Source organism: Schistosoma haematobium, chromosome ZW, assembly GCF_000699445.3.
Source record: "Schistosoma haematobium chromosome ZW, whole genome shotgun sequence".
Taxonomy (NCBI): domain Eukaryota; kingdom Metazoa; phylum Platyhelminthes; class Trematoda; order Strigeidida; family Schistosomatidae; genus Schistosoma; species Schistosoma haematobium.
The window spans coordinates 48,405,860-48,542,856 of NC_067195.1; the positions used below are offsets into that span (position 1 = coordinate 48,405,860).

The 136,997-nt window shown below is 31.6% G+C and overlaps 1 protein-coding gene across 1 annotated transcript; it reads right to left on the reverse strand.

Annotated features, from left to right (window-relative positions):
* Nucleotides 1-2,781: 2,781 nt before the first annotated feature.
* On the reverse strand, nucleotides 2,782-88,993 carry MS3_00003748 (uncharacterized protein; the record flags this gene model as incomplete). Its single annotated transcript, XM_012943827.3, has 20 exons — nucleotides 88,257-88,993; nucleotides 72,649-72,686; nucleotides 48,024-48,435; nucleotides 44,244-44,328; nucleotides 42,978-43,101; nucleotides 41,288-41,497; nucleotides 40,661-40,742; nucleotides 38,980-39,102; nucleotides 37,966-38,034; nucleotides 31,359-31,472; nucleotides 29,151-29,283; nucleotides 24,233-24,306; nucleotides 22,039-22,384; nucleotides 18,478-18,576; nucleotides 14,655-14,761; nucleotides 11,534-11,702; nucleotides 9,325-9,501; nucleotides 8,336-8,531; nucleotides 6,093-6,262; nucleotides 2,782-2,845 (listed from the first exon to the last, which is right to left on the reverse strand). The coding sequence occupies exons 1-20, from the start codon at nucleotides 88,816-88,818 to the stop codon at nucleotides 2,782-2,784; spliced, it is 3,354 nt and encodes a 1,117-aa protein (XP_012799281.3). The 5' UTR covers nucleotides 88,819-88,993.
* Between the last annotated feature and the right edge of the window lie 48,004 nt (nucleotides 88,994-136,997).

Below are 136,997 nucleotides of genomic sequence, written 5' to 3' on the forward strand. Positions count from 1 at the left end.
TTTAATTTTCTAGAAAAACTAAATGAAATTTATAATAAAGTACACAAGAATCTGTATACGTAAACGTAGAGGATAATGGAAGTTCAAACGAGACATGGTGTAGAAATACTTCATCGACGACCTTGATTCATCTCAGAATGACTTTATGAAAACTTATCTGATTGTAAGCCAATCATAATACAGGTTATATAAACGGATAATTTATTATAGAAAACTTATAATTTACATGGAACATTGTGAAACTCAACAAACATCCTTAACAATTACCTGAAACGCATAAGCATTTACTTTTCGTTACGAATAGTATCTACATTTGTAAAGGTGTTTTTTGTAAATTAACTTACATACCATGTCATATACCCTGTATGTTTGAACAATAGTTATATTTATTAGTTTCAAACTTTTTATGTACTAAATATAAGAAAGTTTTAGTCAACTTATGATAAATTATAAGGTAGTTAGTTAGAGAAGTCCTACTCACTGTTTTCTCGTGGAGGGGGTGTTGTTCACGAAATTGAGAGGACGAGAAGCAAATATTTGGAGCCTTAACCGGTCGGTGGATGAGGAAGACCCACCTAGGGAAGTTGGAAAACCCTGATTCCAAACCAATGGTGCACATGGGCTCAAGGATCCTGAGGGGAAAAAATGTGAATGAACCTATTGTCGGTCACCGGTTACCATGGGACTGCATCTCCTGACGTTGCTCCACTGCCTTGTGGATCAGACCTTTAGGTCGAAGGCTCCGGGTGTGGCTCCCTAAGAAAACCACCTGCTTCGGTCTAGAGCACCCGGGCAGTATTACAGCCCACACATAAATCAAGTGACTTGTGTGGCACATATGTATTCAGTGTCCCTTCGTACCAATATTTGTGTGTCCAAATAATGAATAAATAAATGATTTTCTAGATTACTTTAGGTAGTAATAAAAACTATCTTAACATTAAATTAGACTGATTTCTAGTATGTTATTTATATTTGTGTGAATTCCTTGTTATTATTGGACGCAAAACATCTGTTTTTAAATTTATTTGAGTATCTCTTACTGTGGATTTTTGAAAGACTGGCGAAATTGAAACAGATCATATTCTGTTGTAATAAAACATGGTTAGGCTTGAAGACGTGAGTAGCCTCATTGTGAGCTAGCTGATTATTTATCTGGCTAAAATCCATGTCTACATACTTTTGTTTGAGTTAATTCACTGTTTTTACTCTTTCATGGCTGAATGAGCAAGTGCTAGGATGCATATATTGAATTCAGTTAAACCGAAAGCTATAAAAAAATGCATTGAAGACAAATAATTCAGATAACTCTTACCAACACTCGGTAATAAAGTACTGAATAAGTTTCTAATAAAGATGTGTTTCAGATGTGTGAGACCAAATTAAAACTTCCATCGTATACCAGTTATTCAAGAATTTCCCTTAAACTTCATTCAAACAACAGAGAGTATATATTAGATTTGAGTGAAGTAGCAGTTTTCTTTGCTATTTTCAGTAAAAATAGACAGCTTGTTAACTAATTCACAGTTTGTTCTGATTACAAAACAAATTAAGATTTCATAGATGAAAATCTGTTCATCTTCCAAAACAGCTTCTATCGTTGAATGTAATAGATTATCGAATATGTGAACTTCAGATTTGTAGCAAATACATTATCTTTAAACCATTGAGTTTACATTTGAGGTTCACATTTTCCACTTAGTCAATCCAATATATAGAGTAGGCATCATTTATTGCTATCAACAATGTATTAATTTTTAAAATTTTGATTTTATGGTTTCACAATGGATGGCCATTTCGTCCTAGTATGAGACTCCTCAGCAGTGCGCATTCACGATCCCACCCAAAACCTGTCAATCTCGCGCGCGAACGCCTAACCTCTAAACCATTAAGCCAGCATTCAACAGTGTTAATGTCTAACTTCAACCAATCCACAAAATTGTGCAACCATCCACCATTATCTTCAATAATTTACTATCTCACAACAAACCTGACTGAACTCCACTGGTCACGACTTCTCACTAGAATTCCAGGAAATATCTCTTGAAGTCAGTTACTAGTGAGTAGATGATGATTATTATCAAAAAAAGTTTTATGAATTTCTTGAAGTTTTCAGTCTTCAGTGAGAAGATGATTAATATTTAAAAAAATATATGTATATGTATTTATGGAATTTATTCTATTTAAATATGTAGTTTACTATACAATTCAACTTTAGATATACAATTAATGAAAATAAACAACCATTGTATAATTATTTCTTTATATTACAATAAAATATTCTAAATTAATTATTTTATCTTTACAATAAAACGAAAACTCTACCATTCAATGTTTAATTTATTTTCTTTAATCAATGAAAAAAATGCAAAAAATGTTTTGCAATTGAATATGAATGAATAGAAAACAAGATTAGAATAAATAATTCAATAAATCAATAATTATTGAATTTAATCAAGATACATGTTTTAACATACATAGTTACTATCAAATCTTATTATTGTATAGTAACCTTAAATACAAGAAAATAACAATAATAATACAGTGAATTTAATTTAATAACCATAAAAAAATTACAGATACTCTCTTTATTTTATAGAATTATGTATAATAATTGTATCTAATGAAACATTGATTCTTTTTATAATATTCATTAAGATTATTTAACAATACTGATAGAATTGACAACAGAAATAATGAAGATAGTAATTCTAATATAAATAATGATAATAGATTATCAATTGAAATACTAATTAAATTTATTTATTTATTTATTTTAGATTAAAAATGACGATCCAGAGCCTCAAGATATTTAGAATCAATAGCTTTAGGAATAAGTGTATGTCTGAAATAAATTTTGAAAAAAATTGTTATTTGTAATGTTAATCATTCATTGGATAGAAAAAAAAGAAAAAAACACAGGACGGGAGTGTAATTACATAATTATCAGTACAAAGAAAGGTAAGACTATAATTTATGGATGACATGTGAGCGACACTAAAATGACCTTCAGAGTGTTCACTTAATAACTAGGATGAACTGAGGGTTGTAAATTAGTGTGAGGAATTAGAATTATGATTTACAGTTTTATGGTTAAGATTAAGAATTAGATTTAGGGTTTTCATGACGAACTGACATTAGTTATAATGTTTAAACGGTATTTAATCAAATGGATGAGCGAAATTCGCTCCAAAGTTAGAAATCTATTATCTTATACATAATTGGTTCATCTATAAATTATAATCTCGGCAAAAGAAAAGTATTGATTGTATAACAATTCAGAAAATAAATATATGAATATAATGAATATGATCAAATTTTCAGTGATTGAATACAAAATAAAGTTGATATATATTATTTAGATTAGTGAATTTTTAAAGAATATGTAAAGATATGTACAGTCAGTATATTTATTCAATATGGTGTTGAGGCTAATGTCCTCTATATCTGACTCCAATAAATAATATCCCGTTAACCGAGTATTTAATGCAGGTTAAATCTCCCGGTAGAATTACGGATTTTACGCGAGATTATTCAAAAGCTTGAACACTAGTTGTGGAGATAATTTATTGTTAATGATTAATAAAAACCCGCAAGCGTACAGCGAGCAAGCACACGATAAAACAAAGTGAGTGAGTGTGTGTTAGTCTGTGTGTTAAAAATCCATATATATTTTTGAGAGTTAATCGGGTGTGGATAAATTATCGATTATCAGTACATTGCAACCAATAGGAGGATAGCTTAAGGGGTTAATGTACAGACATGCATTCGATCATACATACTAAAACTAACATAGTGAATTAAGAGTCTGAAATGCACACAGAAATTAACATGATGAATTAAGTGTCTGAGTTACAATGAGTAGACAAATGATGCAGTGGTCAAATGGGCTTGCCACAATGGATTCTCTTTCTGAAAACTAATGTCAATTAATTAACTGTTTTTTTTTTACCAGAAAGTAATTTTATTATATTGTCTTTATTACAATTAATATAGCTCCTAGTTATGGTGTGTGATACTTATATCGACATGAGTAGTATAAAACGATAGTCTTGATTAGAATGTCTGGGAGTAGAAGATGGAGAAGGAAAAAATGGGAACAGAAATTAATTGGTATGAAAACACAGAAACAATGAAGTACTGAGAGGATTGATTAGTATTTGCAAGATGGACAGTTAAGTTTGAGACAATTGATTAACATTTTGCAAATGAAGTATTTACTGTATGACTCTCATATTTTAATAAGGTATTCTGTAATTTTGTGGTCGAATACATTCACCACATGTGTTCTCGTTCACTACATGGTTACGTACAAAGTCAAAGTTTCGGTAGTTATATAACAAAGTGGAGTAAATGACTTTGTAATATATTTATTAGTGGTTTTAACATAATTATAAGAGGCTTTTTAAAAGTTTGATAATACAATCAAGTATTTGATCAATTTTCTCTTTGTTAGTCATCATTTTATCATATTTCCGTTTATGTAAACATCAATTAAAACTGATAGAAATATCATTTGTTTACTAATCTGAAGTAAATTATCATACCTAGTCTCTTTGAATGTTTTAAGTGTTTTCTTCCGTCTATTTTTAATGATTGGTTTTATCAAATGATTTATATGTAATATACAAATAAAAATAATAATTGTAGTTCAGATATTTTGATATTAAGTACCGTGCTGATCCAGTTGAAATACACTAAAATTATTTAACTGGTCACCATTTACTAGTCGACTTCAGTTAAGATAATCACTTTTATTGATAAAATGTAATACATTACACAAATGCTAACCATAAAAATCTAGCTGTTTCAGAATTTTTCAGAATCTTTTTTATTTTGTGGCTGTAGCTCGCTTAAGATATGGGTCACGTCACCTGATTGAATCGAATTATATCAACTGATGTATTCATCGGGGTAAATAATTAAAAGTCAAATGGATAATGAGTAACTATGAATGTCATATCTTTACTACCAACAAAAAACATATTTTTTAATCTTCAAAATAAAAAGAAATCACTAGCTTATTTTGTTCCTTTATAAATTGCACCTGTGTATTTTTAAAAAAGTGTTTATGACTACTTATATCAGTAAACTGAATGATTATTGATAACTGTTTCTAATGTGACTAAATTTTTAAAACTAAATTTATACTATTAAAATAACTAGTGGGTATGTTGGATCTTTGAAACATATGAAGTGAAATAAATTGATGTTAACTCCTAAAGTTTTATGTTCTTGGTATATAAACATGAGTTTATTGGGAAAATTATTTTTTTTCCAAACAGAAGACTTCAATCATAGATTAATCATTGTGTTTTACTTATCTGTTAGATAGATATATTTCAATGAACTTTGAATTAACATTCAAATTGTGTAGAGACTGCAGAATTCTCACAACTAAAATCACGATCTGGTCTTAGTTGAATTACCACTGAAAACTTAAAAGAACTGGACAGACTTTTCAATCTAATGTAAAGTACAACAACAGGCAGGAAGAATGTGCATTTATTGAGGGAAGTTACAAAGTATTGACACGATTATTCTACATGACCTTCAATCGCTCATTCGCATCTTTCGGTATGTTCCATCATCTGAATTGTTTTCTCGTCTGGTCTTCAAGTGTTCTGCTAACACTGTGCTTTCTATGCACTGAAGTGTTTCATTCCGTCTGACAGTTGTTGCAACTTTGGTGAGATGTTCCGCTATATACTGCTTACAAACAATCCTGTGAGTAGCATCCACTATACTAGTAATGGACATCTCAGAAGTATAGATCCACGCCCTTGCATCCATGAGTCGAATTTGGGATCTCTGATGTCATGTGTGAACGTTGAAACTCCAGATCACTGAGCCGTCGTCCAGCAGTGTAATGAGATTAGATAAATAAAATAAATCAATTGAATCTACTTGATTATTTTTAGTTGTTTTAATCTTTGTATATCCTGTATATTATTCATAGCTATGAAGCCACATTTCCTTATTTTCAAGTGTTTCATTATGAGGATTTATTCGGTTTTATTTTTTTTTTGTTAGTAATACATAGGTTCTTGTTGAATATTTAGAGAAAACAATATTAGATAATAATTTCTTACCTTAAAACTATTTGTACAACAAGTATTACAGGAAATATTAATTTCACATATGGACTAGGTGCAAATCCAAATGCACATAGAAATCCCAATTGTATTAACTGAAAAAATGTGAATAAATGGAGTTTTCTTTGTGGTACACGTCTTATATAGTGTGATGGTGGATAAGCCGACTAAAATAGAAAAAAATCAAGATGGTAAGAGGATGTATCAAAATATATATGTATACATAAAAGATCACTGATACTATGAATAAAATAAATATTTTGTTTGTATTGGCAATTGAATTTTGTAGTTGAAGAATGCTATGCCAGAATGAGATAACTGTGCAGTGCTTCGTAGTTTTTAATGGTCGTCTAACTAAGGTTAGTTCGTTGTGTAAGTTATAAAATTTGGTAACTCCATAAAGCCTTATTCAAATGATAATCACTTGTTTACTAAAAACTACTTATTTAAAGTGCTAATACTTAAGGTAGCTGTGATCAGTGGAGCTTAACTATTTTTAGAAGCTTGGCACTCTGGTCAATTAGTAATCAACATTGAAATTGATCCAATTTATCAACTAATCAGAAAAATTATGGACAAATATAGGACCAAAAATCAAATCAATAGGAGATACAATCAAAATAAAAAAGTAAACAATGATAGGTTAAAGGTCAACAATAACCAATCAACATCGTGGTCTACAGAACAAGCTGTAAGCCATATGTGGAAGAATTCGAACACTTCACTTCTACCTGAAGTTTGTGCTGATGATGTCGTTTAGAATAATGATGAAAGATCCACGACCAAACCATCCAGCTCAGACAACAAAACTCCATCAAAATCATTTGATGTATGTTTTACAGTTTTAAAAAATCAAAATTTTATTTAGATTCATCTACTACTTTGTGAATTGTATCTTGATAACTTCGATGAACCAGAAAACTAATAATTAATTTAATTTGTATGTACAGTAAACAAGTTCGCACTTCGTTATTTAATTAACTACATCATGATAACGTCTAAAAAGCGTAAACATCTCATAGTCTAGCAAGTTGATGTATAGTGACGAGCTCCGTTCAGATGTTTATTCAACAATGATCTTTAGTGTCGTGATTCTGTCTGTAAACGACCGATCCTTACGGACTCCAGCCTGTTGATCTCGAAGTTGGGTGTCTACTGAATCTTTCATTCGGTTCAACAATACTCTTGCAAACTTTTCTTGGTTCCGTTAGTAATAGAAATTATATACATGATTCACACATAGAGTATGATATAATTCCTAACCCACGGATAATGTGATCTTGAAATTCGCTATTACTGAAAAGTAATAGCTACTGAGATTAGTTATAGAGCTCTAAAACCGTTATAAGTAAAACTAATAAGTTATATTTTTGAGAGAACTTCCTTCAACAGTGAAAAATTACATAGATGCAAATTAAACAGAATTTCCAAAGTTTATCACTTGGTTCAGGTTCCAATTCACGGTAGAAATCTAACATCAAGATACATGTGGAATATGTCAACTAAATTTAATAAATGATTATTATGAATTTGTAGTTGAATACATGAGTCATGGAGAGTCTGGGAGCGTTGGACGGCCGTTTCGTCACAGTTTGGGAATCCTCAGTAGTGCACATCTACGACCCCGCCCAAAACCTACCAGTCTCGCGCGCGAACTCTTAACCTCTGAACCACCGATCCTGCACCCAAGTGTTAACGTCTAAGTTCAACCAATCCATGAAATTATGCAACCATCCACCATTGTCTTCAATGATTTATTATCTCACAACAAATCTAACTGAACTCCACTGGTCACGACTTCTCACTAGAATTCCAGGAAATACCTCTTGAAGCCAGTCACTAGTGAGGAGTCCCATACTAGGACGAAACGGCCGTCTAGTGCTTCCAGGTTTCCCATTGTGCCCTAGCTCCAACTGACTCATGAATTCAACCATAAAATTGGTAAAATCTCCACAAACTACTCTTTTGATAATAATTCTTATAGAAGTTTTATTAAACTTTAAACTAATATATTTGAATAACCTTTTCCTTTTGTTTTTAGCGGATAGTGATATTTTGATCATGATAAATTTAGATATAATGTTGCATTTTACTGGAATTGACTTCCTTTTTAGTCAATACTGAAGAATGCCACTTTGTTTCAGTAGAAATACCTCTTCATTCAATTGGGAAAAAGTTATATTGTATAAAAGATCAAAAAGAAAAAAGAAGACTTTATACTACTTAATGATAGTACTTACTTGTTCTGTAATAAAAAGTAATATTCTTTCAAACATTTGATTGCCTTGTAAAGCTGTTATAGCCATATAAATAAATAGACCATTTAATACAGGTGGAGGTATATAGATCAATGGATAAGGTATCATCGCTAATGATAATCCAATGAGTACATGTGAAATAAATAATGTTAATCTTGTTTCACGTACTCGAATAACACTGAGCAAAAGAGAAGAACATAGGGATATTTTTTCATAAATAACTGTGAAATAAAAAATACAGTATATATATATAGCCATTATCTAGTCCCATATATAATCACTGGTTAAATAATATATCTTCGTTTATGGTATTTACATTGTTAATGTTACCAAGATGTTTTGAATTATCTCCCTTAAAAACATTATTTCATAATAAATTTTTATGCAATTAGTTTGCATTTTTAAATCCGATATTTGGTAGTTGAAAGGACTTAACAGTAAGCTGTGTCCTTTATGTTTCTTTTTGACTGACACCGATAAGTAATAGTGTCTAAAATCTTGAAGGGAGCGATACCCATATTAAGATTTAAGTTGATTTCATCCTGAGTTATAGTTGAAAACGTTACAAATGAACTGTTCTGGTGATGACTGATCTATCATAGCACTGAAAATTTTACGGGAATTCGTTGAAGATGAGAATGAGGATGACAGATTAACTAGTACGAAAAGTATATCCTAAGATTTCTGATGATCGTGTCTAACCACTTGACATCTGCTTCTTACTCTCCTAGAAATTTTTTAGTTTATGCCTCAAAGATAGAATTTTAACGTAAAACAGATATTTCTGTCGTTAACATTTAATATGGGTAGTTAACTTACTAGATGCTGAGTTAATAAAACAGAGACAAATTTGGCAACTGTTAAATTCTAGCACTGTCGTCAAATGAATTATTTTTACGGGTGTTTTATGATTTTCACCATCTTATGAATTTATGAATTTTATTCTGGATTCAATCGAAAATGAAACTTACGTTTGTTTAATATGATGTCCACCGTCAACATGCTCTTCCATATCCGCTAAGGCTTTCACGTGTAATGGAGTATGAGGTAAAGCTGCATGAACCCATGGAAGACAAAATATTGATAATATAATGTTGATAAGTGCTATGACAAACAAATCCCAATGATTTGATGGTCCTTTTCTTAGCCTATGATAAACAAGTAAAGTAAATTAAAAGAGGGAGGCTGAAAATTCTTATCTTATGTGAAGTAATTAATACTAAGAACTATTCACATATTACGAAAGAGCTAGGAAGGTAATTACTCTTGCCAATCAATAGTAGTGATTTTCCATACAAAGTACATTTTTATTAAATATTGATTGATTTTTATCAATCCCAAAAATGATTTCCATTGACTGAACATTTCAATCAGAGTGCCCTCTTAGGTAAAGCTCCTACTCATATAGTTTATTAAGACATATTACTCAAGGCACACTAAGCTATCTTGAATTGATCGAAAAACAGATTTCTTGTTGAGTCTAACAAGAAATCTGTTTAATTGATAACAACTTCCTCCTTGTATTGCCGTGGTGCGTCTTAACTGATAATATTGTAATTCAGCTCGCTGAGTGACTTGACGTAACGAAAATAGAAGAAATTTTCCCAATGAATATTTCCACAAGAGACCAGTAAGAAATAATTGAATTAATTTAGTGACCGTTTTAATCTCCAGCAGTAAAATTCTGAAATATGATAACGAAATAATTATATAACATTTTGTGGACCTTAAAAAACCTTTTATCTATAGAAGAGCTGATCAATATGGTTGTCAGCATTAAATGCGCCGATTGTGGTCAATATTGAATCAGGAAATCCTGCCTCATCTAAATAATTTATTAACATTCCTTTAGATAATAATTAAATCTCATAGTATATAAAGTCGAATTTCACAGCACACATACAACGATGATCATTGTTTCAAGCAGTAAATTGTACAAAACGATAAGACAAGTTAATTTTGCAGCAAATGATTTCTCGGAAGTATTGAACAGTGAAAGCAAAAAGAAGTTGATCAAGGTTATTCAGACCTATACAATTACAGTAATCTGTCTGAACCAGCTAAACTTCAAGAAAATAATAGTAAAAAATTAATGATGGTTGTCTCTGTTAAATCACCAACCATGATTATATTTTTGTTCAACCGTCAACTTCATGAGCTGTATAAAGTAAATACTGATCTGAACTTATTTTGTCTCATGGATGAATAAATTTTATTAGAACTCAGTTTTATTGGTTGAAATTATCAACTTAAATACACTAATGATACTATTTCAAATGTTAGTACTATTAACATTAATAATGCATTATAACTAAGAGGAAGGGTTACTTCTTGATCGTTTATAATAATAGTTTAACTAGTCAAAAGCTAACGGATTTTACTACAGTTAAATACTTGAAAACACTTCATTTTTTACATAATATCACAGTAATTTCAGTTCTTTGCTTCAATCAACTGAAACAATACTAAAAATACCGATTTGAATCTAAAGCTTAACATTTACTGTTGACTTATTAATGGAATGTTAATAAGAATTTTGTGTAAAATATAAAGAATATCGTAGGATAAGACATTGAATAAGATCAAGTTAAAACTGTTATTAATTCATCTTATATTGATTGTTTAAATCTTCCCACTAATGTTTAGCATTGTAATTGATCAGTCTAATATTGACATATGTGCATTCTGTCCAGATTGCTTCAAGTCACAAAGATAATGAACAGAAATGCATAATGGCTAGTAATGGAATCCAGGACGCGCGTTTCATTCTATTACGGACCGGTCGGTTGGATGTATCTGCATCTCAGAGTTGATTTTCACTCTGGGACTAGAACACTGTACTGTTCGCTTCAAATCTCGACGCTTTATCCACTTAGCTACCGAGACCAGATAACCACAGGCTTGTACAAAGGGATGGAGTTTAATTCATCTCGTATGGCTTGCTTGAGACTAACGGTAATGAATTTGAGTTCCAGAGTGAATATCAGCTCTGGAATGCGGGTACATTCAGCTGACGAGTCCCAAATAAGATGAAACGCTTGTCTTAGATTTCACTACAATCCACCATCCATCTCTTCTTTAAAAATCCATTTTGTTTGTCTACTCAAATAATGAAGTCTAATAAAGTTGCTATAAATAATAAAATGAAGAACAACAAAGAAAAACAAAACTATTACTTACTTATTAGATGGGGAATTCAGGATAGCACTGGCAATATTTTGTTCCATATAAAATAATAGCGATAATGGGATTGCTATACCGATAGATCCGAGTACGGCAGGCCAACTTAATAAGTTCAATGGGGCTTTGCTCAACATAAAATCGGATGGTTCAACTTCAAATGGTTTTACTGTGGGAAAATTGAAATTTCGAACAAAGTGACTGATTTAATTATAGTATTCTTTAGATAAAGGTAATGCATGTTGCAAAAAACGCTTCTATTGTCAGTGTAGTAGATGCTACTCACAAGGATGTTTGTAAGTAGTATGTAACAGAATGTATCATTTAAGTTGCGACAACCTTCAGACGGAGGGAAGAGTCTCAATGCATAGAAAGCACAGTGTAAGCAGAATACCTGAAGACCAGACGAGAAAACAATTCAGATGATGGAACATACCGAAAGATGCGAATGAGCGATTGAAGGTTATGTAGAATAATTTTGTAAATACTCTGTAACTTCTCTCAATAAATGCATATTCTTCCTACCTATTGTGATACCTTACAACTGTACTGAACAAAAGGTATATTCATCCGACTGCTTAATTCACTTGTTTACTTTTATTTTTACTGCCGTAACTGTCTTCTGATTAAGGACTATGTTTTCATGATACTTTCATGATTTTGGTTTTAAGTAGACTGAAATAAAATTTGGTAAAAGCAAACATAGCTATTTATCTGTTTACTTTTATAGACATCATTTTTAAGGACAAAATTACCATATTTGCTTTTTTGTTAGCTTGGAACGATCTATAAAGTATCCAAATTTAGGTAATATAATAGTTTAGCTTCCATCACAATGTGATGTATACTATATATGTCTGTCGACATAAGTAGTATGTAACACTAGTCGGAAATGGAAACCCTATCAGCAGAAAGCTATGGAAGTTAACTTGAAGAAAACAGAATTAGAAAGGAATTCTAAATCGGAAGAATCATGAAGAATGTGAAAGACCAATGATAGAAATTTTCAAATAAAGTGTTTACTGTATGGTTTTCATATTTTACCAAGATACTCTGTAATTTCCTATTGAAATACATTTTGTTGTCCCCATTTGTGTTTTCGTTCACTAAAACTGCAATATCTTCAGTCTAGTCCGTTCATTGTAGTTTAATTTATTTGTCTACTACAAATTTTGTCATAGGATATGTACAACATAGAAGTCAATCGTTCAGATTATTACAATTTCATGCAACACAATTCAATCAATAGAAACATATTCGACTATTCCACATTTTTATTTATTACAGACAATCTGATAGGATAGGTTAAAAATATAACAATGTTTTTTGAAGTACTCAAACTCGACTCAATTTCTTGGGATGCCTATTATTTTTGTGCATCAGATAATCTAACATCTAGTATGACATAAACGAACAATTGTTAGTTATAATTTAAAACTTCGATTGAGAAGTTCTTCCTTCTTTTTTTTTTACAAAATTTGATTCATTTCGGTAGAACAAACATTTTCAAGACAATCCATGACTATTGATAAGATAATGAGTGATAACTTTATTGTTTTAACATTAAGAAAAAAATTGAGTTTACTTAATGAAAACTCAAATATTTAACATTTATAAAATATGAGTCTTTTTTCAAAAAAAATGAATGTACAAAAAGTACTTAGTTGGATTATATTTTATACTATTTATTCCATAAACAACCGAATTGAACATTTCAAGGTTATTTTTTAGTAACAAGATTTTAACCACACTCATATTTACGTATTCTTTTAAAACATATATAGAGACAAGACATTTTCTTGAACAAAAAGACTATAGTTAAACAAAACATGAAACACCCACATGTCTTCCTAGTTATCCACCTACACTCTCATTTATGAATCTATTTTTCTGGACATTTATTCAAAATGTATGTATACAAACGTGCATGCACTGTTAATAATGTTTATCAAAAATGATAAAAGGAATGTACATCTCATTTACATTGAATAAAATTTCTGTCTAGTAGACTTTGTTTGGTAATTAATCAAGATTTCAATCTGTTGGTTTGGATTTCATTTGATATAATAGTAAAAATTATGATGTATTGGTCTTGTAAAAATTTATGTTGTGATTACTGTTTTTATGAATAATTATTTTAATGTCTGTTCTTAATGGTGTTGTATTGAGAAAGAATTTCTTCGTAATAATGCGATATTTTACTAGTTTCTTTATTGATTTTTACTGCTAAAGATTTTTCCACTGCATTGTATCTAGAGAAGATTATATTATGGGTAACTTCCGGGAATTGTTTATAGGTCTGGCACGTTCTAGGTTCCAATCTCGCGGGGCGGGATTGTGAATGCGCACTGTTGAGAAGTCCCATACTAGGACAAAACGGCTGTCCAGTGCTTCCAGATTTTCCATGGTTGTCTAGCTTCAATTGACTCATGAATTCAATTATAAAATTACGAAAATCTCCACAAAGACCATTCTGATAACTATTTATAGACTAACTAAATGTTATGTATATTCATATTCCTTTTATTATAGGCTTCCATTTGACCTATTACTTACTATTATATGATTTAACATTCTTAAGTTAAACCCAATCTATTAGTTACAGTCTCTCACAATCACAGCCACTTTGAGCTTGATCTTTTATAATTATTGTTTTTCATTTTATTGTGTGATGCGATCTGATTTGCTTGTATATAAACTACGTATATCTGAAATGCACTATTCATACAGTAGAGGCTGAGAATTCTTTCTGGACTCAACAGGTAGAGCTACGCAAGAAAAACGAATAAGGATTCAGAGTTGACACAAGGCTACTAGTTCAGTTTTGACGAGTCATTGTTTCAGTAAAAGAACGATGTCAAATAAGTGAGTATTAGGGCTGGTGATTTTATCAAGTAATAATTAGCAGGACAAAAGTCATAACGCACTTGTAGTTGATAATTTGTTACTAGCCTACCTAAATTAACAAAAATTGACCATAAAAATGGTGTATTATCCAGTATCACAGATGCACTGTCATTTATGATTTGTAAGAAATTTCGCTTTTATTTAGTCAATGGGAAAGTTTGATCCTGTCAAGTCAATATAACATTTCATTTAACATAATATTCAATCAACTTACATTTTATGTCACCAAATATTAAGGATCCAACAAGTGACATACTAATGACTGCTATAGGTAAAGCAAAGTCTGTTAATATTTCCCGTTTTGTAGCAGTTAGAAATGGTCTATTAAATAAATAAAAACAATGGAAATTATCAAACAAATTGATATGTCTTGTGGCTTGGATGGTTCTTGATATATATGCTCGTCGGTGATTGTTGTGTCGGAAACGCTTATCACTTATACTCGAAATGAGGGACCTCTACAATTACCACAACGCAAAAGTAGGAACACAAACACTGGTATAAGTAAAGATTTATTAACCCCCAAAACACGACAACGACGACCTACTCGAAAATACACTCATTTATATATTGATTGTACACCCATTTTGATTAATAATTAGGATGAAGTCACATATATGAGAAATACTCAGTTATAACAAATCGCATACTGAGCATAGTTCATGTCAATTGAATAAAAGAATATCGCATATTATACAGAATAAAATATCATACGGGATAACAGAAACAAATACTGGGTTGATTAGTCATAACATTGAATCAAAACGGAAGTAATGTTGAAGAAAACTCATAATGAGTAAATCTATGGAATTTTGACTTCTTTCCATCATATAACAAACAAAAATGATCTCAACTATTGAAATTACTACAACCTCCACAAAACCCTATTTTGGTACCAATCAACATACGCTCACTGGTGACTGGCTTCAAGATGTAAATCCTGGAATTATAGTGAGAAACAGTGACCAGTGGACTTCAACCGGGTGAGTTGTGAGTTGGTCACTCACTGATGACAGTGGTGGATGTGTCGCTCAGTTTCATGGATTGGTTGAAGCTGGACATTAACATTATTGGATACCGGTCGACTCAGTGGTCTAGTGGTTAAGCGCTCGCGCGCGAGACTGATAAGTTCTGGGTTCGAGTCTCACGAGGCGGGGTCGTGGATGCGCACTGCTGTAAAGTTCCACAATAGGACGAAACGGCCGTCCACTACTTCCAGGTTTTCCATGATAGTCTAGCTTCAATTGACTCATGATCTCAACTATTGAAATTACTACAATCTACACAAAACACCTTCTGATACGAAGTAGATACTTCAGAAAAAATCATTTATATTCCGTTTTACAGGAACTACTTTTTTTCATATTATCAATCTTAAATTTCTAGAAAAATCAATATTAAGTAAACAGGAGGTCAATTGGAAGAATAAATCAATGAATATATTCATATTTCATTGTTTTTTTATGATTAACACTGATTGTAAAAACTGAAATATCTTCTATTTTTTTCTTCTTTTGTATAGTTATATTTCATTGCAGTATACATCGAATAAAGAATTTACAGTTAACCATTGTATTCTATATCTGTTAATCTAATTTAGAAACTTCCATATTCATGTAAATGATAAATATATGTAGTTTTTATGAGTTATATTGTTTTTTGAAAAAAATTCTTGTTTTACCCTTTCTATGATATTTTGAAGAAAATTTAAAATTCATTAAGTAAATGTATTTGTACTAGACACAATTTATATATGGTAGTGATTTATCAAAATCAAAATGATAAATATGTGAATAATTCAGTTTAGGGGTTGTAGAGATTGTTAACTTTTTGATTGAAATCATGAGTCAATTGAAGCTAGACCACCATGGATGCGTACTGCTGAGGAGTCCCATACTAGGACGAAACGGCCGTCCAGTGCTTCCAGGTTTTCCATGGTGGCCTAGCTTCAATTGACTCATGATTTCAATCAAAAAGATTAATTCGGTATTAAAAAACTAATGAAAATGTATAAACGTTCAAATTAATCAGTAGGTCTTTAGTTGAATAAAGTGATTAGGAAATATGCGAACTGTTATATACGAATAAAGAATAAGTGAATAGGAATAGCTAGGACTTAATTATAAGTTGTTATTATATGTATATATTCTTATTGTATAACTATTAAGTAACTATATGGTATGTATATTCATATTCCTTTTGTTATAAGCTTCCATTTGGTCTATTGACTACTAATAAATGACTTACTATTCTTAAGTTATTCCCAATCTATCAGTTACAATCTCTCAAAACCAAAGCCACTTTCAGTCTGGTCGTGTTTAGTTGTTATTTTCTATTTTATGGTATGATGCGGTATGATTTGCTTGTATGTCAACTAAGTAAATCTGAGATACATGATTCATATAGCCAAGGCTGATATGGGTATTTTGAATGAACTGGCTGGGTTAGGTGAGGAGCTACTATCTCGGTGGACTAGTAAGAACTCAGAGTTGAATCTAGCGTGTTCGTACTGGTTGATGCGTCATTGGTCTGATCAATAAGTTGGCGTTCTAAATGGTGATAATCAACAGGACATAAGAACATAACAACAACGATTTAAAGTTTATTGTCAGAAAAAAGTATTGTGGATAGTAATGGTTGAATTTACGAGTCAATGAAGCTAGACAACCATAGAAAGCTTGGAAGCACTGGACGGCCGTTTTGTCCTAGTATGGGACTTCTCAACAGTGCGCATTCACAATCCCGCCCCGCGAGATTCGAAGTCACCATCTATCGGTCTAGCGTGTGGACGCTTAACCTTTAGACCACTGGGCTGGCATTCAGTGGTGATAATATCTAACTTCAACCAATCCACGAAATTGTGCCACCATCCACCATTGTCTTCAGTGAGTTACTATCTCACAACAGACTCGGTTGAACTTCATTGTTTACGGCACTGGAATCCACTGATTGCCACTATCCATCTTTGCTTATGATTTCATTTTATGTTTCAAGGATAATATAATGAGAACATGTATATTTCGTTTCTAAATAATTTTGTTTCTATGCTTGTCGTTTCTCATTCTAGAATATGCATATTTTCTATCTAGAAATATTTACATTATTTAACTTATGAAGATCTCTTATAATTCTTCGACACTTTTTGTGATTTCTATTAGTCTTCACTTATAAGAATGTCTTCGTAATTATGATATATAATATGTACACTGATTTTATTGATTGATACTATTATGTTTAGATTGTATAAAGCTTGTGAAGTTAAATGTTATTACTTTAATCAAAATTATAGATGGGATAAACTATACGACATAACATTAAATATTATTTATGCTTTTTAATGGGCTAAATTTAACTGAAAAATGTAGACTACTTAAATCCACCTTTGTTTCATTATTAATAAAGTTTTGTGAATTTTGCAAATTTACCAGACCATAAAGTATTCTAGTTAATAAACTTTGGTAGGTGCATGGTTAGTTCATTTATGGTATAAAACCAAAGAATATATTTGTAGTTTCATTGATAACCATTAACAAGCATTAAAATATATAACAACAATTTCGTGGATTGGATGGACATTAACTCCGCTGGATGCTGCCTCAGTGGTCTAGAGATTAAGCGTTTGAGCGCGTGGCCGTTAGGTTCAGTGCTTCCAGATTTTCCATGGTTGTCTAGCTTTAATTGACTCATGAATTCAACTATTAAATAATTAAAAGATTAGTAGATAACTAACAATTCCAATGACCGATTAAAGCACTACAAATCAACTATCTAATAAATATTTATAAAAATCACATCAACTATTTCATAACACAGTAGTTGTCCAAGTTATCTATTTGTCGTTCGATTAATTCCTTCTAACAATAAGATATAATCATAAATTTTTCTAAAACGTTGGCCATAACTGTTACACTAATAAAACAAATTGAATATTTAATATCTATTGATTGAACAGTAATTTTATAGTTGGTATTTTAATGGTAACAAAATAGTTGATGAAAAGAATTTTTTGTTAAATATAAAAAAGAAAACAGATTTACAGATCACTTTTTATAGCCTTCGCTAAATGAATATAGATATATATGTATGTATATGCGGTTACATTAGAATTGAACCGATGGAATTTGTGATCATAAAATCTATATATTAAATAAACAAATAGGAAATAATAATAATAATCTAGTCGTTTATCTATTGCATAACACAAAGAATGCAACATTTATGAAGAAAGAAAATACTATTTCAATATCTTGTACTTATTCATGTCTGTATACTTATCTATTTATGTTTATTAAATATATGAATAAAAGTTACTTCTTGTTTCAGCATAGCAACTAACTTAAGGATATGAAAATAGAAAATAGAAATATATATCTGTTAAGCAATATTATATAATATTATATTTAATGTTCATTTTACAAATATTTTTCGTTTATTACATAATACTATTTATTTATGTAATTTATTGGACTAGTTTAAATATTATAAAGAATTAATGCATTAAAGTAGATACACATATGATTTTACTTGCAGCTTATATGAATACATTATTATGGTAGAATTGTAATCTAAATTTTGATGTAAAATTATTATTTTGTAGTTATCAAAGAATAAATGACTGCCGTTTGAAATCTTTAATATTCATATATTCAGTTACTAGTGAATAATACTAGAATTTTATAATGTACCAAGAAAAACTCAAATATACCAGTGTAATTGAGCACATAAAGAAATTAGATTGTAATAAACAATTTTCATTTTGGTCCCAGGAAAAATGAACATTTCAAAATGAAGTGCGAGAGGACTTCAGGAATAAAATAATGTCATTGATTGACAAGGTATATTTGTGGTGTGGGTTACTTATATCCATATAACTAGTATGTGACGGTGGTCAGGGATAGAATGTATTTCAGCAGAAGATCGATAAGGAAAGAACGAAAACGGAACGCGATTGGTATTAAAATGCATAAACAGTGAAATCGGAGACAATCGACTGATATTTGCAAAAGGGACAGTCAAGATTGAGACGATGGATTGATATTTTGCAAATTAACTATTTACTATATGGTTCTCAGATTTTATTGAGATGATCTCTAATTTCTTGTCTTCACTTGTGTTCTTGTTCACTATACATTTAGCATCATGATTTGTTCAATGGGCTTCTAGACACTTTAAATTAAACCAATTAAGAAATCGATAAGCTATTAGGGTTGTGTTTGACTACATCCAAAACTAATTCGAGCTACTGAAATGATTAATTAACTAAAATTATGAATAAATTAATATATTTGTAATATCCCAACCAGTAGAGAAATTAAATTTTTACTGACGTTTAGTGACTCAATGTAAGCCACTTCTTCAGAAAATTTAATTTTTCTACTAATTGAGATATTACAAATATATTAATTTATTTCTAAAAAAATCAAATTTATGTCGTTTACTGATTCTTGATGATGGAACGACTCTGAGTAATTATACAATATGATAGTTAAGGGATTTTCACATTAAAATGTAGATTATTTCATCGCATATAGATCAAGAATATCTAATGAAAGGTTTCAACTTAGATGTAATCTTTGCGAAGTCAAGTCGAATTCTAATTTGAACAGAACAGTAATTATTTGGTAAAATTTTAGTCACTCACTAGATACTAAACAGTTGAGTTTTATGTAAACTATTTGATCTACTCATTTGATATCAGTATATAAAGCTATGTTGGAAAGGAGTTTACCGATAAACATAGTTCGATTCAAATTCCATAAATGGCAAGAAGTCATTAATTTATCATGCTAAAAGCAAAAAGTTCCAGTCATAGTGACTTGTTCCTTTTTTGTCAGTCTTCTGGTTAATAGTCCGTGTATTAAAGGAGAATTCTCCCAATATTCCGTTAAGATGACAAGCAAAATCTCAATAAAATATACAAAGATTATTCAAAACAATACTTCTGATAGTTTATATGAAATTTTATCATGATTCGAGTGAATATCTTCATAAAAATTAGGCTCAGTATGTATGAAAACCACGAAATTATGTTAGTACAAATTTTAACGGTTGAAATGAAGCTGTTTCAAGTTTATCCCGAATATCTTTTATAAAATAATGAAAATCATCAAAGATAAATAAAGTTTAAACTATTTATGAATTATTCAGTCAACGTATTTATCATTGAAACAATCATACCAGAAACAATGTGACTACCTTCCGCTAATTCCAGACAATGTTTATGGAAAATGTCACTGGAATCTAACATTATTAATATATCTAAATTTGATTGTTATATTCAATGGAACTTCATTTACTAATCAATCATTAGATTGCAAAGATTGTAGTAATTTTTAATAGTTGAATTTATGAGTCAATCTAAGCTAGACTGCATTTATTTATTTAAACCCATAAACATTGGTACGAGGAGGCACCGAATATATATACGAGTTATTATTATTATTTTTTTTATTTCAACACATAAATATCGGTACAAGAGGGCACCAAATATATATGCGCCACACCATATTTGTGTGTGTGCGCTGTGATACTGCACGGGTGCCCAAACCGAAGCAGGTGGTTTTCTTAGGTGGCCACACCCGGAGCTTTCGACCTAAAGGTCTAATCCACAAGGCACTGGAGCAATGTCAGGAGATGCGGTCCCATGGTAGCCAGTGATCAACATTAGGTTCATACGCCATTTGTTCCTCCAGGATTCTTGAGCCCATTTACATCATTGGTTTGGAATCAGGGTTTTCCAACTACCCTAGGTGAACCCTCCGTGTCTGCAACCCGGTTAAAGCACCTGATATTCGCTTCTCATCCTCTCAATTTCGTAAACAACACCCCCAGTTTCTGTATACATGTGGCCATGTGAGAGCATTTCGAGTGAGAGAGCTGACTCTCCTCACACTTGTATATACCAGGGCATTTGAGGGCAGTGTTTTGTAAAACTATGAAATGCTAATAAACATCTTTGACGTGGAATTAAAATAGTTAATTTTATTACTAAAAAATGTATTGAATAAGTTCGCTTATGGTTTATTTATATCGCCTTTATGTAAGCAAATATAAATGATAAATGTAGAGTCTAAATTATTTGTTTTAAAGGATGTTTGTGGAAAACGTACACATTTTCTCTCGACTAATAGTTTGACATCTGAACTAATACTTTAAGAAGTTATTCACATTTAAATATTGAAGCCAGTATCATTCTCATCACACTAATCTGGTGTCTAATGATATGCAGATGTTTATTTGAACAAAACTGATTATTAATTATGTGATACCAATCTTATGTTCTACTTGGCATTGTCTTAGATTGAACTGACAAATAATAATAATAATATGGAGTGTCCTTATAGTGTGACCGATAGAATTCATCATCATCATTTTAGGGGCTAGACAAACATTTTGGTATTTACTTAGTGATTAATTAATGCAAATACTATTCATTCTGTTCATAAACATTATTAAAACAAGAAACACAGTCAAATCAAATCAACAATCGTCAATTTATAGTAATAATAAGCCTTCAATATTTCTTTCAGTGGAACAATCATTCAAGAACGTTTTATGTAAACTATTAGCATTTTATTATTAACAATAAATAAACTTACGTTTTAGTAAAATTTAAAAGATTCAATGCAATCCATACTGTACCTAGAAGTAAAACTAAATAAACTAGTGCAACTTCACGTTGACATCCTGACTGGATAATTGTAATATTTCTATTTGTATGTTGTGATGGTAACGATGGCAATGTAGAGGACGTTGATGATGAAGATGAAGATGATGATGGGAATGATTTGGATGGTAATATTTCAGGACAATTTTCTATAGAAATTTTATTAAATGAATAATTTGAATGAATGAAATTTATATGAAATCCCTGAATATTCAAAGTTTCATTTGATACTAATGAATAATTTGTTAATAAATTACAATGATAATTTTCTTGAAACGCTTGAATAAATGAAAAGATGGAAAAAAAATAAAGAGTGAGTGAGCAAGAGGGAAAGAGAGAGGTAAAAAGAAAACGATTTGCTTCGAGATATAATGAAAAATAACAAACGTAAATGAAACAAATCATTCTAGTTTAAAAATAAAGTAGCATAACTACAATAGTTTTCATACTTGTCGTAAATATAATACATAGACAACTTACTTAATACTAATTAGCTTATTAAGAAATAAATAAGAAATTGTGTGATTAATTTCTTTTATCACAAATAGAATAGTATAAAATAGCTTAGTGAATATACTTATTGGCAATTAAGCATATTGTTCTTCATTAACACAACATCATTTATGTTTTATATAAACTTAGATTTCTGATCAGTAAATTAATTTATTAAATTAATTAAAACATATTTTTTGTTCAATAATAAAAGAATTTATCATAAATGTTAGTTTTATACAAATACTTAACTGTTCTTAAACAAATACAATCGTCAATATTCTATCTGAATTGTAAAGAATGAAATCTTTAAATAAAAATGGAAACTGTTTCTATGTGTTCAGTTTTTATCATTAGTTACTTCACTTGTTGTTACTGTTGATAGGTCATATTATGCTTGAAACTTATACATGTTTTACATTAACAATTATGTAGATACATTTTCTTAAGTGTTATCACTAGTTTTATTGTGTACTTAACAGTGATGATTTGCTCACTTACTTTAATATTGTGTTACATCAATACCCCAAGACAGAGCTGTTAGAAAGTATCGTTATTCTGTTTATACAAATGATTATTAATTTTCTGTGGATAATGTGATTTAATACCTAAGACCGAGACCAAAGTATCCAACAATACTAATTTTGATCCAAAAAGTGTAGTTTTTGTATAAATATTATAAAATTTTAAAAATTTGAGCTAATGATTCTGATACTAGGGTAAATGTTTTGATTTCATTACGGGACCTTCAGACATCAGGTTCAATTTCGTATGGAGCAGCACTTCTGATGAATTCCATAAGGAGACAACACTAATGTAGATATTTTTTCTCTAAAATAGTTAATTAAATGATTATAAAATTTATTTTGTTAGGTAATAAGAGGTAAAAAACCATATAACTAAGTTTTATGATAGTTGAAATTTGTCATCAAGGTGTATAATTATCTTGAAAAGATTAGTGTTCATCTTATTACCAAAAATGATCGTTTCATTATTCGAAGACTGAGTTATTTTCACAGTGAATAATTACTGTCTGTTTGTTCTGTCCCCATATACAACTTGAAATTATTGACCGCTTAACATCGAAATACGGTTTTTTGAATGCATAATCACTTTCAATTTTAAAATAATTACACATTAATAAAGCCTACCACACTATGCGGTATTCATCAGTTCCTTATTGACAAAATAATCAGGTCAGAAAAAACTTAACAAAGATATAAATATCTCTAATTAGTTTCTGAATTATAATTACGTCGATATTTGAATTTGAAAAGTAGGATTAACGCCAATACTTTCGTATTTTATGATCTGCCTAAGACTTTCCTGTTATTTTGATTCATTTGGAATTCATGCATAAATGGAACTTGTAGGCCAGTAGAAACAATCATTTTGGAACTTAAACTATTATAATTTTGGCATTGGTCATCCTAAGAAATATACTCACTGAATTTGTAGAGAATAAATGATACTCAAACTTATATTAGTGATTTGAATAAAATGTAATTCAAATAGAAGGAAAAAAGAAGCCAACAGTAAGTTGATAACCTGTTTGTAACATAGATATAAAGTTCAACAAATAAATCTCTATGCAAAGGAAAAAAATATATATATCTGCATGAATAGATACGTACTTGCATATAAATCGTTTCCAGCATCGTATAAAAATGCCATTGAAACAAACATAGCAAATATCTCTTCTGTCGATCTATCGAAAAGAAAAATTAGTATTGAATACAAGATCAGATTCTAGGCCGATATATTTCATTTAATCGAAGACAAAGAATATAACGGAACTTTTAATACATGCGTCAATTATTACGCAACGGTTAAATAATTTAATTTATCCAACGTCATGGAAGTGTGATTTAGAAATATAAGGTGGTGGTTAGAGATAGCCGTCAGGAAAGCCTGGGCCTAGGTTTAGTGACTCTAGATACTCATCAGCATGGTTGACCAGTATAATTTGACGAGAATCAAGAAGAACTTCACATATATGATATTTGTCACTACCCACTGTTCAATTAGTTGTAAATTTATCTCAGTACTACGGGAGGTCAGTCGCGGCCCGGACTGCTGAATGGTTACATCTCTGACACGGGATCGAACCGTTCACTTCCCTTAGGATTACAGATATACCATAATGACGACTGCCAAACAGAAAGATGCCTAGGTCTAGTTTTTCTATCGACTACCTCGCACCATCACTTTACATCTCAACATAGTGCACACGATGCTGAGCCACTGAGATAAGTGACAACAATGCAACTCAAATGATAGAATTCAATCATCGCCAAGAAGGATTTAACATGCCTGAAATTGGTTATTATCCAGTGATCAGTCAATTGTAAAAAGATTTGAAAAATCCCTATGATTTATGTTTCTTTTTCATGTAGTGATATTATTCATATTTATTGATTAGTAAATTGCATTCGAAATATACTTTATGATTTTTCACAAAATACCATACATGATTTATATACATAAAGTATTAAGTACGATTGCCGTTGGTATTGTGTAATAGTACATAAGTTTTATGACGAAGTCAACTTTTAGAATGATGATAAAATTTGGAAAGAAACTTAAAGATCCCAATCAATATTAATAAAGGAGATACGCACATTCTGACTTCATTTCAGTTCCTTGATTGTATATTAATGTGTTATTATAAGGAGATATTCATTTACTCTCAGTTTGTTGATTCTGTTTAACCTTAATCGTAACAAGAAAAAATATAATGTCAACAATATGTCACCAATAAAATGTTTTCGGTTATCCAGCCTAATAAGAAATTTACTTCACTGCAATTATGAGATAATATATAGATACTGTGGTGTGTGCTACTTATATTGACATAAGTAGTATATGATGTTAGTCGTAAACAGAAAGTCTGGCACCAGAGAGACAAGAGGATCGAACAGTACAGAATGGAAACAGAATGCAATTTGTATGGAAATGCAAGAACAACGAAATCTGAGTCATTTTGAGACAATCGGTGGACATTTTGCAAATTACGTGTTTACTATTTGATTGTTAGATTTTATTAACAGGTCCTGTAATTTTGTGTCATATGCATTCGATTGTCCCCACTCGTGTTCTGTTCACTACAATACAATTGAGCTGAACAATTAAAAAAATACGTTAAATTCAGATGTAAACATTAGTGAAAGGAAGTTAACGTATTTGTAATTATTACAAAACTGTGTAACTATTTAACATAGATCAGTTCTTCACTAATTAAGTAGTTGGTTCGGTAATTTCCTCAATATTAGGTCATCTCATAGTTTTGAAATAAACTTGAATGAAAATGTAAAAATAACATTATTGTTCTACTTTTCAGGATAAATAACAGAACTGTTTTGATTGAAAACGAGTTTAACACCATCAAAGAATGTCTCGATTAGCTAAATTTAGAAACTTCGTGATTACTGGAGTATTATAGTGCCAGTAGAAGAAGTGGCTTTATTATTATTATCATTACCAAATTATTTATAATGGCACTGGTTGAAGTTAGATATTAACACTGTTGGATGCCTGCCGGTTCAGTGGTCTAGAGATTAAGCGTTCGCGCGCGATACTGATAGCTCCTGAGTTCGGATCCCGCGGAGCAAGATCGTGGATACGCACTGCTAAGAGATCCCATACTGGGACGAAACGCCTGTTCAGTGCTTCCAGTGTAAATTATAGGCAAACGAATAAAAACGAACAAGTCTTTTTTCGTAAAACATTTGGTCCTATAAAAAGAGTGACTATTTTAATTCGTTTATTCACATTATTATGAAAGAAAAGAATGGAATCTGGTGTACTAATGAGAAAGAAAAGTCAATTTCTTCACAAAACTATACAATTAAATGGATATTTGTATGAAAAACAAGAATGAAATTATTGTTATACACAATGAAATATATAAATAAGTCTATTTCGTTCATTATAATGTTCAGATTTTCCTAGTGTCATAATAAAATATTAATTGATTAATTCTATAAAATAAGCGTTTAAAACATGGAGCATAACATACATATTGTTTACAATATAAAGAAATTCATTACTTTAGGAAGAGAAAATCAGTCATTCTACGCAACAAAAAGAAGTTTTTGAGACTAAGTAACATAATCATAGTAATAAATAGAAACAAACATTCAGATAGAAAACAATATAAGTGAATAGAAAGAGAGAGAGTAAGCAAAAGTAAAAAGAACACTTATCACTTCATATAGAAAAAGAATAATAGGAATTTTGATATAATGAATGGGTATACTTTATATTTATTCATTCATTTTTCTCTAACAAGTATATTTACCACTACTATTATTATTCAATCAAACATTCAATAGAATATTATCTATTCAAAACAAAATAATATAGAGACCATTTACGTAGAAAGATGAATGAATAAATTAATTGAGATAACTAAGTACTATTAATATATAAACTGACTAAATAACTAAGAAGTTTAATGAAGTAATGAGAATAGATTAATAAGTGTACAATTTAAATAAAAACAGTCAAATTATTTTTTGATTGAGATAATGAATCGATTGATGTAAGACCACCATTGAAAACCTGGAAGCAATGGACGGCCGTTTCGTCCTATTGTGGGACTCCCCAACAGTGCGCATCCACGATCCCGCTCGCGGGATTCAAACCTGGGGCCTTCAGTCTCGCACGCGAACGCTTAACCTACTGAGTCACTGGGCCGGCATCCAACGGTGTTAATGTCTAACCTCAACCAATCCACGAAGTTGCGCGACCATCTTCCATTGTACTGAGGTAGACACCTGTTTCTACCCGACACGGATTAGCTCCACTGGTCAAATTATTAATTTTTTCCAATACATGTTAGTGTGGTGAATGAGAACACAACATTGGGGACAATCAAATTTATTACAACACATAATAACAGAATTTCTTAGTAAAATCTGAGAACCGTTCAGTATATTCTTCATTTACAAAATGTCAATCAATTGTATCAAACTTGATTATGCGTTTTGCAGAATGTCAATCAATTGTCACAGACTTGACTGATTCTTCTATTTTACACCAATCCCTCTCTGTGGTTGTTCTCTACTCTTTGATCTCCTTAACATTCTGCCACCAGGCATTTCCCTTTTGATTGACGACATATACTACTTATATCTGTCGACATCAATAACACACACCACATTAGTAATTTTTTTTATTTAGAAGAAAAATACACTTCGTTTATTATTTCTCCTTTAAAAGCATTATTCATTTGTAATGCATTAAAATAATAAGCTTATATATGTAACAGATAACATTTAGTAATAATAATAAGATACTTGTAGAATGTAGTCAAATAACAAAATAATATTTTGAAATTATGAATCATTTACACCCTCTTCACGTATCCATAAACGAATGCAAATTATTAATAAAACAATGTGGTATAATATCAATGATATCAATGTATGAAGATGTAAATTGAACTAAAAAATATCAGCATTTTAAACTGCGGGGAATCTAAAAATTCCTCAGAGATTTTCTCAAAGGATAAGCTTCAAATCAATCAGTAGTCAGTAGACCTGATTTATCAACCCATTTGAAAAACCTCAAGCAATAATCTGATGAAATATTGACCGTAAAAATAGATCAATTAAAATACAGAGACAAATGGAAAGAATAAAATCTGTGAAACTAACCGATTACAATTAAAGCCACTAGAATAAACTGATTTAAGAGACGTTGAATAACTAATAAGTTCATTTCGATATTAAGTTAACTATTTGAATAAATCGTTTAGCTCACGGTACTCAAAACACATCTAAAAAACTTTTTACTTTCAGATTTTTGCAATAGAAATGTTTATTAAACTAATCAACATTTTAAGCAAAGATGGATAGTGCCTGGCAGCGGAATCTAGGACACACGTTTCTTCCTCTTTCGAACTAATCAACTGGATGTACCTGCATCGCACAGTTGGTGTTCATTCTGAAACTCGAACACAGTACCATTCGCTTTAATTGCCATCGCATTATTAACTGAGTGAATTTAAACATCACCCAGTTGAACAAGCAAGTGGCCATTACAACTCAATAGCTAAGTGAATAACGCGATGGCGTTTGAAGCGAACGGTAAAGGGTTTGAGTCACATAGTGAAAATCATTTCTGAAGTGCAGGTACATCCAAATGACGAGTTGCAAATAGGATGGAACTCGAGTCCTAGATTCCACTAACAAGCACTACCAATCTTTGTTTATAATCCTTGTGAATTAAGACATTATCGAAGCAATCTGAATAGGATGCACATATGCCAATAAGAGACTGATCAATTGCAATCCTAAACATTAATGGGAATATTCAAATAAACAATACCAAGTGAATTTTATCACTTTTAATTAACTTTAATGATTTAGATTATGAAAGTTTGATTTAATTAGATTTTATAGTGTAAATATTTTTGTTACGCATAATAACAAATGTTATGTGTTATTTTTTATTATTATCAAAATGGACTTTAAAATTTGGTACGATCTCGTTTATATCAATTCAATGACAAGGGGTGTAGAAGAAAAAAAACAATTTATAACTAACCTTGTAGACCATTTCATCCAACGACTAAATCCACAAACAGAATAAATGATTAAAAATAAACTATTAAACAATCCAATACATGCATACATTGCATAAAAATTAATGGAATATGTTTCAGATATGGTATAAATAACTGGGATAAAAAAAAGATTAAAAAGAAATGAAAAATGAAATTTATACATTGTACATTGAACAATAATAATGATATGGTTAAAATAAAGTATTCAATATAAAATTTAAATAAAATGTGATGAAATGATATTGGCGGGTAATAACTTTCAACATTTGAATATGAGAGGAAATCCTATAAGCATTTGAACTGTAATTATTAGATTTGAAATTCAACGATTAAATATTAAGAGTAGAGTTTGTAACTTTTCTCTTAGATTTGGATATTTTTTGTATACAATAAGCTTACAAATAGTTGAAATTGGATTTTTAATTCCTAGTTATAAGGAGAAGCTCTAGATGTGGAAACGTTCATGTATCTGAACCAGCATCGTCGATGTAAAATGAGGATTTGATGAGGATGTAAAAGCGAGGACAGTATTTCTATAATTTAGAAACATCTGGAATTCAAAATAACTGTTAACCAATATCAAAGTCAGAATTTTCAATACGAACGTCCAGACAGTCCTACTGTATGAAGCTAAAACGTGGAGAATTACCACACCCATCATCAAAAAGGTACAAGTACTTATAAGCAATTGTCTACACATGATACTCAATGTCCGTTGGTTGGATAACATCAGCAACAGACTACTGAGGGAGAGAACAAACCAACTTCCAACTGAGGAGGAAATTAGGGAAGGACATTGGAAGTGGATAAAACACACATTAAGGAAATCATGAAACTGCATCACGAGGCAAGCGCTAACCCGAACTCTTGAAGGGAAACGGAAAAGAGAAAGGCCAAAATACACACTGAGTCTGGAAGCGGAAGCAGATATGAATGGCAACTGGAAAGAACTAGTAAGGATTGCGAAGGACAAAGTTGGATGGAGAGTGTTGGTGGGCGGCTTATGCTCTTCCATGAGAGGCGACAAGAGTAAGTAACTACGTAAGAGATGTATATGATTTGTTTATAGACTAATAAATCATATTCAATTGAATCGTGTTACCTGTTAGTGAATAAAAAGATAATTATTGCATTTTTATTTGTGGACTCCTAACAGTCATATATTCATTAATGTCAATAAATCATGTTATCTGAAGAGATTAGCATAATATATGTTAATAAGTGAATATCTAATGTTGGCTGGAAGTATTAAATGAAGCATAAATACTGTAATTTAAATTGTAGGCCATTGGAAGCCTGATCTCATTAGATAAGTAGCCAGAAGAATTTAAAATAGAATCGCAAATTATTTCAATACAGCCTGTTTAATTATCTACACAATTTTAAGTTCAGACTAAACGCTAAATATCATAGTTCAAACAAGTTGTAGGGTTAATTTACAGTTTCTTGATGAAAGATTTCTAAGACACCTTTGTTTTCTTCTCATTTGTTAGCAAAGATTCCAAACAAGTAATTGGAAATAGTTATATCTAAACAAACCAGAGCTAAACGTGTATGTAAACCACACACAATTAAAGACTTGTGATGAGTTTCTCTAAAATTCTGAGTTATTCTGAGTTAGAACCAAAGGATTTCATCATAGAAAGCAAACTGATTAGTAACAGTTTGAAGGATAAGTGTTTCTGTTTGAAAAGTAATACGAAAATTTGAAGATATGAATAGTTTTAAGATTGTATTACAGACTTTAAACGCGCAAGTCAAGCAAAAAAAGAAATAAGAATAGCTGCTTCTTTTTAATCTCCCGTTATCAACCAAATTACAGACAAGAATTCTGACATATGTATTGACATAAGTTTGTTTAAGATTACCTTACAAATAGTTTAAATTTTATTTCTATTACTTTTACATATCTAGTATCATTCTTTCATGTTTCATCAAATGTGTCAACAGAGAAATGTGAATAACTTTTGATCATGGTTACAAAGTGCAAAATACTTATCAAAATAGAATAATTTAAAATATCCTAAATTGAAATGGTTGATATATATCGAATAAAGGCTTATTTATCTATATTGAGAAAAACACACACACACACATACACTTTTGAATACCATCTGAATAATATACCTTTTGCTATAAGATTATTTAATACATTAATATTTATGTTGAATTAAAAACAAATAACTTACTTTTTATGTATAATGCTAATGGAGCTGTTGATAAAAGTACAAGTAATGGTTGACCTCCAAAAACTCCATAACATAATCCACCTATCGTTTGACCCATTATTACACGTGTAACATCTGGAAAATTAATTTGATCATTCAAAATAAGAAATATATGAAAACAATAATTGTGATAAATAATTTAAAAACAATGGTTATTAATATCGATATTCTTTTTTGGTGAAGTTCATACATTTAAAAGGAAAACATCATTAAGTTATTGTTATTATTTACAGAAGTCATGAAAATAAGTGGAAAACAAAATCTTCCTATACTCATAATAATCATGTTCTCAGTATTGACTTTCATTAAGATACAGTGGCTGAAATTCAAGTGGGAGTCCGTGTCTAGTTGAGTTCAACCAAGTCGGGAATGAGACAGTTATCTATTACAGGCAACGGAGATGGTCACACAATACCCTGAATTGAGGTCAGGCGTTCTAACTCTGGTAGTGCGGTCGTGGATCTATCCCCTCGAGTAGCCCCATACAAGGAGGGAACGGCTATCCGGTGCTTTCACGTTTTCAACGGTGGTCACGTTGTGCTTTAAACTATGAAAATTCTATAACTTCCACAAGCCATTCCTATGCTAAACAAAACAAATTGATATCATGTACATTGAATATCAACTTTTCCTTGTGTAAATCATTCCTATTATATTACTTATTTGCTAGTTTTCGTCATGAGAATGTGATTTAATATTTATCGCGCTTTTACTCACTAATGTATACTGGTACATAACCTGATGAATGCAATATGAAATTATGATATCCCAGTAGAGGATATTTATGTTTATCTTTTGTTTCTAAAATGTTTGTCATTTTTTAAATCCTTCAGAATGAGTTAGTTATTATTACATTCTAATTTTACGAAGGAAAACGTTTTTCCATATTTTTATCGTCAATTAATTGTTATTCTCTATGATTTAGTTATTCATTGTTGTATTGAGTACATAGATGTTTCAGATGGTGCAATTATAAATTATTTTCCTTCTTTCTATATGGAAATATATATTTTTACATCCCTACAGTGGATGCCTAATTCTCATTTTGTTGACTGATCCGGTTCACTAAACTAGAAGAATCTCAACTTTTCATTAAAAAAAGTGCCTTACAGAACACGGGGTCGATAATTTATTTACTTTAACACTTTGAACTCCTTTCCCGTTTTCTTTCTCCTAAAGATGCATTTTATCTTTCTAGTACTAAGTAACTGACAACAAAAAATAGTATAATGTGTTCCTATTTATCAATTACATTAACTATGTCGCATATTATAACTTAAGCGAAAGAAACTTTATAATAAATTGTTTAATGAATTCTTCGATGTAATGTACCAAGGTTGAAAATATTAGAGATGCTTAAAATTGACAGATTATTTACGACAATCTTTTGTTGCGAAATTCCCTATGTACTACATCTTAGTGATGAACAAGAAATCAAAAGTTAATATATTCGTCATTATTTTTGATTTTTTTTATATGAAAAAACGTTGAACTAACTGAAAACTTCATCCTAATTAGTACTTGTCAATAAAGTAAATCTTCAGTCATAGATAAACTAATATTCCCTATCTGATTAGAATACATTATTATTCAATTGGTCCACAAATTGAAAAACGGATCAATCAGCACTAAGAACTTGATAATTATGGTACTGGTTATTACTTAGTGTTCAAGCACTGACTATAAGAATTCGAACACTTAGATGTAATTATAAATCTATAAAATTATCAAAGATGATAAATACAAATCATGGTATAGAGGGTTTGTTTGAATATTTCTGTAGATCTGATGTTTATCTATACCATTTTGAAAGGTTCTATCACATTTAATTCTATAAACAAAGATAGATAGTGGCTAGCAGTGGAATTCAGAACGCGCGTTTCGTACTATTTTGAACTCGTCAGCTGGATGCACCTGCATGCGGATTACGGTAATATCGAGGCAATACGCACAGTATGCACATACACCAATAAGAGACTGGTCAATTGAAGTCCTAAACATAATTTGGAAAATTCAAGTGAACAATACCAAGTGAATTTAAACCTCACCCAATTGAACAAGCAAGTGGCCATTACAACTCAGTAGCTAAGTGAATAACGCGATGACGTTTGAAGCGAACGGTAAAGGGTTTGAGTCACACAGTGAACATCAACTCTGAAATGCAGGTACATCCAGCTGACCAGTTGCATATAGGATGGAACTCGATTCCTAGATTCCGCTAATAACCACTACCGATCTTTGTGAATTAAGACATTATCGAAGCAATCTGAATAGGATGCACATATGCCAATAAGAGACTGATCAATCGCAATCCTAAACATCAATGGGAAGTTTCAAGTAAGCAACACCAAATGAATTTTACAGTTAATCCTAGTTATTTTTTCGATTACTATTGTTTTCTTAATAACTTTTATACGAACAGTTAATTTCGCTTATTTGTTTTCTATTATTATAGGTTATCAGTCAAAGTATTAGTTGGATATGATTGATAAAACTACCTATTAGTTTACATAAGTTATATTTTCCACATTGATGCTTCTAATCAGATAGAAAATGATTGTAAATATGGTATAGCTTGTTATATTCACACAATATAAATCATACATTATATCTGCCAGTTAGTAATTAACTTAATAATTTTTGTTTACTATCCATTTGAGATTGAAGATTATGGATGAACAGATTTATACAAGACAGTTTATTATTTTTTAAAGAAAAATAAGGGTAATTGATTTGTTTCTAAGTTTCTTGTTTAGTTAGATCAAAAGAAAATAAGTAAAAGATGTAAAACAAATAACATTAGGTAAATATTTTGTTTTATTAAATTAATTAATTATTAAATAAAGTTTAATAAAATTGAATTTTTAAATTAAATAGTTTGCAGAAAATGATTGATTCAAATGAATGTATGGAATGTATACAGTGTTCTCATTAAAAAATGAGATGTCTGTTGGACTTCTGTTTCATTTTATTTTGTAACTTTTCAAAAGAGAACATCTTTGACGTACCAACTCTAAGTAACTTATGATTTTGGAGATGTTGTAATATTCTCAAACAATATTCATTAAAGTTACCATTTCTATCATTATAAATGAAAGATAAACTATTTCGGCTAATATTTTCCTGGTATTGCCACAATAGATAGGTTAAGACAATCAATCTTCTTAGAAAACCTTCAGTCAAGAAATCGGTCACATTGTAATTAAGATGTATTGATATAACCAGTTCCTTTTAACTAACCATTATGTAGCTTTATTTATGAAAATGTAAAACACTGGTCATCCAAACATTATTACAATATGTAACGATTGTGATATTGACTGATGAAAACACTAGTCAGATGTCTCTGGATATAGATTTCGTGTTAGTTGTCATTTTTAATTAAATATTACGTCAGTTTTGAGGAAAATGAAACTCTTTGTAGAATTTGAACCTTTGCCACCTAGTATCATAACCTGTTACATTATCATTGAGCCATTTGAACCTTAATTGAATCCATTTAGAACAGATACTAAAGGATAATTTGCAAAGATGAAGTAAAATAAAACTTTTTAACCTTTTCATATACAGTACTTTTATGAAGTTAAACAAGTGTAATTACGCTTCAGAAAAATAAATGCTTAACATTCCATTTTATTATGTTCTACTTTCATTCCAGGCAATTTTTCATATTGGATAAGACAAAATCATTGAGAAAATACAATTTTACCAAAAGTTATTATCGTTTGAAACGTTACTGACTATATAATACATATATGAAAGAAGACAACCTATATTTTTTCTATGTAGAATTTTCTCATGTGTTATTGTTAGACAAAATTATTACCTGACTATTATAATAAATAATATTCAATATATGTTTACTATGGTCTCTATATTTTTGTCTTAAGAAAATTACATTTTCTTAACTGTCATAACTGTCATTCAATTTGTTTAGAATGATTCGTGGCATAAATGAATACACTTAAAATAACATATAAGTACATATGTATATGACAAAATGTCACTATGAATTTACGTGAATTACTGTAAGAATATTGACTTAGACTATGCATGAATTTTTGTTTATTATAGAAAAAATTATATAATAGTCAATACAGTAAATATTTTAACAGTTGAATTCACGAGTCTATTTAACCTAAACTACTACCACGAACCTGGAGGCACTGGACAGCTGTTTTGTCATGGTATTGCACTCGTCGGAAGTGCTCACACGTGATTCGTCACGAGGGACTCGGATCCAAACCCTTCGGACTCGCTCTTAACATCTAGACCACTGAGCCAGTTTCCAACGGTGTTAATGTCCAACTTCAGTCAAGTCTATTATCTGAGGTGGAAAACTATCTCACACTCAATACGAATTGGACTCCACTGGTCACAGCTTTTCACTAGAACTTCAGGAAATCCATCTTGAAGCTAGTCGCTAGTGAGCACACGATTAATATTAGTACGAGTATTTGTGGAGATTGTTGTACTTTAACAGATGAATCCACGAGTCAATCTAAGCTAGACTACCATTGGCAATCTAGAATTCAATTGTTAAAATACTACGATCTCTACAAATCCCCATAATTACAGTAAATATTATCAGTATAAAATATTGCACTGGAGACTAATTTAAAAGTCAAGTACATTTAGTTTAGGTAAAGGAAATTTCAAACTTTTCATAAATAATTTCGATAATTATTTCTCGTCGATAACGACAGACAAGAGTAGTAATTGAAAAAAGAACACTATTAAGTAGTTTATATATGTTTTTATATGAATGATGAGTTGAAAGCGTAAAATAACAATAAGCTACACAGGAAATTCTCTGAAAAATTGTATTCAAGTACTAAACGTATATTTTCAGTACAACAATCACAATAATTGTTGTGATGTTGGCTACTTATGCTGACAGACATAAGCAGTGTGCTGCACTAATCTGAAGTGCAATACTTGGCAGCAGAATACTTAATTGAAGAGAACAACATTGAAAACAGAAAGCAATTGAAATCGCAACGGAATTGGAGGAATCATAAAGTATGTAGAAGACAACTGATGGTAGATGTGCAAACAAAGTATTTAATGTATGCTTTTTATATTTTACGAAGGCACTGTGTAACTCTGCATTAAACAATAAATTGCTTTTCCCTACCAAGTCCTCATTCACTAAAACTGTTTTGAACAGTATGGGAATAGTAATGTGAGTAGATATCTTTTAAATTATAGATTCAATTTTTAAACGTCAATGATTGAAGATCTTATACAGATAAATTAGATGAAAAACCTTTAGAGTTCGACCTGTACAACAAATAGCCATCCAATCAGATAACTCTGTATAAAAAAACAGATTGGTACAACTGACTGACTCACTATACATATACGCAGTCACCTGCTCCTGCTATAGTTGAATAGATTACGAGTTCACCTAATCTGTGAACAAAAAAAAAGACTCAGTGATACGACGATCAATAAGCTAGTTATTCCGATGCGTCCCAGTCCTACTGACTATAGAGAAAAGTCCAGGCTCAGAAGGGGGAATGTATTGCACAAGCAGCCAGAAGCACGAACAACAAAAACAATAAGCACAACTCAAGCGTATATATACAGCATAAACATTTCCTTGGGAAACGTTACAAAATAGCATATTAAAAGAGACAATAAAGTAATAGCATCTAAGGTCCTTCCAGGTGGAAAATACTACATGAAGGTGAAAATGAGTACTTTTAGCGCGGAAACAAGAAGTCCAAATTTTAAAAAGAATTACGAAACTAAGGCATTTACCAAGTGAGTTCTGGAGATCTAACACGCTCAACAGTTCCTATGAGGCTTGGTATGTAGATTGTTTGTCTATTGGTTTCATGGTGTAGGACGAGGTAATAAACTTCCCCTTATACCTGTTTTATATTATATGTTCAAATGAAAATATAACTACCATACCTGAATGATTAATTCAAATGTACATTAGAGAGTGAAATAAAACAGTATCTGCCAAGAGCTTAGTCAGACTGTTAATTCTACACATTTAAAAAATACGTCTATTTTTTTAAGTGTTAGAATATTCAAAGTTTTCACAAAATGGTCTTACTTCTTGATGGTAATATAGTTCAAATATTCACCAGTACTGTGAAACTAAATGGTATCCATAACGTTCTAACCTGAATTCGTGATTGATAATATCAGTCAGTTTAGTAGTAATACAATCATTCATTAATCAGACAGGATGTTAATTTTTATTTCTGTTCACACTTTTCTAAGATTAATATTACTTTATAGAAATATGATATGTGATAAAGTATTTTATACGATTATTACAATAAAACCATTCATGTCACCAAGATACACTATACAGAAATTTTAAATCTACAACTCTTATTTAAACAAACAAATAGTAAACACTTATGATTTAAACAATCTTCCATAAAAACAAAACAATATCGCAGGCTCATGTATTCAAAAAAGTTTAAACTAATGATATGAAATTTTGCTGCTAGTCTAAAACCTTCATGAAATTAATTTACCTTAATGAAAATCTGTCAGTGAATATATCTTATTCATTATATAATGAAAAGTAATCTAAACTAACCAAAATTATAATTATCTATGTGAATAATTAAAAATAAATGTAAAGTAATTTGATATTTGATTATCAATTCTGATTAAAAAAAATTTTAAAATTTTTTTCAAAAAAAAAGAAAATCATTTGATCTAAATTACACATGTCAAATTCAATTTTTCCTTTTCTAAATTTTGTCTATTAAAATGTTAAAACAAATTTTCTTTTAAAATTATAAAAGAAAACTTTTCTTTCAATAGATTAAAATGTCAAAATATGAACAAAAAAGGAAGAAAAAAAGAAAAAGAAATTGAAACAAATGAGCAAACAGAAAAAACGGTTTGAAAAAATGCATACAGTCAGTCAGCGACGACATAGGACTAGGCATATGTGTGTATATATATATGCATTGGTTCAAGTTGCCACACCTCATTAGCATAATAAGATGAACACTGAGTTCATAGAAGTAGTTACTTCAATCATGGTAATATATAAAAGAAAGATTGTGTATAGCAATAGAATACAAGAATGAAGAAAACAAATGTACATCTAAACATTTATAAATATGGGGTTTTGGAGATTATTAAGTTTTTGACTGAAATCATGAACCAATTAATCTTAGACCTGGAAGCAATAGACGGCTGTTTCGTCCTATTGCGAAACTCCTCCTGAGGTAGATACTTGCACTTCAGTACAATGGAAGATGGTCGCGCAACTTCGTGGATTGGTTGAGGTTAGACATTAACACCATCGGATGCCGGCTCAGTGGCCCAGTAGGTTAAGCGTTCGCGCTCGACGCTGAAGGCCCCGGGTTCGAATCCCGCGAGCGGGATCGTGGATGCGCACTGTTGGGGAGACCCACAATAAGACGAAACGGCCGTCCATTGCTTCCAGGTTTTCAATGGTGGTCTAACACCAATCGGTTCATGATCTCAATCAAAATCTAATAATCTTCACAACCCCATATTGAGAAATAGACGAAAATGAATTTAAATCTAGTCATTAATTGTAAAATATTTTCCAAATTTATTTAAACTTACTTACCCATCTTTTTATCAGTATTTTTGGAATTCAATAATCCAAATGCAATTGAAGGAAGTAGACAAGCAAAGTATAGGAATATAATGGTTGATATTGTTTTACGCATAGTATTTTTTCCACAGATGCCTTAATTTGAATTTTGATAAGTGAGAAAAATAAAGTAATATATTATTATTGAATCAAACCTATTTTCTTTATTAAATAGTACATAAATAATGGAATTTCTTATTTTTCTGCCTGAAGGGTTGGTTATTTGGGTCATGGTATACTTTCATTAATAGAAGAACATGATTAGATAAATACACAAAATGCTAATTTCCTAAGAAACTTATTTCTATGCAGTATATTTTAAATACTTTGAAGATACATTTCATTATAGTTGATATCAGTCGAAAGATTATTGGCTATTAAGAAAAATATATATCAATTTGAATATAGTCTGGTGTTTTCCTGTAATACATGTTTATGATACAACCTGAAATCAAACATGAGAATGATACGTTCTGATTATTGTGACGGAATTCAACCGTCGATAGTTTCTTGTTCTACCAAAAATTAAAATGCAACACCAGATATTTTCATGTAAGATGTCAAGAGATTATTCACTATCATATAGGTAATAGAATTAAGTTGATTTATCACTGACTATCATAATAATCATCTAAGTATTTAGCGAAGTGTGATAGCTGTCTACCAGAAATCGGGATAACGATAGGGAGTAACAGTACCAGGGAATAGAGAATTGACAATAATTGATGAATTACAAATCAAACTTTTTAGTTGCATCAGAAATGCACTAACAAGAACAATTACGGTGAGATCTTTTAGCGAGATTAATTTATTCTTTGGGTAGTACTCGTCAAGAAACGATAGCACTTAGAGTACAAGTGAAAACTGAGGAAAATTGGAAAGATTATAGTTTTATTTAGATGTCCCATGACCAGTTTAAATTGTCAAATATCCGTGGGAGATTTCATCCCCATTTCAGTAGATAATGATTCAAAATGGATTGTACGCAACTCCAAAAACATATATCAAGTGGTTCTTAGTTTTCATTAGTATCTTAATCGATGTCAAATACAATCAGTGGAATAGCTTCTACTAGAATGAGTTAACCATAATAATAAAAAAAACAGGTGGAAAAAAGCCGCTCTTTTAAATAGACTGTTCATGGTGAATAAAAAATGGAACGCGTTGAATACTCATTTTCATAAGACAACCTATTTTTATTGTACACCAGTAAATCATTTATCAGAAACTTAGACAATTTGATTCAATTAATGATGAGTTTATAGGTATCAATGCCAAGGTTGGACTTGATAATTTCAAACAAATTGAGTTATTAATAAACACATTTTTTATTAATTCCCAATGAGTAAGAAAATTGTGCTTCTAACTTTTCGTGACTTAATTTCAGCTGCTTCTTCAGAGTCAGTAAATAACTGAATTAAATTAACACAAGTTTGTACTATTTATACTTGTGATAATTTAATTCAGTTATTTACTGAATCTGAAGAAGTGGATGACATTAACTCACGAAACGTCAGAAGTACAATTTTCTTACTCATTGAGATATATCAAAAAAGATTTGTATTTATTATTTATGAAAAACGTTTAAAATAAACCTAACGCAATCACAGTGTTCAGTTATTTCATTGAAAATGTTCTGAAACACTAAACATACCCTCAGTTATGTCCGACCAATAATATGGAATTTTACGCTTTAGATCTAAGTAAATTCCTTTGCCAATCTTTGATTGAGAACTCTGTTCAAATAAGAAAAAAAGATTTAGAGAAGTCTAAATTGTTTTGTTCCTTATTTACTAAACAATATTCATTAATTAATTGTTTACTGAGTGTGTTACAACAGCATCATTACTCAATTAATTGAAATCATTATGTTTCTATATTTTTAAAGAAAATGTTACCTTTTTAAAGGAAGATAAATCAATTTAAAGATTTATTCTATGTTTATTTTACCTTAATTTTATAGTAGTTATGGTCTTTGATTCAGTCGAAAAATATATTTTTCATGTAACATGATAATAATAATAAGAAGAAGAATAGTTGGGATCATGATTCAATTTAAGCTAGATCACCATGAAAAATATGGAAACACTGGACGACCGTTTCGTCCTACTGTGGGACTCCTCAGCAGTGTGCATCTACTATCCCGCAAACGTGATTCGAACCTAGGACATGTTGGTTTCGTAACTCATGATTCCATCTAATAAAATCACTATAATATCCATAAAAAGCCCTTCTGATATTAATAATAATAATTGTTTTTCTTCTGTTACTAATAACTCACCAAATCAATAGTTTGATTCCTAATATCAAGATATTGTGATGATCTACGTCTATCAGTTGACTGTTGCGCTGCCAATTGTTGTGCTCTATCCCATAATAGTAATTTTACTTCTTTTTCATCAGTAGCAAATAATAATTCTTGCCGAAATATTGGATCAGATAGAATTGTGCCAAACGTTCGACCAACTTCAATTTCACTTTTTGTACCTTTCTAAAGATGAAAAAAATCAAATAGATGAGTTAACTATCTAGTGAATAAATAAAGGTATGTGGTTTGAGCGATGATGACAAAATATTTTTTGAAATGTTCGTAATCGATTTATCTGTGAAAATATTCTAAAATGTAATGTGGAAGAAATGTTGTAACCCTTTGGTTTTATCCAACAATCTGTCCGTATACTAAGGAGATTCTTCAAATGGCTTTGCAATACTATAGTGTGTTACTGATATCAACAGATGTAAGTAGTATTGCCAATCGAGAGTGAAATGCCTGGCGGCAGAATGTTAAGAAAATCGGAAAAAAGAGAACGAGGACAGATAGTGATTTGCATGTAAACAAAGGAACAATGAAGTCTGAGATAATTGACCGACATTTCAAAAATGGAATATTGACTGTACGGTTCTCAGATTTTACTAAGATATTCTATAATGTTGTGTTAAAATACATTTGGTTATCCCAGCCTTTGTTCTTGTTCACAACAATACTACTGAAATGTTTCTTACTAATTCAATTATAATCACTTGTAAAGATTATTTTTATCCCGTGTAGATGTAAAATTCTAACGTAGTTAACAAATGAAATCATAAACAAAGAAATAAATCTACGAATTAGCGTTTCAATGAATGTTGCGTTCAGTTAATCTAAATTTAAACTACAATAGTTAAGATGCATATTCCAGTGATTCTACAATAAATTAAGATATTGAATCTATTTCAAAATCGAAATCTAGTACAGCAACTAAAAAACTAAATATTAGTGGCTTTTTTTTCCTTATTAATTAAATATGTTTATAAACTCAGTCGTTTGAATTAAATGAGTAATATTGACCGTTAATTAATTTGAAGTTACTGTAATTAGTTCACCTGATAATACTTCAAAACTCTTAGTCATGAATTTGATATTAAAGAGAATAATAATTGTTATCAGAATGGGATCTTGTGGATATTGTAGTAAATTAGTAGTTGAGTTCATGAGTCGATTAAATCTAGACCAACATGAAAAACATGGAAGCACTGGACGGTCGTTTCTGATAACAATAATAATCATATGCTAATTAGTGACTAGCTTCAGGAGATATTTTCTTGAGTTCTAGTGAGTAGTCCTGACCAGTGGAGATGGTAAATCAATGAAGACAATTGTGTACGGTGTCTCAATTTCGTGAATTGGTTAAAGTTAAACATTAACACCGTTGGATGCCGGATCAATGGTCTAGATGTTAGGCGTTCGTGCTCAAGTCTGATAAGCCCTGGGTTCGAATCCTGCGTGACAATATCGGGGATGTGCACTGCTGAGAAGTTTCGCAGTAGGACGAAACGAGTGTCCAGTTTTTCCAGTTTTTCCACGGTGGTCCAGCCCTAATTGACTCATGAATCCAACTATTATATTAATAATTATTTACTGGCTGTTAACTTATTCTCACCATCAAAATTCAATATAATGTATACAAACATCAAAATTAAAACAAAATTACCTCTTTCGTTGGTGTTATTATAAGTACAATCAAATAAGTTCCTTCACTTGACCTGCCAAAATTAACTGGATTATTTAATCGTGCCAAAGCAAGATAACGTTTATGAATTGATCTTAATGAACACCTAATTCAAGTAGTAGAAACAATTTGAAATAATCTTATAACATGGTAAATAGAGTTCAAGTAACAATTAATTGTTTTTCGTAAAGTATTCTAATCTTAAGCAACTTTATACGGTTATTTCTAAAAGATACTAAATAAGAAAGTTTGGTTCAGTGAAGAGTTTGCTTCTCGGCAAATTCATTTTCAAAGCTGTGCAAATACAAATATATCTGCTTATTTTACAGGATGATAATAATTACAATAATACTGATAGTGAACTTCTGTTAGACATGGTGACAGTGAGGTAAATTAAACAAGGCCATTAACAATAAAAAACTGTTAAACTTTCCTTGTTTAAAAATTTTTTTATTACCTTTGCTTATTTTATCTCACTGTCACCATGCCTAACAAAAGTTCATTATCAGTATTATTGTGATTATTATCATCCTGTAAAATAAGTATGTATAATTGTGATTGTACAGCTTTGAAAATGAATTTGCCGAAGAGCGAACTCTTCACTGAACTAATCTTTCTTATTTAAAATCTTAATGGGTGTATTCCGTTTATTAAAAAAAATTTCTAAAAGACACATCTACATAATGATGAACACATGTCCTAGGGTTTTAATGAAGTAAATAATTTAGAATTAATTGTTTATTATCATATTACTGTCTGAAATCATTATCTTTTTGAACCAATGTTTGGATATTTATTTTTCCTTGAACACTGTAAAAAGAATAATGTCATGTTTCTGTATTTCAAACTAATTGAAAGTTTGATTATCTATCAGGCACTTATGAATAGTTTTCATGATCTAATAATCAACACTGAAATAGAAACTAAAAGCTATTTGGTTAAAGATTTAAATAGCAAGGATATATTTTAATAAAAGAAACAGCAGAAATACAGTTTGTTTAATGTTACTTATCTGAAATAACCCTTAAGATGACTAATTTTCAGTTAAGCAAATGATTTCTAAACGATAGTTTAGAAAATTCATCAGTCTGTGCTAAATGAAAGTTTTGATTATTTATCGATAAATGGATTCAGTTAGTCCTAATATCACTATTGTTGAAAAAACAAACTTCATATTAGTTAATACATATGAATGGTTATACCATTTGAGTGCTGCTATTATTATTATTGTTCAAGGTGACTACTTACATGGCACAAATCCAACTTTGATCGGTTGACAAACAATCACCATCTCTCAGTGAAACTCCTTTAATTGTTTTTGCGAGCCTTTGATCTAGAACAAAAATAAAACAAATGATAAACTCACTACATGAAAACTGACCAAATAAAGTATGATGAAGCTACTGTCTAAGAAATTAAGTGAAACTAGTGTAAATCTTAGAAGAAATGTCTTATCAAATAATTAGTTCAAAAAGTTTTATTTCCAGTAAAATATTAAGAGGAACAGTAACGTTTGAACTTTCTGAGACTCGTATAACAATATCTATTCATTAATCATAATGCAAGTAGTGAAATTTCATCTCAAAAGTATTGATTATGCTGTAAATGTTTATTAAGTAATGTTAATTGAGTCGTGTAAAACCAGTTGAAATTTTCATAAATTTTGTTTATGATTGTAGAATATGGTTAGAATTTTCACTATTCATTACCTAAAAATGTTTTACTTTACGATCTTGCAACATCCAGTTTATTTGAATTTCCAGAAAGTTCTGTAATACTTATTTGACAAAATGATAACATCTTAATGTTATTATACTGGTCTTCAAATCCTTTAGCCGATAACAGATAAATTAGTTTATTATCAGCATAAAGTTGTGGAGATGGTTAAATTTTAATTAAGATCATGAATCGACTTGTGATAGACCCTTATTAAAAACATAGATGCTCTGGACGGCCATTTCGTCTTAACTTAGGACTCCCCAGAAATGCGTACTCACTACACAGCACGCCAGACTTCGACCCAGGACCTTCAGTTTGACGTTTCTCATAAGAACTCCAATAGTTACTTTTCGAATCTAGTCACTAGTGAGCACATGCTAATTATCAGTACAGGGTTGTGAAGATTGCTGAGTGTTTTGTTGAGATCATCTTCAATGAAACATGAAATGTTCAAACATAACAGAAAATTATCACGTTGTTACCATGGTTTTCAATATCAAATGAAAACGTTATGTTTGGTGCTTTCAATCGTTTTGCTATCTTATTTAGTTTGAGAGTCTTATAAATTGAAACGTAATTTTCATTTCAGAATTAATTTTAAATGTCTGGAATTAACCACAACTGCTTCCTATGAACCTTTCAGTTTACCGCAGCTAAGAAAAGAATACATAGCATAGATCAAATTTTCAATTCAAGCCTCTAACAAAAAGTACATTCTACTAAAAGCACTCACTAGCTAAATAGGAAATTGGATGTAATTGCTAGATATAAAACATACATTGTGCATTGAAGGTGGTGGAAGTAAATTCAACCATAATTTCATTGTTAACTATTGTAGAGACAAGCATTTATTCATCTGATCGAAAAAGATCTAATTTAATTTCACAAGATTCTGTCAAATAAGCTTCACAAACCGAACATCTAGAAAAATGAACTAGTTAACTTACTCCATAAGGAAGATTAAAGCCGGTTTTTGATAAAAAGAATTCATTATTTTGTACTATTAACTTTTGTGAATTTAGTAGCAAAATGGCTCCCTTTATCAATGTTCACTTTTGATTTTAATCAATAATTCTAGTTGTTCTATTGGTTAAATTTCAAATTACTTTTTCTTTTCCAAGTAATTTACATAAAATAGGATTTTTTCCTATTCTCAATTAATCCTGTATAATTCAGAATAAGATTTTTTCTATTAATATATTATCAGTTTAACTTTTTGTATCCCCTTAACATACTTAAATGCGAAAAAACGTTTTGCACAATGTCTTCAGGAACTGGATATTCTGAATTTACCTTGTTGTGTATGGTACTAATGTCGACAGATATAAGTAGTATGTATCACTAATCAGAAGTGGAATCCCTGACAGTAGAAGGTTGAGATCAAGTCCAAGAGAACGAGAACAGAGAATAATTTTGATAACAACGAAGGTACGATGAAGTTTGAGACAATGGAGGGCAGATTCGCAAATGAAGTATTGGATGTATGGTTTTCACATTTTACGAATGAACTTTGTAATTTTGTTTTAAACAATAAATTGGCTGTCCTCACTTTAGTTCTCGTTCATCACAACCTAATTCTATTTTTAAAGAAAATAATGAAACTACTGATATTAGTTTTCATTCATTATGTCCCCTATTCATTGTGCTGAATGGAATCATTATTGGTAATATATTTATTTCTTAAATTTTATCTATGAAATAATCACAGAAGCTTGAAGTAAAGACAAACCTTTTATTTAAGTATTCTCATGATAACATATTCATGTAAAATTGGTCTCCAATATTTCAAAGGCTTAAATAGCAATAAATAAATCTTGGACACAAAAGTACTAATAATGTTTAAGTCAATCAAGCATAACTAATTTATGTGTCAATGAAAAATATGTTTAAGTACAGGCAAAATTTATTCATCAGTAAATCACTTAAATGAAGTTTTACATTTTACATGTGTTGTGATGACAGTCACTTAAAGTTTTGACTCTTTACTCGCCTCATCTTTTAACATAATAATAAATAGTGTTTAATGGAAACGCTTAACATCAGTTATTTCTGAATGTTATTTATATTACTTTCTGTAAAATTCAGTGAATAAAAGTATCAAAGCTTTTACAACTACAGATTAGCTTATGGGTGCCTTATCAGGTATTCCTCACTTTTGTGTTTTGCACTGTAAGAGGAAGACATTTTAAAAAAATACCGGTTGACGACAAAACATTCTTTGAAGAGATTGCCAGTGAATGATGTTTCAAGTATTGTCAGAGTTTATACAAAACTACGACATAAAGTTTCTTATGGTTCTCAAAGCATCGAATGTTGTACAACAATAAAATGAGCTAAAACTATAGTTCATTTTACGATTAATTTATTTAAACTGAACATGTTTAAATTTCTACTGGAGAGTAAAATTTACACATGATACTCAAAGATAGTTGAACATTGAGCATAATGTATTGTTATTTATTCGAAAAAAGTATTTACTGTCGAAAATTATTTGGAGAGATAACTGATTGATGTTTTTTTAAAAATATTCCATGAATGGTGAGTATGTAATCAGAAAATTATATAGTTTAGAAATTACAGAATACTGTAAGCAGATCTAAAGAATATTGCTTTTTCCGTTTGAGAACATTCAACCAAACGAAACATTTCAAATCTATATCCAAGTTTACTGGAGTGATTATTGATGAGTTTGTAAAGGGAATTAGTCTCTTGCATGTCAATATACTACAGCTGTTATTCTTACGGAAGAAAGGTGAAATGTATTGGATTCATTATGAAAAATCATTTATCAGCCATCAAAACGATAAATCGTTACACCCCAAATGCTTTTTTTATCAGACTTCAACTTAATCCGCTAAATTGCAACATTAATCAACTAGGAGAATAAAGAGTAAAGTAGAAAAAGATTACAGCGATGACAGTCTCTGAAAATTATTCATTAACAGTTTTACAATTATTTATATGGACCGATTCTTTAACGATAGACTATTTTATAGTACCTAGTATCGCGTTATATAGTTTTTACTGCTGATTCGAAAAAAATCTTTTTTTTACTTTGAATTCTTTGAGACCGAAAGAATCTACCAAACTATTAACGGTCATAGGGAATCGACAACAGTAGTACGTTTCTTTAGGGATACATGATCATTTTATTTAATGACATAAATGTCATGATTTGCATACAAATGATGGTTGGGGAGGATTTAGTTCAAACTGGAGTATATACTAAACAGTACCATACAAAAGAGACGGCAAAATGTAAGCATTATATGTACGGCGTTTTGATTTGTAAGCAAAGATGTAACTTACATGTATATCCCTCATAATTAATCTGCATCAGAAGAGAATTTTTAGCTTCAAGTTTCATATTTTCAATATCCAGTTTTGATAAATTAGTTTTATCTGAATTTCCAGTTATTGAAAAATTTACTTTTGGTCCAAAACCACTAGTTGTAGTCGCTGAAGTTCTTGACCATTGAACTGAATCGGTGTCATCAGGAGAACTAGGACTACTTGGTGTCATATTCGCTGTTGTATTTGTTGTTGTTGATGTTGCTGTATCAACAATAGGACGATTATTAAAAACTGCTTCTAACATTGAACTAATTATATCCTCTAAGGTGGATCCATCCAAATCCAATAAAAGAGTTGCTTCTTTTATAAACATATCAATATCCAGATTCGCTCTCACTTCAGATGCAAAATCTTTAAGCGTTAATTTCTGAAAATAAATTTTAGAAAAATCAAAAATATCCTGATAATTAAAATCAATAAAACAATAATAATTTCTAAAAGGTAATTACAGTGAAAAGCTGTTAAATTATATATTTATTATTAATTATTAACAACTGTTGTCTCACAAATGGTTAGCACAATTGTTTCATTAGAAGTAAAAGTAAATATTGTTGGTTAAACATCACTGAATTACGTAATATTCTAAGTCAAAATATAGAATTAGTCTAAAGAAATATATTGATTGTAATTTTTTTTATTGTTTTGTATGGTTTGTTGATTAAATATTCAACAGTGAAACAATTTGGAACGTATAGGCTGATATTAAAGAAATCGGATAAATTCATAATGTTTCAATAAAATATTTTGATATTTTCGGTAGCGGGCATTTTATAGGCATATGATGTCAATTTTTATTTCTTTATACTAGGAGATATAGAGAAAATAATAATTAATTATTACCACTAAAGAATTGTGGAGATTATTACGTTTTTGATTGATGTTAGACCACCATTGAGAACCTGGAAGCACTAGACGGCCGACATGTATTAACTTTATCGGTCAATTCTCACTAGAACTCTGAGAATTCCCCCTCACATAGAGACAGCTATCTACTTCAGTATAATGGAAGGTGGTGACGCAATTTCGTGAATTGAACATCAACATCATTGGATACGGCTCAGTAGTCTAGAGGTTAAGCATTTGGGCGCGAGATCAAAGGCTCTGGTTTCGAATCTTTTGAGCGTAACCGTGCATACACACTACTAAAGAGTCCCACAACAAAACGAAACGACGTCCAGCGCTTCTAGATTTTTAATGATGGTTTATGATTTCAATCAAAAGAATTAATTATTAAAAATTTTATCTGATCTAAACCTTGAATAATTAGTTAATTTGTATTACAGAATGATGATACAAAAAAGGCATAATGAAAATAATCAAAAAAAATTTGAAAAATCAATAAGCCCATAGGGTATTGTAAGAATAAGTAAATAAGCTTATTTGTTTTGTTTCTAGGGGAAAAATTGATTTTACATTTTATATCCATAAAAAGTACTTGTCTCGTTTACTTTTTCTCGTTTTTTTTTGCAGTAAGTAAACTAGTAATTTAGAATTGGGAAAATTTTCTTAAAGCTTAAGTTTTAATATTCTTATAGTGTACTTCAAAAGAAAGTGAGTTTCATTATATTAGATAATAGATATTTTTATAAAGGCGTATAAAGAGTCGTTTTTATTTCTGGGTAATATATATATATAATAATAATAATAAGTTTGCCAAAGTCTATTTTTCAAATTACAAAAATTCAGTCTAATCTAATTTATATCATTCATATGATTTGATGCAAAAACTATAATCTATGTCTAGTTTCAATTGACTTATGAACTCAATTATTAAATTACTATCATATTCAATCATAATTTCTTAGTGATAATATTCTATGTTTGTTTATTAATTCATATGTCTAGTCAATTTTAATGATTACTTATGCTTGACTGTTCATTGTATAGTTTATTTATTATGAAATTTCTAATGTATTAACACTATGTTGTTGTGTAACTAATTATCTATAAGTGTTGTTATGATATAATTCAGTAAGTCTGTTGTTCTTTATGATAGAACGTAATATTATTACATGAATATTGACGTAATAGACAATACAATAAAATTTATTTGATTACATTTTGTTACTAAGACATGAAAGGTAAAGCATATAAATATGCTCGAAAGAATAATAATTAATTTCTATCTAATGATACAAAATATGAATATAAACACAAAACTCATTTCGATAATAATGAGAAACATTTTAGTAGAAATATCTGATTTGATTAATCACAAAAAATAAATAATTTCTTTACTATTTAATAGACTTTTAGATATCAACTCCAACGAATTGAACACGTGGGAAGTATATTAGTGAGTTTAATCTTGAAAATAATAAAACGAATTGTTGATAAAACAGATTACTTGAATTGGTAAAAGTAAGTTTTCAGTAAAAGAAATTAAGAAATAGGCATGTATATACATACTTATATATACATATACATGTGAGGTAAAATATTTATTAAAAGAAGTATAGTGTAGTGAACGAGAACATAAGTGGGAACAATCGAATATATGTGAATACAAAATTACACGACATCTTTGTAAAATTTGTGTACCATACAGTAAATACTTCATTTGAAAAAATGTCAATCAATTGTCTGAAACGTGACAGTTCTTTTTGCAAATATCAGTTAGTCGTTTCAGACTTTATTGTTCCTTCGTTTCTACACCAATCATTTATTATTCTCGTTCTCATTCGTTGATCTTCTTAACCTTCTGCCTCCAGGTATTTCACTTTAGATTAATGATACATACTACATATATCTGTCGATAACAGTAGCACACACCACAATAGTAGCGATTCTGACGACTCTTAAGTCTATGAAATTTCCATCAAAACCAACTCATATGAATTTTTAAGTGGTTTTACGTCACAATCTTTAATTAAGAAGTTCAATCTCTCCTTGACATGCTATGAAATATTCCATTTAATTGTGTTGAAAGTAATAATCCAAATCAAATCATTAACAGTTTAATTCTGCAAAGAATACTCATTTATTACTAATGAAAAGGGTAACACAGAAATCATATTATTTTTTATCATACTTTTTTCTGAAGACGTCATACATGTGTAATAAGTTAAAAACTTTGTTAATAAGTGATTTCATGACATAAACATGATTACGATAGAATGCCTGAACCCAAAATTTAAACTAAATAATTTGTCGATGAAATCGATTTTCAGATTTTAAACAAACAGAGTTTAAAAACAGAATAGTAACTAAAAACGTATCAGGGTAATACGACGTTCAGTTTTATACCAAATATTTAATCGAAATAGTTTGAGTTAAGTCACATGTTAGTTTCCTCAGTGAATATAGAGGTCACAAAGCGAAAAACGATCCTCCAGTCAACTCTTTTTCTTATTAGAGAACATTACAAATACTTCAAGAGTTTCCTTAAAAACTGAAACAAGCAAAACTACATGAAGTATATAATCTACTATACAATTATTCAATGATATTCACTTATCATAAGCATTTCTGAAAACCATGCAAAATTTCAAATTTTTTAGCTTTCTAGCTTACTCATGGAAATGAATGGTAGGTTTGAGTTAAAATTTACTCCAAAGTCTTGTTATGCCACAACAAGCTATGCGAATTGCACGTAAATATGTTCTTTATGAGATGTAATTTACCAACAGGTTGTTTCTAAATTTAAAGTATAATATTGATCCATGATTCCCTTCTAACTGTATGTTTTTTTTAATCTTTAATCCTCAGATGAATTAAATTACTGAACTGTAGAATACATTCTGTCTATGCATGAATAAATTTTAAATTTATAATTCTATTGTATAAAATAAAGAATGTAGGCTAAATCTATATAAGTTACAAAAGTACTAACTTTTAATTGAATATTCCCATTACTTAAAGTAAATGAATATCTACTTCAAACAATTGTTTATTTTTCGGAAATAAATGTGAATTTATGCATTACGACAAACTGAAGTAAGGATTAAATTTATCCAAAGACTAGTAGAATTATTAAAATTTATATCCTGAATTATACTATGCCTTTCATCTCAAAATATCATTATCTATTTATTCATTTATAGGTAACTCAATTCATAGTGAATATGATTTATTAGTCTATAAGCAAATCATAAACATATCTTACTTACTTACTTACACCTATTACTTCTCATGGAGAAGCATAGGCCACTTATCAGCGATCTCAAAAAATCTAATTTCCGAAAGCAGTAGCTTTTGTTTGAAAAAATATTTCGGACTTAGTAATCAATAAGTAACTCCACCTGGAGTCCCTTCGGGGGCTACTGACGCTAAATATAAATCAAAATGACGACAGTACAAATAATTTACATGCGGTTTATACTTGTCGACAATTAGATTTATATAAATTGAGTAGTACCTGTTGTCAGTTTCATAAGTTATTCACACTCTAATCAATTGCTCCTTCGGTTAACCTGTCAAGATATGTTTAAAAAAAATATCATTTAACTTCAATATTTATTAGCTTTTCAGGATTACATAAACTTGAATAAAACATTCAAATATTTAAATTTGCAAAATTAGATTGTTTCACGATCTTCGAATACAAAATATATGGTATTATAAACAACAGATTGAAACAATGCAACAGCCATCAGTACAATAAATTGTTTACATAAGTTTAGTTGTGTGTTTACTTGAATCTTTTTATTGATATTTAGCACTGCAACTGATCAATATCTTATTGGTATATGTGCATACTGTGCGGATTGCCTTGATATTGCCCTAATTCACAAGAATCATAAATAAAGATGGATAGTGGCTAGCAAAGGAATCGAGGACGCGCGTTTCGTCCTGTTTGGTACTCGTCAGCTGGATGTATCGGAAAAAGGCTACCAGGACCCAGTAGCTAAGCGGATAACGTGATGGTGTTTGAAACCAACGGTATTGGCTTCGAGTCCCAGATCGAACATCGATTCCGTAGTGCAGGCACATTCAGCTGATAAGCCCCAAATGGGACGAAACGCGCTTCCTGGATTCCATTGGTAGTCACTATCGATCTTTGCTTATTTTTCTTTTGTCTTCATTATTCAACTTAACAGGGAAAAAAATTATAAAGGCATTTGACATTTATTTAGACAAAGAGAAATAGAAACTTTAGAAAAAAGTCATTACGACTGATTACAAATTATGTCAAAATATATCGTTTGTATCAAGAAGCAATAATCAATGTTACTGTACTTGTTATGTTGTTTCGTAAATGATTGTTTTGAAGGCTTGCTCAAGATTTTTAATTTCTTCATATAATTACAATTTTGAAGTTTACCACATTTTATTTCTTTTCATTAATCAAGTTTCGGAATTATTATTTTTTACATGTAAACTATAAAAATTATGTTTACTATCTCATACTTCATACTGTTGTGGCTTATTAACAACACAGTCAGTCAGTTATATGGACCCTAGAACTTGGTATACATATGCAGTGATCTAAGTTCTCAAGCCATAGTAATATACTAGTGTACTAAAAGTGATAATAGCATTAGTTGTCGTCGAAAAAGTTAGACGTGAGATATGATTTGGAGGGGAATATGGAATCATGTAATCAAAAGAAACTCTTAAGATAATTAAGAAACTTAAGATCTAAGTGAAACCATCTGTACCATTCCATACGTTTCTTCACCATATTATGTAAAGTCGTCAATCACTGGTTGTGATAATCATTCAAATCACAATCATGTTGTGAACCTGCCTAAATAGCTTACTACAATTTTCGATGAATTAATGAATTATTGACACGTCTTTATTTAATCTTTACTAGTTTTTAAACTTTCTACTATACTAGCCAGTAGCGCAGATCAAGGTAGGCCGTGTTTGGACATATGAAATAAATTTCTCAACCACCTCAGATGATGAAAATTTCATACTTCCCCAATCTATTTGTTATCCTTACCCAGTACTTTGCGTCTTAACTCAATATGGCTCACCTACTTGTTTCAATACACCCGTGAAATACATTGAAGGTAATTATGAACAAATTCTTGTAACCTCAGAATGCCTTTTATTTTTAAAGTTTAGGTTTTAGAAACATAAATTTAAACATTTAGATAAATGCACTTATATTTTCAAATATTGTAACATGATTTCTTAATACTTCTTCTTGCTTTTTCACTAGCTTAGTTCGATTACAGAGTTGTGCTGAAATTTATAATCTCGCTTAAGATTATTTAAGATTGCATCTGCTAATTAGATCTAGCTACTTGTTGAAAACACCAATTGTTTCTAAATACTAAGAGAAAATGGCTTATAAGTTATTTCTGATTTTTAGTGATTGTCTAATTAACGACAATCCGTGGTGTAAACTGTAAAAAATTAGTATAAACATGAACAAGACTAGGAATTCTTCATATCCCAGACGACATTATGAATGCAAAGTCAGATTACGGTTGATGACACTATAAAAACGTAAAAAAGTTACAGGAAATAGATATGCGAAGATACTTTGTTATTTTCATTACAAACTGATAAGATAAATAAGCAATGAACATCGATCATGTTTGGTAACCCAGTGTATTACTATGCATGAGTATCTATTTCAAAACGTAAACCTATGGAATTTAATGTTACAGAAAGTATTTTCAGTAAAATGACCTTGTTTAATGGGTTAAAATAAGAGAAACAATTACAGAGTATGAAAGATTTTGTTAAGGACCAGTTTGAATATATGGCATTGGGTTTTAAGCATTAATTCATAGAGATTTATAATCTGTGGCATCGTTGATGTGACCTACTCGGTTCATTCAAAGCAGAACGAAATATCTGTTTAGTGTTGTTTGTATTTCAGTGGTTATCACTATGCGATAGAACTAATTTCAACTTAGTGATACATTCATGCTCTGTGTTAAAGATTTCCCTACTCTGAATTAAATACTAAAAACGAAACTATATTTGCTCTCTTCTTTTCCCTGCTTCACTAACTAGAGTGAAAACACTAGTTTTGCAGATGAAGCTTTTCGTTATTCATATTATGTAATCAATCTAATTACCTTCAATCTATCGATTATATATCAATAAAAAATGGTTAGATTATTCTGACTATTTGCCGTTAACAGAAATCGTTGTAAAAATGTGTCGAAATTCCATGAATAGTGCATGTACTGAATAATTCATTGTAACAGAACTCCAATCTAATAGATATTGGTTTGTTTCTCGCAAGTTTCTGATTGAAAATGTATATTTCTAACTTATAGTAACATAATCACAGAATAAATAACCATTGATCATTAAATGCATGATTAAATTCAATGTGTAAGTTTTGTAAAACATAAATATATAAATTTCAGTATAGACGTTTATGTTGAAATGAATAAAAAAATATTGATGACAAATCTAAAATAATTTAAATGAATTTGTAAAAGTATGAGGTCGAATCGCAATAAAAACCAACTTAGATGATATAATGATAGACTGTTTCGGTATTTTTACTATGATTGGTTTCACAAGGAACATTCGAGATGATGATAAACTATTCTTAATAACTGATAATTATAAGTTTCATTTCCCAAAAGGTTGAAAGCATTCATAAAGTAAAAGGTCATTACTCTATAGACTTTTGCGCAAAGTTTTACAGTAAGTTACATTGGAATTAGCTACTTCCGTTTTGTTTTTTTTACAGAATAATCAGTAGTTTAAAGTGACCAATAAATAACTCCCAGACATTTCTGAAAAAATATAATTAGTTCACCTCCACAAACCATCTTCAGTTGAATATCTTGTACATTCTGTTGATTGTAGTTGGAATCAAAACATTTTTAGATAGAATAGGCAACTGATTAACAACAAAGCATTCACTAAAATTACCGAGCTCATTTAATTACATAACGTTAGGAAAATCTGTTCAACGTTTAACTGACCATCGATATTTCATTATTTTGATTTTATAAGTTAACGGTCTATAAACGATTTATAATCCTTAAAATTTGCTCACAATTTATTCAAACGTGTAGGCGTTTAGTAGCAACAAACAATTTATCCACGGTGTCATCATCGTTTTTCGTACAGGGTGCTAAAGCAACAGGGAATGTTCGTATCACGCATATTTTTGTTTGCATGTGTGATTTGAAGGATTAAGAAATTCAATGCAATCGGTGAAGTCAGTCATTTTTTAAACGTTTCATCAATTGCAGTCATTAATTCAACATAACTGAGTCTTTTCTCATACCGACTATTTTTTAGCTAGTCGTTCTGCTACACCTTGTGATCTGACTTTAAATTATAGTTTATTATATCCTACTTCAGAGAATTAACTAATAAACAGCTTTTGACGTATGAGGTTATTCACTGAGATGATCGTATTAACGAACCAGAGTCTTCAAAGTATTTTAAATCGATTTCTTCAAGGTTTAAATTGTTTATTGAACTCAAGTAATACAGTTTGTTATTGGTTACTAAATTCTTTGCTTTGTTATACCATGTTAACCAAAGTATGAATTGATAAGAAAGTAAGCATATACAATTTCGTCAAGATTTACAGACCTGGTCAGGCTCGCGAACTAAATCAACATAAGTTAAATACAAATATTAAAAAAAATGATGTCACTGACTATGTGAGGTTGTAAATCAGAAATAGTGACTATCAGCTCCGCTCATAAAAACACTCCTTATAGATCAGAAAACTTTTTGTACATTAATGAACATCGAAATGAGTGTAGCGTTTACATCGGTGTACAATCACTGAACCAAAGTTAGATATATCAACCCACATAAACAAATTCAAATTGTTACACAACTAGATGACAAATAACTAAACAGTGAAAGCACATGAAGATAATATGCACTTATAGAAATTAAAAGCATGACAATATGGATAAACTGGTGTATCGTTTGAAGAGTAATTTTGATCAAACCATTGCTTTTTGCATTAGGTACTGATGATGTGAATATCAATAAAGAATCTGCACAGGTAAACCATCATCATTCTAAGGACTGCAACATTATAAGAAGCATCCAGCTTAGTTAAATGACTGTTTGTCATTTCAATCCTGTTTCTGGATTTTAATAACAGCATGTTACTAACGGAGTGAATAAATTATTTATTCTTTAGCAATGTAAAAAATAACTATGCACATCCAGTCATACTGTATATTCACTCATACAACATATTTATTGGATTATATTGATGGTCTTCAAATGGTGCACTTTTATTTATCCCATCTATCTCTCACAGTAATTTCTTCGGTAGTTGAATTAGTAAATATTATCTTGTAAACAGGATATCTATGAATGTGTTAAGTCGAATTGTTTTTCTATTCCTTTCTTTTTTTCTCACAATCTGCACAGTTCAATGAAACTGAATAGTACTTCTCTTTTGTGAGTTAGCTAGATCTTTATAGGATGCTGCGAAATTTGTCAATTATCAGATATCTCAGCAGTGCTCATCCACGATCTCGCTCGCGGGATTCGGACCCAGCGTCTTTAGCCTCGCGCGCGAACGCTTAGTCTACTGGACTACTGAGCCGCATCCAATGGTGTTAGTGTCTAGCACCAACCAATCCACGAAATCGCGCGACCATCTTCCATTGTACTGAGGTAGATACCTGTCTCTATCCGACACGGATTAGCTCCGAGAGACTGGAATCCGTGAGCGGTATCGTGGATGTGCACTTCTGAGAAGTCCCAAAATAAGACGAAACGGCCGTCCAGCGCTTCCAGGTTTCTAACGATGGTCTAACATCAATCTGTTCATGATCTCAACCAAAAACTTAATAATCTTCACAACCCCAATACTGATACTTATTAGATAGTTGAATAATGAAATATGTCAGTCTAGAATTAGTGATTTCAAGTCATTTTATTTATTGTGAATATACATACACAAATGATGATAAAAGCTCAGCTTCCTACTTAATCACCGCTAAAGTAGGTTTTTTCTGAAATGACTTGAATACAGTATTTTTTTCTGGGATTTTAAAATGAATCTAATCAATAACAAAAATCATTTAGTGATAGACTGTATAGTTGTTCTGTTTCTCTTTAAGTGATTCATGTTAACATTATGTCGGTGGTGGAGATACAGTGTACAGTTCATAAATGGTTATTTTAATAAACGATCTTCTCTTAAACCAAAAAGTGTGAATATGGGATTGTGGAGATTGCTGATTTTTTTTATTGAGATCATTAATGGATCAATGTGTAGACCATCATTGAAAACCTGGAATCACCGGACAGCCGTTCTGCCCTAACATGGGACTTTTCAACATTGTACATCCACAATTTCGTATTTCTGATTCAAACCCAGGACCTTCGGACTCACGTGCGTGAACACCTAATCTCTGGACCACCAAGCCCTCATCCGACGATGTTTATATCTAACTTTAACCAATCCACAAAATTACGCGACCAACTTCCACTGTCCGAATTAGATACCTGCCTTCATCGGACATTGGTTGAACTCCACTGGTCACGACTTCTCACTAGAACCATGTGACTAGCTTCGAGAGGTAATTCCTGGAGTTCTAGTGAGAAGCCATGACCAAAGGTGAATATTTTTATTGATAAACAGAAAATAAATCTCCAGAAATTAGTCAAACAACATTAGAAACTTGATCATACATTGAATTTCATTAGGTACTTAGAAATTACTTCTTTAATCATTATACTTTGTATGATAATTGAGAATTCTATCGCAGAACATAATATCACATAAACAGTTAACGTGCATAGATATTTTGTTTGTTTAGTTTTAAATAAATTGTTTTTTTACTAGAAATATTTATTGTTTCTACTACAAAGTTATTTCTAAGGGTTAGATCAAATGAATACATACAGGATGGTAATCTATGAAGTACTAGTTTCTGTACATTAGAAACATTTTGATAAAAGATGAAAAATAACTTAATGTCCGAAAATTCGTATTTCACGGTCCTTAACAGTCTTTCATCATTCAAGTGTTCCACCATATTTTTTTAATTATTCAATATGAACTAAAAGTAGATATTAAATTAAATAAGTGTAAATTATTTAATAAATGACCAAGAAAAAAGTGCAGATTATGACCTACTAATTATTTTAATAAAATGAATCATAAGATTCATCTGATTGAAACACAGTAAAATAACTATTGATAACTATCCTTAATTGAATAAACGTAATATCAATACGCATAGACTACTAAGAGATAGGAAAAATCAGCTTTTAGCTGAAGATGAAATTAGGAAGAGACATTGGAAGTGGATAGGACACACATCGAGAAATTAATCACAAGGCAAGCGCTAACCTGAAATCCTGAAATGAAACGGACAGAGAAAGGCCAAAGAATACACTGTATCGAGAGTTGGAGTCAGACATGAAAAGGATGAATAGCAACTGGAAAGGATTTCTCAGGATGGGGTTGGATGGAGAATGCTGGTGGGCAGCCTACGCTACTCCACCAAGGGGTAATAGGCGTAAGTAAGTAAGTCATCACCGATATTATTATTTATGTATGCATAAAAACTTGTAAATGCTTAGTAAATATGGAAGCCAACTGTATAACTTAAATTCACTATAAATTTTACCGTTATGCACATGTTTGTCAAACTAAAATATGCAGTATAACTCATCATACTATTTTACTAATGAATTTCGAGAGTTAATTTCTAATCGTTTCTTATGTGATTGAAAGATTTTTTGTCAAAAAATAGTTGCCCTTTTAGCAGCTTTAAAAAAACTCTTTAGGATAACTGACATACATTAAAGACAATTCTAAACCAGAGAGGAATTGGCAGTTGTTTTTTTTGAGTCTCTTGAGCTCGGTGTATCAATGGCCACTTACAAATTTACCTACAGAACATTTAAATCGGTTCATGAGTACAATACTATTACACTTCAATGCCGCAATTATTATTGTACAAGGTCCATTCAAAATTATTCAACATAGTAAATGTTTGCTCATTAATGAATTAATTTGGCATCAATTTGTTAAAGCTCTGTAAAGAACGCTGACGTGTTTAGCCAACAACATTGGAAGTGGGAATAGTTGTGTCTACGACCTGAAGTGAGGATCAGTTCACTTTGTCAGAAGTGGGTTTTATAAATCATCTTAAAGTTTTACATAACTCTTTAACGTCATAAATTTTCATCAAAACAAAAATCTTTTGATGTTGTTGATTTTTCGATCTAGATGGTTTAATTGTGAAGCTTTCATTCCGGATTTGAACAATATCATCAGCTCTTAGGGTGTCTGTGTAGAAAAACTGGATGAGCCTCAATCAGATCATTCTGCTCAAAGAATCCAACGACAGCAGAAGCATCCAGATGAGCTGCAAGTTCTCTGCATCATTCTAAAACATAACACTTCTTAAAAAATTAATAATTAAAATATGGTATGACTATTGCTAAGTAACTTGATTTCATTGGAAGTTATATTGAAATAAGAATTAATCTATCTAATCAGAGATAAAAGCCATCAAATGCTAGATATAGTGTCGTTTTTAGCGTAAAATAGCATTCTAGACAGAGCATACAAACTGAAACATCACTAATCGGTTGTGTGAAGTTTACACGATGAGTCTGAGTTACACCTCATAAAATACCTATAAAAAGTGACAGTTTACTACAATTTACTAAAATAATTTAATGCATAATATAGCGACATGAAGACATTAACTGGTAAAGAAAAATAAATCTATGTGGCTACTTGTTTTGGAACTTTCGATTAGTTCCGATGTTGTTTCGAAGATTGGGCCTTCAGAATTATATGAAATGAACCAAGTAAGAGGTCACTACCATAATCTTACCGTTTACCAGAAGATTTGTTTGACTTAACCCCATTTAAAAACGGAGAAATTGAGTTTGAAAAAATTGCCTCTTGATGAAAATATATGTTCAAGATGTGCAGACAATAAATATCTTTTATTGTCCGCAGTTTTTATTCATTCTTTGAGTAGGATCATATTAATTTGATGTTGGTCCATACTTTGAAGTTTAATGACATATTGACTTAATTGTTTCGTCAGGAAAACTAAAGGCAAATGAGGTACGTGAATTTCTTTGTGCTTTATCATGCTTACTCACTGAATAAGTATATGAAAACAGCCTCATGATATGCAGAGCATTGCAACTAAACATATTTATAGATATCCTGTTTACAAAAAAATATTTACTAATTCAACTATCGAAGCATTGTCGGAGGATTTACGTTTGTAAGTACTTTGAAGTATATATTACCCATTAACTTATTTTGAGCTTATTTAGAAATCATAGTTTTTATTGATACGAAATTTGTAGTATATTATTCCGTTTATGCTTTATACAGAATTATCCGTCTTACTTACATTTTAACACAACGCATCCAACTTTCATTCATTATATTTTCTTAACTATTCGTGCTTGTTAGTTTATGACTGTCAGAAGGTTTTATTGGTAGATTCAAGGATTTTTATTCAGTTAATTACAATTAATACTAGTAGTTATTCAATACAGGGCAGAGATAGAGTTCGATGTCAAAAAGTAGTGTTTCTGGAACTCGGTGCATGGAGAAAAAGATGAGGTCCTAGGACATGTCACCAAACTTATCGGTGAAAATGGATTATAATTTCCTGAAAAACCTGATATCGTCCGTAATATTCATTGTTTTAACTTAAGAAAATCTTAAAAAAACTATTCCTAGTGTGAAAGTATGAATCTTTGAATACAGTGAAGAAAGCGGTTGACGGTTACGATTATCCGAAGGATAGAAATTTCATACTTCAACCTCCAACAGAAGGTACAGAATACCGCTTTACTGTTAACTTCACATTAAATTACCTTGTGCAGTTGTTGTGATTAATGGACGCTAACGGTATAAATTACATTGCTGTTTCGCTGGTTTTTATTGACATGGGTACTTGGTATTCTTTGATAGTATCCAAAAAGACTTGAAACGCTTCATCTGGAGTAAAAATGTACCGTCTTTGAAAACTCTCACAGAATTACACCCGTCAATAGTTTTCCATAATTCCTATTTTCCAACCTTACTGAAGAATCATTCCAAATTTTACTAATCATATTGTTCGAATGAGGTTCTTAGAAACAGATCTTCCTCAGAATTCGGTTATTATATTTTCAAAGTGATGCTTTTCTCTGAACGTCCTTGAAAATGCTTCCTATATTTATTTCTGATGCATCATCAACTAGCATTCATTTCGTTCTTCTGCAGAAAGTTAAACCAGTGATATATGTTTCACTAAAATATAACGTCACTAAATAGCGTTGTTCTTAAAGTTTGCTCAGAAACTTACTAGAAATCATGAATCTTCGAAGTTGATTAGTCTTGAATAACCCCTAGTTCTTACAAAGATGAGGAAATATAAGCTTTGAGACACCCCATATTTTGGCTTGCAAGATAAAATCAGATATACTAAATATAGCAAATACGAGTAAATAAATTATCATTGCTCAGTTGTTGGCATATTTTACACATCATTAGTTCAGTGTGAAAAATCAGATCACTAGAATTAAGATGATTCAAAGATTTTAATGATGACCTAGTCATTTTATTTGACTCAGATTTGGTCAGCAAACTTTTACTTCATCAATTTAGTTTCACTGCTGTACATAGCATTATTGAATTAGTTTAGATAAACATTTTCAAGAAGCTTTCTTAAATTGTACATTCCAAAAAGATGAATCCTATTTAACGACCCATGTTAATATCATTTTTCTAACATCTATTTTTTATAAAATGTGGATGCCTTTTTGTTATTATTTTTCACCGAACCTCCTTAAAAAAAGTTAATTATTATAAATACTTAAATCATTTTTCCAGCTAACGTCTAAAATATTTGGTTTCATGAAATGAGTTTTTCTATTGACATCAGTCAAAAAGACTTAATTACAAGAAAGTTATAACCTATTGAAATAACTTTAATGAAAGTTACAAAGATTACGACGTACTATTTTACCTTGACTTCTTGTTGAAAAAAATGAGCTTAATATTCATTCATTGGATTATAACACTTCATAATAATTTGTACTATCAGAAGGGGTTTTAAGGAGATTGTAGAAATTTCATCAGTTGAAATCATGAGTCAATTGAAGCTGGACCACCATGGAAAACTTGGAAGCACTGAACAGCCGTATCTCCACCAAAACCCTTCTGATAATAATCACCCGCTCACTAATGACTGACTTCAAGAGGCATTTCCTGAAGTTCTGGTGAGAACCTGTTACCAGTGGAGTTCAACGGAGTCTGTTGTAAAATAGCAACTTACTGAAGACAATGGTGTACGGTGGCGTAATTTCGTGGATTACTTGAAGATAGACATTAACATTGTTGGATGCTAGCTCAGTGGTCTTATGGTTAAGCACTCGCGCGCGAGATTGATAGATACTGGGTTCGAATCTCGCGGAGGGTGGGATTGTGGATGCGTACTGCTGAGGAGTCCTATATTGGGACGAAACGGCTGTCCAGTGCTTCCAGGTTTTCCATGGTGGTTTAGCTTTAATTGACCCATGAATTCAACTATTTTTTCATTAGCAAAGTTGAAAATCTAAGATGATGTTTCATTAGAAAAATATTTACATTTAATGATCATACAGAGGTTTGCAATACGTTCTAAAATTTTAACATTTGACCTATCTATAAAAAAATCGAATTTATCTATGCTTGTAGCTAAACCTTCAGTATGATACATTACATTAAATGCCTAGTGTATTCACTGAAAATGATTAGCTTAAGTTAAAACATATACGTTCAGAGAATAATTACGAATCAGGTCATTCGAGTTGATGTTATGTCGAAGAGTATTATTATTTCAGTGAATTTTTTTGTAAAAATAATGACTTCATATTGTATTTAACCGATATTATGTATAAATAATTTATATAAAGGTTATATTTGTGTACTGAAGACGCAAACCTTAATTCTTATTCATTCACAACAATTATGTTTCGAAAATCACGAATTAAACTTCAAAAGATAATAACTATAAGAGGTCGACAACGTTAGAAAATTGACAAAAAATCTGTTTTTTTCTTCAAAAAGCATAATGAAAGAGCACTCTGTAATTCAAATATGACCAATGGAGATGAAAGTGAACATATATGGCAAGGGTAAACAATAGTATCTTGAGATTATTTGCTTGTGTTCGATAACATGTTGATACATAAAACGTGCCTTATTAAATCTCACAGTATTAATCATAGAAATAACTAAGTTTAGATGAACATGTTTTGCATCGAAATATATTGAGTGTGGGATAGTTATCTACCGTCGACTATTAATGAGGATTATACGGTATCATGAAATGATTGTAGTTAGACACTCACACTTTTGAATAAATGCTACATGTCCTATGTGCTAAGCGTTCCTTTGCAAGGTCACTCGTTTTTCTTATGGATGCAAAGTCAGGATGCCCACTACTCAAGAGTACCACACTAGAAGTGAACGACCGACCAGTACTTCGAGATGTTCAGTGGTATTCTATCTGGGGTCAGTTTATCATTTACACCATAAACACTATACTAACTCTACAGCCCTTCCAACAATATATATATATATATATATATATATATAATTTGCTACACTTTTATAGTCTCGTAACATTTATAACTATTTATAATATAACATTTAACTCAATTGCATGAATTAAACTTTCTACAAAATATTTAAGCAAATAGTTATACAAATGAATCATTGGATATTAAATCTATATTACTTAAAATAAAATAATGGCATATAAGTTTTCAGGAATTATTACAAATTTCATTTTAAAAAATTACAGTAAAACAAAAACGATATAATTCACTTGGTATTGTTTTACTTGAATCTTCTCATTGATGTTTAGGACTGCAATTGATCAGTCGTTTATTGGCATATATGTATAATGTGCATATCGCCTCGATACTGCCTTAATTTACAAGCATCATAGGCAAAGAAGGATAGTGACTAGTTGTGAAATCCAGGACGCGCGATGTCGTTTGAAGCAAACTGTACTGAGTTCGAGCGTTAGAGTGAACATCAACTCTGAAATGCAGGTGCGTCCAGCTGATGAGTCCCAAATAGGACGAAACGCGGGTCCTGGACTCCACTGCTAGCCACAATTGATCTTTGCTTATAAAACATTAGAAATGCTGAATTCCTAGCTATAGAAACTTGATCTAAACTAGAAATCAATAAAAAAAGAAAATGTTTATTTTGTGATAAACGAATAAAATTAGATTTTGAGAGTATTCAAGTTTTGAGATCTTTACAATCTACTTAAACATAATGAAATGAACTTTAATGTACAATGAGTTTTATTTCATAGCAATATAACAACTAATAATTCTAATTAGAACAATATTAATGAAATGAGTTCAATTTGATTTGTATTGACAGAAGAAGGACAACTACACTTCGTATTTAATATACTTGATTAAGTTGTCATGTTCATTTTGTTTAGGTTTTTTTAAAATTATTTTATCATACATTATGTTTGTAATCTTATTCCATACAATGAGTTTCATATTACTTTGAAGGTTGAAATCAAACTTATTTTGTAGCATTGAATGTTGATTTTATTTTGTGACTACTAAAATCATCTTATTACATCTATACATCAAATTTTGCAACATTGTTTATGAGAATCTTTAAACAATGAAACAATAAAGAGTGGAAGTTTTAGTTCAACCCAAGTGTCAATCAGATCAGCGATTTATATTTTAAAATTACTATTCTACAGTCTATCGTAATGTCTTTTCATATATAGGAATGTTAGTTTTTCAGAAATCACCCACCGATGAAAATATAAAGCTACATCTTTTCACTAATTTCAGACAAATATATTATAATATTAATATCATCTAGCTGATGATGTGATAAACAGTATGTTAATTATTTTGGATCAGTGAAAGGCATTTTTTGCTGATTTAATTAGTTGAAGTTAGACATTAAGGCCGTTAGATGCCGGCTCACTGGTCTAGAGGTTAGTAGTTTGCGTGCGAGATGGTGGATGTGCACCACTAAGGATTGACATACAGTGACGAAACGGTCATTCAGTGCTCCCAAGTTTTTAGTAGTTGTCTAACATTATTCGTTTTATGATTTCAAATAAATTAAATCAACTTCGTTCGACATACATTAACTTATATATTTGCATCGATTTCAATTCTATTACATTGAGAAAGAAACACATGTTTCATTAAGACTGATACGCTATTTATACGGCAATCAATCTATAGATTCAAACTTTTTCTAAGTGTACTGATGCAATAATATACATGATCCAATATAGGGCAACCAACAAATTAGTTGTTAGGATCAGTTAACAACTCGAATTTATTCATACTCTGAGAAAAAGTATAAATTGAGTGAAATGTGTGTTCATAAAAAAATGAAATAGAGATATTGTTGCTTGTTGTAAACAATGCTGTATATATTTAATATTTTCGTTCTGAAAGACACTTCCTTTTTTGTACATTTTAGCGAGTGTTCTTTTTCCAAACAACCTTTTATGTACTATTCTACAAATCGTTTTTCTTTTTGAATAGTTACATTACAATTTAAAATAGGTTATCATTTAACAGTAAACATTTTAATAAAGATATGATTGAAGTAGTTATATAATCTTAAGACCATTGTAACCTCTATCATGAAATAACATGTTAACAATATTTATTTCTATGACTGATGTTAAATTTCAAATTTGTTGTCATGTAATTTCTACAATTGAAATTGTTTCACATTGATATTGATAAAAAAAATATCAAATTGGAGATATTTATGACTTAAGATTGTAGATAAAACTTGAACAAAAAGAAACAAATTACATCCTTAATAGAAATAAAAATAGATATTATGTAAGATTACTTATTATGAATGCCTGGAAACCATCAAAATCTTTAGTTGGATACAATTAAATGACTTGAATTTCTAACGATCAGATATATTTACTTAAGTTTATATGAATGAATTTCTTTGTGCATTTACAACTAGGAATATCTTCAATGCTCTGAAGAAGTTCAGACAAGTTTGCTAGACGAAATGTAGGATATATTTAAATTTCAATCGCTGAGATTATTTCAAATATAAATTTCACATACAATAACTTCTCTATACTCGATGCCCATTTGTTGTCAAACTATTCGTTTTAATTTTAATAGTTGAATTTATGATTTAATTAAAGCTAGACCATCATGAAAAACCTGGAAGCACTGGATGACCGTTTCGTTCTATTATGGGACTCAGTAGTGTGCATTCACGATCTCGCCTCGCGAGTGTTTTCGAATATTTATATAAACTATTTTCCAATTGAATAAAATTAATAAAGATTTTATATTTCAGGCATTAACTCAGAGTAATAAATATATTAATTATGATAAAATCATATGAAACTAAATAACCACTCACTTTAAAGAAACAAAAACTCGATCTCAAAATGTAATTTGCTCTCTTTCTATCCATTTATACAAGCTGAATGTTATTTTATTGATTTATGTAAGACATAATGTGATCAAAGGTTTATGAGTATTGTAATCATTTTTAGTATGAAACTTTTACTAGTGGTTGCAAATGATATGATTACCCATTGGTTATATAATTACTATATCATTTATGAAAGTGAAACTATAAATCAGGTAATTCTAATGTACCGTGAATACTAAGATTTGTAGGATATCGAACGTATTCATCACCTTTATGTACAATTTCAGAAAAGTTCACTAAAATTGACATCAACTATTTTAGAATACTATAATTCAAAGTTATTATTAGTGGAATTTAATTCAAAATCAAATTAATATGTGTATAAGCTCATCTAGCATTGGTTGTTTGAATCTTCTCACTAACGTTTAGGACTGCAATTGATCAGTTTCTTATTGGTATGTGTACATCCATTTCAGATTACTTCGATACTGTCATGAATCACAAGCATTATAAGTAGAGATAAATGATACCTAGCAGTTGAATCCAGGATGCGCGTATCGTCCTATCCAGGACTCTTAAGCCGGATATACTCACGTCTCAGAGTTGATGGTCACTCCAAGACTCGAACCTAGAACCGTTCACTTTAAATGCTGTCGCATTATCTAGTTAGCTACTATGTTCTGATAGCCATTAATGTTTGCAATGAGATGAAGTTAAATTCCTTTAATATTGTTTGTTCAAATCTTTCAATTGGTGTTTAAGACTGCAAATGATCAGTCCCGGAGTGAATATCAACTCTGAGATACATCCTGCTAACGAGTCCCAAATAGGACGAAACGTGAGTCCTGGATTCCACTGCTAGTCATCATCCATCTTTGCCTATAATACTTGTAAAACCTGTTAAGATGTGAAGTACTTCTCTAATTTTCATTTATTTCCACATCAGATTAAGAGAATAGTTATTTACATATACATATTTTGGGTATATCAGTAACATGTAAAACTAATATAATAAAACAAATATTTGTCTAATTCCTCTACGATTACTTAAATAAATAATTGTTAAGTTATACTTATATTTCAAGAATTGAATAGTTTGGGGGTAATATATGTTCATTTTATTATTTATCACTTTTAAAATATTAACACCATTGGATGCCGGCTCAGTGGTCCAGTAGGTTAAACGTTCGTGCGCGATACAGAGGGCCCTGGGTTCGAATCCCGTAGGCGAGACCGTGGATGCGCGCTGTTGAAGAGTCCCGCAAAAGTTTGAGACAGCCATCCAGTGCTCCCAGGTTTTCAATGGTGGTCTAACATTAACATCATGATCTCAATCAAAAACTTCCAATACAATTGTATGCATCGATTTAGTGAACAAATTCTTAATATTATAGGACACTATAGTTTCAAATCTATACATTAAATATCATTCTTTCATTTGATTTTTATCATTCAAATTTCAGTAAACATAAATACATAGTTTATCACTGATTCCTTAAATAAAAACAATTTGTTGTAAGATGACCTTATGTTGAGAAAAAATAACATGATTTTTCTGAATATATATATATATATGTACTATTTTTCACGATTCTTCTATTCCTAAAATAGGGATATTGAGTTCATATAATATAATCTCCATAGTCCTCGAGAATATCAAATGATTAAAATTACCATAACTGAATAATACATTTGAAAAAAAACTAGTTCATTGAATACATTATGTTCTTTAGCAAGATGGAAATAAGTTTCTGATCCGTTTACAGGTCCATAGAAAAATAGTGGAAAAAACTATCATGTACCTTTCTTATATTACACAACACTATTGAACTAAATATGATGAAAAAAGAGAGAAAAGTTATCACCAAATTAGACAACGAAAACCAGATATTAATTTGCCTAAGTAGGTATCATTACCAAAGTTTGACTTGATAATTTCAAATAAATTGATCGCCGGGTTGATTGTCATAAATAAGAATAATATATTTGTAATCTCCCAATAAGTAGAAAAATAAGATTTCCTTATGTTTCGTGACTTAGTGTAAGTCACTTTTTCAGAGAATAAATAACCTGATCAAAATTAATCCAAGTTAAGACGTATTCAGATCTTTTTTTTATTGATCGCACATAATATTGTTGTGTTGTACCTTTATACTAGTTAAATTTGGGTTAATTTTGATCAGGTTGTTTATTCTCTGAAAAAGTGGCTTATACTGAGTCACGAAACTTCAAATTATCTTATTTCTCTTTTCATTCGGATAATCCAAATATTTTACGTTTTATCTATAATTTGCTTAAGGTTTAAATTTTAGCCTGAAATAACATTTTTACACCTAATTTTCATATTCCATAAATATCTCTTCAGTAGACAAAGTCTTTTCAGCTAGATGAGTGATTTCTTAAGAAAAGAATTTACATTTATAATATAACCAAATGAGAAAATACCATATACCTGTAAAATGCTTTTCATATTTCGAACAAAATTAAGTATTATTAAGAACGTAATTAATTTCACTAACTGACTTTCATTTAATATTTATCAATTGGGATTTCAAGTATACAAATTATAGTTCATGGCATCAAAGTCAGTATTGTTTTGTGACAGCGTTGTACCTTTTTATTATTTGAAAGGTGTTAAATAAACGTAATATAGTTATTTATTACTAACCAGTAAGGTATATTTGCATTTTAAACGAATATCACTACAGTGGAACTTTTTATTTGGAGTAGTAGATCTTTGTTGAGGATGATCAATTTCTTAAGTTTCAGTTTTTGGTTCCCACCATATTTTAACTAGCCTGGCTTCAGTAACCGTTTAAAATTACAACTTATATAAAACAAAGGTTTTTACAGAGAAAAGAAACAATAGAAATAGTTATGTAGGTATTCCGGTTTCTGTTTGTCTTTTATGAATGTAAATAATTTAAGATATAATAAAATATCGCTATGAATGTACTTCGAGTCAAATACTAGAATGCAAATAAACATATTTACTAAAAGTATTTGAAACATACTGTAAGCTTGTTATTAGTTTGTGCCATTAATTCGATAAATTAACAACTTTAGACTGGAACACATTTCCTAACTAGACATTTTCTTCTTAATACATGATAAGCCAACATAAGTAACAATAAAATAAACGACATTTTGACTATCCGACCATAAATTATCTTGGATGTTAACCACGTGTTTCTGATGTACCGGAAACTTGTGATCTGAATTTTATTTGAACGAACAAATTAATGTGCAATAAACATGAATCTTATAGTTCATTCTGTATACTACAACTACTATTTACAGTCGGAAAGATAAGATAGACATAAAGTGAATAGAAAATGTGATATACACGTACGATCATATAGAAAATAAGTTAAAGTGGGATGACTAACAAGGTGAAAATAAGTGTAAATACTGACTCGAAAAGTATGGATTTATTGTTCTGTCCAAAAGCTGGAATAATCCATGTGGGCGTGACATGGTGCTAGAATCTATTATGAGATAACGTTTTTCATCGTGAAAACAATTGTGTCATAGCCTCACGTACATATCAATCAATATTTTGTACTTAAACACGAGATATTTTTGCTTTAATGATATTGTGTAGGATGTTGGAAATAAATCGACATAACTATTAATTATATATATGTAATTGTTGTTCTCTTAAGAATATCGCCGGTACATCATAATCAGATCTTAATTACTGGACCAACGTATTTTCGTAAACAAAAAGATGTATCATTAAAGACAGCTTTAGTTCATACAAATGTAATGTCACATACATTTTGATCTCACATATACTTAAAACAGTAAATTAAAGTACTGTTTATAAATGGTACAGATATTTTTCAAAATTTTCTCCTAACAAACTTAATTTACGTGTACTAGATAAACCTGAATTTCAGGAAATTCAAAGTCGAATGCCTAATAGTGACTAGTTTTAAAATACAGTTCCTTTTGTTTAAATGAGAAGTTGTGATCAATGCAAATGACCCGGGTTAATTGTAAATAAGGTGCCCACCGAAGACAATCGAAGATGATTGTACAGTACCTTGGATTGATCGGAGTTAGCTTTGTACACTATTGATTTTTGGCTGGATAATTCGGTGGTTTAAGTCCTAGATTCAACTTCCCAAAAGTAGGTCAACGATGTCTACTGTTAACGAGTCCGATAATAAGATGAAACAAACAGTCACTTCTGAATGGTTTGCAATGATTAGTCACTTCGGATCGGTTTACAATATCAATAACAGTACAAAATCATTGTTATTTGCTGTTTTAGCATTAGCTGAATAAGAAAATCTACTACTTTGAGCTTAATGGATCTCAATACGGTAACCAATATAATTCAACAAAATATTCACTTTCAGCAACCTTGTCACTCCAACATTTGATCGAATGGAGATAAAAATGTGTTAGTTTTACGATCAATAGAAAGACCATTTTCATCAAGCTAACTGACGTATTTCTTCAAGTAATCTAGACGAACATTTTTGTGAATCGATAATAACCAAACACTTGTAATCACAGTGTAAGTAGACTCATTTATCATACATAGTTTACCATAAACTGAATCAATCTTACTGATGCTGCTGAAAATTAAACATCCGACGAAGGAAATGAAAGTCACCAACATTCGTGATATTCACGGTATGGTTCTGACGATGATGAAATGATGAACAATAGACACATGGATACGGTCTGTTTTCCAAATCACATGATAGTTAGTTAAATTTATTAAGACATACAAGTTTCCCTTACATATATATTGTCTTTCAATAGCTACACAGTACGATGCCTAATACTACAATAATATAAGATGACGTTCCTTTTATTAGGTTAGCAAAACAGAACACATTTTCTAATGTGATATAGGCACAATAATTCGTGTAACCTAATGAGAAAATGAAGGCAGATTGATCAAGATACGCATTTTATGAACGTGACTGACTAATTCCATTCTTAGATATTGAAGACAAGGGAGAAATGCGAAATTTTCCAAATAACTTCACATCTGTTGGAAACAATAGTGTTCATCTGATTTTGGTGAATGTTTTGAACTTTGAAGTGAGATATGTTGAGTATATGTGTGAATGTGGACGTTAATATTCAGATAAAAGTACCCCCAGTTGATAAGTCCTATACAGAATGAATTGGGTCTCCTAGGTTTCATTGATATCTTCAATAAAAATATTAAAAAATGCATTTTTAATAAAATAATAAACAATAAAAAGCAAGAAACAGATTATAACATTTTCTTTCTAGCAATAATACAATACTTACTTCTAAACGTGATAAAATGAGTGTAGTCGAAGATTCATCTACAAAATAAAGAAAAAGACAAATGCCTATTATTAATTTTGTTTATATCTATAGAAACAACGCTGAAGCCTAATTTATCACTAACTTGATGTAAAAGATCTGTTTCTCAATGAAGCGAAAAGTAAACAAATAATATATGATCTACTGACATTGAGCAGTTTGTGATTATTTTCATTTGAATATTAGAATGTATAACTTTACTGTCTATCATATAAGTCCTTGAAATATTTATTGTATTGAAGAGATTAATATAAAACAATGTAAATTCTTTTATACATTTCAATATACATCTAATAATGCAAATATCGTGAATAACTCATTTCATATTTGTCTTTTTCAATGGCTTTTCTTATTTAACACAAATTTTATCATATCCCCCTCCTTAATTGCGTAAAAAAAGCGGTTTTTAAAAAAATACGGTAATTTCATAGTGTTTTAAAGTTTACATTTTATTTTTACAAATACCTATGTAAGTATACAATATTCACATTACAAATGGGAATTATTACATTAGCCGAAAATATTTGATTAAATTAAAATAGTATGTTATTACTAAACTATTGTATATAGTGCTAAAGTATGGTTGCCGGTTGTAATAAAACTGCTTCATTTTTGAAAAAAAAGCAACAGAATATACTGTCATCTCAGTTTGACAAGATAACGATTAATAATTGTACTTTTATTATTAAAAAGTATGGATGATATCTCTTTGTACTTAAACATACTAATGATTATGTAATTGATTATTACTAAGAATAAATCTAAATCAGAATAAAAACATACTCTGTTATGATGGTGGTTGGAGGTAGTTAACAGGAAACCTTAACCTAGGTTTCGTGCTACTTGGTACTCGTCAGCAAGGTTTACCTGTAATCTTGATGGATTTGATCCCGTGTCACCTAGCTTCACTATGAGAGACTTTACCGCTGAGCTATCCATGCCGCAACTGAACTCCTGTAGGATTGAGATGTATTTACAATTGACTGATCACTGAGTGTTGATTAATGTCATGTATGTCAGGTTCTTTTTAGTGCAGATCGACTACCTCCAACCACTATCTTATCTCAACATGGTGCACTCAATGTCGACTCACCTAGAGTAGTGGCCACATTTCAACTTGAACATGACATACATGTCTTTGATCACCACCCAGTGACCAGTCAATTGTAAAGTTATACTCTATTAATTTTATGCCATCACTTTGAGTGTTAAATAAAACAAAATTGGTAAAGGTTTTTGAATGTACACTCTAAAATATAATTGTTTATAATCTCCTATTCTGATTTATTCTGATGATGAATAATGAATCAGAAATAGGGTTCTATTGGTGTTGTAATTATTTATGAGATATTTTTCACATATGACTATATCAGTCGATTTCACGATAATGTGTTAATTTGTTGTGTACTTCCTGATGAAGTTGTTGGGAAGTAATATAAGTTTTTAAGTTATTATGTTTTTAAAATTGAAATTTGATCTAATTTAATTTATATCAGTAACCTCAACTGAAGTGAATTTTAAATTAAACCTTATCTTATATTCATAACTAATGTAATTGTTGCTTCTAACTGATTAGAAATTTTTCAGTGTATATTCTAGCGTTTAAATGATCTTTATGAAGTGTTATTGTGAAGACTATATCTTAATATATTCAAAATAATGAGTGGGGGGTTTTGTGAATAATACAGTAATTTTAATAATTGAATTCATGAGTTAATAAAAGCTAGACCACCATGCAAAACCTGGAAGCACTGGACGACCGTTTCGTCGTACTGTGAGACTCCTCAGCAGTGCGCATTCACGATCCTGCACGCGGGTCTGGAATCCAAAACCTTCCGTCTCCCTTGTGAACGCTTAACCTCTATACCATGGAGCTCTCATCCAACGGTGTTGATGTCTATCTTCAACCAATCCATGATATTGCACGATCGTCCACCATTATCTTCAGTGATTAACTGTTTCACATGTCATGATGTATAAACAAAAGACATTGTATTCAATAGATTCGTATCATTTACCGTAATCAATCTTATCAATCTTTATTTAATTTGAACTAAATAAGTTGTCAAGTTATCTAATTTAGTTTGTTTTTCTTCTATGCTCCTCAATAATTTGTTTTTTTTCTAATTTATTGATTCAATTTACACTTAACTGTGTTCTTTTCGGTCAGTGTATTTAAGAAGTGGTCAACAATATTTTCTACCCCATTGTTTTTCTCTCAACTTCAATCCATATTCAGATATATACAAATTGTGAAGTTTAAATGAAATACTTATGTTTGAACTCAGAAATAATTCAGTTGTAAAATAAATAATAGATATTGCTCATATTTGTTTACGGATTGAATATTACATAATAACTTCTAACATAATTATTGTATTGACTTTCTATTCTAAATAAACTAGCTATTACTACGTATTCAACAGTTTTACAAAATTTACATATAAAATTGTGGTGTGGGTTACTTATATCCATATAAGTAGTATCTAACGGTGGTCAGGCATAGAATGCATTTCAGCAGAAGGTCGATAAGGAAAGAACGGAAACGGAACGCAATTAGTATGAAAAGGCATGAAAAATGAAATCTGAAACAATTGACTGATATTTGCAAAAGGGACAGTCAAGATTGAGACGATGGATTGATATTTTGCAAATTAACTATTTACTATATGGTTCTCAGATTTTATTGAGATGATCTCTAATTTCTTGTCTTCACTTGTGTTCTTGTTCACTATACATTTAGCATCATGATTTGTTCAATGGGCTTCTAGACACTTTAAATTAAACCAATTAAGAAATCGATAAGCTATTAGGGTTGTGTTTGACTACATCCAAAACTAATTCGAGCTACTGAAATGATTAATTAACTAAAATTATGAATAAATTAATATATTTGTAATATCCCAACCAGTAGAGAAATTAAATTTTTACTGACGTTTAGTGACTCAATGTAAGCCACTTCTTCAGAAAATTTAATTTTTCTACTAATTGAGATATTACAAATATATTAATTTATTTCTAAAAAAATCAAATTTATGTCGTTTACTGATTCTTGATGATGGAACGACTCTGAGTAATTATACAATATGATAGTTAAGGGATTTTCACATTAAAATGTAGATTATTTCATCGCATATAGATCAAGAATATCTAATGAAAGGTTTCAACTTAGATGTAATCTTTGCGAAGTCAAGTCGAATTCTAATTTGAACAGAACAGTAATTATTTGGTAAAATTTTAGTCACTCACTAGATACTAAACAGTTGAGTTTTATGTAAACTATTTGATCTACTCATTTGATATCAGTATATAAAGCTATGTTGGAAAGGAGTTTACCGATAAACATAGTTCGATTCAAATTCCATAAATGGCAAGAAGTCATTAATTTATCATGCTAAAAGCAAAAAGTTCCAGTCATAGTGACAGAGAAGTTTGAGAGGATGAATTGATATTCTGAGACTTAACATACTTGCTATATGATTCTCAGATTTTATTGAGATGCTCTGTAAATTCGTCTCAAATACATTGTCTCCACTCGTGTTCTTGCTCACTACAATGACTTAGATATTTCGTAAAGTGAAGTATTAGTTTATGTAAGTGTTAAAGCATATAATTTGCTATTCAACACACAGTGAATTCATTTATGTAACATCTTAAACTTCAAGCATTTTCAAATAAGTATAATCCATTGTTTATGACCAAATAGTTTTCAGTATATTTAAGAATTGAAATATATTACTGTACCTAATACAAATAAAAAAGAACATACTTCGAATACAGAAAAAGGAAGATAAGTTTACTATCGTAATCACTATCGAATCAATTGTTTGTTTTCATAAATCAGTTAGGCGTTTTCCAGCTTTTAAATATTATCTATTTTTGGAATTATCAAATCCGTGATTATTTTGTTAAACTTAAACTGTGAGAAAATTTGGTGAATTATAGAAAAGAAAACATCAGAGTAAGACTTTTTTTAGAAGAAAAAATACCTTATTGAGATAATTAATTGACCTTTTTTTTATGTTAAAAACTTAGATAATAATCACAATTTATTCATACCTGAATCTAATCTTAGCTAAGGTAGGGTGTTCCAGTCGGTATTAGGTCAGTCAAACCTTAGCTAGTTTCTCTAGAAATAGTTTCGTATCTTAAGACTCACAAACCCACCACGTGGATGTGATTTTGTTGGGGAATCGTTACCATCAGGCCTTGCGTGCGGGCATACAAGTAACACACACGTTTTCACACATGAATCCCTAAGTATACACACAGGTATACTTACCCTGTGAGGAATCATATTTTACATGCACACCAGCTGCAGACACGTTTCACTAAGGCATCCTGTAGCATACATATAGGAATATTCATCCACATGGTAAGGTGGATGGTCAGCGCTTCCTTTGAAGCTATTCGCTACAGTTGACAGTCAACTCACGGGTTACTAGTATATTGCTGATGTAAAGGCCTTCGCCTCTGCATCTCATGAAATACATAGAAGCATAAGCAGTTTTTCAGGGAAGGTTGATGGCCACTTATCGCTAGTATTTGCTACCATAATTTTATTACGTGTTCGACATGACAGGATTAGGCCGCTGATTGTATTAGATATAAGGCAGACATTTCTAAGCTTACGTTTCTTGAACTAACCCACGTGTATACCTTCTGAATTTACCCTAACAAATAGACTACGCAAGCTCAGACCTTTGCAATTTATATACATAAGCATACACATTGAGCAGCCAGAAAGATTTTTAAAGAGCCCTGATAAGAGGTACAGAGCTCTTGTTTACAGCAGAGTCGTATAATAGTTTAATTTCTACTGACCGCCGAAGTTATCTAGCAAGGTTATATTTACTGCTCAGCAGAGCCACTGGCACGCTCCTGGTCTAATTTTATTACCAAGGACAAGGTATTCTTCTTTACACCACTGATAACATTCTACCGATTCACTTATAGCACAAGAAAAGAATTTCATCAAATGTTTGGCATCCAAACAAAGAATTATTTAGTTAAATTGTAAAGCGAAAGAAATTTAGTGAAATACACTTACAAATAGAATAATAGAGCAAGAACAAAGATTGGTGCAGAATAATATGAATTCATTTTATTTCGTTAGGTTCTCATCAGCTGCTTACAACCTAAATTATTTGAAATTCAAATTATTACAGATATTGACATCTTTATACATAAGAGTGTGATTAAGGATCAATACATGTGTACTTCCAGGTTTTCAATGTCGGTCTAACATCAATCAGTTCATGATCCCAATCAAGAAATTTTTTAGTTTAAAATCTATTGTATTGTTAATTTATTTTATTTATTTATTTTAACACATAGATATTAGTACAAATACACATGCGCCACACAGATCTCATTGATATATGTGAGGTCAGACAAAGGCTCAAGTGTTGTTCGAATGAACAAAACAGGTTATGTTTTTAAGATGAAGTCCATCTTGAACGACCATATGAAATTCAAGTTAGAGAAAAGTAACAAAGACTTAACTGATTCCATTGAGAAAAGAATCACCAAAGTACTCAGAGATCTTCTGAAAAAGAAGATGATCGATAACTCTACTTACAATAATCTACGACCTCGTGGGTCTCGTTTGCGATGAAAAGAAGAAAAGATGGTACAGTTCAACGTTCAGTTTATAAGAAAGACACATGGAATGGTAGTTATCTTAATTTCAATAGCTTTTGTCCAATCAGTTACAAAAAGGCACTGGTCAAAACACTGTTTTACAGAACAGAAAGAATATGTACTTCCGATACACTAGAAGAGGAAGTTATGAATGTTAAAAAATGTTTAAAGAATAACGGATACCCACTGAAATTTATTGAGAAATACGGCAAATGTGAAGATAAAAAACCGAAAGAAATTACAGCAAATAAAAAGCCTATTTTTATTAAACTTCAGTTCAAAGGTGACGATGTCACAGGATCAATCAATATGAGACTAAAAACTGCACTGACAAGAACCTATCCTGCAGCGAAATTGATTGTCCTGTCCAAAACAACATGTTCTTTGACACAATCAAAGGTCGACAGGTATCCCTTTCATGTTACCACCAACTGTGTATACAAATTTACATGTACCTGCCAAAGCAGTTACATTGGTAGAACAGAAAGGAGAGCCTACGTCCGATTCAAAGAACATATTCCTAAAAGTTTAAGATTAAATGGATTGAACTCATTCAACAGTGCTATCGCAAGACATCTCCTTGATACAGGACATAAAGCTGATATACTGAAGTCCTTCAAGGTGATTAACAAACAATCAAACTCGAACCTTTTGAAATTCGCTGAAGCGTTAGCAATCAAACGTTTAAAACCAGATCTATGTATACAAAAAAGAGACAGTAATAAATCTTTCCTTACCCTGGTAACAATAACCCCCACTCTTTCTATTAATTTGCTCCTATTTATTTATTTATTACGTCATTATTGCAACTCTTTCTGAAATATAAATTACATCATATATAACTGATTGATTTCAATTCATATTTTCTTTATTACCATTAATCTATTTTCATGAGTTCTAATCATTCACTGAGATTTTACAAATATATTCTTCTTTTTAATGTCTCAAATTAACTCGGCGCCCAAATATTGTGAAACTATTCGTTCAAATTTAGACGAAAGTTCTTATTTATTGTTCTAATCACTATTTCAATGTTCCAGAACTTCCCCTCTCTAACTTTATTTATTTATTCGAATCAAACATTTTATGAGCTCATTAACTCTATCTGAATCTTTGCTTGCTACATCATCATACACATGTATTGATCCTTAATCACACTCTTATGTATAAAGATGTCAATATCTGTAATAATTTGAATTTCAAATAATTTAGGTTGTAAGCAGCTGATGAGAACCTAACGAAATAAAATGAATTCATATTATTCTGCACCAATCTTTGTTCTTGCTCTATTTAAGATAATAAAGGGAACTATGTGTATGAAATAGAATAATACATGAAATCAATTTTGTAAGATGATTATATCTCTCGGTAACTTTAAAATATGATCAAATACTTAATTTTTATCATACATTTATTAGCTGGATAGTTTTAGAATAATAATTCAGTAACCATTCGTCTTATTTCTAGTAAAAACGTTTTTGATTGAGATCATGGACCGATTGGTGTTAGACCACCACTGAAAACCTGGAAGCACTGGACGGCCGTTTCCTTCGATTGTGGGACTCCTCAGCAGTGCACATCAACGGATATGCCCGCGGGACTCGTATACAGGGCCTTTGGTTTCGCGCGCGAACGCTTAACCTCTGTACCACTGAGCCGGCATCCAACGATGTTAATGACTAGCCTCAATCAATTCACGAGATTGCGCGACCATCGACCATTGTACTCAGGTAGATACCTGTCTCTACGCGACATGGATTAACCCCCTTGGTCTCAGCTTCTCACTAGAACTCCGAGAATTCCCTCACTAATCTGATGATTAGTGAGTATATGGTAATTATCAGTATAAGTTGTGGAGATTATTCTTTTTTTATTGAAATCATGAACCGATTATTCTATTTCACAAACCAATTTCGACAGTATTTGAAACAACTTTTATACATCCATTTATATATGTTCCAAGTTTAAGTAGTGGTGTGGTGAACGAGAACATAAATGGGTACAATCGAATGTATCCGAATACAAAATTACGAAGTTTCATAGTAAAATGTCAATCAACTGTCTCAAACTTGACTGTTTCCTTTTGCAAACGTCAATCAGTAGTCTCAGACTTTATTGTTTCTTCGTTTTCACAGCAATCATTTATTGTTCTTGTTTTCTTTCGTTCATCTTCTTAACCTTCTGCTGCCAGGTATTTCACTTTTGATTGATGATACATACTACTTATATCAATCGACAGCAGTAGCATACACTATAGTATATTGTTAAATTTGTTGAGAACTTACCAGTTTTTTCGTCAATTACTATTTAAATTTTAAAACTTGAACTATAAAATAGAATATAGATTTATCACTATTGTTGGCTTAACAGCTAAAACACCGTTACCCATTTGTGTTCGCCATTGAATGATTGTGTATCCACCATATTAGATTATGCAGTTACTGTTTTCCTTATTTTAGTTTTAGTGAATACAATGGTAAGACATTAAAATATGCATTTATGATTACTAATTCAAAAATAGCAAACATTGGATCCCTAAGAATAGAGATCAACATTGATTTATTGTTTTATATTTGTAATGATAGAATTATCTACCTTGAAATTGATTTATATCATAAGCTAATATCTAGTGATGAAACAATGAAAATCAAATCATCCGTTTCGCCGTAGTATGACCCTCTTCAATAGTTGATAATTATATTAGTTCAATTTAAAACTAGCTAACTATCTTACAATCTTTATTGTGTATACTCTGTTTGAGAAACAATTTATGTTAGAATATTTTGCCTTAAACAATTTTAAGAATCTATGTATTAGTCATAAGACATTAAGTATCAAATATTTATGTATAGGTGAGAATTGTGTTATTATTTATTTTGGTTGTTTGCATTGAATATTACAGTGTTTATTATTGGTGATCGAAATAATTTTCAGACTTTAAATCATACTATGTAACATAGCGGATAGATTTAGGTGACATAAAATCATCTCTGTCAGACTGAATAATTTTCTGATATTTTTTGGTGAGTGATTTTATCATGTATTATTATTATTAAGTAAGGATAGATAGTGGCTAACAGTGGAATCCAGGACGCGAGTTTTCCTCCTATTCGGGACTTGTTATCAGGATGTACCTGTATCTCAGAATTGATGTTCACTCTAGGACACGAACATACTACCGTCAGCTTCAAACGCCATCACTTTATCCACTTAGCTATTGAGTCCTTATAATCACCTGCTTGTGCGATGGGGTGAAGTTTAAATTCACTTGAACAAAACGCGCGTCTTTGATTCCACTGCTAGCTGCTATCCATCTTTGCTTATAACGCTTGTGAATTAGAACAATATTGAGGCAATCTGTACAGGTTACACACATACCAATAAGAGACTGGTCAATTGCGGTTCTAAACATCAATGAGAAGATTCAATTAATCAATACCAAGTGAATTTATTATTATTATTTATGGCTTTATTCAATATTATATTTTTGTAGAATGAAGAATTCCCGGTATAAGATATTTCAACAAGTTTCTTTTACAAAAATGAAGAAACGTGAATGAAACCGATAACTGAATACATATAAACATAAATTAAGAAGATAAATTATCTGGGACTAAATAAAATGTTTTTCCAAAAAGAATCTGTACAACTCTTTTTATTAGAAACATGTTAAGGAATAAAAGTTATTGAGCAGGTTAATGAATATATTAAATAATTCAGCTTGATTCTATTGCCTGAATATAAAATTGTCGTTAATAACACTTGCCGAAAACATTGAATTACTGTAGACGGAGAAGATAAATGTACGTTTTTTCTATATCTTGATTTATTCATATTTGTGATTTCAAAATTTTACTTGAAATGTAATTAAACTGAAAAACGTTCTTTTTAGTCGATACAAAAATTACGCAAATAATCAGAAAAATAACCTGTAAATCTTATCAGGGTGTCGTTAGTAACAGAAGGATTCTTATCATAAAATAATAAAGGGGTTACAGTGAATTATTAAATGAAAATAAGAAGCAAACTGGAATTATTATATACTGTTTTATCAGTAACATTATAAGTAGTTATATAATCATACTTATAATTAGAACCGAGAAGAATTCTTCCATCAATATTGATTGAACTTTGAACATAATTGTCGTCAAAAAAATATATTATTAGAAGAACCACATAAAATGTCAGTCAGTCGCAACGTAGAAACTGGTACGTATGTGCATCGGTTCAAGTTGTTATTACCCTGTCAGCTCAGAGAGATGAAACTGTCAAGCCAAATCGCAAAGTATTAGAAGTGTTATGAACAGATACAAGACTCTGGTGGGGGAAACCAATTTATTATTTTATACAAAATTACAGAATATCTTGACCAAACATGAGAACCATACACTAAATACTTCATCTGCAAATTCTCTACTAATTGTTCTTTATATTCTGTTTTATACTTCCAATTCATGATTCTTTTCTTTTCCTCTTTATAATTTCTTCACTTAGATCTTCTTAGCACTCCTCTGCTAGGAATTCAACTTTTGATGAGTGTTATAAACTACTTATGTCCGCCATCATAAGTAGCAGACACCACAGAGGTAGTAACAGTGTCAGGGGTAATAAAAAAGATTATTCGTCGGAGATACAATTCAATGAAGCATGGGCGAAATGAAACATATCAGAACAGTTAAGTGAACAGACGCACCTGCGCCACTGCAAGCAGTTCCCAGACAATTCATTCAATGTTTCAAACCATTGGATACGACAATCACATGAAACCCAATCAATTAGTCTATACCTATCAACACAGCTCAGTTCAGTGATCAGTGTCTTTGTTAACTGATGCTATATTTTTGGTTAGCCGTCCATAGATTTCTACTGGAAAACACTTACATCAGGTAACACCGTCCGTCGAGTCAAGTAATTATTGACCATGAATAACACATATGCCAATCAGCTCAGTTGTAAAAGATTTACAGGACATGTACAAATGATAGGCTTTCATAAACTTTTTTTCTACCTACAAACAGTCTCAAGTGTTTATAATCCATCAAATTCAACTGATAAAATACGACTTCATAAAAAGTTTTCAACCAGCAATAATGTTGGTTGTTTTGTTTGTTCAATCATACATGCTATAAATAAACAATTAAGGTGGCATTCTTTTTTGGGAAGAAACATTTTAATTTCAAATCACATGTTAACAATTTATTCGTTTATATTAAGATAAGAGTCTAAATTCTAGTTCAAGTGAACTCTAGTGATTTGTTAAAATTTAGAAAGTTTTAAACAGCTAAATTTATATTTTAGCAAAAAAGTCACATTGAACAGAAAAACAGAAAAACAAAACTGGATTACAAAGTAGTAATAGGCTATAGCTATTTGAATAGTTTCCGTCACAGTGATATGTAAGAGTATACTTTGACAATGTTATAATTATATATGTATTGTATTATTCAATATGAATACAATTATTTATGTATTTTAATTAATACAATATGGTTTTTGATTAAATTTAAAGGTTATAATTATGTTTGATAATTGACATGTTTTGGTTATGTGCAATAGTGATTAAAGAAATCATTCATATTGAGAGAATTAAGTAATAACCATGTTTACGATAACGTTTACATGACGACTGGAATTTGTTAATGTGATTCACTTGAAGTTAACAGTGTTCAGTTTGTGTTGGTTCGCATAGACGTTTACAAATTATATGTTCATGAAAAAAAAACAATGAAAACATAGAATGAAGGGTCGCGCAAGACTATGAAACTAGACATTAACACCGTTGGACGACGGCTTAGTGGTCTATAAGTTAAGTGTTCGAGCGCGCGATAGGAGGTTATGGGTTTGAGTCCCTTGTGAGGGATCGTGAGTATGCACTGCTGAGGAATTCCAAAGCAGGATCAAACGTCTTACAAGTGCTTAAAGGTTTTTACTTTTTAACTGATTAGATCAACTCATGAACTCACCTACTGAAAATAACTAATCCTTAAATGAAAAACATTGAAAAAAATGAAGATTCATATTAGTTTATTAAGTTCAGCTCATAATTTTTCTTTGCCGTATGCTTAAGTGACTTTGGCCTTTTCTGTACCGACCAGATAATGAATGTTCTTATCTTTTGGAAGTACCATTTTGGAGCATTAGTTCAACGGTACGAAAAGTTTATGTTATTGTATAGACTTCAATGTGTAGATTAGTTGGAAAGGAATTTACAAAGTCATCCTTAGTTTACTCCTAAAAATGCTGTTACTTGGGTATAAAATTGAGTAAAACAACATTTCTAAGATCCATTGTAATCACCAGAAATAAGAAGTAAAAGGAGTTAATTGCACTCAATAAACTCGGATAGAAACGTTTTCGGTTACCTAGTCGCTCATTTTCTCATACAATGTGCTTAAAACTGGTTAAGACTGAGAGATAACGTTTAAACTGACCGGCATTCTTAGTTTATATTATTACTATTATTATGAATAATGATATTTAGCATGCGTTATTCAGATATTAAAATATTTAGGATCCGGTATATATTTTTCCGATGTTTTGGCTGACGTTATCCGTAATTTTTATCATTTTTCAATTAATGGATGGTATGAAGTATTTCTGGGTATTTTTTTCCAACTACTTGATCATTGCTATATATAAAAGTGTGATTTTTACTAAAGAGTAAACTACAAGCCTTAAATTATACCACATTTGTGTTTGTTCACCCGGTATGTTGGGATTCTCCACAATGGTATGTTCATGATAGACAAATGTTGATCAACTTAGGTGCTTGAAAGAAAATTTTCTGTGAAAATTCTACTCTTACATATATCCCTCACTCAGTAGCAAAAAATGTTGAACTCACTTATCGATTCTCGGAAGAGGATAATCCTAACACATGTTTTTCCTAATAATCATTTCATCACAACATAATAAATGAAAAATCCCTAATATTTCACAACTGTCATGTGAGTTTGTAATTGAAAAACATGTCGAAGTTGTGATAACCTAAAAATCATTTGCTTACATTGATTTCTATTTATTTTATTGAAGTAAATTATAAGATTCACTGAGATTATAACAACCGTTCTTATGGACATTGGTTTGCGTTTTGTGAAAATAATTCTTAGTTGGTTTTAACAAATTCATTTAATTTATAATATCAAAAAGGGTTTCGTGGATATTATAGTAATTTTATTACCTTGAATTATCCCCTTATAGATAATCAAACTGAATTTTAATCAGCCTTAGTTAGAATATGTGCATCTTGTACGGATCTTCTTGAGATTTGTCATTATGAAACAAGTTTATGCATACATACCAACCAAGATTGATATAAATTAAATCATACATCAACAAATGTTCAAATCATAAAAGTCAGTTTAAAATTTATGCAGGTTACACAAGTGAATCATTGTCTCAACTGAGTCTTTAATCAAATGACGAGTTGGCGTTCGAAGCAAAAGATGCTAGGTTCGAATCCGTGAGTGGACATCAACTTCGGGATACTAGCATAATCAGTCGACGAGTCCTAGATAGGACAAAATAGGTATCATGAATTATACTGCTAGCCATATTCCATCAATTCTATATTAGTTAATTAATTGTTGCTTTTATTCAACTCTACTGATTTCCTTTTCTTTTCAAAATTTTATTAGTTGCTCAGTTTTTACTAAGTTAGTAATCACATAGTCATCTCAATATTTATACTATTACCGAAAAGTCTTTTGATAGTGCACATAAACTACTCTCTCAGTTAGCTGACTTTTAAAAATCTCAACAGGAAACCAATACAAACTTTACTACAAGATGTGCTTATTTTAACTACATCAACTATCTTTTTCGCTGATTAAATATCTTTCCTAGCCTAGTTTACCCAGAGCGGACATTGAAAAAACCCAACTAAATTATAGTTGTTTTTCGATATCTAAAAGTGATAACAGGTTCAGAACTATTATAAGTGAAAATCTTTCTTCAAAGTTGAATTATATGTCTTGCTGTGTAACTGGAACGATCAGGAAATGTAACCTTGCATTGTTTATGCACCTATATACTGTATTTCATCACTAAGTGCACCTTTTGAAAGCGAAAAATATTTCGCCCAATTACGAGTAATTACTATCTCAGAAGCATATCGAATAGTCTACATACAAACACAATGTCGCCGTCTTGGAATATGTCTGGGAACTATAATTGAAACTATATATCACTACAAAAATAACTATTCTACTCAATATATTTATAAGTAACAATTTTTTGAGAAACAATGTTTTCATACAACACAACGCAGCCATTAGAATACAAAAATACAAGTTCATCCCTTTTTCCTTTACATAAAAATTACAATGTGAAATCTGAAAATGTCGTGACCCAATAAACTATTAAATTGTTGAATAGATCTAAAATGGAAAAGTACCCTTAAAATGACCGGTATCTATCAATAAATGTAAAAAAATATTTCACATGAAGATAGAACCAGCCGGGGGTGCAGTGTGTGCTACTGATGTAGACAGATATAAGTAGTATGTATCATTAATCAAAAGTGAAATGCGTGGAGACAGAAAAGAGAACGAGAACATAGAATGATTGGTGCGGAAACGAAATAACAATATAGTCTGAGATGATTGATTGACATCTTGTAAATGGATTATTTACTGTATAGTTCTCAGATTTTTTTGTATTCATAAACATTCAATAGTCCCCACTTTTGTGCTCGTTCACTACAGGGGTATTTTATTTGCCAATTTATTACACAACAATGATTGTATACTCTTATTATTTGTGAACTAAAGATTTTTCATCTTGCTGTGATTCACAGATATGTACAGGGGAAAAATGTTTGTTTTTAAATGTCAAATAACTATCTGTTATTGACGTTAATAGTATATTGTTAATAGGAAGATTCAAAATAAAAAAACTGCATACCTATTTGAACTTTTCCACTTTAATATCTAGTAAAATCTTCATGAATATATTTAGCATGTTACTTAACAAATCATATTGCTTTTGTAAGGAAAAAAACTTTGTTTCATTAAATAAGAAGGTTGTCGAAAATGAATTGAACGAGATATGAAATCATATCATTCTACTAATTCATTCTACATTTTTGTAACGGTAAACGATCGAAATATAAATGTACTTCATAGGTTACCGTGTCTCTTTGACTGTTGTTGTTCTAGTTTTCGAATATTAATTTCTTAAAAACGGAGAGTTTCATAATACGCTTTATCAATACCTTCATTTACTTTTTCTAAGAAATCCAGAGTGCATAAGGCAGTGAGGCTATGTATCAATAAAAAAGTGTATAAAATTAATACTGTGTATTACTAGGATGCAGCTGTTTGGCATTTAAATTACTACTCACTTGACTTTGAAAAATCTCGAAATGTTAAATAAACATTTGATTGTTGTTTATTTCTTAGAATATAAATGACAACAATGGAATAATTTCAAAATTAGTTAAATGATAAGGGACAACAATCATCAAAACTTGGAAATTGGACTTCAATCAGTACCAGGTCAAAAACAAACGTAACATTGATTACTACTTAATTATCAGTAAGTAATATCTTATTCTTCTCATAGTAGGCCGTCAGTAAGTTAATAATTACATATCTAACCTTGACACTGTCTGACATGCGTTCCTATGACATAATCTAGTTCATTAATTTCAAGGATAAAGATATAACAGACTAACAGAAAACCCTGTAACGAAGGTTTTCTATTATTTCAAATTAATTGTCCAACACTACAACAATCAAAGAGATATCCATAAATAACAGTTTTTACAAGAATTTCCTACGCATAATAACATTTGTCCCATCCAATACTACCATTTTTGTTAACTATTTTGAGATCGGTAAGCTCTAACAAAAAACAGACAACTTGTTTTTTATTTATCTATTAAAAATATAACATTTTTGTTTACTAAACAATGAATAACTTACCATGATTATCTGTACAATATTTTACCATACTTCCAAGACTTGCTGTACTTATTTTATCCGTTGACATATGTGGAATAGTTGGATTAATTGATAATGGATAATTATGATCTATATTAGTTAAATTTTTATTATTTTTATTATCTAAATTATCAATATTAAATTTATTATAATAATCATTAGATTTTATATAATGATGTTGAAGAAATGGTGGATAATTTACATCTAATATTTCATCAGATAATGTAACATGTTTTTCTAGACGTTTCGATTTTGATTTTATTGATGTTGATTTTATTAAATGATCAACTGTATATAATTTATTATTCATAGAATCATCTTTTGTTTTATGTACATCAAACAGATAATGATTATCTGATAATTCAGTTTGAATACATGATTGAAACGTATTTGATATTGTAGTTGGCATATAAGTATTATTATTAGTAGTAGTAGTGGTAGTACCACAAGTAGTAGTAGTAATAGTAGTAGGATAAGAATTATTTAATGTAGTTGATTGAACTGTAGATGAAGAAACTGTAGTCATTTGAATATTATATGACATATTTCTAACAAATATATAACATTAATGATATGGATAAAACATAAATTTTCATTTTCATTTTATAACTAATCATTTTGTGTAAATGTTTGTTTGTTTATAGTTTTTTTTGGTTTCTTTCACACAAAAAAAACACTTTCTCAATAGTCAAGTTAATTTAAACAAAAATATTTTTCAGTAAAAAAAAATGACACAAATTTACTTTTCTTAACATAAATTATGTTTGTTTTCTTATTTGTTTGTTTTTTTGTTTTTTTTTGGTTTTAAACTCTAGTTAACAAATGATATCTATTTGATTGGTTAAAAGGAAATTATTCAATCAGATTTCTGAAATTGATTTATAGGATGAAAAAAACAAAATAAGAAGAACATGTTATCTGCATATATCTATCAATCTTTACATTGTAATCTTTTTTTCAATCTCTATGTTGTTTTTTTCATGAGTTATACCATTTAAATTATGAATGTCACTTTCCATTTTTTTTTGTTTGGGTTAAAATGTAGGAAGGAACATATTAATGGTTATTGTAATAAAAAAAATTATGAATAATTACTTGATTATAGTTAAGTGTTCTGATTGTTTCAAATGGTTGTTTCTTGATTAGACAACATATGAAACGGATGTAGCTTCATATTTAACATTTTGTTCATAGTAATAATAATAATAACATAAAGTGATTTTGATGTGATTGATTTGTTTATTAAATTTTTAAAAAAACGATTAAAATGTTTGTGTCCGTTTACTATTCATTTCAATAAAAGATCATTCCAGTTATAGAATATTATTTCTTGGTAACAAAAAAACCCGTTAAATACTAATGATTTTACTGATATCCTTGTTCTGTATGTTTAGGTAAATCAGAACTAATCAATAAGTTATAATATTTATGTATTTGTACTTAGGTAGGTGATTGTATCATGAAAAGGTAATTTGAATTCAATCTCAGATAAGGTAAAATTATAAACGAGATCGTGAACCGATCAATGTCAGACCGCCATTGAAAACTAGGAAGTACTAGATGGTTGTTTCCACCTATTATGATACTCCTCAACAATACGCATCCACAATCCTGCAGTAGGGTCTTGAACCTAAGATTTCCGGTCTCGCGCGTAAACGCTCAACTTTTAGACTACTGAGCCGGTATCCAACAGCAAAATCACTTTAGTTGATAGAAAAATCGAGTTTATAAAGATAATACAAAAAATATTGATCTTGATGGATCTTCACAAACATAGTTTTTGTTAAAAAAAACACGGGTTAAGATATGGTTTGTAGATGTACGTGTAAAAATGTTTTAGTGCTGAAGTCCTGTGCTTCAGGACCAAATAACTATTTAAGACCAGATAAAGTGAACCATTGTTCCATAAAAGTATAGGATTCTAAAGAAGTGATCTTTCACCATGTCTTCTGACACTGAATTCAAGACTATCAGGCTTCTTGCCAAGAAATTTAAATTAAGATAACTTGTTTTTCATTCAATCGTTCACATTTATAACTTCAAACAATTAGTGAGATTATGCAATCATCTTCTTGTGATAATTCTGGTCTCACATTCGAAATAAGTGAATTCCATACTTCCATTATAGTACTTTTTTATCCACGTTTTTATATCAGTTAATATATACAAAGCTATTTCACCACTGTATACCATAAACGTTTTTTATTTAGAAAGTGTATCCACTAGAACTACAAAATGTAAACTATTATGACTTTCTATACTGTTCAAAATATTCTTTGTTTTCTTTATAAATTAATATCTATGAAATGATGTAACTATTGACCATAGATTCTGAGATTTATGATCATTCACACTATTGATATGTAATGTAAAATTATTTGATGCTAAACTGGTCGACAAAACACTTTTTTTCAAAAAACAAAGTTTGTAGTGCTTACGATTGTTATTCCTAGTTGATTATATTCAGTATGGTGAAACTGGTGATATAATTCTTTCAAGTTGAACGTATGTTGTGAACATTTGAAATTGATTGACATTTCGGTTACAAACGACTTACAAATCCAAATTGTTTATATCTTTGAGTAAATTTTAAGGAATAGTTACTGGTACATTTTATTGTATGTGCAATTTTGAATGTGAAAGAATTTAGATAGCCACATTTATGCTTTTCATCAGGGTAACAGTATTGAATGAAGATACACATTAACAGAAATAACCTTAAGCAATACTTTCATATCGTTATTTCTAGTCTAGCCAAAGTAACGTTTCATAAATGACATGTAATTGGTATTTACTTACTATCTTAGGATTCCGAGGAGTTTTGCATCATCATTTGGTTGAGTAATTCATGAACATCCTCATTAACACCATTATTTCTAATTGTCTTTATAAAGTTTTCCGACCTATACTAATTGATAGGCTAAGTTATTTGTACAAAGTAGATGAAGCATTGAAATAAATAAAGGGGTTGATGGACAATCTGAAACTCTTCAGATATGTAAGTTATATCAGAGTAGACATCAAGTGGAACAGTAAACAGCATTTAAGTCACTACGTTCATATTTGGTTCGCGATATCTGACTAATGATAACCAAATGACTTATAATCAATCACATGATGACATTTTCTAACATCTTTATTATTAATTCTCTGATGTAGCTCCAAACATTTATACATGAGTAATTTTGACTGAACGTAATAGCATGTCAACATACGAAAACAATAGTGTACAGAATTAAGTTATGGACCAGAATAAGGATATTCGATAATAATTTTACTTAATTCGTAACATGTATACATCTTTTAATTAATAATATATGTCTACGATCCTCTTAGATAATCATCAACTTAAATCGCGTTGGGACTAATGGAATTAAACAAGTCAAATACGAGAATAAATTTTAAATACATATATTTTGTACACCCATTGATCCGGACAGACAGTCAGAGAGGCGAAGCAAAGAGAAGAGAGAGAAATAAAATGACGCTCAATGGAGAAGGTGTGTTAGCCAACTCAATTGAAGCAAGAGTGAATCGATATTTATAGTACCCCATAAATATGTGATATACCCCATATATGATATACCCCATGAATATGTGATATACTGAAGACAATTTATTTTCTAATATTACACTCTATATGATTGTAGTTTTTGATGTTGAACAGAATATATTCTAAATAACATTGAGTCACGCAAAATATCATGTCACGTAAAACAAAAATACTCATAAAATTCCTTATCATATTTCTTAATAAAAATCATGTAAAGAGTTTCTAATAAAAACTTAAAACATATCTTAAATATCATCCTAATAAAAATGATCGGTTTCTATGTTAACACGATATAATACAGTAAAGATTATTGCATTTTCTTCAGTAATTATAATTAAATGAATAATTATGAGTAGAAAATATCTTCCTCAAATCAATAGTGGTTGGTCTTTATTACTAAGTAGTGTTTTTTTCACATCTATGCTTGAAATCTAATCTGATTAATAATATTTGTAATAAAATAAAGGTCAAATTTTATAAAGAAACTCTTATTATGTACTGTTTTATAAAGTGATGTAAAAATAGTCTCGAATAAATATACATCTGTACTATAATATGTAACATATTTCACCTAATTTTTATAAATAAGCTGTTTTATTGTAGACGATAGGTATAATCATATTCAATACTGATAGGTAGTAACGTAAACTAGTATACAGCAATCTGATAATATAATTGAACCTACATAATATATTTGAAATATATCATAATATTAAGGTCAGTTTTGTCAAAATTGATTATGATTAATGAATTATGCCAGAAATTCTAAAGTATTTAGTAAATGTTTTTTTGTAAATAAAGCAGGAACTACAAATTCATTCTGCTGTGAATATATATATATTTATTTATAGTTGAGGTCATGAGTCAATTGAAGTTAGACCACCATGGAAAACCTAGAAGCACTGGACGGCCATTTTGTCCTATTGTGGGACTCCCCAGCAGTGCGCATCCACGATCCCGCCTAGCGAGATTCGAACTCAGGAACTTCCAGTCTCGCGCGCAAACGATCAGCCTCTAGGTGCGCACTGATGAGTCCCACAACAGGACGAAACGGCCATCCAGTGCTTCCAGGTTTTCCACAGTGGTCTTGCTTCAACTGACTTATGGTCTCAACTATTAAAATTACCATAAAATCCTCAAAACCTCTTCTGATATATATATATATATATATATATATATATATATATATATGTCTAGAAATTTGTTACTAATATGACATGAAAAGACTTAAAACTAAAACCGGATGAATTCATTGATATAGAATAAAATGAATGAAAATAAAGAGTCAAAATATGCTATCATCGTCTATTGTTTGTTAACATCCAAACATCAAAATCAGAAACTATTAGTTATATGTTATTATGATTAAATGTTTAAAAATCTTCTACATCTATTATCATATGACTTTAGTGAATAGTTGTGTTTACTAATTTACAGTATTATCGAAATGGAGTAACATTTCTTCTTTTTCCATGTTGTTCAATCAATAAATGTTAAAAGAAAGTTTATTCACTTGGAAATTTGTTTATTTTAAATGAACTTCAATAAAACAACGGCAAAAATGCAACTATTTGGTCTAATTGTTAAATAATTATTACTTAAAGATGTAATATTCCTTTGGCAAGAGTTGATGATTCCTATGTCTCTTTCTCTCCGTATCCATTAAAAAAGTGAACTGTTTACTTATTTATTCTGTCAAACAAATATTTAGTTGATGGGACGAACCAACTTTGTATTTCGATGACTATAAAAGAGAATTCCAGCAGCAACCAACTATTGTAAATGATTTAGCTTAATATAACTTTGACTTTTTATCAAATACACTAAAGATAACGTTTACGGTTATAAATCTGTATGAAACAAGTGAAAATTCCATTGAGCGCCTGCGTTATACCATGGTTGGTCAAGTCCATTTCTAATAAGTCCCATGTGTTAAGTATCTTACTATAGGATTTCATTCCAATTGGTTCAACAACCAAACGGTAAAGCAAATGGACTTAGATATTAAGGCAATTGCCCCATAACGATAATTCAATCTGATAAATGGAATTTGTGTAGCATTATTCAGTTACTGTTATTAATATCAGAACTAATTTTTTTCATTATCTGTTATAACTTGTGGCCTGAGTGCCTTGTTAATGTATAACATAACGATACCGCCAATTAGAGAGCAGTGAATTATCGATCGGACTAATGACCCAAAAAACGCGTACGAGCAGTCCTGCTTCCTGCCTAGCCAAACCAGTTAAGTCCAGAACATCAATCTCAGTCTCTGCGATATGAATCATTTATTTCAAACATACTCGGTTTATATACCAACCAGATAGACCACACCGTGACATAAAATATGAAACAACATTTGTACAAGAATTAGCCAAATGTGGCTGTGAATAAGGGAGGTAGTAATTAATAGACAGGGCATGATTTAAGAATGCTAAATCTTATAGTAATAGTTCATAGGTCAAAATAAAGCTCATAATAAGAGGAATACGGATATGAATCCTTTAGTTACATAACAATTATACGATAAAAATATACTTATAGTATTGGTCCATAAATGGATCCCAAAAGTTACCATTCATTATGCTTATCGGGACATAACATTATCATGACAAAATAATCTACACTAAATAAACTTTCTAAAAATAAAAATAAATATTCCATAAAATAAGTTTGATTACTGATTACTTTATTTTTCATTACATATAGTATTTGTAATAATATAACATTTCTTAAATAAACTAAAAATTACCTATGAAGTACTATATTTGTTTGAAATTTAATTATTAGAATGAACTCCATCTCACTACATATATACACAAATAATAATTTTATTAATGAATATTATTATTCATTCCATAAAGAAACATGATTACGTAACAGATAGGTTTATGAATAATGTAAAATGAATAATAAATGAGAGATAGTGACTCACTGAAGACAATGGTGGATGTGTCGCTCAATTTCGTTTACTAGCTGGAGTTAGACATTGACACTTTTGGATGCCGGCTCAGTGGTCTGGTTGGTTAAGTGCTCGCGCGCGAAGCCAGTAGGTCCTGGGTTCGAATCTCGCAGGGGCGAGATCGTGGATGCGCACTGCTGAGGAGTCCCACAATAGGACGAAACGGCCATCCAGTGCTTCCAGGTTTTCCATGATGGTCCAGCTTCAACTGACTCATGATCTTTACCATTGAAATTACAATAATATCCACAAAATCCATCCGAAATGGTTTGTTAATTAATATTATTATTCATTCTATAAAGAAACATGATTGCGTAATAGATAAGTTTATGAATAATGTAAAATAAATAATAAATGATAAATGTGAATATTTTAAATTTGTTTTAGTTATTGAAAATTCTATGGTTAAAATGTACCATTATGAAATTTCATAATGTAAAACAAATTTTTTTTCAAAAAAAAGAAAGAAGAAAACTGAGAAAAATGACAGTAGCTCACAATTATCGATATACCCAAAAAAACAAAAAAATAATGTAATTGTTTCTAGTTGTCAAGTAAATATCCTGCATATTTTCATGACAGTTTTACTTCAATATAGAAACATCTTATTATTATTGCTTTTTAATAATCGGATATATTTTCATGATAAATGGATTGAAATATGAACCCAATGAATGTAGATTAAATATTATGTTCATAGAATTATTGATGAATGGTAAATGCTACCAAAACCTAGTTTATTTACTACATATAAAAGAAACTAAAATATATTGAGTAGAAAGAGAAACCTCATCCATTCTTTATGTTATCGAATACATCCAATATGCAGTACGGAATGCATTAACAAAGAACTCGCATTCCTCAAGAAAACCTTGATGAAAAATGGTTAACCAGAACGTTTCATAGAAAAGAATATGAATAGAAGTAGTTACGACAATGATTCTAGTTTTTTCGTTCCGAAGAAAAACCTTTATATAAGTCTGGGATTTAAAGGTGATCGAACATCAGACGTAATCAAAAATCGTCTAACAACAACGATTAGAAGAACATTTAATGCGGCTGAACTGCGAATAGCCTTCACTAGTAGGAATTAATTTTCTGTATCCACAAAAGATAAGCTTCCGCGTCTGGTCGCCCCTATATGCATCTACCAGTTTACCTGCTCTTGTGGCGCAAGGTACATTGGCCGTAGCCAGCGCTCGCTTTCAATTCGGATACGTAACATATCTCAGCTTAGTTCCATAAGGGTGAAAGGAAAGCAGTTAGGAGTTCTATACTTGAACACCTAATCTACTATAACCATTCTACAGATCCACAAATTGACTTTAAGGTTGTTTATATGATTCGTTCAAATCTACCCAGATTTCTTCGTATCCAACTCTTAAAAATAGCCTAAGCTCTTACCATCCAGGAGCTAAAACCGGAACTATGCGTACAAAAGAAGTACGTTTTATCGTTATCCTTAGCTTCGCTTTAGTTATTTCGATTATCCTATTATTATTATTAGTGCATTCCCCCCCTTTACTTATGTCTTATATTCTCATTGTTTTATTCGTAAATGCTCATCATATCACCTTATTTATTTTTTACACCTCTATGACCTTTAATTATTATAACAAAAACATTTTAATCATCTTATTATATTCACTAAATCTATTGTTATTATTCATATTATAATCTTTCTATTACGTCATCTTGGTTAATTGTGTTCATATTTCCTCACGGAATTAGTAATTTTTTCATATATATACGATTGTACAGCTTGATAATAAATTCGTTGAAAAGAGATCCCTTCAGTGAACTTCGTGTTTCTAATTTTAATGTTTAAATGGGAATTATCTGTCAATATATTAAGCTTCCATTAATAAAACTAAATTTAATCTTGTTCATTCGAAGCATTTATATGTCGTCATTAAAATAATAGAAAGTCAATTAGATGACCAGGTTATTTGTTATATAAAAACTAAAATTCTATTATATGATAATATAAATTCTTTTGAATTATCAAGTATGATGATTCAGCAGTTATGCAAATGTAATGGTAAGTTAATATTAGATAAAGTATTTACTAATTCTTACTAATGATAGTACTTCTGTCTAATTCACTACTTCACAGTTGCTTAAACTTAAAAAAACACATTGTAATCATGTTGTTATTGAAAAGTAGGAAATTTAAGTTTTTCTAGTATATTCATCTATAACATTTATAATATGATAGGGTTGAAAAAGCAAAATTACATTCATTTACTCACAGTATTTTTTGTTCAGGATTACTTTCGTTTTTAACTTACTGTGGTAGTTACTCAGTGTATGATTTGTTCTAGTGTTTGTTTGAGTGGGATGTTTTATTCCAGATATAATATTCTTGTATTAAATTAACATGAATTAGGCTCTGCATGACACGGAGAATAAGGCTTGTTATAACAATGATTATTCTAAATATATGTGACTTCATCCTAATTATGAATCAAAATGAGTGTATAAATCACTATATAAACGAGTATATTTTTGACTAGGGTCGTTGTCGTCGTGTAATGTAATGTGTTACTTTGCGTCGAGAGAATTGTAATGGTTCTTCGTTATACAGGTATAAGTATTAAGCGATTAAAACATAACAAATTGACGATGTAGTCATAACAATTTATAAATAAAATTGATTTACAGTATTTCAATCGTACTCTTTAGATTTTCAAGTAAACAATAACATTATCAACAGTTTAGTAAACAAATTTTAACTTGTATACATAAATAAAGAACAATATTTTTGGAAAAAGGCCAGTTTTCTTCTATATTATTCATTAAAACTGTATGGTATCATCTGTAATGATATAAAAAATAAATTAGACCACTGGAAAATAGTAAGTGCTTGAATTATAGATGATTTTCATTGTACAAAAAATATTTTGCATTTTTTCTTTTGTACTATTTAAATTTGGGTTAATTTAATTTGGTTATTTATTTACTATGAAGAAGTGGCATACATAAAGTCACGAAAAACGCTAGAAACACAATTTTGCTACTCGTTGGGACATGATAAAAAGTATATTTATTATGAAATTATAGATTGCTTGAAATTTTCAAGCATAATGGAATAAAAACCATTGACTGATTAAACGTTTAAAAGAGAGTTTTCCATTTGACATCTTTGAAGTAAGTAGCAATTTAATAATAGTTATGAGGAACTTAAAGTGAAAAATAATAGCTGAATACTATGGAAAAAAAGGAAAAAACCGAAAAACGTATCTGAATTCACGACACCCATATGTAGTTACCAATTCGGCTACTTTTATGGAGCCAGTTCAGAAGAGTGCACAATTCGGCGAGTCCGTCATCGCCTAGCAGTACATTTACCGTCTTGGTTGAGCAAAGGACAAGTAAGAATGATTAACATTTCTATTCTCGCTCATTTGGTAATTACAAGTCATCAAGTTTACTTCAATAAAGCTTCTAAAGTTATCTACCATATTCCATTAAATATACAACATGGTTTACAAGTTCATCTTTTGCACATTTCTGAAGCAATCTGAATCCATGTTCACAAACCAAACTTCGAATCCAAAAGACGTTTGCACAACCACTTTCGCTACCGGTGCGATCGGTATGTGAGTGAGTTGCTAGCAGAATTTTGATGAAACCCTTTCCTTTAAAACTATTTAAACTATTTTCTAGTCTCTTACACTTTGTATTTTACTTATGCACAACATTCATCCCTTGATTCTTACGTAACTACTATATTATTGACCTTTTATCAAAATATTTTCTTAGTGCCCTCTTTTTTGTATATTAAACAACGTAGCGAGTGTTTGATCTTTCGAAAAATTACCTTGGTTATTATAGTCCTCTTTCCTGAAATTACTCAATAGTGTTATATAATTACTTAGTAACGTAACTACTCGACGAGTATTATCTGATTGTTTTAAATCATACACGGTAGTGCATATATATCAGTGTAAAGCCATAATGAAAAACTATTTGAAAAGAAATTTCTTCGCTTGTTTCGTTTTTCCTTTTTTTACCAAATGTCAAGATGGGAGCTTTCACTCAGAAAAATTACATGTATTTTGGATTCGTGAAACTGTTTACATTTCCTCTCGACTTATTAACATTGTTCAATACGTATCTGAATATTTGAAAAGAATGTTAAAATTCTACTTATTTTTACATATAGAACTAGACTACTTCTCGTAAATATCTTATTGGTTGTTGAATTCAGAAACGTAGATACTGAGGCATTCTACTAACTTGGTTCAAATTTACTTCATGAGTCTTTATCGAAAAGTCCTCTGTGACAAGTCGAACATCTGTGTGAAACTTAACAGATCCGAAAGTAATGTGCATGTGCACAGTTATTAGTCGTTGGAATGTTATTTTATTACTTCAGATTCTTCACTTAGTCCATTTTTGGATTTTCTTTTAAAATCAAAATCGAATATATTCGTTATCTTGCTTCGTTTCACCTTGCCGTTAAAATGTAGATATATTTGTAGTACCTCTCTTAAAAAATGTATTAACAAAAAATGCTGTCCTCTCGTCACCCATAAAATTTAAGACGATTCATTTAATCGCTATTTTAATAGTTAGAATGATGCAGTCGTTTATTCCCCTCAAATTTGTACTGTTTCTGTTTAAAAAAATAGTTATCTTAATTGTTTTATTCATTTTTAAAAGCTTTCCCTTACAGAACTAACGGTTCATCGGTTAAGTAGATTAAGTCTTTGTTATCAACTACAATATTAGATTATTTATCAACTTATTTCATAGTGAACATTAGACCATATGTATTATGACAGTTTTAAATGAAAGTTAGTGATAACATAAGTATTTTCAGAAAAAATTTTCAAATCGTCCTTCAAATCACATTATCATAGAAAGTAGATGACATGAAATTATCGGAAAGCTATAATCTTTTCTTTAAATATTGTATAAATATGTGTTTAAAATACTAAGAATATTCATCCATGATTTTCATTGGTAAACGTGAACAATTATCTCTATGATTACAGTGTACATATTTATTTCTTAGTTTTTGTTCTTCAATTAATCACTCTATTGAAAATCGATAGTTTCGATAATCATCCCTTTTGTAAACCTACATTAAAAAATAGTGGCCAATAAAGTTAAATTTAAAAAAAAATCGTAAACATTCAAGATATTTCACTAGAAAGTGAGAATTAATGCCACAAAAACATTTAAATGTAAAATCATTGTTCATTTTTAGAAATATTAAAATCATGTCAACAATAACACCATAGTTGTCAAAACAAAGTGACACATCATTGATCTTCAATTTTTACACATTTTCTTTAGATCAACCCGAAAGGGACACTTCCAAAAGGTCAGAAACCGACAAGCAACGACGATAATACCAATTATACGGGATTACGTGCAGCCGGGTACTACAATATATACGGATAATTGGAGAGCCTACCGATGCCTGCATATACTTGGTTATGTACAACATGTCGTTGTCCACAAAAGCCATTTTGGGACCCTACAACAGAAGTAAACACTAACAATACTGAGGCTATGTGGTCGAGGCTACAACAGTTTTTACGACCCTATCATGACTCGAGAGGTCGACTATTATGGAGTCATATGGATGAGTTCCTCTATCTTATGCACTACGATTTCAGAACCTCTGAACCTCTTTTAAACCTTGATAAGTTTTTGAACCATGTAAAAGAGCTATATCCACTTCAATTCTTTGGTGTTTTATAATATATTTTTACATTAAATAAGAACTTTCGTCTAAATTTCAACGAATAGTTTCATATTATTTGGGCGCCGAGTTAATGTGAGACATTAAAGAAGGAAAATGTATTTGTAAAATCTCAGTGAAAGAATTTGAAGTAAATCCAGCGTTTCGCCTGGCAATCTGGTTCAAGCTTTTTCAAGGAAAATATATCATATTTTCACATTATACTGGCTGTCTTCTGATTGGCTAATATTTTTCAAGGCCACTTAAGATTCGTTCAAAGGTCGTCCATAAATTATAGTCTCGCCCAAAAGTCAAATTAATAAATTTTAATAAAAATAAATTTATTTTACAACCAATATTGATAAAATTATAGTTTATGAATAACCTTTGAAGAACACCTAAATAATCTTGAGAAAATTCACCTACCTACTTGGGTCTAAAGTGGGTTCAAAATTAGTATTAGAAATTAAGATTAGAATTTAAACTTGGACGTTAGAGTTAGAAAAAATAGTTACGGTTTTCATTATGAATTAACGTCAAATTTAATGTCAAAATGCTATTTAACCATATGGATAAATGAATTTCACACCGAAATAAAAGACTCACTAACTTAAATCCGACTAGTTCGTTCAGAAATTATTGTCTCACCTAAATTATTTAATTAGTTTCTAGGAGGGTATATAAGACGAAGCATGAATACTTGTCAAGTTATTATAAGACACATTTATTTAGATAAATAATATTACGTTAATAAAGAGCCTTATTTATTGAGGTGAAAAATCTCATATTATTTTGAACATTAAAGTACTTTACATTTAAATTATGAACTATAAATTAATAAAAAAATAAATGGTCATTATCATCTTTTAACTATTTCATTTAATAAACACTTATTGTTTATCTGTTAAGTGAAAACAATAATATAAAATAAATAAAACATTAGATAAATAAACGAGAATAAACTCATTCAATGATGACAGACGATAAAAAGACATAATATAAACAAAAGTAATTTCACATAAGAAATGAGAGCAAAAGTTTAATATTTTTTTACTTAGAACAAAGTATTCATCAAAATGACAGGAAATAATAAATTGAAAGAGTTATTAGCTTTAATGTACACATAAAGATAATCTACTTGAGATGTTTTTGCTTACTTACCTAATTACGCTTGTTCCTCCCAATGGAGCACAGGCCACCGAATAGAATTCTCCGAACCATTCTGTCCTGAACCTTCTTTTCTAGTTCTATCCAATTGTTCTTCATTCTTCATATATATGATTCCATTGCTCAGTGTAATACGTTCTTTAGTCTTCCTCTTCTCCTGTAACCTTGAGGATTCAAAGTGACGGATCGAGTTCTGACGCAGTTCGGTGATTTTATCAATGTCAATCATATCCACTTCCTGAATTCGTCCTCCGCTCCAATCTCGCTTGTTCTCTCCCACAGTAGGCTGTTGCCGATAGTGTCTGGTCAACGGATCAGAAGTATTTTGCATAGACAACTGTTAATAAACACTCGTATCTTCTGGATGATGGCTTTCGTATTCTTCAGGTTTCCATCACATACAATAGAACTGTCTTCACATTTGCATTGAAAATTCTGACCTTGGTGTTGGGTGACAGTTGTTTTGACTTCCAGATATTTTTCAACGGTAGACATGTTGCTCTTGCTCTGCTGATCCGCGCATTCACATCTGCATCAGATCCACCGTGTTCATCAATGATGCTGCCCAGATATGTAAAGGTGTTTACATCTCCTAGAGATTCTCCGTCAAGTGTGATTCTATTGGTGCATGTTGTGTTGTGTTGTGTTGCGTTGTGTTGTGTCGGAGAATCTTGCTTGTCCCTTTGTGTATATTGAGACCTACTGCTGTTGAGGCTGCCGCTACACCGGTTGACTTCCCCTGCATTTGTTGTTGCGTGTGCGATAGGAGGGCCAGATCATCTACGAAGTCTAGATCGTCCAACTGAATCCTAGCTATCCATTGTATCCCATGCTTCCTCCCGGATGTTGACGTCTTCATGACCCAGTCGATTACCAGGAGAAAGAGAAAGGGTGAGAGTGAGTAACCTTGCCTAACACCGGTCTTCAATTCGAACGAGTCTGTGGACTATCGTCTATGCACGAATTTTCAGTTCAATCCATCATGAGGATTCCGTGTGATATTGACTATCTTCTGAGGCACACCGGAGTGTTGAAGAAGCTTCCATAGTGTTGTTCTGTCCACGCTATCAAATGCTTTCTCGTAGCCAGTGAAGTTGATGTAGAGTGATGAATTCCATTCAATTCATTGTTGCACAATACTCCGTAGTGTTGCGATTTGGTTTGTACACGATCGATCCATAGGAAATCCAGCCTCGAAGTTGGGCGTCTACGGAGTCCTTCATTCTGTTTAGCAACACTCTGTTGAAGACCTTTCCCGGTATTGAAAGAAGAGTGGTGCCCCTGTAGTTATCACAGTTGCTGGGATCGCCTTTCTTTAGTATCTTGATCAGAATTCCTTCTTTCCAGTTTATTGGTACTTGTTCATTATCGTAAATCTTGCTGAAGAGAATTTTGAGTATCTTGGCAGTTAATCCTACGTCTGCTTTCAGTGCCTCTTCTGGAATGTTGTCTGGTCCTGCTGCTTCGCTGCTTTTGATTTGTCTGATGGCCATGCTGATCTCTTCAATTGTTAGTGGGCCAACATTGATTGGGAGGTCCGTGGGTGCTACCTCGATATTGGATGAGTTCAGTGGATCTGGTTGATTCAAGAGTTCCTTAAAGTGCTCTACCCACCTGTTTCACAGTTTTTCAGTGTTGGTGATTACATTGCTCTCCTTGCTATTCAGTGGTCGTTCTGGTTTACTATAACTTCCAGCGAGTTTCTTTGTTGTGTCATACAGTTGTCTCATGTTTCCTTCTCTTGCAGCCTTTTCTGTCGTCATTGCTTAATCCTCCATATATTTACGTTTGTCGGTTCTGATGCCCCTCTTCACCTGCTTGTTTACCTCTGTGTATTCAGCTTGTGCCTTGACTTTTTCTGCTCATGTTCGGCTGGTATTGATTGCTGCATTCTTGTCCCTCTTTTCTTGAACCTTATCCAGTATATCAGCTGTGGTCCATTCCTTGTGATGGTGCATCTTGTGGCTCAGAACCTCATGACGTGCTGAAATGATTGCCTTCCCGATCCCTTTTCAGTTTTTCTCCGTGGTAGTTCCTTCTCTTATAGCTGAGGTCTATCTTGAATTCGTTGAATCTGTCAGTATCCGGAAGAAAGACCATGTTAGGCTTTTGTGATGTTTTCCTCCCCGTTGTCCAGTGGTTTTTGAGTTTCAGTTTCATCTTGGTGAACAGCATGTGATTATCTGAGGCTATGTCAGCCCCTCATGCCCTCCAATGTTTTTTTCTGAGTTTTTACTTATGCAGATATGGTCGATTTGATTCTATGTATTGTGACGCGGTGAAATCCATGTGGCGTTGTGAATGCGTTTATGTGGGAATATAGTGCCGCCTATGACCAGTTTGTTGAAGGCACATAGGTTTGTAAATCTATCATCATTTCCGTTCATTTCTCCCAGTCCGTGTCGTCATATGATGTATTCATATCCAGTGTTGTCCATTCCAACCTTGGCATTTAGGTCTACCATCAGAATGGTCAAGTCCTTTGTTGAACATTTCTCAACTATTGGCTGCAGCCTATTGTAGAATTGATCTTTAACGTCTTCACTGCAATCGGTGGTATGCGCATAGCATTGGATGACGTCCATTGTAATGCCCTCTTTCTTTGTTTTAAAGGGAGCTTCGATGAACCTTGGTCCATGAGATTCCCATCTTATAAGTGCATTTTGTGCTTGTTTAGACTGCATCAATGCAACTCCTTGTGTATGTGGAGCATTTTCTTCTTCATAGCCAGAGTATAGCAGCAGCTCTCGTTAAGCTAGTCTTTGCTGTCCAGCCCGCACCCAATGAGTTTCACTGGTTTCAAGCACCTCCAGGTTGTATCTTTTCATTTCTGGAGCAACTTGGATGACTCTCCCGGTTTCCTACATTATACGAGCATTCCATGTACCTAAATAAATTATTGCTCTGGTTGTCAGAAAGGGTCATCAGTTGCGTAACTTCCGAAGGAACTCGGCTTTCATCATGAGGCGTCATAACTCTTCTAAATGAAGACCTAACTCAAAGGGTAGACTTTACTTGGTTTGAATTATGTTTTCTGGTTAGCGCATTTTAGAGAGTTAGTTTTCTACAGGATGGGGTCGCCAACCCCATGCCCAACCCTCCTCCTTTATCCGAGCCTCAGAGGGGCTCCAGGTGGAGAGTTGATATGTGAATCACATTATTTTTATTTATTCAACATTATGAATCTAGAAGAAAACTCGATAAGTATCTAGGAAAGCATAGCTAGTACTGAATCTAGTTATAAAACTGACAGTCCATGAATCACGTTTGGTGGGTATTTTGCAACTCAACCAAAAGTATTCCCCAAAGCAGTAGTATGTTAGACTGTTTATGTGTACAAGTTAATCTGCTATTTATACACCGATAAACTATTTTAACAAATCACTGTAGTGGTAGGATTGATAACTTAAGAGTCAATTTAATTCTAACAAAACACTTAAATGAATTCAATGACAATTAAGCAAACTTAAACCAATGTCAAATGTCAGTTGTTGAAGATCACTTTCCATGTAGCCCTAGACTTAAGCCTAATACTGGTTAATATTTGTCCGTATAAATATAGACAAATACTGGAATTTACATTGCCGATGACAGTTTTGATCAATAAAAGAACAGTACATTTCCAAGAAAAAGTAGTTAACATAAAGATTGAGAATTTAAAATCTAAAACCGTCGATAAATAATAAACAGAACAATCATTCTAAAAGTTATCCACATAACAAAACACATAACTACAAAAAGAAAGCAGTTTTAAAATTAGTTGATACTGTTTTTTATTTGTTTAACTGTGGAGGGACGAAGTTCTTTCAAAGGATTATTAGTGCATTCCTGATTTTCAGTAATAACATAAAGGAAAAGAGCAACCATTAAGTTCAATATCCACAAAATACTGGATAAGAAAGATCAATTATTGATTTTAATAAAATCTCCAATGCTTTTTGATTCAGACATTTAGGATATACAACTCAACCATATATTTTCTGTTCATTATCTCTGATTTAGTTCAGTCAACCAAATTACAGTGTAGTTATCAATTATAGTGAATAGAAACTTTAAACAATTTTGATCTGTTTTGTGACTACAGACAATTGACCAAAATCATTCGACGTAGGTTTTGTATTAGCTGACAAATCGATGTCAAAAACAACCTCCAACCTAAAAAAATATAAATTTGGAAAACCATAGATAGTAACTTCAATCCTTGTATGTTTTTTGCATATCTAACGCTAATAGTGTATAATTTTCACAAAGCGTTCAAATTTGTTTTACCGAACTTATAGGATACAGTTTTTGTGATGTTATATGTAAGTGTGGTCTTAACTTTTGTTATTATGAATATAGTGATACCACATCTATCTTACAATCAACTGAATGATCTTTTAAGTATATGGCAGTAGTAATAGTACTTCAAAAAATTTTGGATGATTTGGAACCATTCAAAACTTGAACAATTATTAAAGACTTAGTAGCTGGTATAAGCTGGTTGTTGGTAAAACCTAGTAAATTGAATGCCTACGCCTTAATGGAATACTTTTTTTTAATGACATTGTGTGAGGACAGCTCCTGGTAAACTAAAGAAAGTTCTAAGAAGCTCTGAAAGACCCAGAGACATTCTATACATGTCTAGGGTTGTGTTGTTAGCTACAATCTGAAAAAATGATATAAGATTTAAAATAAGATGTGATAATTTAGTCAGTGATAAGAATATGTGTAACATAGAAGTTTTCTTTATTTAAAAACTATTCTTTCAATTACAAGAGTATAAGACATTTTTAGGGTTATCCAATGTAACATTGATAACTGTATAAATCATTTTGTTGCGACCATCGAAAAACATGAGTTTATACTTATTAAACAATATATCAGTGTTGTATTAGTGCATTTAACCGATGAATAAAAGTCATCGTTCCAAAATAAAAAAAAACATTGTTCGGCAATGTCAAATGATTTGTTATTTGAGGCGAAATATTTAACAATTTTTCTCGTAATTTCACTGTCACTTTCAGTGGAAATAGATAAGATTTAAAAATTCTTGCAAACCAGTGGGTACTAAAATTTTTCACAGTACACAGCTATGACCTTATGAATCAGATGGGATAAAGTATCTCCAAGTTTTGGGGAGAGAGAGAGCTAGAATATAATTTATCTTGTTTTACTTCAGTCGCTTTGTGATATAACGCTATCTTCATTGATTAAATGTTTGATATATCATTTTTAGACAGTCGACTGTTATACTCTTTTCTCTTTGAAATAAAACGGTTTGCCTAAATATTGTCAAAACAGACAAACAATAATTATCATCTATAAATTCACTTGTATTGTTTTCTTGAAACTTTCCACTTATGTTTAGGACTGCAATTGATCAGTCTGTTATTGACATATGCGCATATTGTACGTATTGCTTCGATATTACCTTAATTCACAAGAATTATAAACAATGATGGATAGTGTCTAGCAGTGGAATCCAGGACGTGCTTGTCATTCTATGTCAGACTCGTCAGCTGGATGCACCTGCATCTCAGAGTTGATGTTCACTCAGGACGCAGTGGCAAAGTGGATAATACGATGGCGTTTGAAGCGAATGGTACTGGGTTCGAATTCCAGAGTAAATATCAACTCTGAGATTCAGGTACATCCAGCTGGTGAGTCCCAAATAGGAAGAAACGCACTTCCTAGATTCCACTGCAAGCCACTAACCATCTTTGCTTATAATTATCATCTATGTTATAATCGTATGAAAGAAGGATTAACTTTCATTTCATAAGGAAAGTTCCAACAAAGTTAATAAGTATTGATAAAACTTTACGTCATGACATATATATATATATATATATATATATATATATATATGATTAACGAACCGAATTTATTTTTCTACATTAATTATTTTCTTTGAAACTTATTACAAAAATATGCTTGAATAATTTTTCTCATAAAAACGAAATGATTTATTCAAATCTTTAGTTATTTCCGCGAATGTTTTTGATAAAAAAGAAAAAAAAGATCCTTATGGACGCATGCCTATATTCAATATTTCAGATGATAAAAATCAGTTGACCAAAAGACCTAGATGCTAGTATGGTGTGTACTACTGATGTTGACAGATATAAATATTAAGTATCACCAATTGAAAGTGGAATGCTGGAAGGCAGAAAATTGAGAAAATCGAAGAGATGAGAATAAGAACAGAGAGTTAGTAGTATGGAAACGAAGGAACAATAAAGTCTGAGACAATTGATTGGTATTTTGCAAATGTAGTATTACTGTATGATTCTCAGATTTTATAAAGATATTCTGTAATGTATTAATAAACATTTTGTTGTTCTTGTTCACTACACTAGTTTCTTGCTTAATATTCACTTGTTCGCCATAAATATGACAACTATTATTGGTTACTGCTAAGTGGTTGCTTAGTTTTTCAATGTAATATTCAGATTTCAATAAATTCTTTAATGTTTCAAAAACATGTTGACATTACTATTAAGCTTCTTGTGTAAATCATTAATTAGCACGTCGATAGTATGTACAAAAACTTTTCAAATAATTGATTCATTCAGCTAGATATCTTACAGGCTATATGCTTGTAATGTTTGCATGATATAACGTTCAGATATTTTACGACTTGTATTGCCGCTTGTCATGAAAACATTAAATCAAATAAAAGTTGCAACCATCTAAAAATGTTGTCATATGGAATTATTGTGAATAATTGGTTGAATAGGTGCTCTGTTTCTAAGTCATCAATCGTTTAGATACCATTTCAATAGTTTTCGAACTGGTTTTATTATAATTTTTTAAAATTATTATTGAAATTACTTTCTATTCAAAATTATCATTTTCTAATAAAACTAATTTTAAAATCCAATCAAATAACAATGATTCTATTTCATATTATTTGTTTTATTTTGTTTGGCGATATTATATCATACTTCTTCAGAATATCATTTGAAGGGGAGTCGAATAAATCAATCTCCAATGACTGAAATCAAAGAAACTGATATATCACAAATTAATTATTGTTGACAAACAAGAATCATTCGGTTCCGGTTTAATTAATCCGACGTAGTGAGTTTACGTGTACTTATTGATAAATTTCAGAGTAGTCAGAAACTGTTGTTTAATACTTCCTATTTCTTAGTATTTCTTAAATTAATGTGGATTTTGACAAATACTATTCAAGTTATTTGTTAATGTATGAAAACTATCTACAAATAAATAGAAATGAGCTTAATTAAAGAGATTATACTGACAATTGTTGGATAAGTAGACAGGAAATGTGCAAATGTGTAAGTTTTAAAAGATTTGTTTTTCTTTTACTGTTGAGTCGGCTTTCCGAGAACTGCAACGGAGCCTCCAGAGGCACTAAAGGAGCCGAAGAAACCTAGCCAACCAGAGCATGGTGGAGCTCTCTAGAATATCAACCCGGCGTGCTGCTATTGGGCAGTAGCACAATATGTCTTTTAGCGGATTGGCCAAAATATGATGTTGATTTAACAAATGTTGACATCCATAAATACCCGTGTTTTTCTGTACAAAAATGAACCTTTGGAGTAAAGTGTTTTTCGCTTATTTTGCGCCTTTTCTCTCGAGATCAGGTCGCTGCGTAGTTCTAGCTTGCAGGTTACCAGAATAGCTTAGGAACCGAATAAAACGTTCAAATTAACAAGACTTATCATTTACAAACTATGTGCATTCACCTTATGAATAATTTGAGTTCATTGACATTGAAAAACCTTTTAATTGTGAAATCTAATTGCATTAATAGTACAAAACTTATTTATACACTCTTAAGCACGAGAAGATTTAGTAAGTGATCCTATCAATTATTAATACACACGTTTTGTGAATACTATTACATGTTCATAGTTTACAACAAGGTGTCCCATAACAAGATGAAATAGCTGTCCAGTGCTTTCTGGTTTTTAATGATGATCTAAGTGAGATAATCCAGTGATGTAAAATATGAGGCTCCTACCAATTAGTCACACATTTCATTTGTTTGTTATCCTTCACCCTTTATATATTTAATCTGCTTAATCACATACACTTCTTATTAAGTAATTTAAATAGTTATTATCTTAAATAGTTAATTATTTTTCAAGCTTTGACCTACTTCCTATGTCAGTATAATTGTTCACGCCATTATACAGGTCATAATTCCTGTAATTGCTATTGTTATTATTTAAACACATAAACACTGATACAGAGGGCCACCAAATACATATGCGCCACATGAATCATCCGATTTGTGTGAGGGCTTGTGATGTAGCCCGGGTGCCCAGGCCGAAACAGGTGGTTTTCTTACGGGGCCCAATACGGAACCTTGGACTAAACGTCTAATCCACGAGGCAATGGAGCAACTTAAGGAAATGCAGTCCCATGTTCCCTCAGGATCCTGGAGCCCATGTGCATCAATGGTTTGGAATCGGAGTTTTCCAATTCCTCTAGGTGAACTCTCAGTGTCCACCAATCAGATTTAAGCACCGTACATTCACTTTTCATCCTCTCAATTTCATAAACAACGGTCTCTATGCGAGACGGCAATGAGTAGAACTTCCCTGGCAGTGGCTGTATACGTGTGGTCATGTGTGTTGTGGATGCGGAGGAATAGACCAATAATTATCATGTTAAGTCCAATGGTGTCCTTGGACTTTAAATGGACATTTCCTATTGGTCGATATCTGTTCACTTGTTGAATATTGTACAAAATGTTGTTTTCTATTTTATGGTACGATGTGGTATGCTTGACTGGTATATAAACAAAGTATGTTTGAAATATAATGATTCATATCTCCGAGGCTGTGACTTGTGTTCTGGACTCAGCTAACTGGACTAGACAGGGAAGTGGGACCAGTCGAGACTCTAGGCCGTCCGTACGTGTTTACGTGTCACTGTAATCGATCGATAAGTAAGCTGCTCTCTAATTTTCCAGTCAAGGACACAACAATTAGCACAGGGTAGAAATCGACCCAACTTAAAGCCATAACAATGTGTGAGCGCTGATTTTCCCCACTCTCGGCGGTACCGGAGCGTTTGGGGGTTAACTATAAACCGGTACCTAACAATAAATTTGTACTTTTTATTTATTATGATTTCTCAAATCTTCCTTTTTCTCAATAAATTTACTTTAATTGTTTTATATATATTTTTTTCATATATCCATATGAATATTGGAATAAGGTGTGATAGAGGTTGCTTTTATTGTGTTTTTTTCCAAATAACTAATCATCTGTGGCTAACATTTTCTATTTACTACTCATGACATAATCAATCATATGATAAGCTAATCATCTTTACAATTATTATTTCATTTAGAAATAAGAGTTAACTTATATTTTGATTAGGAATGTGTATAAGTATCATATAGTGTCACCATATTTATTGTATGAAGCTTGTAAGAAGCTGAAAATAAACTAAAATTTTATAATCGTTTTTTCTGGAATTTCCACCCTTATAGCAAAAAACAAAAAAACAAGCAAACATTTGTTCCTAGGATAACAAAAATTAATTTTCTAAAAAAAATCCCTGATAATAAGATAATACATTTTAACATAAATTATCAAATATCTAAGTTATATTTGATTGAAATCATGAGTCAATTGAAGCTAGAACACCAAGGAAAACCTGGAACCACTAGACGGCCGTTTCGTCCTAGTATGGGACTCATCAGTAGTGCGCATCCACGATCCCGCACCTGCGAGATTCGAACCCAGGACCTAACAGTCACGCGCCAGGCGCTTAACCAACTATACCACTGAGCCGGCATCCAATGGGCTGAGGAGTCCCATACTAAGACGAAACGGCCGTCCAGTGCTCCCAGGTTTTCCATGCTGGTCTAGCTTCAACTGACTCATGATTTCAATCAAAATCTTAACAATCTCCACAACACCTAAACTGATCTAAGTTATTTCATAAATGAAAATTATATTTTTGGATTATGTAATGTCATTCACGATGCACTTTGTTAATTATGTTAAACTTATAAACAAAATATTTATAATCATTAGGTAACTTTTTTTCAAATCATTCTACATATTTCAGTATTATGTGAATATTGAAAATAGGAAAAAGAAAAAAAAGAAAATATATATATGTATTCAAAGTTGACATGTTTCTTGGGTACAAACAATGTATAATTATTATTAGCTAAAAGATTTGATAGACAAAAAAATTGTTTTGTTTTGTTTTCTTTAGTCATCGATGTACTTTGTAATTTCAATAAAGTTGTGCACTTAGATTTAAATAATTTGAGAGGGAAAAAAATAATGGATTGTTTTGTTTTTTCTATAGTTCAGTTCAGTAAGTATATATATTTTTTCTGAACTATATTTCTATGAGAAATGTCAAGTGCGATTGCATTAAAACTAATTAAAACTAATTTAATAGTTGAATTCATGAGTCATTTAAAGCTAAATCATCATGGAAAATTTGGAAGTACTGAACAGCAGTTTCGTTTTAGTATGAGATTTCTCAGTAGTGTGCATCCACGAACCCGCCTTGAGAGATTCGAATCCAGGACTCATTAGTCTTGCGTGCGAGTGCTTAACCACTAGACCATTGAACTAGCATCCAACGGTGTTAATGTCTAACTTCAACCAATCCACGAAGTTTTAATTGACTCATGAATTCAACTATTAAATTATTATAATATCCATAAAATCCCCCTTTTTAAATAAAATCGAATTAAATAAGAAAAGGAAAATTCAGTGAAGAAAATTTTCTTTTCGACGAAATCATTTACTTAAGCTGTACTTTCGTATATATAGTTATATGGAAAATATATGTCTATACGAGGATAGAAAAGATTGAATCACAAAAATGGATTCGAGACTAAATAACAAACGAGGTTAGTACTAATCAAGGGGTAAAGAAGAAAATAATTTATGGATCACATAATAGTCCAGTTGACAGATATGAAGAAAAGCGACAAACACAAAGGTCATAGGAATAGATTGAATAATAATCATGAAAACTTGTATGAGGTAATAATAACTGATTAGAGCTTAAAATTCGAAACAGTAGTTTAAAAAACTCAATAATAATCAAATAGAAGTGCAGAAAAACAAGCGAAAAAAACCAGAAACATACCCATCAAAGGAATTAGGGCCAAGGAAGGATGAGAGGTTGAACAAATCGTTTCCGCACGCAAAGTTCAGGCTTGAGTTCATGGATTGCCAATGCCTCAGTAGTGCATAAAATATTGATCCGACCCCTCTTCGATCCAGTTCATTTGACTCTGTAGATTACTTCAAAAGAAGAGTCCTTTGGAGCGATGTGTCCATAGTTAATTAAATGCTCGTGTATCGAACTGGTAATTGTTTTACATTCTCTTTTTGAGAGCCAAGCCGGATAGTGTTCCGAGATGCGTCTGGATAGTGATCGCTTTGTGCGGCCTATGTAACGTAAATGATTTCGTCGAAAAGGAAATTTTCTTCGCTGGATTCTCTTTTTCTTATTCAATGACATTATGGGTTATTTTAAATCTAATTAAGTTTGAAAATCAATTAAATAATATTGATTTATAGCTATTCAAACTTCAATATTGATGTGCATTAACTGGAAGAGAACAGGAATTATTTCTTAAGTACGTTTCTACCGATAAACTAATATTAATTGAGAAATATTTAATTCTGAGAGAACTTTACAAATGTTACGTATCAATTTAAGATTCATTAATGTTTTAGTTCTATGATTAACTATATTGAACTGTAGAAATCTTGGTGAGTAAAATATTAGTGAGTTACTACACAGAAACTCATTTGATTTTCATTCAATTATTAGTTTAAATATTAGCCCTAGATATAAAATGTCAAGTAGTAATCCAATGTACTCGAACGATATCTTTAAATTCATAAAAAAACACAGCGAATTATTTCAAGATTCATAAATTTGTAGGTGAGTGATTTTCACGTTAAACAGCAAACTTAATTCAAGAAAACATTTTCAATTTATTTATATTTTCTTCGTCGTAAAACAATAGATCATTCTTAAGTTATTGATTGAGATCAGGAATCGATTGATGTTAGACTACTATTGAAAATCTGGAAGCGCTGAACGGTCGTTTCGTCCTAGTATGGAACTCCTCAAAAGTGCGCATCCACGGTCCCGCCCAGCGAGAATCGAACCCAGGACCATCGGTCTTACGCGCGAACGCTTAACCTTTATACTAATGAGACGGCATCCAACCAATCCACAAAGTTGCGCGATCATCTTACATTGTACCGGGGTAGATACCTGTCTCTACGTGATATTCTTAACTAATTTAGTCCAGTATGCAAGTCATGTAAAGTTTTTTCCAAAATCGATGCATGCACTATTAGTAAAGGGATTTGGTTTTGCATAATAGCGCGTGTAAAGCAACTTAATGAATTATTATTTCAAGAACATTATAAGAATCTCTCAGATAATATAAGCAATCTCAATATGATTGGATAAGTTCAGTAAAGATTTGATTGATAAACATGATACATTTCTTTGATAACTTTGATTTTGATCATTATTCTGAAGAACCCCAGACACGTTTGTTAGACGAAACGTTAAGATTATTTAAATTTCAATCACTGAGATTATCTCAAATATAATTTTTATATATAATTTCAATAAGACCATATCATATGAATAACTAGGATTCGTGTTTAGTGATCGAAAATGAACGAAAACAAACAAATTATGAATAAATTTATTTAACAGTAATTTTCCTAATATTTCTCAGACTCATTAAAATACGTTTCTCGATAACCGACGTGGTTACAGATTCATACTAAAATTTTAGGAATATTTTTAGATATATGGTAATTTGATCAGATCTTGACTGATATAATCATAACAGAGCCGAAATTCGCAAACGTGTGAAATCAGTCATTATTCAAAAATCAAGTAATTTAATAGTAACATTGAAGACATGATAATTGGGCTGAATGAATTTGAATGCTACGTGAACTATGAGCTATCTGAAGATTTGCGAATTCATCTTTTCAACGCGTATCAGCTTAAACAAAACTTAATTGTTTGAAGTTACCTTAAACCAGATTATAAACCGTCATATTACTAATTGATATGACATCATGCTATGGGTTTATCAAATCGACCGTTCCATAACTTTATTTACACATTTGAAAATGTCTTTAGCCCTATTCTTGTCTTCTAATTGCTTAAAACCTATTTGTGTTACTTTATATAGTGATTTACAAATCTTTTTATTTAATTTGTTTCATCTAACATTAAGGTGGATAGTTATTTAGTTGTTCCTGTGAAAAGTTTCATTATCTAATAAAATACTGAGAATAAATTTATATTTTATGGTTTTTATCTATTAGTTTAAACTTTCACAACTACAGTCTAATACACAATTGTATACACCATTGACAAATTTGAGTACGGGTGAGATAATTTAAAAAAGACATTAAATCATGTCATTTTTAGAAAATCTTTTACTCGTATAGTTCGTTTCGACAAAATGTTTTCAAATTATTTTAACAATTTAACATTTCTATTTCTATTTGTGATTCTTTGAAAAAAAAGAGGATGTAATCGACTATGCAGTTGTTACGTCATAAAATTCAAGTGTTATCTACAAATTTGTTCATATTTTTTTCAAAATTGTCTATGAAATGAATAAATAAAGATTTGAATATCACGAAAATTTGTTATATGTAAGAAAAACATATAAAATGTTCACGATCTTGTGCAACTCTTGATTCATTAACTGAAGTGAATAACATTCTGAAAACCCTACACGCATTGAACTCCACTGATCACGGCTTCGTACAAGAACTCCAGGAAATCAATCTTGAAGCTAGTCATTAGTAAACACATGATTATTATTAGTATTGAAGTTTGTGGAGATTATAGTATTTCCAAAGATGAATTCACGAGTCAGTCTAAGCTAGACCACCATTGAAAACCTGGATGCTCACTGTTGGGGAGCGTCCACGATCCCGCACGCGAGAGAATAGGCTGCCGACCAGTGTTCTTTAATTCACTCTGTCCTCGGCCTTCCCCTCTACTTTCATCCAAATGTTCTTCATTCTTCTCATGTCTGTTTCCATTTCTTGGTGTGATATGTCCTCTAGTCTTCCTCTTCTCCTTTGACTTTCAGGATTCCAAGTGACGAATTGAGTTCTGACGCAGTTCGGTGATTTTATCAATGTCAATCATATCCACTTCCTGACTTCTTCCTCCGCTCCAATCTCGCTTGTTCTCTCCCACAGTAGGTTGCTGCCGATAGTGTCTGGTCAACGGATCCGAGGTATTTTGCGTAGACAACTGTTCATAAACACTTGTATTTTCTGGATGATGGCTTTCATAGTTCTCCAGGTTTCTGCCCCATACAGTAGAACTGTCTTGATGTTTGTATTGAAAATCCTGACCTTGGTGATGGTTGACAGTTGCTTTGAGTTCCAGATGTTCCTCAGTTGTAAATATGCTGCTCTTGCTTTGCCGATCCGCGCCTTCACATCTGCATCAGATCCACCGTGTTCATCAATGATTCTGCCCAGATATGTAAAGGTTTTTACATCTTCTAGAGATTCTCCGTCAATTTTGACTGGATTGGCGCATGCTGTGTTGCATCGGAGAATCCTGCTTTTCCCTTTGTGTATATTGAGACCTACTGCTGCTGAGGCTGCTGCCACACTGTTCGTCTTCTCCTGCATTTGTTGTTGCGTTTGGGATAGAAGGGCCAGATCGTCTGCGAAGTCTAAATCATCCAACTGCATCCTAGATGTCCACTGTATCCCGCGTTTCCCTTCAGATGTTGACGTCTTCATGATCCAGTCGATCACCAGGAGGAAGAGAAAGGGTGAGAGTAAGCAACCTTGCCTAACACCGGTCTTCGATTCGAACGAGTCTGTGGACTATCGTCTATGCACGAATTTTCAGTTCAATCCATCATGAGAATTCCGTGTGATATTGACTATCTTCTGAGGCACACCGGAGTGTTGAAGAAGCTTCCATAGTGTTGTTCTGTCCACGCTATCAAATGCTTTCTCGTAGCCAGTGAAGTTGATGTAGAGTGATGAATTCCATTCAATTGATTGTTCCACAATGATCCGTAGAGTTGCGATTTGGTCTGTACACGATCTATCCTTACGGAATCCTGCCTGTTGGTCACGAAGTTGGGCGTCTACGCAGTCCTTCATCCTGTTTAACAATACCCTGTTGAAGACTTTTCCCGGTATTGAGAGAAGAGTGATGCCTCTGTAGTTATCACACTTGCTCAGATCGCCTTTCTTCGGTATTTTGATCAGAAGTCCTTCTTTCCAGTCTGTTGATACTTGTTCCTCATCCCAAGTCTTATTGAAGAGAACGTGGAGTATCCTTGCAGTTGCCGCTACGTCTGCCTTTAGTGCCTCTATTGGATGTTGTCCGGTCCTGCTGCCTTGCCACTCTTGATTTGTCTGATGGCCACACTGATTTCTTCAATTGTTGGTGGGACAACATTGATTGGGAGGTCCGTGGGTGCTGCTTCGATGTTGGGTGGGTTCAGTGGAGCTGGTCGACTCAACAGTTCTTTGAAGTGTTCTACCCACCTGTTTTGTTGCTCTTTAATGTTGGTGATTACCTTGCCTTCTTTGCTTTTCACTGGTCGTTCTGGTTTGCGGCGATTTCCAGAGAGTTTCTTTGTCGTGTCATACAATTGTCTCATGTTTCCTTCTCTTGCAGCCTTTTCCGCCGTCGTTGCTAAATCTTCCACATATTTACGTTTGTCGGTTCTGATGCTCCTCTTCATCTGTTTGTTTACTTCTGTGTATTCAGCTTTTGTCTCGGCTTTTTCTGCTCTTGTTCGGCTGGTATTGATTGCTGCCTTCTTGTTCCTCCTTTCTTGAATCTTATCCAGTGTATCAACAGTGATCCATTCCTTGTGGTGGTGCTTCTTGTGACCCAGGACCTCATGACATGTTGAAGTGATTGCCTCTTTGATCCCCTTCCAGTTGCTCTCCACAGTAGTTCCTTCTCCATTGAGTAGATCATGAAAGGCCTGGAACTTGTTGCTGAGGACTATCTTGAATTTGTTGAGTTTGTCAATATCCTGAAGAAAGGCCGTATTGAACTTTTGTGATATTGTCCGCCCCATAGTCCAGTGTTTCTTGAGTTTCAATTTCATCTTGGCGACCAGTAAGTGATGATCTGATGCTATATCAGCTCCTCTCTTGGTTCTCAGGTCCTCTATAGTCCTCCTGAACATTTTGTTGATGCAAATATGGTCGATTTGGTTTTGTGTAGAGTGATCCGGTGAAGTCCATGTGGTTTTGTGTATGCGTTTATGTGGGAATATGGTGCCGCCTATGACCAGCTGATTGAAGGCACATAGATTTGCAAAGCTCTCATCATTTTCGTTTCTTTCTCCCAGTCCGTGTCGTCCCATGATGTCTTCATATCCAGTGTTGTCCGTTCCAACCTTGGCGTTGAAATCTCCCATCAGAATGGTCAGGTCCTTTGTTGGGCACTTCTCGACGATTGACTGCAGCCTATCGTAGAATTGATCTTTAGCTTCTTCATGGTAGTCGTTGGTAGGCGCATAGCATTGGATGATGTTCATTGAAATGTCCTCTTTCTTTGTTTTGAAGGAGGCTTTGATGATGCTTGGTCCATGAAATTCCCATCCTATAAGCGCATTTTGCGCTTGTTTAGACAGCATCAATGCAACTCCTTGTGTATGTGGTGTATTTTCTTCTTCATGGCCGGAGTATAACAGGAGCTCTCCTGAAGTTAGTCGTTGTTGTCCAACTTGTGTCCAATGTGTTTCACTGATCCCAAGCACATCCACAATCCCGCCCAGCAAGATTCGAACCGAGGACCTAACATTCTTGCGCGCGAACGTTTAACCTCTATACCACTGAGTCAGCATCCAACGGTGTTATTGTCCAACGTCAACCAATCCACGAAAATGGGCTACCGTCATGGATGCGCACTACTGAAGTGTCAAAACCACCGTCCAGTGCTTCCAGGATTTTCATGGTGGTCTAGCTTCAATTGACTTATGAATTCAACCATTAAATTACTAAAATCTCTACCAAAACCCCTTCTGATAGAGGCTTTTTTACTTAAATGGAAACAAATATCCTCAGCTCATATCTGATTTCTGCAGTATATCTGCTTATTCAAACCAAAGTGTAATAATTTTATATATTAGTAAATAATCTTCATTAAACCACATCATACTGTTTCATTTTTAATCAATGTTTTAAGATTTTGTATACAAAGTAATTATGATAAATGAAAAAAGAACATTGATCAGGTATGCTACATTCAAACAAAAGAATCAAGATGGTTGAACTAGATTTTTGTTCCATTCTGATGAACTAATACCTACTTTTTTTCTTTCTTTTTCTTCAGTTTTACTTTTAAACATAATTTAGAAAAAAAAAAAGAAAATGAATAAAGCCTTATTGATCTTTATTTTTTGTTTGTTTTTGATTTAATAAACTTGACAATTATCATTTAATAAATTTATGCTTCAACTACTTAAATCAAACACTAACTAGTTCAACCATAGAATTTAGTTTAATTTTCAACATGGAATTAAATCAAGTTTGTAAATAATTAAATATTGAATAATGTAAATAGGTTTAGTGAAGATTATTAAGAAATTATCATACACGGTTTTTAGTTTTGTTTTGTTTTGAAGATCAATAGAAGTTAACATATCTATAGATAACTATAGTTCCATTGAACAACTAGAAGGATTAATACTAATTTCAAAAGATTTCTATGTTTGATTCACTTGTAAATGCAAGTAAAAAAAATGATAAAGTATGATGAAGATTCCTTAATTTCAAATAATTAACAGTTCGAATGTTTACTTAATAGTAGCGATTTCTTTTTTTAAAAAAACAAAGTTTTCAATGCTGAATATCCTCTTTTTATTAGTTAGTTAAATATGAATATTGTAAATTATTTCTTTAGAAGAAAAAACAGAAATCTTTAGGAATGTATTTCTGATTTTTGAACACTTCTTGAAAGTTAAAGGAACTGTATTATTGAAGTGTACCGAACAAATCGCAACACTACGGATTATTGTGCAACAATCAATTGAATGGAATTCATCACTCTACATCAACTTCACTGGCTACGAGAAAGCATTTGATAGCGTGGACAGAACAACACTATGGAAGCTTCTTCAACACTCCGGTGTGCCTCAGAAGATAGTCAATATCACACGGAATTCTCATGATGGATTGAACTGAAAATTCGTGCATAGACGATAGTCCACAGACTCGTTCGAATCGAAGACCGGTGTTAGGCAAGGTTGCTTACTCTCACCCTTTCTCTTCCTCCTGGTGATCGACTGGATCATGAAGACGTCAACATCTGAAGGGAAACGCGGGATACAGTGGACATCTAGGATGCAGTTGGATGATTTAGACTTCGCAGACGATCTGGCCCTTCTATCCCAAACGCAACAACAAATGCAGGAGAAGACGAACAGTGTGGCAGCAGCCTCAGCAGCAGTAGGTCTCAATATACACAAAGGGAAAAGCAGGATTCTCCGATGCAACACAGCATGCGCCAATCCAGTCAAAATTGACGGAGAATCTCTAGAAGATGTAAAAACCTTTACATATCTGGGCAGAATCATTGATGAACACGGTGGATCTGATGCAGATGTGAAGGCGCGGATCGGCAAAGCAAGAGCAGCATATTTACAACTGAGGAACATCTGGAACTCAAAGCAACTGTCAACCATCACCAAGGTCAGGATTTTCAATACAAACATCAAGACAGTTCTACTGTATGGGGCAGAAACCTGGAGAACTATGAAAGCCATCATCCAGAAAATACAAGTGTTTATGAACAGTTGTCTACGCAAAATACCTCGGATCCGTTGACCAGACACTATCGGCAGCAACCTACTGTGGGAGAGAACAAGCGAGATTGGAGCGGAGGAAGAAGTCAGGAAGAAGCGCTGGAAGTGGATAGGACACACATTGAGGAAAGCACCCAACTGCGTCACAAGGCAAGCCCTCACATGGAATCCTCAAGGCCAAAGGAAAAGAGGAATATCAAAGAACACATTTCGCCGAGAAATGGAAATAGACATGAGAAAAATGAACAAGAATTGGATGGAACTAGAAAAGAAGGCCCAGGACAGAGTGGGTTGGAGAATGCTGGTCAGCGGCCTATGCTCCATTGGGAGTAACAGGCGTAAGTAAGTAAGTACTGTTGAGGAGTCAACAGTAGGACGAAACGGACGTCCAGTGTTTTCAGTTTTTCCATGACGGTCGGTTGTATGGAACTTTGTCAAAAGCTTTGCTGAAACCAATGAAGGTAACATCTATAGGCAGCTTTTGGTCTTTAAGAGCGCTCCAACTTGCACAAGCGACTAATAAGCTTGTGAGACATGAATAACCTGTTCTGTGTTTCTTTTTCGGAAGGAATCTGGTCTAGATGATTAAGTAACTTTCATAAAATCTTCTCTAAAAATTTCAATCACCATACTATTAATGCTTACAGGTCAATAGTTTACAGGCTTATGTCTTGTACCTGTTTTGGAGAGAAGACTAACTATGGCAGTCTTTTGCTAATCGTCCTCGAGTTATAGATTTAAAAAATAGGCTATTAGTTCTTAATCAGAATAACCTTCAACTAATCTACTTAATTACTAACTGTTTCTTATCCACGAATTAATTTTTCAGTTCATCAATATTCCTAATGTGTGATTATTGTCTTCTTTAAGTTACTTATTTATGGATGAATCCTTTTTACGATCTTATCTGTTTATATGATTTTTATGTTGTTTCACTTTAAATTAAGATTAAGAAATCAAGACTTGAAATTTTTACATGAATCAATGACTATACAGGAAACAATTATATATTTTCTAAAAAAAAAGAGATCAGAGTTCAAACAGATCTATAAAAATACTAAACATTAGTAATAATAATAATAATAGAAGTAATCGTAATAGATTGATTAAAAGAAACACATTGTTTTAATTAACTTTAAATAAAATAGAAAGGAAATTTGAATTAATGGTTTATTTATCTGTTGTCATTTTCTGATGTTTTCTTTTTTTTCTTTTTTCAATATAGAAACTTTCTTTTTAATGACCTTTATTTCACTTATACATAAAAAATAAATAATGATACAATCAATAAATAACCTTTTGACTTAAAACAAATGTAATGAGAAAGATTAGCTTTCATTTGTTTTACAAAAAATATACAAAATTCAAAAGAAGAAAAAAAAGGAAAAAAGGAAGAAATTTTGATCAGAATACAAAAAAAAATAACATAGAAAATTTAGATTATTACTCTAATTCTCTTGAAATACATATCTGAACAAAACAAGTATTATTTGAAAGTATCCTGAATTGTACACTGTTTCGATATGTTTATTTATGTACTATTTAATAGTATTGTAGTTAGTGAGAATACAATTGAGGATAACTGAATGCATTTGAACAGAAAATTACAGAATATTTTAGTGGAATTTGAGGACCCTATAGTAAATATTTCATTTGCAAAATGTCAATTGATTGTCTCAGACTTCATTGTTTTGTTTTTTGTTTCCACACCAATCATTCTTTATTCTCGTTCTCTTCTTTTCGATCTTCTTAACCTTCCTGCCTCCAAGAAATCCACTTTCGATTGATGATACATACTACTTATATCTATCGACATCAGTAGCACACACCACTGTATATAATATGTTTAATTGTTCAACTTTGGTAGAGTAATGAGGAACGTACATAGAATGAAATTAAGCGCATTCAATACGAAAGTAAAATAAATCATTTATTTAGAGTTTGAAATAAGTTCAAAATATAACTGATATATACGGAGTGAATGATGATGCATAACCATTCTTGTTCTTGGACACTTACATTACTGAATTGTTTTATGAATCATTTTTTGAAACGTCAATATACTATTTAGTGTGATACGAATTGATACTTCTCATTGAAACTAAGATATTAACCAAGAACTGTTATGATCCAGAGCTATGAACTAATTTCTAAAACTCATCTTAATTATAAACTGTATTAATTTTATAGAAATTATGCAATGGAATTTATCAAATTCAACCATTTTCTTCAGCCAGTGATGTGTTGTTGAGGCTTCTGAATTTTAAAAGTTATCTAACTGAAAAGACTGATAGGTCCTGGGTTCGAATCCTGCGGAGGACGGAATCGTGGATGCGCACAGCTGAGGAGTCTCATACTAGGACGAAACAACCGTCCAGTGCTCCCATGTTTTCCATGATCGTCTGGCTTCAATTGACTCACGATTTCAACTGTTGAAATAACTAGAAAGTATCGAATATTAAAATGTTATTAAGTTATGTTCTAGTCTGTTGTTTAAAATATACTTAATTCTTTTAGATACGCCTGTTCAGTGTTTAAAAAAATACTGGACTGAATTAGCAATTACAAGGTAATATTTTAGTCCATTTAATATAGTACTTAAATCATTCTTGAACAAACAATAAGGTGTACTACACATGAATGCCTAGCCGTTAATTGTCACGTAATATGTTCATTAATACGTAATAAATATGCTTAATAATATACTTATCTTGTTTACTTTCATTTAGATTAATCCACTAATCAAGAATAATTTCGGCAGTTCACTAATTTTGAAAAAAACATTTATTCGAAAAAATACGAAATATGAGAAAACTAAATGAATAACCTTAAAAGGAAGAATGTATTTGTAAAGTCTCTGCGAATGAATTTGAGATAAATTCAACGTTTCACCTGGCAATCTGGTCCAAGCTTTCTCAAGGAAATAACCGTTTAAAGTTAAAAGGTTGCCGGTTCAATGGTCTAAAGGTTAAGTATTTTTGCGTGAGACCGATATGTCCCGGGATCGTGGATGCTCACTACTGACGAGTCCCATACTGGTACGGAACGGCCGTCCAGTGCCTTCAGGTTTTCCATGATGGTGTAGCTTTAATTAACTCATGAATTCAACTATAAATTTACTAAAATCTCCACAAAACCCCCTTCTGATAAAAGGGTACAATTAAAAACTTTGAACTTTACTTCTACTCATTATATACTAGATATCAGATAAACAAGGAGTTTGTATAGTTTTTATTTTACCCATATTTGATTTAAATAAACGAAGTTGATTGTAAAAACTGCAAATCATATAACTCAGCGGTTGTATTCGAAGCATTTTGGTTTAAAGAGTTTTTAATGAATATCAAATTTGATAATCATATGTTTCCACTTAGTATTACTGATTGTCTAAATCGCTTCAATGATCCAATAAGACTTCACTTTTAGTATATCATTTGGTATAACATGTCACGTTTACAGAATGATAGTATATAAATATATCAGTAATTATGAAACAAAATATTAGCGAACTAATTTCCACATCTCCACTATTCCAAAAATATTCTAGTCAATATGAGTTGGTTAGTAAAGCTGGTCAGGAAATAAAAAGTGTTCAGTCTCACTTACTTACTTATTTACTTACGCCTTTTACTCCTCGTGAAGGAGCATAGGCTGCTCACCAGCATTCTCCATCCAACCCTTTCCTGGGCAGTCCTTTCCAGCTCTTTCCAACTGTTAGTCATCCTTTTCATACGTGATTCTATTTCCCGACGTAATGTGTTCTTTGGCCTTCCTCTTTTTCGCTTCCCTTCAGGATTCTAAGTTAGGGCTTTTCTCGTGATGCAGTTTGGTGATTTGTGTAATGTATCTCCTATCCATTTCCACCGTCTTTTCCTAATTTCTTCTTCAGCTGGAAGCTGATTTGTTCTCTCTCACAAAAGGCTGTTGCCGATGGTATCTGGCCAATGGATGTTGAGTATCTTGCGTAGACAACTATTTATAAATGCTTGCACCTTTTTGATGATGATTGTTATAGTTCTCTAAGTTTCAGCTCCGTACAGAAGAACTGTCTCGACGTTCGTATTGAAGCTTCTGACTCGGATATTGGTTGAAAGTTGTTTTAAGTTCCATATGTTCTTCAATTGTAGGAATGTGGCCATTGCTTTGCCAATCCTCGCCTTTACGTCTGCATCTAAACCTCCTTGTTCATGGATGATGCTTTCTAGGTATGTGAAAGATTCTACATCTTCCAGAGTTTCCCCATCAAGTGTGATTGGATTGCTGTTCTCCGTATTGTTTTTGAGGACATTGGTTTTCCCTTTGTGTATTTTGAGGCCTACTGATGCAGAGACTGCTGCTACACTGGCTGTCTTCATCTGCATTTGTTCATGTTTATGCGATAGGAGCACTAGGTCATCTGCGAAGTATAAATCATCTAATTGGTTCTGAGCTGTCCATTGTATGTCGTGTTTTCCCTTAGATGTCGAGGTCTTCATAATCTAGTCGACCACCAGAAGGAAGAGTAATGAAGAGAGTAGACAGCCTTGTCTGACTCCGGTCACTACTTGGAATGCATTTGTCAGCTATCCTCCATGCACGACCTTGCACTATAGTACGTCGTATGAGTTCCAGATATTTCTGACAATTTTATCAGGAACTCCACAGTGTCGAAGAAGTTTCCATAATGTTCTCCTATCTACAATGACAAACCCATTTTCATAATCAATGAAGTTGATGTATAGTGACGAGTTCCACTCAACTGATTAATCGACGATGATCCGTAGTGTCGCAGTTTGGTCTGTGCACGACCGATCCTTACGGAATCCAGCTTGTTGATCTCGAAGTTAGGTGTCTACTGCATCTTTCATTGGCAATTGTTCCTTCTCCCAAATCTTTTTGAATAGAAGGTGAAGCAATTTTGTAACTACTTTGATGTCTGACTTCAGTGCTCCAGCTGGTATATTGTCAGGTTCTGCTGCTTTCCCGCTCATGATTTGTCTGATGGCCATCCTAATTTCTTCCGTCGTTGGTGGATTGACATCTATAGGCAGATCTGTGTGCGCTGCTTCAATGTCCGGTGGATTCATTGGAGCCGGCCTATCCAGGAGCTCCTCGAAGTATTCTACCCATCTGTTCTGATGTTGTTGAATTTCAGTGATTGGCTTGCCTTCTTTGTCTTTGACCGGTCTCTCTGGTTTACTATATTTCCCTGCTAGTTTCTTCGTTGTATCGTAGAGCTGTTTCATGTTTCCTTCTCTTGCAGCTTTTTCCGCCGTCGTTGCTAGTTCTTCCACGTACTTCATCTTGTCGGCTCTAATGCTCTTCTTCACTTGCTTGTTTGCTTCTATGTACTCAGCTTGTGCTTGGACTTTTTCCGTTCGTGTTCGGCTGTTGTTAATTTTTGTCTTCTTGTTCTTCCTTCCTTTGATATTGTCCAGTGTTTCTACAGAGATCCATTCCTTATGATGATTCTTTTTTAGCCCCAGAACCTCTTGACACGTCGAAGTTAATGCTTCTTTGATACCTTTCCAGTTGTCCTCCATAGTAGTTTCTTCCTTCAGTAGATCCTATAAGGCTTGGAACTTGTTGTTGAGAGCTATCTTGAATTCATTGAGTTTGTCAGTATCTCGGAGGAAGGCTGTATTGAACCTTTGTAGTGTTGTTTGTCTAGTTGTTCAGTTCTTCTCTAGCTTCAGTTTTAAATTGGCTACAACTAGGTGGTGATCTGAAGCTATGTCAGCTCCTCTCTTGGTTCTCACATCTTCCATTGTCCCTTGGAACTTTTTATTGATGCAAATATGATCTACCTGGTTCTTTGTGGTGTGGTCCGTTGAGATCCATGTAGCCTTGTGTATACGCTTGTGTGGAAATATTGTTCCTCCTATGACCAATTTGTTGAATGCACATAGATTTGCAAATCTTTCTCCATTTTCGTTTCTCTGTCCCAGTCCATGTCGTCCCATGATATCTTCATATCCGGTGTTGTCTATTCCGACTTCGGCGTTTAGATCTCCCATCAGAATGGCGAGGTCCTTTTTTGGTCACTTTTCTATGATTGATTGCAGCGGCTCGTTGAACTGATCTTTAATGTCGTCGTTGCTATCATTGGTGGATGCATAACATTGAATAATATTCATTGTGATCCCCTCCTTCTTTGTCTTGAATGATGATTTGATGATTCTGGATCCGTGAGATTCCCATCCTACAAGTGCGTTCCGTGCTGCTTTGGACAGCATCAGAGCAACTCCCTGGGTGTGCGGAGCACTTTCTTCTTCGTGCTTGGAGTATAGCAGCATCCCTCCTGTATCTAGCCTTTGTTGTACAGCTTGGGTCCAGTTGGTTTTGCTGATTCCCAGTACTGCCAAGTTGTATCTCCTCATTTCCGTTGTTGTTTGACTGGTCTTCCCGGTCTCACACATCGTCCGGACGTTCCATGTACCTATAAAAATTGTTGTTCTGGTTGTTAAAAGGGGCATTGGTATCGTGGCTTCCGAAGGAACTCGGCTTTAACCATGATGTGTCATAGTTCTTCCAAATGAAGACCTTCTAACTCTCAATGCAGAGTTTAAATGGTTTGAATTTTGTTTTATGGTTAGCGATTTTTTAGCGAGTTAGTTTTCTACGGGATAGGATCGCTAACTCCATGCCCAACCCTCCTCCTTTACCCGGGCTCGGGACCAGCAGTAAATCTAGAAGAGCTACAGGTGGAGTTGTTCAATCTTACTAGGTATATTTATTTTTATTACTGTTTTTTTCATATTCTATCACGTTCTTAAGTATGGTAAAGACTTTCCACATTACTTTTATTTTAATGTTAAATGACCTGTAATTTAGCATTTGAAATTAGATTCGTTCTTTCTTAATTAACCTAGATAAAATGACTAGAGTAATTCTACTCACTGTGTTGCCACTTCAAAATCTTATTCACGTATAAATTAACAAATCTAATTTCAAATGTTAAATCACAGGTCATTTAACATTAAAAGTAATGTGGAAAGTCTTCACAATATTTGAAAACGTGATAGAACATGAAAAAAACATAGTGATAAAAGTAAATATACCTGGTAAAACTGAACACTTTTGATTTCCTAACCAGCTTTACTAACCAACTCATATTGACTAGAATATTTTTGGAATAGTGGAGATGTGGAAATTAGTTCGCTAATATTTTGTTTCATAATTATTGATATATTTATATACTATCATTCTGTAAATGTGATAGGTTATAACAAATAATATGTTGGAAGTCAGTTCTCTATACAGATGATGATTGTCCACTCCATCTGAACATAAAGATGGATGAAATTAAATTGAATGATGAATTTTTAATTAATTGTCAAGAATTTTTATGAATTTTTAATCCAGTTATTAACGAAGTTTTACGTTTTTTCATATTAACAGACATTTGCAGTTTGTGACTTGAAAATTGTTACTATTTTGCTAGTTATTAAATGAGTTTAATAAGCGTTAGGAATATATATATATATATATATATATGAATACATACAATAAATTAAGCTAAGCAGTAAACTCCATTTCGATACAATTGAATCTTTCCCTAACATGTGATATTTGTTTTCGTCTGGTTTATGGTGATGCATTATTTTAATGAAATTATTAAAGCTGAATAGTTTAAAACCTTTTATGTCAGTATTCACTATTTATTAATTATTCACTTATTAATCATTTTCTAAAAACCTAATCTTCTATTACACAGCCTGCAATATCGACCAAATCTTATCAACGAATGTTACAGTGTACTCGTTGAACTTCGAGATTTTACCACCTCTTCTCTGCTCTATGCCTGAAACCTTCATGCTAAATGTAGTGATTGATATACGATTATCATATATGAGCCGAAAAACTAAATAACTGTTTGAAATCGATTATCCTCCAGTTATCTACAGACATTGATACTTAAGTTAGTTGCCATTGGAACTCCGTAGTAATAATACTACGGACTACTGAGTCAAATGCTATAATATTAGATAAGTTGATCTTTCAGAGAAATCCACTTTTAAGTATGAATATTGTTGCGTCATAACGCAAGGTATCATCGCAAGGCTTTTTTTGGTTGTGCTGTACAATATTTTTTTGAATAGCTAAACGACTCTCGTAAATTTCAAGACAATGAAAAATAGTCTATATGGGATAACTGATCCATCCACGTGTATGACATAGTGAACTACAATCATATTTTTCTGATCAAATTCTAACCAATTCCATTATAATAAACTTATCAAGCATAGCTTAATTTTGATATGGTGAGGAGATTTTTAACTCGATAGGAGGATCTTTAAAGTTATATGTTAACTAAACTGTATGTTTTATGCGTAAAGCTTTGATTGTCATTCCAAACGAATTATCAACAAAAACTTCACAAGCTGATTCTCCTCACTCTCGGCCGTACCAGGGCATTTGAGGGCCTCATTCACTAAGAAAATACGCATGGATAGTATATTTAAAAATGGTTTGAGAGATATTGTAACAAACAGCAATACATATAGAAAAAAACTTCGTTGATAACTTTTATCTAGCTTTTGCAGTTTATTCATAGCTTACACATGAAAGTCTTTCGAAAAAAAATTCATTTTAACTTTTAACTTTAACCTCCTATCTAAAAGGGTTTTTTTTAATTTTTCAAGAATCTTAAACTTGTTTGCCAATATTCACAGGATAATATTAAAACGAAAGTGAAACATTCCGATAATTTTTCCTGTAAACCTCAACGATTTATTCTTTGCACGAACAGATTAGTTAAATGTGAGAATTTACAACTTTAAATTTAATCTCTTCATCCAACGTAAATATGTGAAACAATGGTAGAATAATAAATTTGCAGTTTCATTTTTTCAAGTTAGTCTGATATTTGTCTATACTTCTTTCCTAGACTAATCTCCGTTGAAGAGAATATATATGTATATCCAGTTTCGAAATGTGTTTGAAATGAAAAACTAATCATAAATCCATAGAGATTAAAATGAATGATTTCAGTTCAAGTAATAGAAAGAAAAATTGTTTCTAAGATCCAAACGATTTCTTACTAAAAAAATAATTTACAAAGAAAAACATTAAACTCATGTAATTGAAACCAACTGTATTATTCATTACTGATAATAAATTGTTTAAATTCTTTAAATAAAGAAGAGAAAATCTACCTTACTACATCATTTGTTTTAATAACAGCTAGTAAATCATATTTGTTTGGTAATTTTCTGTGATTTTGAAAGAGTAATAACAATGATCCATATAGAATAAGCTGATTTCATCTTGTTTATTAGGTTCTCTTCTGTTACCTAATATTCCTTATTTTCCACAAGAATTAAAATCAAGTGATTTTGGAAATTATCAGATTAGGTACTTACAGATGTAGTAATTTTAATAGTTGAATTTAAGAGTCCATTCATGTCAAACCACTTTTGAAAACCTGGAAGCATCTAACTTCAAGATGGGTTTCCTGGAGTTTCAGTAAGAAGCCCTGACCATTGTAGTCCAATCAGTGTTGGGTGAATACGGTTAACCACTGAAGAAAGTTGATGAAATGTTGAGCAAGATCATAGATAAATTAAGGTTAGATATTAACACTGTTGAATCCCGGCTCAGTGGTCTAAAGGTTAAGCGTTTGCGCGGGACCGAAAGTCCTGGGTTCAAGCCCTGCGTGCAAGATCATGGATGTGAACTGCTGAGGAGTCCCATACTGGGATGAAACTTTCGACCAGTGCTTCCAGACTTTCGATGGTAGTATACCTTAGATCGACTCATGGATTTTGAAATATTTCGCAGATTATAAACAGTTCACAGAATCCTAACGAAATGAAATATTTTTGTCTTATTCTTATTGATGTGTTGTTTATGCTCTCTGCAAGTCAATACAGGAAATTATTTGTATGACGTTTTCTGAAACTATCATCAAAACATTTTGTTAGTTATAAGTCAACCATTCGGAACCGTTTTTTTTAAAACACTTAAGAGTTAATTTCACTCGTGTTCATTATGCCGGAGTGAATCAAATAAAATCTTAGCAATTAAAGTTTTTAATTATACTAAAAACAATATGTCAACGAGAACGGTCTTAAGTGTTTTTTTACTAAAATCATAACATTAATAACAATCAATATATGTTTTGTTATATCCCTTTGAATAGAAAATTGTATTTCTGACGTTTCGTGACATAATGTAAGCCACTTCTTCAGAGCATTAGTTTAGTACGGTGAATTGAAATGATTTGTAAAATTTTTCACATAAGGTATATCCATACTTTAAAAACTTAATTTTATGCTAGTTTTGGAAATACTGAAATTATTTGTTCAACAATGATGTTAGTCGATGAATACTATATCTCGACAAATAAATTCAGAAACATTATTGTATTATACGAATACTGTAGCTAATCCTAAATGATGCTGAGTTTTCATTAATCGGTGGAATAAATTCAACTGTTCTAGGAGATAAAATTTGACTTTTAACATATTTGAAAGCTATTACGATTCAAAAATATTTTAATGAACACTTTCATTGATTCTCAGGATTCCTAAAATAATCTATTATGCCACAGAATAAAAATTAAGAGAATTCAGACAGGATTTTGCTCTCAACAAAATCATTTACTTGGGCTGTATATTCGTATTTATAGTTGTATGGTATATATATACCATGGATTGACAAACGTACTTGTGGTGTTTGTATGAACTAATGATTCTCTTATACTTGATGACTGCCTGATTTCGAATTCCAAATACAATGAGCTCGTTTTTGCTCATCTAGTTCTGTTTGGTCTTAATTGTGTTATTTCGGGGATTCCAATTTTGTATAGTAATTCAAATATTTCTAATTATCACGAAAATCTCAGTTGAGTCGTTCTGCTGGGCTACTCCCATTGTGACCTCATTAAAGAAAAATGGAAAAACACCGGAAATTTGAGTTCCTTCTTGTCTGGTCGGCTGACATTAAACCGACTCTAACTTTTTGGTGCCTCTAAAGATAGATTTTGACGTATGATCACAAATATTAAGCAAATAGTGATTAGCATTAGTGATATTGAGATACGTGCTCAATTTATACATGACCACACTTTTTTCCACTGAAGTAATAATTTGATTGGCTATAAATCATTTCTATATGAGATCTGATTAGTTGAATTTCATGGGAAACATTTAGTTTTATTTGGTGTGGAATTTTTATTATTTTTATGTAAATTATTTTGTTAACATTTTCGCATAAATCGTTTCCCTAGTGCTGAACAGTTTACTTTCTCAAACTACTTCACAACAATTGAAATCACTGTATTAGTATGATACACTAACCAAATATTTTAGTCATACTACGTAATATACGAAAGATGCAGTAAAAAGTTAGATATAGGTCAATAAACTAGTGATATAGAAGTGGAAAATTATGTAGAGTATAAAATGTGAAATGGTCCTGGGTTCGAGTCACACGTATGGGGTCATGGATGCGAACCTCTGATGAGTCTCATACTATGATGAAACGGTTGTCCAGTGCTTCCAGGGTTTTAATGGTGGTCTAACATTGACGGATTCATGATCTCGATCAAAACTCAAAAATCTCCACAAACCTATGCCGATGATTTAGATAACAACTTTAAAAGATCTATTTTAATTTGTTGCAAACTGCGTTTCTGCCATAATCAGTTCATCAAATCGTTAAACCGATCACTTACGTATTGTATTCATGAGAAATAATGCTAACCAACATTCTTTCAATACAAGAAAGCGTTAGAACTTTACTTACACTTGACCAATAATAAAATGTGATAATGATAAAATAAAACCAGAAAACAAACAATCATCCTCCATTATGAAACTATAAAAACTTCTGCATAACGATGTACAATATTAACAACACTATGAATCATCGGGCTTCAAAACTAAACGATATGTTCAGCTCAGTCATATTAAACCCTTGTATATTTGCGTTTAGGTTCGTGTAAACATTATTCCGTGATAAGCAATATTTGTTATCTTAGCATATGTGATAATATCTACTTAAAAATACATGAAATAACTAGCATCCTCCTAATCAGTAACTCATCACTCTGTTAATACTGAGTAGAAAAAACAAGTTATTAGACAGGTCAAAATCATCTATTTTATACAATAGATGAGACGAATTTCGTAAGCAAGGCTAAGTTATGAAGAACTAAAGTGTACAGTTTATCGTTTTTAGTACTTTACTGAGAAAATAAAAATAAATCAGTACTGCCATGAAAATAATGTCGAGCGTAACAAATAGATCATGCAATAAGTTCTCATTGTTTATTATACTGATATCATTTAAACCGGAAATATAAGGATAATTATTCATCAAATCATTTGATCCGCCGTAGCGAAGATTTAATGCTGCATCTCTTTACCTTTATCCCGTCTATATTCATGGCATACTCTGAGCGAAATTATATGATTTCCAGACTTCTAATACTTTCATTCATTTTGTTGATTTACATAAAAACATAACTTATCTGGTAGATTTTCCTGAGAAACTGTTTCATGCCTCTAATTGGAGATAGACGCTTCCGAGATGAGGAGTATACATAATGCACCACGTTAAACATATTAGTGCCTGAAACGAGTAGATCCCTGAGGGATTCCAACTCCGAATCCGTTGGCTTCAGAATCCATGAAACACAGTGATAACCTAATGCATTTTATTTATGTTTGTGGTGAAATTTCCTACAAAATAAACTCCAATGTCCATTTATCTTCTTCGAAAATATAAATGCTGGACAACTGCATTTTGATGAAGTACTAGTGGAAAAAACTTTATAAAATTATTAAACTTACCTTCTTCTTTGAGAACGACCGAATTTTCTCCTGACAGAGTTAAGACCAATTCCACATCACACAAGCTTAAACTACGGTTTCCCATTCTTATGGCGCTGAGAAACACGAATGGCGAAATTCTGTCTACCCGAGGTTTCCAATTGTATTATTCAGTACTTCCAGATACGAAGACATTATTGTAAACAGCATACATATACAAAGTAACTCCGCCTGTAGATCTAGGGTTATCGCCAGTCCCAAGCCCACTTAACGGAGGAGGTTTGACCATGAGGTCTGCAACCGCATCCCATAGAAAAAAGTGTTCAAAAACGCTAAACAGAATAAACTGCCTAAATTATTTAAACTCTGTTTTAGGAGTTGAAGGTAGAGTTATGATGCCTCGTGGTGAAAGTGGGGATTCTTCAGAGGTTACAAAGCCAATATCTCTTCTGACAACCAGAACAACAATTTCTATAGGTACATGGAACGCCCGGACAATTTGGGTGACTGGAAGGACAGATCAAATAGCTATGGAAGTGAGGAAATACAATGCAGAGGTGCTTAGAATAGAGGAAACCCATTGGACCAAAGCTTGACAGCAAAGATTAGGTACGGGAGTCACGAAGAGGAAAATGTTTCACACGCTAAGAGAGTTGCTCTGATCCTGTCTAAATAACCACGTAATGCACTTATAGGATGTGAATCTCATGAGTCTAGGATCATCAAAGCAAAGAAGAAGGGGATCACAATGAATGTTATCCAGCGTTATACACCCACAAATGATAGCAATAACGACGACAAAGATCAGTTCTGTTCTCAGGGGCAGTCGATCCCAGAGAAGTGCCCTGAAAAAAGCCCGACAATCCTAATGAGGGTTCGAAACGAAAAAATCGGAATAGACAACAGCGGATATAAATACATCATGGGACGACATGGACTGACTGGGGAAAAGAAACGAAAAAGATGAAAGATTTGCAAACTCATGTGCATTCAACAAATTGTTTATAGGTGGCACAATATTCCCACATAAATGTATAAACAAAGCTATATGGGTTTCACCGTATCGTACTTTAGAGAACCAGATGGATCATATTCGTATCACTCAAAAGTTCAAAAGGACAATTGACGGTGTGAGAACCAGAAGAGGTGGTGACATAACCTTATATCATCACCTGGTAGTTTCACAAGTGAAAGTGGACAACCAAGAGCCTACTGTGGAGGAAAACAAACCAGATTTTAGTTGAAGAGGAAATTAGGAAAAAGACGATGAATGTGGATAGAACATGTATTACGGAAATCATCAAACTGCATCAAGAGGATAGTACTAACTGGGAAGTTTGGATGGAAACAGAAAAGAGGAAGATCAAGGATCACACTGGGTCGAGAATCGGAAGCCAACATCAAATGTATGAATAGCAATTGTAAAGAAATGGAAAGAATTGCCCAGGACAGATTTGGGTGGAGAATGCTGGTTGGTGGCCTATGCTCCTCGACGAATCCCGAGTATTTAAGTTTCACACTCGCTCTATTGATTGTATGGATAATTTTTATACTTTTGGTGTTGATGTTATAAAGTTGTTAAATCGATTATTTATCATTCTATAAACTAAATCACAGGACTATATTTTTAAATATTTGGCATAAATTTGTGATCTGTATGACACCTCACTATATTCCCTTACTCACCATGTTTGGTTTACTGGAGATTTGAGTAACTTAAAATGTTATTAACTATAAGATGCAAAATGATATTCTTCTCGTGATCCATGATTTTGGTCGTCGATGTATTTGACGTCCCATCCGCTTAGAAGGGAAGAAAATAGTAAAACGAAAAGGCATAAAAAATAACTTAGGAAATACTGAAATCAGATCTATAGTTGACTGTTGTGAAACTATTTATATCATGGAGGCGCACCTCTCGACGATTGCTTGTATTAGATTCTGATTTGATTTTGTTTATAATACCTACGCTAACACCATCTGATGTTAAAAATTGAATAAAAACGTGATGGGTAGATTACCAGAATTCTATTGATGTTGTTTTGACATGGACGATGTTAAATATGTGATTGAAGGAATATGTTGTCCCCCCACAAAAATTAAGGTTCTAAAAGAGAAGATGCTACTGGTAATATATCTACTAACACATACGAAATTTGATTAGATACTCCTGTCAGATGGCTTTTAAACCTCAAAAATGGCTCTCCCTACTGTAAAAGCTTAGGTCTGCATAAGTATACAGAGGTCACCACGAGAACGGATAAGAATCCATAAAGACTTGAGTAATAACTATCAAATAACCGGCTCCCAGTGGGATTTGTCCACATCCAAGAACTAACAAGAAACAGTGGCCGTAGGATGATTATAACTGATACGGTCTCAAATGAGATGTGCCGAAGAGATAAGGATGCCTATCAACTCCATCACAGTTAGGTAGACTACATAATAATGAAGGGGCACCTTTAACGTCTCGTGAGTACAAGAATGGTACAAGTTAATAGTGGATGGCCATTGAGAGATGGCGAAGAATACCAATCAAGAAGTTGTCCTATATAGCGTTTTCCAAGCTTAAACATCTATCTCTAAAGATAACACTTATTGAAGCGAAACGTAGAATACCGGGTACAGATTAAAGAAGAACATGTAACGAATCGAAACTTTTCCCAGAGAGTTATGACCCAGCCATTACCCAAGGTCGGAAAATATGCTCAATGAGTGAAAAGTGGTGGACCGTATTATCAAACATAGTAAGCCACTTAACTACAAGTCAGAAGGAAATACCTTTGAAGGTTCATAACACAATAGAAACGTACAAACGAAGATCCTGGCCATATCAAATGTCTTGACAGCAAAGATCTTACCAACCAGGGAATGGCAAAAGTCTTGAATCCTTGTGACGCCAAATAATTAAGTTTACAAGCGAGGAAAACAATCCCAGTTCTGTACCGGTTGATGGTCTGGGAATAATCCATCTAGCCCACGGTTTTAAGCTAATAAAACTGTGATCCTAAAGACTTGAGGACTCATCAGTATGTGGTGCTAGTTACCGAGTTCATTGATATGTAACTTTTTTACACACTCTTTACAATTCAAGTAACGCTTGAAAGCATGAAAATAGACTTCTATGTCGCCAACCTGCAGTAAAAGGGAAATATAAATACCCAATTTTTTACTGACAATTCACATCCAAGGTTGTTGATAGGCCGGATAGCAGCCGGATGAAGGAAAATATAAAAAATAATATGCCTCATAGAGTCCAATACAGATCCAGAAACGGGATGTCCTATTCTTTCAATCTTCTACTACAATGAGACAGCTAAGAAACCTGATATAGCAAAAAAATATCAGTCCACCTAGCATTTGTCGATAAAGAATTTAGTACACTTACCCATCCAGCTAAGGTCGCCTGAATCCTATAGATAGACCGCTCAAAGAGGAGGCTTGACAACTAAGCCTCACCTGTAAAGTGCCATCGTCCCTATCTACTACCTGGACCAAAATGCATATACCGCCACCGCCCTAGCATTATTATCGTCAAAATTGTTGAATCCATTTCTACCTATTCCAACTCTTATCAAGTCGATTTACCTGCTATTCCTGAGCTTCTATTGAACTATAATGCTTATGTAACTATTGAATTAACTCCTGAAAGTCATCCTCGCTTCGCTTTTCTGTATTCGAATTTTTATGATTTTTCCCATCTTGGAATAAGTTATTCTCTCGCTCGATAATGTTGATTTTCGGATAAACTCACTCAAATTTCAAGATATACAAACC